At 46.7% G+C, this 120,367-nt stretch overlaps 3 protein-coding genes and 1 long non-coding RNA gene across 7 annotated transcripts; 3 read left to right on the top strand and 1 right to left on the bottom strand.

The window, feature by feature from the left end:
• The first annotated feature begins 245 nt into the window (after positions 1-245).
• On the top strand, positions 246-59,723 carry FBXO10 (F-box protein 10). Of its 3 annotated transcripts, none has more exons than XM_045022465.1 (11): positions 246-319; positions 14,415-15,005; positions 17,429-18,283; positions 31,762-31,911; positions 34,377-34,513; positions 44,196-44,266; positions 45,903-46,055; positions 50,900-51,175; positions 52,567-52,877; positions 57,141-57,322; positions 57,815-59,723. In XM_045022465.1, the coding sequence occupies exons 2-11, from the start codon at positions 14,421-14,423 to the stop codon at positions 57,990-57,992; spliced, it is 2,898 nt and encodes a 965-aa protein (XP_044878400.1). In that variant the 5' UTR covers positions 246-319; positions 14,415-14,420; the 3' UTR covers positions 57,993-59,723. The 3 variants fall into 3 exon arrangements, with proteins under 3 accessions (XP_044878400.1, XP_044878402.1, XP_044878401.1); XM_045022466.1 differs by lacking the exon at positions 246-319 and adding an exon at positions 473-536; XM_045022467.1 differs by lacking the exon at positions 50,900-51,175.
• A 6,536-nt stretch (positions 59,724-66,259) lies between these two features.
• Positions 66,260-94,223, bottom strand: POLR1E (RNA polymerase I subunit E). Its single transcript, XM_045022066.1, has 12 exons — positions 94,073-94,223; positions 92,266-92,369; positions 89,410-89,486; positions 85,243-85,328; positions 84,395-84,450; positions 81,827-81,971; positions 80,246-80,353; positions 79,496-79,592; positions 76,702-76,835; positions 73,838-73,919; positions 70,336-70,467; positions 66,260-66,663 (listed from the first exon to the last, which is right to left on the bottom strand). The coding sequence occupies exons 1-12, from the start codon at positions 94,134-94,136 to the stop codon at positions 66,504-66,506; spliced, it is 1,245 nt and encodes a 414-aa protein (XP_044878001.1). The 5' UTR covers positions 94,137-94,223; the 3' UTR covers positions 66,260-66,503.
• Positions 89,680-96,586, top strand: LOC123373204. The gene is made up of 3 exons (XR_006580614.1): positions 89,680-89,780; positions 93,477-93,679; positions 95,748-96,586. It is a non-coding gene; the product is annotated as an uncharacterized LOC123373204 (long non-coding RNA).
• A 1,230-nt stretch (positions 96,587-97,816) lies between these two features.
• ZBTB5 (zinc finger and BTB domain containing 5) lies at positions 97,817-116,737 on the top strand. Of its 2 annotated transcripts, none has more exons than XM_045021237.1 (2): positions 97,817-97,992; positions 111,736-116,737. In XM_045021237.1, the coding sequence occupies exon 2, from the start codon at positions 111,740-111,742 to the stop codon at positions 113,765-113,767; it is 2,028 nt and encodes a 675-aa protein (XP_044877172.1). In that variant the 5' UTR covers positions 97,817-97,992; positions 111,736-111,739; the 3' UTR covers positions 113,768-116,737. The 2 variants fall into 2 exon arrangements, with proteins under 2 accessions (XP_044877172.1, XP_044877173.1); XM_045021238.1 differs by lacking the exon at positions 97,817-97,992 and adding an exon at positions 110,996-111,013.
• Positions 116,738-120,367: the final 3,630 nt, after the last annotated feature.

Below are 120,367 nucleotides of genomic sequence, written 5' to 3' on the forward strand. Positions count from 1 at the left end.
GGGGCAGAGCCCTGCAGGGGCGCCAGGGAGCCTGCGGCGGGGCGGGGGGCGGCGCGCGCTGAGCGCCCCGTAGCAGCAGGGCCCGGGGAAGGCACGCGCAGCCCCCCCTCCCTTCCCCCCGCGCGTTCCCCGCCCACGCGCTGCAGCGCCGCGAGCCCCGGGAAAGTCTCTCTCTCCTCCAGGCGCTCTATGGTCCGCGCGCTGGAGCGGGGGGGAGGGGCTCCCGGCCGGGGCGTTCGCTCCTCCCGGCTCCGCTGGGCTAGCAGCAGCCTGCGCGCGGCCGCAGCCGGGATGTGGCGGCTCCCCGGCGGGATCTAAGGTAACGGGGGGCGAACTCTGCCCTGCCCCCCTGCAGGGCTGCTGCCCTGCCAACTTGCCCGGTGCATTTCCCGTGGGGCGCCTGGCGGACGGGAACAGGAGTGGGGGTGGCTTGTTCGGGGATGGGGGGGCGATCGGCAGCCCTGCCCTGGCGAGGAGCCTGGCTTGTCTCCCCGTGCTCTGCAGGCGAGCCGCTGCCCGGAGTTGTGCTTGCACGGGTACGGGTTACCCTGTGCACACTCGGTTTTGTGGGGTGCAGCTGGGTGGCTGGTGAAGGCGGCGGTGAGGCTAGTTTCATAACCATCGCCCTCGGCTGGGAAGGCAACTGGGAGCCTAAACTTGCCATTTCTGTGTAGCAAGGGGAATAACGTGTGTGAACACACAGCCTCGAGGGGAGGCTGCTTTCAGGAGGGGAAACCATCTGTAACTTGTACTGATGGTCCCTTCCTTCAGGATACCGAATTCTGTGGAAACTTGTATTCCGAAAACCAGGGAATTTACACACCCTTGTGAGAGGACCGGAGTTATGCAATATTAGTGCTGTGTGGCTTGTGATGCTGCAAGTGCTTTTTTACTACCGTGAGGCACCCATCAGTGAGTGTGTTCACAACCATTTTCAGGCACGGCACGGAAAAGAAAACCAATTTCTTTTAATCCTCACTTGCAAGTAGGGGGCTGTTGTGTTTTGAAATAGCTTTATTGTAGACATAGTACATGTATCTACTTTGTTCTTTGGTTAGACGTATTGTCTACCACATTTTACTCTTTGCTGCATTCTGCAGTTTTTCTACTGTTCATTCAGATATTTGGCCACCAGAGCTCTGCTGTTTCTTTGAATATTGTTTTGATTTAATACATAGAACGTTTGTTGAAGTCAGTTACTTACCATAGGGGAATTCGGTTGTCTAATGTGTGGTTTGAAAGTTATTACAATGCTCTCCCTATTTACTAGGGCAATATTTTTTCAATAAGGGAATTGAATGTTAGTGGAGGTAGGATCAGTCTCTAGAATTATTTGCAAGTGTGCTGAGCTACGTCTCTAACCCATTTTGTGATTGGAAGGGTGGCTAAAAATGAGTGGTGGGACTTTTGGTTTGCTTTCCTCGCTAACAGTAGGATTTTGATGTGAGGTGATCTTGGCGTAGGTGTTGTTTCAAAACAGAGTGATCCATGGCAGAAGTGACAAAGGAGAGGGGAGGGCATCCTGCAAGAGTCAGAACCTGGAACAGTGCAGTATCTCGGAGCTCTGCCAGTCTTTTGATCAAAACTGCATGAAACCCTATTAGAATACAAGCAAAAGGGAAAGGTGGTGGTACCTTTCTAACATGGGCATCCAACGTGGTTTTCTGTACTGGTGGGTTACTGTTGTAATCTGCTGCATTGTGTGTACCAGATTAATATATTTCCTTACGCTAAACCCGTTGGATCCGATTGCCACATGGAATAGATACTTTTTTGGAATGTTATCACAGGGGAATACAAAGATCTACTTTCATTAATATATTTCAGGTTGGGCAGGAGGGAGGGTATGCTGCCTGCCTACCAAGGCATTGTGCTTCTGAAACAGGATTCCTCTGGCCCTACCATGGGCACTAATGGCACATTTAGTCCTGGCTATGGTGGGATTTTGAGACACCATCCCTAAGGCAGGTCTGAGGGGAGAAGCAGCCCAGGGAGGTTGGGGGTGGGTCTGTGGGGAGAAGCAGCCCAGGGAGGTTGAAGGCGGGTCAGTGGGGAGAAGCAGCCCAGGGAGGTTGGGGGCGGGTCTGTGGGGAGAAGTGGCCGAGGGAGGTTGGAGGTTGGTCTGTGGGGAGAAGCGGCCCAGGGAGGTTGAAGGTGGGTCAGTGGGGAGAAGCGGCCCAGGGAGGTTGGAGATTTCAGACAGCTTTGTAGATCTAGTTGTGTTGTGAGCTGTTCCAGACCTTTGAGGGAATGCTGCTGTTGGGAAAGGTCTCTCCGCTGCCATGGGGAGCATTTGTGTTGGTCTCCCTTCCTGCTCACACCATTTTCAATGGTTTCTTGCCATTCAGCTGCCCTATTGAACAGCCCTCAGTGCTGCAGCCTATATATAATGACCCCACCCGTGAAACTCCAGACACCACCTGGCTGCTTTGTCCTCTGCAAAGCCACCCGGTACAGTGCACCAGGGGTGGGGTCTAGGGAGCTGTCTTCTTCCCCAGACTGGTTAATAAAGCATGTCCGATCTCAGGTACTTATCTGAGCCCATCACCCTGGTTTCTGAGCAGCTCACAGACTTTAATGCATTTATCCTCGCGGTAACCTTGTGAGGTCGGGCAGTGTCATTCCTTCCCTTGTACAGATAGGGAGCTGAGGCAGAAGGAAGCCCAGGGTGGATCAGGAATTGAATGCAGCTCTCTCAGCCAGCATCCTGATCAATGAGCCATTCTTCCTCTGTCCTCATCTGTCTCAGCTCCCCCTGGAGACGTACATTTGTAAATGGGTGGGTTGGCAGTAGGGTGACCAGACAGCAAGTGTAAAAAATTGGGATGGGGGAGAGGGGTAATAGGTGCCTATATAAGAAAAAGTCCCCAAAATTGGGACTGTCCCTATAAAATCGGGACATCTGGTCACCCTAGCTGGCAGGCTCCTGAAAGAGTTTCCGGTTGTATCTATTGTTTTTGCCCTTCTCCTGTCTCTGCACTCCTCATTCGAGCCGTTTTTTTCCAGTGCCCCTCTCCCCCTTCCTCCACACTCAGACGCCAGTGTCTGATCTCTCCTGTTAGGAGGAAGGCAGTTCCTGCTGTCAGGATGAGTCCGTTGTGAGGCGTGTTGTCGTTCCAGCCCCAGATGTATGTGGTTCTATGTAACCCCTGCGCCTGGTGTCATAGATGGGGCTGGTTATATAGTGTTTGCTACCTTGGAAAACATGAAATGTTTCCCGGGGAGGTGACCCTACTCATTTGAGGGGTTCCTGCCTACTCGCTGCTGGCTCAGGGGTCCCTGGTATGAATGTGGGGACCCCAGGATAGTGGGGTGGGGAATGGGACAGCAAGGGACCAGCAGGAGACAGAGCCTGCATCTGCACTGCCAGAGTCTATCCCCTGTCACTTTATGCCCAGGTCTACACTAATGTGGGGGTCGACCTAAAATACGCCACTTCAGCTAATGCTATTCGCGTAGCTGAAGTGGCATATCTTAGGTTGACTTAGCTGGCTGTGAGGACAGCGGCGAGTCGACCGCTGCTGCTCCCCCGTCGACTCCGCTTCCGCCTCTCGCAAGCTGGAGTTCTGGAGTCGACGCAGAGCGCGATTGGGGATCGATTTTATCGCGTCTACACTAGACATGATAAATCGACCCCCGATAGATTGATCACTACCCGCCGATCTGGGTTCTAGAGATGGGGGTGAAGAACAGATTGATGGGCCAGGTTTCTGTGGGACTGTTTCTGACTGGGCGAAGACTCTGGAGGCCCCTGAGCTGCTGGCAATGGCTGAGGATGGAGCTGTGCACCCTGAGGAGGAGGATAGCATTGTGGGGGGTGGTAGCTCCATTGCCTGGAGCTCCCAAGGGCCCTGTCTTACCCCGGCACGGGGAGTTCTCGAGCCACCGATCTTGCACGCTGTGGTGATGATGCTGGGTCCCGGCCTGGAGCTGTATCGCCTGCTCCCTTGGGACAATTGGTATGCGAGCTGCTTCCATTGAATCTCCCTCCTTCGGGAATGAGGAGACTGTTCCAGTGATGGCTCGATGTTCTCCTGGGCTGGTGGAGTCTGGGAGAGAAGCCGAGGACAATGAAGATCTCTGGGACGCCGCCCTGGTTCCGGATGTCCCCACCAGTCAGCAGATAGGAAGGGTGGGTACAGGGTGGGTACAGGGTGGCTTTTGGCTGGCACTAAAGGGAGGTGTGCACAGACCCACTGCCCTCTGGGAGAATTGCTCCTGTGTGTGTGTGTGGGGGGGCAGATTGTGACCCCAGAAGCTTGGGACTGTGTCTGATTGTGATTAGGAGCAGCCAGGCTAGTGCGGTTGTCAAAAGCATTTCTCTGGTGAGCGCTGGGAGGCTCCCTTTGCGCACTGGGAAGAGACTGAACCCATGTGTGGTGTCTAATGCCTTTTACCCCAAAGTCCAGCTCCTCTAAAAGTCACTCGTGTCCCCTGATGATGGTGTATGCTGCCTAGTGCTCCTCCTGTTTAGTCAAGCTGCATTTTGCTGCTGCTGATGGACGTCTATGACCGATGTCTGTGAAATCTTTTAGAACCTGGGCTGGTATTATCTTCTGTCTCATTTTGGTGGATTCATCCCATGAATACCTCTAATCATCAGAGCTGTGAAAAGTAAATTGACCTTTACAAACCCCCTACACCTGCATCCTCTGAAGAAATGAGATTTTTAATTGAAGATTTCACAGGCAAAAGAAGATTTGTTATAATGAAACAGAGCTATAAAGCTGCCACACGGTCCCCTCCCCCTGGTATCAGTCATCTCATAGACCTTACGGCCAGAAGGGACCATCCAGCAGCAGTGAGATGCACAAGGTGATCCTTTTTTTACTGCATTTAGTACTGTGGGGTATCTGTGGTGATTTGATTAAATTTAGCTACAAGGACACCATCAATTTAAAAATCGCATTTCTGTCTGACTGTTATTTTTATTTATTTATTTGCCTACAAGTGCAGCTCAGCTGACTGTAGCTTAAAGAGAGCAAAGGGGGGAAAAGTCTGGTGTTGGTTTGTTTTTTAATTTGTTTACCCTGTGGCTTCCGCAGTGCCTTGTGTAAAATCAGCATCGTTGTTTCCCCCTCTGTAGTAAGCCTCCCCTGTTGATGTGGGTCTTTCACAAAAGCAATCGGGGAAATAGAAAACCTTGACCAATTACTGCAAACCCCATAAATGGGCCAGGGACTCAGAGCAGGGTGAATCTGTCTTTTAATTTCATTTTTGAAACTGAGTTGATTATAAATTGGTGCTGCCCCCTTTAGTTCAAAAAAACATGGCCCTGATTCAGGAAAGCAGCTCTATTCAGGAAAGTGTGTAAGTACCTGTTTTAACACCACGGACTTAAATAGAAATGGACTTCAGGCCAGGTGTACGTGCTTTCCTGAATCAGCAGTAGCTGCATATTAAGGGCTTCAGGTTGGCATATGCAGTGATCTCCATGCACTCTTTGATCACTCCAAACCATTTTGGGGACTGCGTGGGCTGATGAGGAAATTCTGGGTTCAGATATTGACCTGGGCTCCGTGCCTCGCGTCCCCAATCTGTTAGAGGTGGAAGATAATTGTTAGCACACTTCACAAGTCTGGGTGCGAGGATCAACTCATGTTTGTACAGTAACTAGGACAGGGGTGGGCAAACTTTTTGGCCCAGGGGCCACATCTGGGTATGGAAATTGTGTGGTGGGCCATGAATGATCATGAAATTGGGGGTGGGGGTGAGGACTCAGGCTGGGGGTGCAGGCTCTGGGGTGGGGTCAGAAATGAGGAGTTCAGGGTGCAGGAGAGGGCTCTGGGCTGGGGCAGGGGTGTGTGTGGGGGGTGAGGGCTCTGGCTGGGGTCCGGGCTCAGGTGCAGGAGTTTAGGACCAAAGAGTTCGGATGGCAGGAGGGGGATTAGGGCTGAGACAAGGGTTTGGGGCACAGGAGGGGTCAGGGGTGAAGTCTCTGGGCGGCTCGTATCTCAAGCAGCGGCATGTCCCTGCTCTGGCTCCTACGCGGAAGTGTGGCCAGGCAGCTCTGCACGCTGCCCCAGCTGCAGGTGCTGCCCCTGCAATTCTCATTGGCCCCATTTGCTGGCCAATGGGAGCTGCGGGGGTGGCGCTTTGGGCAGGGGCAGCGTGTGGAGCCCCCGGCTGTCCCTACGTATAGGAACTGGAGGGGGGACGTGCCTCTGCTTCCAGGAGCCGTGCACAGCAAGCCCCTGACCGCGCTACCTGGCAGGAGCTCGAGGGCCAGATTAAAACGTCTGAAGGGCTGGATGTGGCCCCCGGGCTGTAGTTAGCCCACCCCTGAACTAGGACATATAAAGTGCTATACAAGAGCTTATAGGTGATCTTTGTTGTTGTTGTTTTGTAAATAATAATACTTGATCCTTACCGGGCTCCATCCATAATCTCCAGTCTAAACGGACAAGGTGGACAATACAAAGAAGTAGGGCAGGGATTGGCAACCTTTCAGAAGTGCTGTGCCGAGTCTTCATTTATTCACTCTGATTTAAGGTGTCGCGTGCCAGTAATACATTTGAATGTTTTTAGAAGGTCTCTTTCTATAAGTCTATAATATAGAACTAAACTATTGTTGTATGTAAAGTAAATAAGGTTTTTAAAATGTTTAAGAAGCTTCATTTAAAATTAAATTAAAATGCAAATCTCCCCGGATCAGTGGCCAGGACTCGGGCAGTGTGAGTGCCACTGAAAATCAGCTCGTGTGCCGCCTTCGGCACGCGTGCCATAGGTTGCCTACCCCTGAAGTAGGGCATCAGATTTTGCCACTATTACTTTATTCTCTGAGATGTGGGGAAACTACTCTGTAACTATAATGGATAGTAGCTGAATAACAGGGAGCTCAGGACTAATAAATGTCCCATATAAAGCCCTGGGTAGAACTCTCCTCCTTTAACTATTGTACTTTGATAGTCTTAATCATGGCCGTCACAATAAAATAGCTATCAGAAACAAAAGACTGTAGGAATTCCAGGACCACATAGCCTTCAGTCATAAGTGAGGGCCCCAAAGACTTCTTCCTGAATGACCTGGGGAATCGATTTCAGAACCTCCTGCTGCATATAAAGAAGTAATCATTAGTTTTGTTAATGCTAAAGCTTATTAGGTGACTTAGACCCAGAATTTCAATTTTGTGTAAGAAATAGAAAATAAAACATGATTCTAAGCATTTTTAATAAAAATTTAATGCAGTTTCAATGCAAATTTGTGTTTGTTTTGCAACATACCCTAGTAGGACTTGCACCTTTGTCCTAACACAAGAACCAGGAAATGAAACTGACTAGAAAGAAAAGTGAAATTTATTCAGTTTGGACAAAGACAATAATCAAATTCAGGATTGTAAATAACTAGGGCTAGTAAATAACTAGGGCTGTTGATTAATCACAGTTAACTCGAGATTAACTAAAAAAAATTAATTGTGATTAATCACAGTTTTAATCGCAAGTGACATTTATTAATATTTTTGGATGTTTTTCTACATTTTCAAATATATTGATTTCAGTTACAATGCAGAATAGAAAGTATACAGTGCTAACTTTATATTATTATTTTTATTACAAATATTTGCATTGTAAAAAGATAAACAAAAGAAATAATATTTTTCAATTCACGTCATATAAGTACTGTGGTGCAATCTCTGTATTGTGAAAGTGCAATTTACAAATGTAGATTTTTTTTTGTTACATAACTGCACTCAAAACCAAAACAATGTAAAACTTTAGCGCCTACAAGTCCACTCAGTCCTACTTTTTGTTCAGCCAATTGCGAAGACAAACAAGTTTGTTTACATTTACAGGACATAATGCTGCCTGTTTATTATTTACAATGTCATCTGAAAGCGAGAACAAACATTTGCATAGGACTTTTGTAGCTGGCATTGCAAAGTATTTACATGCCAGATACGCTAAACATTCGTATGCCCCTTCATGCTTCGGCCACCATTCCAGAGGACATGCTTCCACGCTGATCACGCTCATTAAAAAATAATGTGTTCATTAAATTTGTGACTAAACTCTTTGGGGGAGAATTGTATGTTTTCTGCTCTGTTTTACCCACATTTTGCCATATATTTCATGTTATAGCAGTCTCGGATGATGACCCAGCAAGTGTTTGTTTTAAGAACACTTTCACTGCAGATTTGACAAAACACAAAGAAGGTACCAATGTGAGATTTCTAAAGATAGCTATGACACTCGACCCAAGGTGTAAGAATCTAAGGTGCCTTCCAAAATCTGAGAGGGATGAGGTGTGGAGCATGCTATCAGAGGTCTTAAGGGAACAACACTCCAATGTGGAAACTATAGAAGCCGAACCACCAAAAAAGAAAATCAGCCTTCTGCTGGTGGCATCTGACTCAGATGATGAAAATGAACATGTATTGGTCTGCACTGCTTTGGATCATTATTGAGCAGAACCCATCATCGGCATGGACACATGTCCTCTGGAATGTTTGTTGAAGGGCATTTGGCATGTAAATATCTTATGGTGCTGGCTACAACAGTGCCATGTGAACACCTGTTCTCACTTTCAGGTGACATTGTAAACAAGAAGTGGGCAGCATTATCGCCTGCAAATGTAAACAAACTTGTTTGTCTGAGCGATTGGCTGAATAAAAAGAAGTAAGACTGAGTGGAGTTGTAGGCTCTAAATTTTTACATTGTTTTATTTTTGAATGTAGGATTTTTTTACATAATTCTACATTTGTAAGTTCAACTTTCATGATAAAGAGATTGCACTACAGTGCTAGTAATGGGGGAATTGAAAAATATTATTTCTTTTGTTTTTTATGGTGTAAATATTTGTAATAAAAATAAATATAAAGTGAGCACTGTACACTTTGTATTCTGTGTTGTAATTTAAATCAATATATTTGAAAATGTAGAAAACATATTGTACAAATGTACAAAATATGTACAAAAATATTGAAATAAATGGTATTCTATTATTGTTTAACAGTGCGATTAATCACGATTAATTTTTTTAATCTCTTGATAGCCCTATAAATAACCAGTGTAAATGGTGAAAAGTAAATTAGATTTCCCAAGTGTTATTTTGAATAATCTAGATTCCTAGTAATAGGGAAGTAATTTGAGGGTTGTTTTTTTTCTGATACATACATCATCACAAGTCATAAAAATTCTGCAGCCAATGACTTTAGTCTAACTAAAGTCACTGGGTGCAATCTGATATCCTGTGATCCACAGAAAGATGAGCTAGTGGTTCTTTCTGACTTCAAACTTTATGAAACATCACTTGATTTTCCAAATAACATGTTGCGCTCATGACTCAGCTGGTAAAGGGTGATTACATTCAAATGAGTAGGTCATTGGCAAAGAGTAAATACAAAACCATATGATGATGTGTTTAGAGCCACTGACCAGAACCACCACATCGTGTTTAAGGCTGTGTGATCTGGTAGGCTGAGCACTGGACTGGGCCTCAGGGCATCTGGGTTCTGTGCCTGCTCTGTCAAAATCCTTCTCCTGGACCTTGGGCAAACCACTTCTGCTCTCTACCCTTTGCTTGTCTTGTCTACTTACCTTGTAAGTTCTCTGGGGGCAGGTGCTGTCTTTTACTGTGTTTGTGCAGCTCCTAGTACACTGGGGGCTTGATCTCAGCTGGGGTTTCTAGACACTTCTGTAATATACATCATTAATTCAACACCGTTGCTCTGCAATAAGGAGAGCATGGGTGGAAGATTCAGGACCCTGTTTTTTATTATAGATTTATTTCCTGTCACCAGTAATGACATTTTCAGCCACAGAGCTAATATTAACAGAACAGTTGTGTTTTTTTTGCCATTTTCATGCTTGCTGAGAATAAATATTTGTGGGTTGAGAGCTATGGATAGTACAGCGTTGTGAGGATTGTGCTTGCAAGTCTCCAGTGGGAGAGAGAAGTATTGTGGCTTGCAATTTAAGGTAGAAAGTCAGGGTGAAAAATCCTGGCCCTATTGAAATCAATGGGAGTTTTGCCACTGACTTGAGTGGAGTTAAGATTTGAGCCAGCCAGCCAGCCAGGTATACCTATCTCTTAGAACTGGAAGGGACCCTGAAAGGTCATGGAGTCCAGCCCCCTGCCTTCACTAGGCAGGACCAAGTACTGATTTTGCCTTAGATCCCTAAGTGGCCCCCTCAAGGATTGAACTCACAACCCTGGGTTTAGCAGGCTAATGCTCAAACCACTGAGTTATCCCTCCCCCCTTATGTCTGATATCCCTTTTGCACCCAGCCCTCCCATTGGAGCAATGCAGGGTTGGGCCCAGGGGAGAAGGAGAACAATATTTAACAAATATAACAATGACCAAAAATAGAGAGAAATTATCTTAAATCTCTTGTGGAGACAGATTTGACATAATGCCTGGCCCCACTAATCCTTGAATGCTGATCTAAGTGTGCAACCGTTAACTACTGTCCCTGTTTCTTTGTGACATTTGTGGGCTGTAAAGAGAAACTTCTGTATGTGTCCTGGGCATGGTCCAAACCCCAGTGAAATCACTGGAAAGGTGAATATGGGATGGTGCAAGATGTATTGGGCACATCATGATGGAAGAAATGTAATCCTCTGGGTTAGCTTCACCCAGCTGCCTCTTTATCATAACAGAGAACCTGTGCGCATAGCTCAGCTGAGAATGCATCCTAAATCCCGTTCCCCAGGGTTCTTCATGGCTAATCTCTCATCTATTGATCAGGCTACAAATGTTCCATCACATTTAGAAGTGCCTCTTTTACAGGCTTGTTATGTTAATTAAAGTCTGTTTCAGCTCAGAAGCCGGATTTCCCTGTCTCAGATCATGGAATCCAAACCGATGAAAGAATTACTCATTTTGTGAAATATGAAGCAGCGCAGTTTTAAATTGTTTGAAGGACTGACTCTCCCCCACCCCTCCCCCGAAGAGAATACTGAGCTGATGAAATCAGCCTGCGGAGATTCTCCAAGCCCTCCTCCTTAGCCCTGTGTCCCAAATGAAGAATGAGAAGCAGAGGCAAAAACTCCAGAACTTCATCAGTCATTGCTGGCCCCACTTCTCCTGGGCTTGGCGTAGGGGTATCCAGCTGTACAGAATCAGGAAGCTGGCTATGACTGTCATGGCTTGGGTGGATTCTCAGTAAATCCAAAAGGCCATGATGGGTTCTCCAAAGGCAAGGCCTGAAGCTGTCGTTTGAGCGGGTAGGGGATCAGGCCCCAGAAAGGGAACATCAGTCTCATAAACCATAATTCCTCATTTAATACAGTTGCCTGTTGAGAAGCCTACTTTTGGCATACGCCTTGGCAAGTTCACCTTAGTGCACAGTTCTGCTGTGCCACGTGATTGTGGTTTGTTTGTGAGGTTCCCTGTTTATTTTGTGTCCGTGATGCTAGCCTTGCAAGCATCTTACATTCTGAGGTCAGGCTGGGTCCTTTTCTCTTTGCACTTTATCTCTAGTAATAAAGGCACTTGAGAAAGGCCAGATGCTACCCAGGCTGTACCCACTCTTGTCTTCAAAGCGAGCCCTTACTGCCGTGGTTCTCAACTGCGGCCCGTGGGCCACTTGCAGCCCAATCAGCACACAGCTGGGCCCATGTGACTCCTCAGGGCCACACAGGTAGTAGATGTATTGTTTGGATGTGACCCACATAACGCATAGAGAGCTGCAAATGCGGCCCACAGTGGTAAATAGGTTGAGAACCACCGCCTTACTGATACCAGCGCAGCCCCACTGCATCTGCACCTGAGTCACTGATTAGAACTGAGTGACCCGTTTTGGGGATGATGCACAAGCCGGACTAGAATCCGGCTCATAGACCCATAGCTGCGTTAGGACCCTCAGGCCTCGAAAAGCAGCAAAAGCTTATTTTTGTCACTGGAGCCAGCAAGTCTGACTCTCGGTGCACACCAGAAGATCTGTCCAGTCAGATGGTGTCATTTCACATCGTCACTTTGCAGAGTGCAGCTGCACTTCACGCCAACGATTCAATGTTCTCCTGATAAGTACACTCTCGACAAGCCCTGGATTTCACTCCTTCCTTCAGTTGTCAGCTGTGACCTTCTGCAGACAGCGCCTTTCAGACAGAGATTTTCCTGCTTCCCTAAACCCAAACGCCTTTCATTTCTGAGTGTGATATGCAGTGTTACCTCTTCCTCTGGTTGATTTATTTTACGGCACAGGGGATTATTGTGCTGGCAGGATCTATAGAGCCAGATAGCCCTTTTTATCCCCCACCCCGCTTTCTTGGGAGTCCTGAAGCTGCAGGATAGAAATGAAAAGCAATGCTCACCACCCTGGGCATCCTAGGGTGACCAAGGTGCATTTAATGAGTGTTACAGGCTACAAGGCTAAAATCCAGCCCTGTTTGTGCTGAGATTCTAAAAGCTGCCTGGATGTAACAGGACAGAATCACGCATCTCACACATCTCAAGAGCCGTCAAGCCACACAGCTGCATAGCAGAGCCTTTAACCAGCCAGTAATTACTGTCTGCTTGCTAAAGAGGGATAACAGAAGCGTGTTCTGTGCTTCCAGAACCCCTATAGGTCTCAGAGTAGCAGGGATTTATTTTTTTAAATCTTGGGAGGGTTAAATGTCCAGCTCTGTAAAGATCTTGCTGCTCACGAAGAGGCAGCTATATTCCGTAGGGAAAGTTCTACTGTCTTCCCAAGCATGACAGCTGAGGGCCCAGACCAGAGGTGGGTAAACTATGGCCCGCAGGCTACATCTGGTCCGTGGGACCGTCCTGCCCTGCCCCTGAGCTCCTGGCCGGGTGGGCTAGCCCCCGGCCCCTCCCCTGCTGTCCCTCTTCCCCCACAGCCTCACCTCACCACGCTGCCAGCGATCTGGCCCACCACTCCTGCTGGGCTGCATAGTGGTGCGGTTGGCTCCGGTATGGTAAGGGGGTGGGGAGTGGGAGGTCCCGGGGGGCAGTCAGGGGACAGGGAGCAGGGGTCGGTTGGATAGGGCAGAGGTTCTGGGTGGGGCGGTCAGGGGATGGGGAATCGGGGTGGGATTGGATAGGCGTAGGCGTCCCAGGGGACCTGTCAGGGACAGGGGTGTGGATAGGAGTCGGGGCAGTCAGGGAGCTGGGAGGTTGGATAGGGGGTGAGGTTCCAGGGGGCAGTTAAGGGTGGAGGTTCATGGGGGGGCAGTCAGGGGACAGAGGGCAGTTAGATGAGGCAGAGGTTCGGGCGGGGCAGGGGATGGGGAACAGGGGGGATTGGATATGGGGTGGGGTCCTGGGGGGCCTGTCAGGGGGCAGGGGTGTGGATAGGGGTCAGGGCAGTCAGGGAGCTGGGGGGTTGGATAGGGGGTGGGGTCCCAAGGGGGCCGTTGGGGCACGGGGCCTCAGGAGGAGGCAGTCAGGGGACAAGGAGCAGGGGGGGTTGGATGGGGCAGGGGTTCTGAGGGGGGGAATCGGAGATGGGAAGTGGGAGGGGGCCAGGCTGTTTGGGGAGGCACAGCCTTCCCTACCTGGCCCTCCATACGGTTTTGAAACCCCGATGTGGCCCTCAGGCCAAAAAGTTTGTCCACCCCTGCCCCAGACTATGCCCTAGAGCAGCAGTCTTCAAAGCCCCAGTGTCCTAAACACCCAGTCAACTTAAAAAATTCAAGCTCGTCCTTTGGCTAGCTGAGCAGCCGGCGGCCTGGGTAGCACAGGATCAGGAGGATGCAACCCGTGGCTGCCCTGATCTTCTTTTAGACCTATAAGGGCAAATTCATCACAGGGTCAGGTTCAGCCTCTGGTACAGCCTGTCCTAATTTGTGCCGCCTCCTGCTCACAGCCTGTAGGGGATTCGCAGGAGCCCCCGATCTGCCTCCCAAAACACCCATCCTGCTGGAGACACCCTGCGCCAGTGCTGTTTGGGTTGTTATGCCTGTCCTTGTACTGGTGCAACGGCCGCAGGGCAACACGGACTCTGGCCCAGAGAACAGGCGTACCTGACTGGCTCCTTGGTCTCCAGGTCACACGCGCCAGGGGCCCATCGGCTGCTAGGTATTGTCCTTGTTCTTTACATCAGTGCACGGTGGCTGTGAAAGGCCATCGTTCTGGGTGGGTGGCACCGGGCTCTGCCTTGGCACTGATGTAGTTGCCCACACGAGGTGCAGGGCAGAGCTGAAGGAGGCCCCTGATGTGCACTGAAGCCTTGACTCGGATTCTGCAGGGAGCGAGTTGTTGGTGCTCTGCACAGCCATCCAGGCAGGTTGGGTTCACTTTCCAGTCCTGGCCCCTCTCTCCCTGGGTCAGCAGGGGCCAGGAGAAGGGCAAAGGCAGCACAGCCAGCCCCTGGGGTGGGGTGGAGCGGAGCCAGTGGGCACAGAACAAACCCGTTGGACATCTACGGGGAATGGAGTGAGACTGAGGCCACGGGAAGGAGCTGTCACAGATCTAATCAATGCCTGCATTTGATTGTCTAACGCCTGTCTTTGTGTCCCACTGTTGCTAGGTGACTATGGAGATCAGCGGTCTCCCGGTGGAGTTGTGGCGCCTGATTTTATCCTACCTGCGTCTGCCCGACCTTGGCCGCTGCAGTCTGGTTTGCAGAGCTTGGTACGAGCTGATCCTCAGTCTGGATAATACCCGATGGCGCCAGCTGTGCCTAGGCTGCATCGAATGCAGACACCCGAACTGGCCCAACCAGCCTGATGTGGAGCCCCAGTCCTGGCGGGAAGCCTTCAAACAGCACTACGTCGCCTCGAAAACCTGGACCAAAAACGCCCAGGACTTCGAGTCCTCCAACTGCTTCTACCTGTTCCGAAGGAAGAAGGACCGCCATGTCCTCCGCGTTGGGCAGGGCTGCGAGTTCGATACCCTCCGGGCCGCCTTGGCCTCGGCCGGCGTCTACGACCGGATTGTGCTGCTGCCGGGGGTGTACGAAGAGCAGAGCGAGATCATCCTCAAGGTGCCGGTGGAGATCGTGGGGCAGGGGACGCTAGGAGATGTGGCCCTGCTGGTCAGCATTGATCAGCACTGCCCAACCACCCGCCTGTGCAATGTGGTCTTTATGCCAGCCTGGTTCACCCCTGTTGTGTACAAGGTGGGTCTGAAACTCTCACGGTAGCCTCGTCCCTTGATGGCCCTGGCTGGAGATGGGACACGGGGTGGAGTGGGCCGATGCTCTGAGGCGGCACTGAGCATTCTCTTCTTTCGACGGCTGGTTCTTGCTCATGTGCTCAGGGTCTAACTGGTATGTGGGGTGGGGAAGGAATTTCCCCCCTGGCTCAGGTTGGCAGGGACCTGGAAGGGTTTTTGCCTTCCTCTGCAGCATGGAGTGTGGGGCATCTGGGTGTATCTCACTAAATCAGTCCCCTGCCATTGCAGGGATTTGGGCACTGGTGCATCTTGGTCCCTCCTGTTCTCTGCCTGTGGCTCACAGTACTTTAGTCTCCTGAGGGCTGTAATACTTTAGTCTAATTCTGGTTGTTGGGTTTAGTGTGTGGCTGCTGGGTGGTATTTGTGACCTGTGAGATGCAGGTCAGACAGGTCCCTTTGACATGCCTTCCTGGAGGATGCACACACATGAGCTCATTCATGCTCTTTTTTAGTAGTGTTCTCTAGGGCTTAGAGAAGTCAGGACTCCTCGGTTCTGTTTTTGGCATGGTAGCTGACTCACTGTTTGACCTTGCCCATGCTACCTTGGGCCTGGTCCAGACATTCGTACTCCATGAAGCCAATCAGGCTACTTGAGGCGCAGCCATAGGAGTAACGGTTTGAAAATCTGACCTCTTGCCGCTCTTTGCCTCAGTTTACCTGTCTGTAAAATGGAAACCTACCTTACAGGAGTTGTGGGACTCTGTTTTTTAAAATAATTTAATTATTTACTTCATTTAACCTAATTGCTTTTAAAATGCTCGGTGGAAAAGTGCTATACAAGTGTTAAAAGGAAAAACTGTCAGAGTAAAAAAAATTGTATTTAAAAACCAATAGATTTCCTGCTGTGTGTTTATTTAGATTATTGAAACACAGATTAATTTACTCTTCACTGTTGCGTGCTGTTTAGTGACTTTGTACAAATTTCCTTCAGCCTCCACAATGAAAGTAGAAACATTTCCCTTCCATTGATCGTCAGTTTTGCTTTCTGGATCATAATCAGCTCAACGCTTCAGCGTTTGGGTTGCAGACAGTGAATGGAGAACGTTTCCTTCCAAACAAGCCCATTTCCCATTGGTGTTTTTTATTTTAAAAAGAAGATGGAGCCATGAAATTGATCTTAGATTTTGCAAAAGCTTTTACAAAATAATTTGTTTAGATTGAAATTGACTTGACAGTGTCCCTTTTAAGTAGCTTTAAAAAAAAGGGGGAGGGGGAAAAGAGGAGGGGGAAAGATGTAGGTGTTAGATGCGTGACATAGCTGATCCCTCACTAAAATACTGCAGTGTTCTCCATTTGTTTATCTTAGCGCTTTGATTTGAAAGGCTGCTCCTTTACCCTGGGAATGTGCAATGTGTGGCTGACGAAGAAAAGGTCAGGTGTAAAAATTGGAGAGTTGTGCAAAATGATTCCTGTGGCCTGGGAGCTCCTGTCCCCAGTCACTGATTGTATCTTCTTATCAAAATCTCCCCCACAGTTTGGGGACCACTGTACCAGATCCCGCTGGGTCATGGCTCAGATATGTTGTCAGGGCAAGGTGGGGACACTGTCGCTGCCTGTGTCATACTTGTTGTGGGGATAAGCAGAGAGCTTTGTAGGAGAGCCCTGTCTTTCCTCGCCACAAGGTGTTTAAAGATTACTGAGGCTGATCTCCAAGGCTTTCTGCACACAGGCTATGCTGGTTTGTGTCACAAAGCTTCTCAAGGCATGGAAGGGACAGCTGATGACATGACAGACATCAGCGATCCAGTGCCACGTTCATGTGGACAACAGTGAAGAGTGAATGAACTTTTCAGTGCTAAGGCAAATCCCCCTGCCTAATGCTGACCCATAGATGTGTGAGAGAAACATTTAACTTTCTTCCAGAATGCTTGGGACCTGGCATACAACAGATGCGTGATAGTGTGTAGAGCAGATGCTGTGTATGCTCCTGGTACATTCATAAATATTTAGGCAAGAAGAGGCCATTAGGACGTCTAGTCCGACCTCCTCTGTATTGCTGGCTATTACATTTCACCTGCTTACGCCTGTACTGAACCCAACAACTCATAGTAGATGTTGCTCAGTTCAGTGACCCCAGCAGGTCATGTTGAGCCACCTAGTTGCTGGGATGTGGCAGCTGGAGCCTGCCATGCTATCTAGCATCATAAAGGTAACTGATCGAGGATGGGGCAGTTAAATGCATGGACTCTTGGTGCAGAAGCCAGTGGGTGTCAGTTACTCATGACACATGCCAGTTCCATGTGCCACTAGATGTGTGGGGGCGGAGGGTGAGGGGGTTGCTTTGAGAAGTGGAATGGGACATAATGGTATTGCCAGAAATGTGAGTTATTTTTGTATTTATTTTGTCTCATGATCGTTCTTCTCCAGACGACCTCTGGACACGTCCAGTTCGACAACTGCAACTTTGAGAATGGGCAGCTGCAGATCCACGCCCCGGGGACATGTCAGGTGAAGTTCTGCACCTTCAATCAGTCCAGCGTCCATTTCCACAGCGTGGCCCTCGGGGTCCTGGAAAACTGTGAGTTCACCGGCAGCGAAAACGCCTCTGTCACCATAGAGGGCATCCCATCCTCTGAGAGGAACTGGGCCTGCAAACACCTAACCACACTGGCCAAGTCCCACTGCGTGTTACAGGCGTCAGACCCTGCGCTTTGCAACGTGTCAAAGCGGGGTGGCTGGGGTGGCCCCCCAGCGAGGAACATAAGGACCTGTAAGATCGTGGTGGGTGGGGACCAAAGTAATTTACATCCTGCGTCCAAGACTCAGCTGGTGCTTGAAAAAGCAGGCGAGAAAGAGGCTGAAGTCAATGGCAGATTTTATCCAGCAAAGGAGGGGGAAGCCATGACCCTGGAGACAGACTCTAGTGACAGCGAGCTGAGCACGAGCAGCGAGAATGAGGACGACGACCGGTCGATGTACAAACTGTCCTATCGGGCCCACGGTCTGAGCCACATGCTGGCCCAGGTGATCCACAGCAGGCCGCAAACCAGTGGGCTCACCACCCTGCAGAGGGACCTGGAGCTCAAAACTCTGCAGCAGGAGCTGCAGAGGGACAAGGAGGCCCAGTCTCTCGCCAGCTCTCTGCAAGGATGCCTCATTCGCAAGTGCCTCTTCAGGGACGGGAAAGGTGGGGTCTTTGTCTGCTCGCAAGGGCGAGCCAAGCTGGAAGGGAGCATCTTCAGGGAGCTGACCTATGCGGTGCGGTGCATACAGAATAGCAAGGTGCTGTACAGGCTGGTAACGAAACCCTCCCACGCTGCTAAGGCTACCCGCCTGGGGAGTCAGTCGGCAGAGCCTATAGGTCACGTTGTTAACCAGCCTCCTGCTTTGCACCTGCACTTAGTGTGGGTGCAAATGAAAGCACTTGGATGTCTCCTTGATTGTACCCTCAGATCAAGGCATTAGACATCCAAGTGCTGTCAGTTCTGGAGGCATCCGACTCTCCCTGCAAAGTTAGAGGCTCGATGGAGACCCCTTTAAAAATGTGCTGCTACCTGTCAGCATTTCCAAATACATCTGCGAACATGCTGAACATGCCGAGGGGTTACCCAGTTAGCAATGGAGGAACACAGGAATTGCCAGACTGGATCAGAGTGTGATCCGTCTAGCCTAGTGGCCTGCCGCTGACAACAGCCAGTGCCACCTGCTTCAGAGGAGCGTGCAAGAAACTCTGCAGTAGGTAGCGAGGAAGTAACCTGCTCAAAGAGACCGTTCCTTCCTACCCTCCGATAGCTGGAGACTGACGCACTTTATCAGCATAGAATTGTAAAGTGGCTCAGTGCTCTATGAATGCAAAAGAGTTCAGAATGTCAAAAAATTAATAGCCCTTCAGAAAGGGTGTAGCCAATGAAATTCACTCCCCAACCCCCCAAACCAATTCAGACTATCAGACTGTGAGCTCTAGTGGAGCGATACTGGTGTAAAGGAGTGAAGGATCAGGTCTTGGTTTCATATACTGGTAGTATAAGATTTCTGGTGCGCTTAACTATTCATGCCCTTGCTCTCAAGTGCCTGGTTCTCTCCCTGCTCTGATAGGTGAGCACGCTGTTCTCCCTTAGCAACCGTAACTGTTTTTCTCAAAGGAAATGAGTTTGCCATGGTACCTGTGACCAGTTTTAGATCCTAACTGTTCCATCCAAAGCTGACTTGAAGCTAAATGGTCAAGATGATTGTGGCGCTATAGACCCCATGTGGGACAGACGCCTCTCCCTACAGCAGCGCACAGGAGAGGTGACTGTCTGACAAGTAGCCCTCCGCTCTTAGCAGTTCACAATTTCTGGCAGGAACAAGAGAACACACATGTTGTCTAGGCCACAGGCTTGAAAATGTTTGTTTGTTTCTTAGCAATAAGGATGTGGAAACTGAACTGAACCATAGCATTAAACACTCAGAGGAGGACTACTGCAAGCTGATTGGCTGCACTAGTAAGTGAGGCACTAGGTGGGAGATTATATAATGAATGTAATGATGCTTCCCAGATGAAATGCTTTGCAATGGCACCCTGCAGTGCCCTCATCCTCCCTTCCAAGTCATTAATTCCACCCATCTGCTTATAGGGAAAGAGATTTTAGTTGGTTTTTAAGGCAACATCTAGTTCTAACACCCACCCCCTTCACCACAAACACATTGTAATCCTGGTAGACCCTAAACAAGTAATCTTACAAATTAGGAATGGGAAGGATCATTTCTGTCACTTTTCCAGCCAGGAGAGCAGCATGTGCTCGAGTGCTGTGGCGAGCCATATGTTAAATGTCTTTCACATTATCGCTTCCATTACTTGAAGTCTGATAGATTAGTATCAAAATGTGGGAGATTTGCAGGAGAACCAAATCTCTGTATGGAAATGGAGAATGTGTATCGGGGCCTTCTCCAAAGGCAATTACAGCCTGTGAAAACTTTCCACGGACTTGAGAGGGCTTTGGTTTGGGTCCTGGTGTAGTAACTTGGGCTCCAGTGAAGCAAATGCTTACACGGCACATAACTGTGCTAACACGAGTAGCCCCATTGAGGCAGGGAATGGAAACAGAAAGGATGGAAATAGCTAGGCTGGAGCTGGAGCTGTTCTGGTGAAAACTGGCCAGAATTTAGCATTTGGGTTAACACCCCCTGTGACACTTTCTCGCCGTGCCCAGGACTGAGGGGCAGGTTCGCTGAGTTGGAAAATGAAGGGGAGAGGCAGGCAGTAACAGAAGGGGGGAGTGGCTAGTTCTGCAAGACAAGGGGAAGAATTAATGAAGACAGCAGAGTTCCGAGAGTTGTCTTCTGTCCTCCTGGGGCTCTGAAGTTTGCAAGTGAGAACAGAAGATAAGAGGACTTGAAGTCAGAAAAAACAGAAGGCGGAAGAAGGCAGGAGAATCACACCATCACCAGGAAGAAGCAGGTCCATGTGATTGGAGATTCCTTGCTAAGAAGAACAGGCCTGTCCCCAGAGCTGATGCGGAGAACAGAAGGGTGTGCCTGTAACCCACACACCTCCTGGGTGTGGTGTCCTGTCCCATCTGGTGGCACCATGACCACTTAATGAGAGAGATATAAAATGAGTCTGCTCTACAGCCTTAGCTAACAGTCACTTGGCTTTTAGCTCATGCGGTAAAGGCTCATGCACTAGGCTCATGCACTAAGCTCCAGAGGCCCCAGGTTCAATCCTGCCCACCGGTTACCGGGAAGCTAAGATATGGGATGTGGACCTGAGGCTGAAGATGATCCTAATGGGAGCTGGAAAGAATCCTCTGATTGTCCTTCATGCAGGAACAACTGATACTGCAAGATTATTGCTGCGATGCATCAAGGGAGACTCTGCCAGGCTGGGGAAGATGCTTAAAGAAATGGAGTCTGAGATGATCTTCAGTGGGATTCTACCTGTCCCTGGAGGAGGAGAATGAAGGCGAGACAAGATGATGAAGATCAATAGATGGCTCAGGCAGTGGTGCCATAAGGAGGGCTTTGGGATGTTTGACCCCTGGGAGGCATTCATGGGCAGAGGACTGTTCTCATGGGATGGACTCCACCTGAGTAGGGAGGGAAATAGACTTCTGGGATGGATGGTGGTACAACTGATTAAAAGAGCTTTAAACTAGGAATTCAGGGGAGATGGTTGGGAGATGCTCACGTAATCTCCACGCCTGAGTCTAATATTGAGCGGGAGGAAAATCAAGTAAGAGAAAATATACCAATGGAGACAGGAACAACAGAGTAGGAGAATGGACATCAAAAGGAAAGATAGTGCCACTACCACTATCAGTAACAGTCAGTAGGTGATACTGGCAGTAGGATCACTCTGTCTAATCGGGTGAGGAATCTGGGCAAAGCCAAGCAGAAACCACTAAGATGTGTGTACACCAGTGCAAGGGGTCTGGGTAACAAAATGCAGGAACTAGAACTAGTGGCACAAAAAGTGAAAGCAGAGATCAGAGGGATAACAGAAGTATGGTGGAACAGTTGTCATGACTGGAGTACAGGGATTGAAGCTATGTGCTGTTCAGGAAAAACAGAAATAAAGGTGAAGGTGGTGGAGTAGCATTGTATGTTAATGATGAGGTAGTTAGAAGTGATGGACTGGATAAAACTGAACCTGTTTGGGTCAGGATCACTTTGGGGAAGAAAGGTAACAGAGGCTCCTCTGGGAGAGTGCTTAGGGTCTGCTGTAGACTCCCAGGATCTGATCTGGATATGGATAGAGACCTCTTTAAAATATTTGTAATGAAATAAGCACTACTGGGAATTGTGTGATTATGGGAGATTTTAATTTCCCAGATGTAGACTGGAGGACAAGTGCTGCTAAGAATGGTAGGGCCCAGACTTTTCCGGTTACAATTGCTGAGAGATTTCTTCACCAAATAGTCACCAGACCAACAAGAGGTAGGGTTTTAGAGGTAGGGTTGGTAAGTAGTGAGGACCTCATAGAAGACCTGGTTGTAGAAGACAGCCTTGGTTCCAGTGATTGAGTTAATTCAGTTTAAACTAAATGGAAGGATAAACAAAAATAGGTCTGCAACCAGGGTCCTTGATTTAAAAGGGAAAACTTTACAAAATTAGGGGAATTCGTTAGGGAAGTGGATTGGACTGATGAACTCAAGGATCTGAATGTGGAGGAGACTTGGCATTAGTTTCTGAAGCTTTGACTTAAAGTATCTGAAGCCTGCATCCCAAGCAAGGAGGGAAAAAATCATAGGGAAGGGTTGCAGACCAAACTGGACGAACAAGCATCAAAGACAGGTGATTAAGGGAAAGCAGAACGCCTACAAGGAATGGACGATGGGTTGGATCAGCAAGGAAAGCTACCTCTGGGAGATCAGACTGTGTAGGGAAAAAGTGAAAACTGCCAAAAGCCAAGCGGAGTTTTACCTTGCAAAGGGACTTCAATAGTAAAAAAGAAAATAAGGAAAGAGGAAGTGGGACCATTAAACCCCAAGGATCGAGATTAAAGATAATCTAGGCATGGCCTAACACCTAACCAAATATTTTGCCTCCGTTTTTAATGAGGATAATGAGGTGAGTGGACAGTGGCTAATGGGAACAAGGTTATAGAAATATAAATTATTACATTTGAGGTGGAAGCCAGACTCAAGCAGTTTAATGGGACCAAATCAGGGACTACAGAAAATCTCCATCCAAAACTATTAAAGGAATGGGCATATGAAATTGCAAGCCCAACAACAAAGATTTGTAATGAATTTGTACTCTCCTGGAGTCATACCCTATGACTGGAAAATCGCTGATATAGTTCCTATTTTTAGGGAAAAAAGTGATCTAGGAAATGACAGGCTTGTTAGTTTGACCTCAGTTATATGCAGGTCTTGGAACAAATGTTGAAAGAGAGAGTAGTTAAGGACCTAGAGATACACGGTAATTGGGATAAAATACAACATGGTTTTACAAAAGGTTGATCTTTCTTTGAGAGGATAACAGATTTTTTAGACAAAGAAAATGCAGTAAATCTAATCTCCCTGGATTTCAGTAAAGCATTTGATACAGTTCCACGTGGGAAATTGTTTAATTGGAGAAGATGGGGATTAATATGAGAATTGAAAGGTGGATAAGGAATTGGTTGAACGGGAGATGACAATGGGTCACACTGAAAGGTGAACTGCCAAGCTAGAGCGAGGTTACTAGTGGAGATCCTCAAGGATTGGTCTAGGGAGGGATTTTAATTCTCATTTTCATTCATTACCTTGGCACAAAAAGTGGGAGTGTGCTAATAAAATCTGCAGGCGATACAAAGTTGGGACATATTGCCAATATGGATGTCAGCTCCCTAATGTCTCCAGCCTTTCAGCCACTCAAGTTTTCTTCTGAGGGCTATGCCAGCCCTCGCTCTGCCTTGCCGGGTGTACCCCAGTCCCCGAACTCCTTCGAAGCATCCAGCCCCTGTCACTGGACACTCGCAGGAATTACCAGAGAAGCTGTCCCCAAAGAGACAACACACCCACGCTTGTTTGATTCAGCAGCCCCAGTGTAACACCACAGCACTGCAATCTATTGATTGTGAAAACACATCTTGCCCTTTGTTACCAAGTATGTGTGTTTAAGAGACAGTGAGCAAGGATAAGAACAGGTTACAAAGAAAACAAAGGGTATAACATGCTTCTTACAGTCCGAGCTTAACTTTAACAGGCTAAAATCCTTGTCTCACCTAAAGCACTAGCGTCCCTGACTAGGATCCTGCTTTGAAGAATGCAAACGGCACTGTCCTTTGTGCTGCCTCAGTGAAGAATAATAAAATGTCTCTTTGCGTCTCCATACATTTCCAAATTCAGTGTTCCCTCTCTCCACCCCCACCCCCCCGCAAAAAGGCAGGATGACCCTGTGGTTCCCTTCCTGGGGTGCTGGCTCCAAGGTGTCTTCCCCTCCTCCTGATTGTTTCACATCTCACCCTCTCGACTTGGTTTTACAATGCTTACTTTACGTGTGACAGAGAGAGAGGTGAATTGACATATTTCATCTGACAGAAAGCCTGTTTGTCAACTCAGCCTAGTTATATAGTTTGAACCAGGGGTAGGCAACCTATGGAACGGGTGCCGAAGGCGGCATGTGAGCTGATTTTCAGTGGCACTCACACTGCCCAGATCCTGGCCACCGGTCCGGGGGGCTCTGCATTTTTTAAATGAAGCTTAAACATTTTAAAAACCTTATTTACTTTACATACAACAATAGTTTAGTTATATATTATACACTTATAGAAAGAGACCTTCTAAAAACGTTAAAATGTATTGCTGGCACGCGAAACCTTAAATTAGAGTGAATAAATGAAGACTCGGCACACCGCTTCTGAAAGGTTGCTGATCCCTGGTTTAAACCATATTTTAGTAGGAACCCACAGCTCCTTACACACCAACCATACATGCATCCCACAATGCTTTTGATGACCCGTGTGTCACCAGCTTTCATTTGATACTTGACACGACATCCTTTATAGATTTGTACTATGATAACAATGGGTTAGGTGTAGTGAGTTTGTCAGGCCTGATGGGAGTTGCTGATGCTGAGTAGTGAACCCTTTGCCAGCTGGCACCAATGGGCCTCTGGGTCACACACCCCCTCTTGGAAAAAGTCCCATTGTGTCTTTAGTAACGGCAGATGCACATCACTTGTGCATTATGGTGCCTCAGATCACACGTATATTTAAGCTAGGACTCATCAAAAGTTTTTCATCAAAACTTCTTCAACAGAAAATTGGGTTTTTGATTGAACAACATTTTTTTTTTCAAAACGTGCCTGCTTTCTGTGGAAATATTTGACTTTGGGTTTTTTTTGGCCAAAACCCAAAATATTTTGATACAAAAATGCCACTGTGGTACCTAATGGGAGTTGTAGGTTGGTTGCTTCTTGTCTCTATTCTCCTCTATTCACCAGCCTTCCCAGATAGACTTCATTTCCCATGATTCACCACCTCTGCCGGCCAAGGGGGGGACGACCATAGTGTGTCATGGGAAATGTAGTCTGACCAGGGAGCCCAACCTATAAAGGAGAATGAGAGGATGAGGCACATTAACTACAACTCCCACGCAACAACGAAGTGGTATTTCAGAACTGAAATATTTTGGTTTTCAATTATTTGCCAAAAACTTGACATTTTCCATGGGGCGGGAGGGAGGAGGGGATTCCAACCATCCTAACTTCAAAACATTTTCTGACTAATCAAAACATGGTTGTTTCTGTCCACACATAATAGTTGTAATGAACTCCTGCTGCCGTCCCTGAAGAGGGAGCACAAAACATTGATTTTATATGTCCTACAGAAACATCTGCTGTTTCTTGATGCTGGAGAGCAGCAGGTTGCTTTTTAGACAGGTATTTCAGGGATGTGGGGCTTTCTGCAACAGACCATAACAAGTTTAAAGTAAATCAATACTTTGAATTAATTCAGATCAATCTCTTGTAATTTAGGTAACAGGGCGGAGCAAATCTAGGTGGAAAAGAATGAGAGAGACTTCCGTAAAGAGAGAAGGAAATAAGGTCCTGAAATCGTGGCTTATGTAGGAGAAAGTGAACTGTCAGGAGCTTTCACTGTCTCCTGAATTGTGGATTACACCCCGGGGTCCACCTTTTTACCCACTCTCAAACAATCCTCTCCCCTCTTACCAGCAAGCAAGAGCATTTCACATAGTCTCTTCCCAGTCTGAGCAGTCCAGGTACCTTTTCCCATAGGGTTGATATTGAGTAAACTAATTTGCTCTTGTGGATTTCTTCTCGGCCTGGCATTGGAGACCATTCACTTCCAGTTCATTTTCTGAGCTTGATTTGAAGGGATTGCGTAATCCCCATTCTGGGAGAGAACGTGCGAGGCTAGAAATCAGCCGGGCTGGCTCTTTGAAGTGGGTGAAATCTTTTAGCTTTAGAACTCGGAAGCTGTACAATAAAATCCCTGCCCCGTTTCCTCTTATTACAGAGCTACAATGACATGATTCTTGGCTAAAACAGCTTCCCTCTTATCCCCGTTGGAGCAGCTGGGCCATGTTATTTGCAGCTGAAAGCCTTCTATCACAGCTCCAGCAGGGCCCAGCCATACACAGAGGTATTAGTAACTATAAGGGCCTGGCTCAAGGCAGGGAAATTCAGAGTTCAGACTGAAAATGCTTCTTTACAGTTTGTGCTTCATTCATGCCTCTGTGAAGGTTGTGGGGAGGAAACTGGCTGTGTATAGGGAGCCTCGCTCTTGGTTTGATGGTGTTTGCAAAGCAGGGAGCATGCCCTGGGGGAATCTGGCCAGATTCTCTGCTGGAGTAAGTGCATGCAGCTCCATTGTGCTCAGTGGAGTCTTCTCCCATTTCTAGTAGCAGAGAATTTACCCAGTGGACTGAGGCCTGGGAGAGTAACCCCAGTGCAAAGTCACAGATCCTGTGGTGGGGCCATCACTCTTGTGCCATTCCCCTCTCTGTCGTAACGGGCGTGGCTGGAGGAAAGGGGCAGGCCAGCAACGCTCGGCACTGTCCCTACTGCAGTTTTGCCACGACAGCCTGTTAGCAGCTGATGTAAATTAGAGCATCCTCTGAGTGAGAACCAGCTGTGCATCCAGCAGGCCCAGAGTCAGGGGAGCGTGGGGGTGAGCCGGAGGAAAGCCGTGGCAGGTGACACAGGTCCAGGCCTAGCTAAGCATTTCTGTGGCACCTGGCACTAGACAGGGCCCTTTCTGATGCCAGACTGGACACTGGATTAGCAGTTCTTACTGCGGGCTCTGCTTAGCATAGATTCCCCCCGGGCTCCGATTTGAAAGCAGAGACTCCAAGCTGAGGCTTCCCACTTTGCTATCAGTGCACGTTACAGCACCTACGTACTGTACCATGCTGCGTGGTAGGCAATACCGACGTGCTGTGGGGGGGTGAAGAGCGCAGCATCCTCTGTACCTTGTCCTTGGCCTTTGTTGGATTAACGATTTCTTTGCTCTCCGTCACTATAGCACGGAGGAACCTAGGGCCTGATCCAGTGGCCACTGGCGTCCGTGGAATCAGCTCCCTTGACTCTAATGGGCTTTGGATCAGAGCCCAGCCCAGCAAAGCCCTTGAACAAGGTGCTCAACTTTCAGCAAGTGCCCGTCTCCCTGTTACCCCTGCTCTGCTGAGCAGGGCTTGGCATGGCACGGTGAACTGGCCCTCCCCACCAGGGCAGTGGGGAGTGACTAACCTTGCCCGCCTAGCTCCACGTTTAATTAACGGATTGAATGAAGCACCTTTTTTGGAACGAGCAACTAAAGGAAGTGTAATTTAATTACCTGCTGATCCATGTTGTTCATTGAAGTGGGACTATGTGAAAGCAATTTGTAGATTATTTCTCTCTAGTAATCAGACATGGGGCTAGGGGTTTATTTGACTGGAAAGAATTAAATCCCATAACTGCAGGAGTATTAAACTACTTGTTTGCTTAAATAAAACAATGCAGCGATTAGAAGGTAATCCGCCTTAACTTTGCCGGCTGGGCTGATTCTGCATCTAGATACCAGGTGTTTTGCCTTCTGTGCCCTCTTGCTCCGTAGATGTGCTTTCACAGCATGCAAATAGTGCATTTGCTGGGCCAAATTCAGGACAGGTGTAAGCAGACACTGCTCTGTTAGTGGAGCGGTGCCCGCTTCTACCAGGTCTGGATTTGGGTCTCTAACTTCAGGGTAGCTCTAAATAGCAGGGACGCATGCAGGCATTGTTGTAAGTTCTGCTTTGTCCCCTGACTTTGGAACCGCCTCACTCTGGGTGAGAAGCAGCTCGTTGAGTGATTCCCTGGTTTGCTGAGCTGTGTTTGGCTGCGTCTCATGAGATCAGTTACCATAGTGGGGCTCTGCTGTAGCTAACAATATCCCACATGTGGTTAAGGTCCATGAAATGTAATCTGGAGCACTGAGCACACACTAGAGGAAGGGTGTGGATGAGAAATACCAGTGAAGACACAGAGCACATTGTATTCAAGGTCAGTCATCCCTGCGCGGGTTTGGCATGATGGAGGCGTCTGACCCCAGTGCTTCTCCTGCTCCATCAGCTCCTCTCAGCCTTGAAGACTGGAGCCCCCAAGAAGCTGCCAGCTGAATGGAGTCACGAAGCTGGCACAGGAGACTCCATTCAGCTTTGTGCAGGTCACCTCGCCTTGATGCCTCCATGGAGACCTTGCTGAGCAACACCAGCACGTTGGTCAGGATTGCTTTGTGGCTCCACAGCCCTGTTCAGCACTCTCTCTCTCTCTCTCTCTCCTCTGGGTGTGGGGAGAGGGCACTTCTCCTCTCCGCCCCTCCCCCGGCGAGGTGCTGCTTCCGTTCGCTCCACGTTCTCCTCACAGCCTTGCTTTCAGGTCAGAGCTATGCCGGCCTGGGGCCGGTGGCCTCCAGCAGAGATGCACGTGTCGCCCCCCCCGCCACGTTGCCAGGTTTGGGGTGGGGGAGGATTCCGTTCCCCCACCCCGAGCCTGATGCACGCCCCTTGAGAATGATCCATTTACATGGGCATTGCAAGGGGGGGGCGGCACAGGCCCGTAGGAAAGACCTTAACAGACTCCGTTTGGTGAGAGACTCAATAATCGTCCCCCACAGGGACCTAGCCCCTTTTATCCACTGCTCTGGGTCTCCCAGCACCCTCGTTAGGCAGGGACGTGCTCTTACCCCGTCGTACAGGGGAGCAGACTGAGGGGCAGAGATAATGGGGTGACCTCGCCCCGGGTCACACAGCAAAGTCCTGTCACAAGGACAGGGGGATGTTCTGCCAGTTTAAAAGGTGGCAAATTCAACACTGATAAAAGGCACTGCTTTTCCACACAATGCTTAGACTGTGGAACTCACCGCGAGGGGAAGTGGCCAGAGCCAAGAACTTAGCTTGGGGATTGGACTTTTGTGTGGCTAACAAGAATATCCAGAGTTATAATTAACACTAAACATTTTGGAAGGGCTGTCAAACCTCCTGCTTCACTCTCACCAATCTCTAACTATTTGCACTCAGGCTGCGAGCTAATGTGGGGCAGTTTATCTCACATCTGCTACTGTGGGGTTCTTACACCTTTGTCTGAAGCCTCTGGCACTGGCCATTGGCCGAGATGGATACTAAACTAGATGGTCCTTGGCAATTCCTGTGTTCCTATGCCTTGCCAAAGGCGGGAATAGCTTCCAGAGTTCCCGAATGGGCGCTCTAACCACACGTCCTGCCTTTAAAATAAAGGGAGATTGTGGACAACGTACAAAAATCCCTCCAAACGAGACCTGACTTGACTGTTTTACAAACAACCCAAAATCTAGTTCTGGGTTTCTGCGTGTGGCAGAATTCCCTGGGCACTGTTTGTCATTCGCACCCATCAGGCTTTATTTTAAACACTGTTATTCCTGGGATGACTGTTTTGTGGGTGTTGGTTTGTTAACTCATCTCCAGAATTGTGCATTGCATCTTGAGTAGAGAGGGCCAGGTTTGCTGCTCATTTGCTCTGGTGGCATAAAACGGCCTTAAAGTGTGTGGGAACCTCCCCCCCCCCATGGATGCAGCGTGTGCAGGCGTTTCCCTGGTTGGTGTAAGGGCTCTATCTCTGCCCCACCCCCACCCCCCAGCCCTGGCATAGAGAAATGACCTGGGGTGTGACCAGAGGGCTCTGCACTGTGGCTGTTCTGAGCCTCCTGGGCTGAGAAAGAGCCTTGGGGAGCAGTGCACAAGTTAGAGCAGCCCTGAGGCTTCGTGCCCTGCATGGCCACAGAGCTTGGGAAGCACCAAGGTGGCTTGAAACCAGCAGCCACGCACAGGAGTGGAATAACAGGATCAGGCCCAGGATTTTCCAAAAAGAGTCCATTAAAATATTATTTGTGTGTGTGAGAGAATATTAATAACATCCAGCTCTTCTCACCAATGCTTCTCAAAGTGCTTTGCAATGGAGGCCAGTATCATTATCCCCATTTTACAGGTGGGGAAACTGAGGCAGGGGGCGGGAAAGTGACTTGCCCAAGGTCACCAGCAGAGCTGGGACTAGAACGCAGGTTTGCTGCGTCCCACGCCAGTCCTCTACCCACTAGGCTGCATTGACCATCTGTAGCCACCATGGAGCATCTCAGCTCTGCAGGGGACTGAGTGGCAAGGACTCTTAGTCAAACCCTAATCCTGCAGCTGTGGGATTTCTCTCAATGGTCTTGTGATGGCTGCTGCAGTGAAGTAGGGAGCAGCTGATAGAAACGAGAGAGACAGAGATGGACAAAGAGAAATTCACGGTAAGGATCTTAAAGTCCTGGCATGACAAGAAGTGTTTAGCTGAGGAATGATAACCCATGGTAGTAAGCTGGTCTCTCTGCCATCAGAGCAGATATTGAGAGCTGCCCAAGGGAATCAGGTGCCCAAAGCCTAGTGAAAATGAAGGCAGTGTTGCTACCTCTTGTGATTTTATTGTGACTCTCACACTTGGGTGTTTTTTTCTATAAAAACTGGAGTAATGGAAATAGGATTAAAGTTAGTAGTGCAAAGTGCAAGGTCATGCAGTTAGGGATTAACAACAAGAATTTTTGCCATAAACTGGGGACGTATCTGTTGGAAGCCACTGAGGAGGAGAAAGACCTGAGTATAATGGATGACTACGAGCCGCCAATATGATGCGGCTGTGAAAAAGGCTAATGCAATCCTAGGATGCCTCAGGCGAGGTATTTCCAGTAGAGACAGGGAAGTGTTAGTACCGTTGTACAAGGCACTGGTGAGACCTCATCTGGAATAGCGTGTGCAGTTCTGGTCTCCCATGTTTAGGAAAGATGAATGCAATTGGAACAGGCGCAGAGAGAGGCTACTAGGATGATCCGAGGAGTGGAAAACCTACCTCATGAGAGGAGACTCAGAGCTTGGCTTTTTTAGCCAAACCAAACAAAGGCTTAGGGGAGATGCGATTGTTCCCTGTGAATACATCAGAGGGATAAACAGCGAGGGGGAGTTATTTAAGTTAAGCGCCTTGTTGACAAAAACAAAGGGATATAAACTGGCCATCAACAAGTTTAGGCTTGAACTTAGATGAAGGTTTCTAACCATCAGAGGAGTGAAGTTCTGGAACTGCCTTCCCAGGGGAGCAAAGGGTGGTGGTGGGGGGAGAACTGGCTTCAAGACTGAGCTTGAGAAGTTTATGGAGGGGACGGTACGATGAGACTGCCTACAATGGCATGTGGCCCATCGGCGACTGCTAGCATCAAATATTCCCAACGGCCAGTGATGGACACTAGATGGGGAGGGCTCTGAGTTACTACAGAGAAAATCCTTTCCCAGGTGTCTGGCTGGTGGGTCTCACCAACATGTTCAGGGTTCAACCACATTTGGGGTCAGGAAGGATTTTTTCCCCCAAGTCAGATTGGCAGAGACCCTGGGGGAGAGGGGATGATCACCTTCCTCTGCAGCATGGGACGAGTCACGTGCTGGTTTGAACTAGTGCAAATGGTGGATTCTCTGTAACTTGACATCTTTAAATGATGATTTGAGGAGTTTAGTAACTCAGCCAGAGGTCAGGGGTCTGTTACAGGAGGGGGTGGGTGAGATTCTATGGCCTGCGATGGAGGTCAGGAGGTCGGACTAGATGAACATGATGGTCTCTTCTGGCCTTAAAGTCTGTGAATGAACTTTTTGGCACCATAACACAGAACATGATACTGCTAGTAGTTGAAGGCAATGGGAGTTTTCCATGCACCAGGGACTCCTGAGGTGGCAGAAGGTTAAAGCTATGCTTTTCCTACGAGGTTCCTTCTTCAGACACAGACTGACTGAAATTGCTTTTCCTCTGCCCTGTAGATCATCATGCTGAAGAATGACATTCACCACTGCAAAGCATCAGGGATATTTCTGCGCTTGGCAGCAGGAGGTCTGATTGCAGACAATAACATCCATTCAAACTGCGAGGCGGGGGTGGATATCCGGAAGGGAGCCAACCCTCTGATACTGGTAGGTACATTCCCTCTGCCTGGGTCTGTCTGACGCTCCTTCTTTTTGGGGGCCAAAAAGGCACCGAACATTCCTGTCTGACCTGCCCTGGAGAGTCACCCTGGCCTTTAAGAACTAAAGGATTTTGGCTTCTTGCCCCAAGTCTAACCTTTTTGGGTTCTTCGTTAGTGAATTCTGCCTCAAAATAATCTGCTTGATTCAGCAGGCCTCCTGTTGGACAAGCGTATTTCATTTGACACTGAAATGGTGACTCCAGGCAAACAGGCTATAGGGCTATTTAAACAATCCCCAAATGTCACCTACCTTGCAGTTGCTATGCTTAGGGAAAGAACAGTTACCTACAGGGCATCAGGGCATTCTCCTCACTCTAAACCGCGTATCAAATGGACATTGAAATAGAGCAATGAAGTCACCTGTGCAGTCATGCTGTAAATGATGCAGTTGTGATAAATTGCACCTTGCGCTTTGGATCAGCTCACCTGCCCTCTGCCCACCGTTCTGTCTGCCCTGGGTTTAAATCTCTGAGCAGCAGCCACCAGTGGGGGAAAAAAATGCAACCAGCCCCAATAATGTGTCCTCTTGCCCTTCTGATGTGGAATTTCCTCCCTAAGTTGCCGCGTGCCGACTTCCAAGATGGGCAGTATTGTTACTATTTATTAAACATTGTTATTACAGTCGCACCCAAAGGTCTAAGTCATGACTGGGACTCCATTGTGCCGGGTGCTGTACAAACACTGCCTCCAATCTGAATTACCTCCCCAAGGCCGCGCTGGCCCAAGCCCCAGGATGGGTAATATTCAGCCCTGCGCCAGGGTCAGGTTTAAAATCCAGTATTTTGCAACTCTGTAGCGCTTGAAACAGGAGCTTCCCATTGGGAAGAGCTGAGCAGCCAACAGCTCCCATTGCTCTCAGCTGGGGAGAAGGGAATCCCCATTGCTCTCAGCGGGAGCTGTGGGGCACTGAGCATTTTCGAAAATCTGTCCCATAGCGCTTCTGTCCTTCCTCCCCTCAGCCCGTCTGCCCCGGGATCGGCTTAGACTAGGCTCTTACCCTGTCCGTCAGCACCCTGTAACCACTCCCTTGGTTACAGGGAGCACTCAGATGACATAACGAGCTGAGGACCAAAGCAGCCTGACCTGGGCTGTGTTCCAGGGCTACCAAGAAGTATGATGTTCTTGCGTAGAGCCCGGAGAGATCTTTATGTGGAGGAAACTGGAAGACTGAGCGTGACACACTCGCCGTCCTTGCTCTAAGCTTGTTCATCAAGCTCTGTTTACCCCTCTGTTTCTGTCCCCTGAAAGAGCCGGTCCCGGCTGCAGTAAAGGCAGCGTGTCGCCATTTGAGTGCACCTAGCAGGACATTCACATGCCTCAGGATTAAGTGGCGGCCCCATGTATGTGTGTGAGAAGCATGGAGGTGTATCGCTCCACTCACGGATCATGCCCGCCGCAGACAAAACAAAATCCTTTCCATGTCAGCTGCACAGGACTGCTCTCTCCAGCAGCGGGGAGGGCCCCTGACTGGTACGGGAGAGACAGAGCTTCCACTTCCATGGTGCTGCCCCCAATTCATATCAGGGCTGACCAATGTGTTTTTTTCCTCCTCTGCTGGCTGTTTGGTAATGATCAACCTCTACCCAGCAGGCACATCACAGAGAGACACTGCCCAGCATGGCACCCTAGTTGGGTGTCCTCTGGCATGCCAGGGATTGAATGGGCATGAAGACCTCTGTCCCCAGACCTATCCAGGGTCAGGACCCATTGGCAGGGCAGGGTGGGGATGGCTGCAGTGCTACTGTAGCAGCTGGGTACATAGAGGGGGGACTCCAGTCATGCCAGGTTTGTAGATCCAGCATCTGTTTAATAGGCAACAGGTTTAATACAAACAAGAGGAAGTGCTTTTTCCACAAAATGCACAATTAACCTGTGGAACTCATTGCCAGGGGATGTTGTGAAGGCCAAAAGTATAACTGGGCTCAAAAAAAGAATTAGATCTGTTCCTGGAGGATAGGTCCATTGAGGGCTGTTAGCCAAGATGGTCAGGGATGTAACCCCTTGCTCTGGGTGTCCCTAGCCTCTGATTGCCAGAAGCGGGGCATGGGAGATAGGGTGGCTCACTCAATGATTGCCTGTTCTGTTCATTCCCTCTGGAGCATCTGGCATTGGCCACTGTCAGAGGCAGGATGCTGGGCTAGGTGGACATTGGTCTGACCCATTGTGGCAGCTTTAAAGTTATTTCAATGCGCAGTAAATTTGTGCAGGAAAACTAAAAGTGGAACAAGACTTTGGTCCACTAAAGGGGTTTCTGTTTTTGTGACCCCTCCTGGCAACTGGGTCCATTGTCCACATCCCTCTCCATACAAGCTGCCCATCTCTCTCCTGCAATCTCCTGTCGTGTACTCGTCTGAGTGATCTCTCCTCTGTTTTGCCTTTATTCTCTCCGCATGTGCATAAATGAAATTGCAGTGTAATAAGATACACAGTGGCCTTCGCTCAGGCATCGTTGTCCTTGGCAACGGAAAAGGAATCATCCGTAGCAATCAGATCTATGGGAATAAAGAAGCCGGCATTTATATTCTGTATAATGGGAACCCCATTGTGAGGTATGTTATTAAGCAATGACCTCTCTCGCTCCCTCCTTTCATGTTTGTCTCCCCTCCCCTCCCCCCGTATGTTTTTCATGTATTAACCTCCTTCCCCAGGTAAGGAGCAGAAATATCACTGTTATGGGGCTTTTCTGTGGCTGCCTCTGTCCCCAAGAGCTCCCATGTGCAGTTCTCTAATGCTGACCTTTGATTTCAAAGGGAAACGGGCTTTGCCAGCGCTGCATTGTTCAGAGAAGGTGGCCGCTGGACTCGGAGTCGGAGGGAGTAAATTCTTTAGACAAGTAATTGCCATTCTGGTTTGTCTTCCTGCTGAAAATCCTCCTAGCACTTTATTTCTTTTGGAGGTTGCTGACTACAGCCGATCCGTTTGAACAGGAGTGTCAGAGCCTGGCAGGTTTCCTTCAGACTAGCAGAATTCAGCTGACTTCATTCTTTGGCTGTGGTTCTTTGTGAACTCTTCCTACATGCTGCACATAGCTCCTGGTGAGGAGGGGGACAGCATGTGCTGTTTTCCAGGGTGTCTCCTGGCTATAGAGAGCAGAGATTGGATCATGTGCTAATCCATGCTGGGACTGATCCAGACTCAGTGCAAAATCACCCCAAGCATGTCATAGACTCCCCAAGGCCAGAAGGAACTGCTGTGATCATCTTGTCTGACGCTGATCATGTAGTAAAGCCTCAATGTGTCCATCCCCCTCTGCCCCCTCATGCACACCCTGCCTGGCAACCCTGTCATGAAATCACAGCACCTGGGTAGTTTGATTAGTCATTGATGCTGGAATTGAAAAGTGAGCTCTGGCCCCCTCCCCTCAGGAGAGTAATGCTTTTAGCCTTGATAAAATGGGTGGGACATCTCCTTTGGGTCATATCCTGCCTTAGAATTGTGCGCACAACCCTGCTGGCAGGGGAAGCAGAATGTTCCCCCTGAGGGCAGGGCACTGCCACCTGGGCAGATGGTTTCGTGGTGTGGGAGTGAGGGGGTGCACTCCCCTGGTGCAGGTGACCCACGTTAAGCAAAGCGGCCTCCTCCTTAACCTTGACCTTGCTGCGCTCCCTGGTAAGAAGCATTTCAATGCCTGGTGCGTTCCAAGGAGGGGCGGGGGATGGATCTATACTCTGCACCTGCCAGAGTCAGTGGGCAACAGGCAGCAATGGTACGTGCCAGCCGCCTCTCCTGAGGGGAAACGGAAAGCCATGCAGCTCGCCGAGTCCTCTTCTCCTCTGATTTTAGTTCAGAGGTTTGCCCTGGTCATTTTGGTCAGAAATGGCCCTGCCCCTTGCTGTTGGGATGGTTGGTTGCTGCCCTCCCACCCCAGACATGGCTGCATTTAGTAGTATTATTTATATTGCAGTAGAACCTAGAGATCCTAACTGAGATCAGGGCCCCACACCGAGTGGGAGACAGTCCCTGCCCTGTGGAACTTACAGTCCAAGTAAACGAAGGAAGAATGATCTTCCCAGGAGTAGAGATCAGGAACAGAGGCAAAGAGAAACAAGTAACTTGTGTGTACACACACACACACACACACACACAAGTAGGATCAGGAAATGAATGAAAAACACACACACACACACACACAAGTAGGATCAGGAAATGAATGAAAAACACACACACACACACACACACACAGCAGGATCAGGAAATGAATGCAGCTCACCTGTGTCTGAATCTATTGCCCTAATCATTAGGGAGCCCTTCCTCTCATTCTGTTCATATATTGGGACCAGAGCTTGTAAAGCATGTTGGGGTGAAAATTGCCGTATCAACATGCAATATTAGAACACTTAACGTTGTGAAATAAGCTGCCATATTTCCTTCATTTGCCTCCCCCCCCATGATGCTCTTTTGTTTGACTTTTAAGTAATTTGAGTTTTGTATTTTAAATAGTAATAACCATACTGTGCATTTAGATAAAGTGACTTTCATCCTGAAGGAGCCCAAATTGCATCACAAAGTCTATTAAAGCCACTTCAGCCACTGTTGAAATGTAGCCCCCTCTGGGGTGGAATCTAGGATGGAATTCATGTAACGGCTCACAGCAACACTACACATCAGTTTAGGCAAGAAAAATATTATGTGGAATTGTAACTGCAAGGGATGTGTAGTAGGCAGAATGTGATTATTCATGCTAAGAATACGTATAATTAAGCCCAAATCTTGCAGTCCTTATTTAAGTAAAACTCCCACTAACTTCTCATTAGTCCATGTTCTGTGCTGAGTGCAGAGCTGAAAGTAGTCTTGTAAGCTACTTGTAAAAAGGCTTAAGTATAAGTTGCAGAACCACTTGTTCCAGGATGGGAGCTAGGGTTGGCAAGTGCAAGACAGATTTACTGTGCTGTAAACCACCAGGGTCAAGAGGGAGTCTCTTTTATAAAGGATTGTGGAAGTGCTCCATCAGACAAGTAGCAATTTCTGAAATGGACCGGTCTTCGTGATGGTGTGGCTAATAAGTCTGGAGAAAGACAGGCTGAAGAGCCAGTGATTAGTTATGTAGCTTTCATTCTCTCCCTAGTCACAGTGTCGTTGGCAGGTTGCCGAAGCAGGTTACAATCAAGAGTAATCAAGATCAGTTGTTGATGCAAGAGAGGAGGAAAGGGAACGAGGAGGCAGGGATAATTTACTCTCGGGTTCCAGTAGGGGAAGAAATTTTATTCTGCCCAATCGTTGCTGAGCAGGCCATGGGAATTTAAAAGAACCCTTGCCTTCGCTCCGCTACCAGTCGCATGCCTGATTTCCCCCTGCATTCAGAAGCCCTCTTGTTCCGTCCAGGCACATCATTCTGGGCTGCTCTCACAACGCCGTGGGACAGCGAGCCTTCCGTGGCTACTGCTGAAACCGAAGCCGCTGTCCCTGTTGTGACTCTAAATATGCAGAGAATAGGGATCGGCATGGCAGTAGTTGACTGAGTTAGATACATAAGCCTGTCGTCCAAACCTTTTAACTGTCCTGTCCGGCTGCCTGTAATTCGGACAGATAACTTCCAGATGCTGGGTTTGTAGCCAAAGCTCCTAGGCGCTGAACTACCATTGATTTTGATGCCCTTAGGCTCCTCGGCACTTTTTAAAGTCCCAGTAGGTACCTAGGTGCCTAGATACCTTTATAAATCTGGCCCTTAGTGACTTTGGAGCCTATGTTCCATTTTCCAAAGCACTTAAGTCAGGACTTAGGCTCCAAAGGGCCCAATCCTCAAAGGTATCTAGGTGCTGGTCCGTTGATTTCAGTGGGAGTTAGGCACCGAAATGCCTCTGAGGATTAGGGCCCGAAATGATCAAGGTGCTTTTGGAAATAGGACTGATGCTCCTAAATCACATAGGTGCTTTTGAAGTTCTTACTGCGGTGGGGTAGCTCCGTTTCCCTTCTCAGGCACTGAATCGTATGTGGACAATAGGACATAGATGTCGTGGTCCCTGGCTGCACCTTTAAAAATACCCTCCTGTCTGAGCTTTGGATTTCGGCACAGCAGGGAAATGTGACTGTTAGCCAGCCAGAGGGTTACCCCTTTGGACATCTGAATGTCATTTGGATGCGTCTCCCGGGGCAAGATTTTGGAAATTCTTCTCAACTCCCATGAAATGTCAAATGCACAGCGAGTGCGGGTACCGTATCTCAGCTTTTCAGTTCTTCGTGCGTTGCTCACTGTGTTTCTGTTGTAGTCATGGAGCAAGGTTGGCTTCCTCCGGCTGTCAAAGCTGAGCTGTGCTGACTAGGCATTAAGTGTAATTGAGCCTGGAGCGACGAGCGACTGCTTTGAATTCAAGCTGTGCAGTCGTGAGCACAGGAACTTCCCTCTGCACATGCAGAAAATGGGAGGGCGGTGCCCCAGCCTTCTTTCATGCTGTCAGGTGCCCAAGGGCAGCGAAAGCCCCTCCTTTCCGCTTGTCCTCGGTGCTTCGTCTGCACTTGGAGAAATACTGTCCTGTGCGTGCAATCTGACGCCCACTTTGAGAGAAAATAGCCCTGGCCCCCTTGATTCCAGTCACTAGCCTGCTCAGTGATTCAGCCCGGATGCAACAAAGCATGTTAAACATCTCCCTAGAGTCCCTAGCGGCTCATTCCCTGGTGAGTTTCTGTTTGTGGCTTGGATTTCTGTCCCTGGGTCCAGTGTTGATTTTCAACCCTCTCTTGCTGGGTGGGCACTGAGGCAGGTCCTGTGTGAGGTTCTGTAGTCGGTAGATAGATTTTCCTTTTTGCAAACTCGAGGCTAAATTGTACGGGTTGAGCACAGTCCCTTGTACGGGGTGCTGCACCAGCACAGTGCCCCTGAGAGCAGCAGAGGGCTCTGTGCTTCCCAGGGGATCCCTCCTCTGCTAAGGAAGGGAACAGGTTTACTTCAATGGTGCAACCTACTCCTCACACAGACCAGCTCTGCTGCATGTGAGGGTATGCAGAGTCCTGGCTGTGCCTGCCTACGCCGACCTTCCCCTCTCCCTTCCCCATAAGCTCCCACCAGGGGAAGGCCCCACTGACTGCAGAAACCATGATTCTGGGCAGCCCTTGTTCATGCTGCTCAAAGTAAGGAGGGGGGTTTAAAAGAGTTCTAAAAGAGCTGGCTGGCCATGAGCTCCCAGTGCAACACTGTGGCCAAAAGAGCTAATGCGATCCTGGGATGCATAAACTGAGGGATCTTGAGTAGGAGCAGAGAGATTTTTACTTGTTTTTGGCACTGGTGCCACCTCTGCTGGGAATCCTGTGTCCAGTTCTGGTTCCCACAAGTTAAGAAGGATGTTGCTAAACAGGAGAGGGTTCAGAGAAGAGACTAGAAAACCTGCCTTCTAGTGATAGACTTAAGGAACTCGGTCTCTTTAGCTTAACAGAAATAAGGATAAAGGGTGACTTGATATAAGTACCTACATGGGGAACAAATATTTAATAATGGGCTCTCCAGTCTAGCAGAGAAAGGGCTAACGTGATCCAGTGGCTGGAAGTTGAAGCTAGACAAATTCAGGTTGGAAATCAGGCATAATTTTTTTTTTTTAAACAGTGAGCACGGTTAACCATTGGAACAACTCACCAAGGGCCGTGGTGGAGTCTCCATCCCTGACAATTTTTAAATTCAGTTTGGATGTTTTTCTAAGAGCCCTGTTTAGAATTATTTGTGGGGCAGGCCTCTGGCCTGTGCTATGCAAGAGGTCAGGCTAGGTGAGCATGATGGTCCCTTTCGGCCTAGGAATCTATGGGGTGCTCTCTGCTACCTGCCAGGTGGCTGCAGAGGGGCGAGCTACAATCTCAGGGCTTGTCTTCCCTACAGAGTTAACTTGAGTTAAAACTCGAGTGTTGCCCCATACCTGAGTCCCATCCCCACACACCCCCTTGACTCAAGTGCAGTGGTGCTTTTCCCTCGAGTTGGCTGGTCCATCGGCTCCAGCTTGAGTTAGCACAACTTGTCAGCTGCTAACAGGGCCACCCTGCAGCGTGGATGCAGGCTAGCTCCACTTGAGAGTTACAAGTCCTCCAGTGCCTTCCCATAATTCCGCCGGTATGGCCAGACACAACAGACAAATTCTCCCACAGTTCGCGGGGAAAGAGTGGCCAGAGCGGCTCAGCAGAGTGCAGTGCAAAGAACCATGGGGTGGGCTCCCAGAAATCTCAGCAGCACGCCCGAGTGAGGAGCCAGCAGCTCCAGTGTTCTCTCGCGGCCGGGCCGTTCTCAGTCGAGCGAGGCTGACTGGAGAGGAGTCGCTTGAGTGAGGCTGACTCCCACTAACTCTGCGGTGAAGACAGACCCTCAGGTGCCGGAGGGGAGACTATTAATACACTGTAAAGCTTGTAGCTTCTCACAGTAGATCATATGTCATGTTGGAGATGAAGTAACCCTTTCCCATTCCACAGCATTGCCAAAGGCCTCATGCATCTTCGCTGGCTGCAGGCGGAGGCTCTTTTCATCCTGGATGATGACCCATCGCTGTTAGGAAGATATGGGGTTTTGGCCCTGGTGGGGGATCCTTAATCACACTGCTGTGCAGGTGCTTCAGGATGTCATGCTGCTGACATCAGTGAAACTGCTCCTTTGCGAAGAGGCCCTCGGGTGAGAATGCGGGGTCCCTATATCACAGGGCAGGGTTCCCTCCCCCTGGAGTCCTCACGGCAAACAGGCCTCACGCATTCCTGCATAGGTCCAGTGCTGTGTGCGTCATTCCCAATGTGCTACACCCCAGAGCATAAAGCTTCTCACCTTCTCCCTCGGTGCAGGGGGGGAGATCTCATCGCTCGGAGATCCAGGGCGTCTCTGGCCCTTCCTCCCAGCCTCCCTTGTCTTGTGTTTAACTGTCCCCCCATGACAAGCTGAATCTCCTGGGCAGCTGTTTAATCATCCAGTCCCTGACTGATTGTCTCCTCAGTCTGGCCCATGCTTGGGGAGTGCAGTGACAGATGCAACAAAATATAATACTGTATATTGAAGCAGGCAAGTGCTGCTTCTGACTTGTTGTAGAGCGGGGGCACCACCATTTTGGGCCCCACCAAAAATTATACAAACCTGCCGCCTATGGCAGTGACCAGTCAGCCGTAGGTGACTCACAACCTACAAGCCCCTTGTTGGGACTTACTGGTACAGCACCCAGGGGCCTTGGCTTTCCCAGAATGTTTCCCCTGGCTAGAGTGAAACGGTCCCCAGGGGAACGATTCTTTTTGTGTCGCCTGCATTCAGTCTCCCTTCCTGAGCTGAGCTTGCTCTGCGGACTCGGAGGAGAAGGGGATATTGTATGTGCCGCTCGGTGCGGTACCAGAGCAGTGGTGGTGCACGCCGATGTGTTTGCTGGCCAACAATGTGATATGTCATCGGTGTATTTCAAAGCACGATCCAGTAAGTTCATAACCACCTGGCGAGAGCAGCCCAGGCGGATGAAAGAAGCCTGTTGGCGGTGCAGTGCAGTGTGGCAGGTACTGAGTTCTTGGCAAATGCTGCGTGCACATCACAAGCTCTGAGTGCTGCTAATTATGTTCTACCCCCCGGCTGTTTGGCCAGGAAGCCCGCGTGCTGATCCTGTGTGCAAACGAGAATGGAAGGGCTCTGCTTCTGTCGCTGCCTCCCGGCTGCACTCTCCAGCCCCTCTCCAACAGGGCTGATCCACCGTCCCTGCAAACAGCCAGCCAGAAGCCCTTGCCTCCCCCTTGATGGGGAACGCTATGCTCAGTTTAAACCCTGTTGCCACTGAATAACCCCAATCGTTAGCACCTCCTTGCAGCCGAGAATTCTGTAGATCTCCGCTCCCTCCCTTTCTCCTTGCTTGCCTGTCCCTGTGCTCTCCCTACCAGAGAGGGGATTGTCTTGAGCTTTCTGGCAAGACACAGAGATTTCCAGCCAATGACCACTCCGTGCCTCAGTTTCCCCACGTGTAAAATAGGAGTAATAGTAACCGCTGCAAATTGCTTTGAAATCCTCTGAGAGTAGGCCCTGTCAGTGCAAAGGGTAAGCAGTCGCACAGGAGCCAGCCATCTGTTTTCATACAAAACTCCCATTAACCCCAATGACTGTTTGTTTGTTATAGTTGTATTATGGTAGCAGCAAGGGGACTGACCGCCCCCCCTTGTGCTAGTCACTGTACAGACATTTACCAAAGAGACAGTCTTTGCCTCACAGAGTTTGTAATCTAAGTGTAAGGCAAGAGACATGGAACAATGGCCGGCCAAGGTGGCACAGACAAAAGATTCAGCTGCCTGATCTTTGTCACAGAGCCTGCACCAGGAGCTCGTCAATAAACAGCAGCACTGGTTTTAAAGGATACTATCACGCTGCCAAACAAAAAATGTGGGCATAGTTAGTTTCTCCAGTGCATTCTGAAGTGTGTTATACCCGTGAATGAGCTGCTATTGTTCTAAATGTTTGCACCCCCTCACTGAATTGGGGCAGAACAGAAGATGCATTTTTGGAAAGTTAACTGAATTAAATAGTTGGGTGGATGTGTGTGTGCGTATTTGTGTGGGCAGAGGTACGGTACTTTCTCCCTTTGTTGTGTGGCAGCAGCTCTCTATATAAATAGCTATTTCTAAATATTGCGTCTTTTGTGAGTACTGCATTGTATTTCAGGGACACAGAGATTCTAATGCATAATGCTGTAATATTATTATGTCCGTTTTCTCAACACACACTAGTAATAGAGAAAATGCGGATGCTTCTCTGTATAGCACAAATACAATTGCAAATAGGAGTAAATGAATGCATGCTCTGAGCGTGCACAAACTGAGACATTCAATATATAATGGCCAAATGCCCATATGATCATTCAGCGCTTCCTGTGGCCTTGGACTGTCCGTTCTAAAACACCGCCCATTTAGGGTGTGGAGGACCCTCATGATTTTTGGCCCAAATCTTCACAGATATTTAAATCAATGGAAATCAGGAGCCTGCAAACCTCTGAGGATCTGGGCCTTTGCACTCCCCATGTTGCCTGTTGCTTGAGCACAGTCCATGAACGGAGATGGTGCACTGCGCACAGACGGATCCCAAATGTCATTAATTTACAGTGAGAATAAGGGGGTAAAAACTGCAGCGTGTTGCCTTTTATGCCCAACGTTGGGAAGATGTGAGACGCAGGGCCCTTTATTCTCGTGAGTAATCCTTGCTCGGGCAAGGGGTCCTGTTGAAATCATTGGGACAGCGTGGGTAAGTGTCTCAGGATGAGACTGCAATTGCTTTTCTAACAAACAGCTCTGTGGTTTTTACCCTCTGGCTTGCCTCACTCTTTATGACACAGCAAACTGAAAACAATTAAAGTGCAACTTACTGAGCCAAAATCCACCCTTCCTTACCCCTGTGCGACCACGGGAGTGTAAATGACAGTACGATTTGTCCCCCTGTTCCAGAATAAACAGTGTGACATCTTGTCCCATGATGCTTCTGAACTAAAATATCTGACTTTTATTTTTGCTTTGAAATAAAACGTGCACATTATGCTTTGATGTATCAGGCCAGTTTTTTGCCAACTGGGACTAACCCATGTGGCTTCGCTTGAATTGTTGTGGATTTGCATTGGAAAGCAGAATCTGGCCTATTCTTTTCAGTTTACTTTGCCTTCCATTGATGCATTGATGTGTGTTATGGGGGTTCTCTCTGCATCGTGTTAATGGAGGATCATCCCATTTGATGCCCGTTACTTAGGTTTGAGGGTTATATTTATGACAATCTGTGAGCGGAGAGCATTTTTCAAACCTGCTGTTTCCTAATTTTGTGGCTGCTTCTTTATGTTTTATAACAAGTATATTAGCAGGACTTGCAACATGATGTATGTTTCCAAGAATAGCTGTCTCTAATGATAGGGTTGCTTCTGTTGCTTTGTATTTCAGCATGTTTTCCCCCATTTGATTGGCATTACAATTCATATTTTGAATCACATGAAAGTTATCCAAACGCCTGCAGCTCCATTGTCTTATCAGTTCTGCGTGTATCATCTCCTCTGTCTATTTTTCCCTGGTTACACATGACCACTTTATTGTCACTACAAAGCTTGCTGCATTCTCATTAAAGAAGAAAAGGAACTGAACTGCAGCCTAGAGCCAATCAAGCAGGCAGCACTTTGAACAGAAGCGCTCCCTGCTGGGTAATGAGTAAAGGATATAAGGGCTATTACATCAGTTCATTTAACCCACAAAGTCTAGTTAGGGCAAATCTGTGTGTGATAAACATATAATAAAAAAAGCAACCACGATGGTAGCTAACTTTTTCATTTCTTTCTACTCTAGTGGGAACCATATATTCCAGGGGCTTGCAGCTGGTATAGCAGTGAATGAGAATGGAAGAGGCCAAATAATAGGTATATAATTTAAAAGCAGCTTTGTTATGCATGATAGACGGTGCTTTCTAATGGGCGTCGAGCTTCTAAGTCATATTTAGATGCATCTTTCTTGCAAAGTTATTTTTGTTTTAGACTCAGTGGCTGGGTGCAAACTCCATTGGAATCAACCTTAGACTTAGGGTATGTCTTCACTACCTGCCCGAACGGCGGGTAGCGATTGATCTATCAGGGATTGATGTATTGCGTCTTGTCTAGACGCGATACATCGATCCCCGAACAAGCTCCCCATCGACTCCGGAACTCCACCAGGGCGAGCGGTGGTAGCAGAGTCGACAGGGGAGCGGCGGCCGTCGATCTCGCGCCGCGAGGATGGGAAGTAAGTCAATCTAAGATGCGTCGACTTCCGCTATGCTGTTCTCATAGCTGAAGTTGCATATCTTAGATCGATTCCCTCCTCTACCCCAGTGTAGACCAGGTCTTAGATCATCAGACCATATGCCAATAAGGGAGGGTGTAGGCATGTCTTTTCTGTATTGTTTCGCTGGAATAATGGATTTCTCCTTGGCGTTGTTTGTTCGTAGAGCTGTGCTATGGAAGCAGCATTCCAGATCAACTGTATTTTTACTCATCCAGTATTTGGTTTTCATGGCGAGCTTGAGTCGTCAACGTTATTCTACTTCAGCGGCATCTTGGAGTTGTTTCCCCTAGCAATTGTTCTGCTGAACATATACGGGGGAAGGAGGGAGGCTAATTACGTAGAACTAGTGATACAACTAAGTGCAATTAAGCTGCTGAATACACTGCTGCCCTCCGTTTGCAGTTACAGACAGTAATTATACTTAATTGAATCTTTGCTGTTGTTCCATAGGACAAGATGATAATTGTTGCCCTATTTTCCATCATAAAAAAAAGTAAATACAGGCCCACCACTATGGATTTTTAAAAAAAGACAGTAGGTTTCTAAAAAAGCTGAATTGCTCCCAAGAGACAGGGCAGGATAAATACTCACTAGACCACAGAAGATAGTAATAGTGTGGCTCGCGCTAAAATTAAATCTTTTCTTTTGTTTAGAAAGACAGCGGCCTTTTTAAACAGCAGTAATCAGCCTGTGTTGTAATCACGTGTCCTGTCTCTAGCCATTGTTCTTCTTGCATCTCCTTGTCCTGTACTGCTGCTCTGGTGAGCTGGGATCAGGCCCCTCTGTGATTGGGTAAAGAACGGTCCTTATCCAGGGCCAATCCAGTAAAACTCCCGTTACCTTCGCCGAGAGCAAATTCAGGCCAGTTCTGTGGGATGGTTTGCAAACAAAAAGAAGTGAAATTTGCCAAATCAATGGTGGGTGAAATCCTGGTTCCATTATAGTCATTTTGCTGTTGATTTCAGGATAGAATTCGATGTGTTTTGTGAATCTACTCAGTTCAGCTGTAGGTGCATCATTTCCCCACTTCCCCAGCTGCCCCTGATACAAACAGGGACTTTGCTTTTCAGCTTCCTTGGGGGGAATGAGGACTTCCCAGCAGTGTGTGTGACTGTCAGATGTGTATTTGTTTAGCAGCTACGCCCCGGGGGCGGACGGTGCATAAGAACGCAGCACGGCCTCCCTTCTTTCTGTGGGGCTCTCAGGTGATTTTTTTTCTCTCCTGCTCTGTGTTAGAAAATGTCATTCGTGAGAACCAGTGGGGAGGGGCGGACATCCGGCGCGGGGGCGACCCTGTCCTCAGGAGCAACCTGATCTGCTGTGGCTACTCGGATGGAGTGGTGGTGGGAGAGAGAGGCAAGGGGCTGATCGAAGGAAACACCATTTACGGTAAGAAGCCAAAAACGTGGAAAATGCCTTGAGCTCTCCACGTCCTACTGTGCTGTCTCCCGCCTTTTGCTTAATCCAGGGTCCTGTGCAGCTTTAGAGCTGAGCAAGGGCAGGGAGGTGGGCAGGAAGTCAGTTATGGCTCCCTGATTCTCTGCCCCAGCACAAGTAAGAGCAGCCTGGATGCTGCTCTAACTTGTGCCAGCTGGCTGTGGTCACCAAGGGACCATACCCTAGCTGGGGATAGCCACGCCTCCTTCCCTCTCCCTGCCCCTAACACAGCCCTTGTGCCAGGGGAGGGGTCCCTGGTGATGGGGGGAGCTGGTGTGTGTCCACTGGACTCCTTTACACCGGGGGAATCCATGCTGGGAGACTTACAGCCAATCTCCACTCCCTTTGTCCTGCCTTGGTCTCCCATTCTGTGGATTACCCAGACCAGTAAGAGGTTCTGTCATTACCTTCAGGGGCCTTGGTGCTGTGAAAGTTCCTCGACACCAGTAGCCAGCCCACAATCACAAGGTCTCACCAGCCTAGCTTCTCCTGGCAGGTTGTTGCCAACAGCCTTTCCGGTCCCATCTCCTCAAACTCGGCCTGCCCAAGTTCTTAATTACCAGACCCGTAGTCCGTTCCCCTCTGGTTCATCGTCTGCGCAGCCCTCCTGTTATCAGCTCGCTTCAACACAGACGTTCCACGCAGTTTGTGCAACAGAGACCTGCTTGGGGTGAAAAACAGCAACTGGAAAGGTTCTGCCATCACTGTAAGTTAATCCACCTCCCCTAGAGGTGGAGTCTAGGTTGACGGAAGAATTCTTCTGTCCGTCTAGCGCTGTCTACATCAGGGGTTAGGTCGGCGTAGCTACATTTCTCAGGGTGTGGGTTTTTAACTTCCCTGAGAGACGTAGCTACACCAATGTATGTTTCCAGTATAGACCAGCCCTTTGTTCCCAAACACTGGGGCTTTCTTTGCAGCTTCGAGCTGTTTCTGTTTGCTTGGATGGTTCCTGGTGGTTTTATTCCTGGGCTGGACAATGGCGAGGTGCTTGGGGCCGCCCTCGTCTGGTTGTGAGGTGCTGCTGACGTTGCACCACATTTACAACTACAGTTTTCCACATGCATTCATAACCCGTGACCATAATGACTATTAAGTTTGGTGTATTACAAGCTTTCATAAAGTTCTTACTTGATATACTTCCATTGTACAGTAACACAGCATGCAATCAGTTGGTTTCACTGCTTATTTGTTCTCCTCTTGGGGTGTCGAAACCCTGATTGTCATGCTTAGAGCCTGCCATGGGGGTGTGTGGATGTGGGAGTCCCTTTATGTATAATGATGTATCCTTAGGGATAGGTGTGTACTGCAGGGGCTGCAAAACAGCCGCTAATGGCCATCTCTCACCTCGCACCAGTGCTGCTGCCTTCACAGTCTTGGGAATACTTCTCTAGGAAAAGTCCCTGTCCACACAAAGCTGAGAGCTGTGGTCCAGTCGGGCAACAATTAGCCTGTTTTGGGCTATAGGGGGTCCAGAAACAAGTGTTATCTGGGGTCAGTGGTAGGAATGATAGGAGGACATACGGATTAATAGGAGAAGAGGGGAATTCACATGAGAACAGCGGGTCCCTTTAGGTGAAAGAAAAGGGGAGAGAGTAAATATGCTTTTTAAAATTAAATGCTCAGGTTGGAGCAGCAAATAAATCCCAGTTTCACAGGATCGAAATGAAAGGGCTGCACATGTGAAAAGCTGTTGGAACCCCCGGCGTGGGCTCCTGTGCCTTGCACCCAGTACGGACAGCCTGACCCACAGCCCTTTGAAGTCCGTGGGAGTCACTGTGTTGAGTGCAGCCTGCGTTGGATTGGTCCCTTCCTGAGGAGGGAGGCAAGAGGTGGAGCAGGAATGAGGGCTGAAGAGACAGGAAAGGAGGAGAAAAGACAACAAGACCTGCATTAACCAGGGTTTGGGGCAGTTAATTTCCCGTGGTTCTTGAGGAAGAGGTGCTAGTGAGGGGCACGACTGGAGGGCACCTGTGGGAGGGGGATGATTTGCCACGTTAGCTACCAGCTCTGCCCTCCTCCTGGCCCCACCATGCCCCCAGTAGGGCGGGAAGGGCCCTGGGAAGAAAGGAGGGTGGTAACTGATGGGCTGTGAGGAGCACATCCTGCAGTGGAGGCAGCAAGAGGAATAGCAGGGAGCGCCAGACTTTGTATCTACGTCAGGGAGCTAGTGCAAAGGAAGGGGCTCTGCACAGCGCTCTGCAGTACAGTGCTGTTGATGTGTGGAATGGCCCATTCAGTGGGGTGTGCTCAGATGAATTAGGATGCTCCAAAGACACAATAGCTCTGGGTGGTGGGAAATGACCCATTCAGCTCAGTGGGAGTTCCCCTCCACCTCCGTTTCAGTTGTGGAATATCACTGTTCAAGATAATCTCCCTATGCATGTCAGTTCTAGAGCAACTGGAATACACCTCTACCCCGATATAACGCGGTCGTGGGGAGCCAAAAATCCCTACCGCGTTATAGGTGAAACGCCGTTATATCGGGGTAGCGGCGGCAGGGCTGCAGCGGTGATTTAAAGAACCCAGGGCTCCAGCCGTGGGGATCCCCAGGCCCTTTAAATTGCCGGCAGAGCCCCGCTGCTGCAGCCCCAGGGTAGCGGTAGCAGGGCTTCAGCGGTGATTTAAAGGGCCCTGGGCTCCCCGCGGCAGCCGGAGACACGAACCTTTTAAAGTGCCATTGAAGCCCCGCTGCTACCGCGCTATATGTGAACCCGTGTTATATCGGGTCGCGTTATAGTGGGGTAGAGGTGTATTACAATTTTCTTCTTATTGGGGAAGAATATACACCTGAACCAAATTATTCCAAACTTGCACCATTGGCCCTGTTGTAACATACGAATATCCTAGATAATCTCATCATGCATGTGGATTTTAGAGTACTTTGAAAATTAAAAGAAGCTCCTAATGCAGGGGGAGGATATGCATTGTAAGCAAGCACATTTATTTATTCTTAAGGTAAAAGCATTTCAGATAGAACATGAAAAACAATGAAAGAACCTACACGCATGATAAAAAGCTTACCAGAGGTCACCCCAACTCCCACCTTGGGCTCTGGGAACTGTCAGTACTTCAAAACCCACAAATGGGTTTTCCCCAGGGTTACAAGTTCAGAACTGTCCTACATTCAGAACCAGAACAACCATGAATAGTTCAGTCATTCTTTATACAGCTTGGGCCTTTGATCATGGCCGCTTGTAACAGGCGATTAGCAGACAATGGCCTTCTCCTCAGGGCACAGCTTCCAAAGGCTGGGTTTTCAAATAACTGGAGGTGGGAATTTGCCTTCACCTCCCATAGATGTTCCCCAGGAAACCCACTTCACACTTTTTGTTCCTAAAGTCCATTCTTATCTGGCACTTTGCTCAATATAGTTCTTTGAACCCCCAGGTCTCTCATCTGTCATGTCTACCCCTTCAAGAGCTAACATACGGTCCCAGCCCAATTGATAAACCATTAATTAATACAGAGATACTTACGTTTAATTCAGTAAGGTCTCCCAAGGATATTGCAGGAAATTGCCAGATCAGACACAGTAGGTACTGTTCTCCACTGAGTTTCCATGGCAGTATGTTTCATTGCGTCTTTCGAGTGACATTGGTTTGGAGTAACTCAGCTCAAGAGAGAATCATCAGTCATTAGCTTGGCAGCATACAACAAGGAGAGCAGGAGCCTGGAATAAACCACCTAAATACCCATAGGGGGATTTATTTTCCAGCAGCAAACAAAGGAAAACACACCAGTGGGAGACATCTGTGTATGTGTTTAATTGTGTAAATGGAAACACGTGGGGACAAAGCAAGTAAGAGTGAGGATGACCACAGGGACAGGAATATATGTGACATATGCTGTATGTGACACATCACAGTATATGCCCCAGGGAACATGAGGACCTGAATTATAAACCACATCCTAGCAATGGCAAAAGGGGATTTTATTACTGTTTGTATTTCACCAATGCCTAGTAGCCCCATTCTGCTAGGTGCTGCACAGGCACATTGTGAGAGACCATTCCCGAAGCTGCAGCGTAAATACACACGACAGACAAAGGCAGGATTGGTATCCCCATTTTAGAGATGGGAAACTGAGGCACGAGGTGATGATGTGTTCAAGATCACCCTGCAGATCAGTGACAGATCCAGGAATTAACCCAGGTCCCAGTCCAGTGGGTCTCGGTTCCCCATCTGTAAAGCAAGCACAATGATACTTGCTCTTTCTGTCTGGTCTATTTACACTGTAAGCTCTATGGGGCAGGGGCTGTCTCGCACTAGGTGTCTGTGCTAAGAGCTGGATGAATAACAGATTTTTCAGTTTGCTGGCAGGGTGGGGGTGGGGAATGGTTTGAGGTTGAACCGGAAATGGAATTTTTCAAAATTTTCAGCGAGTCAAAAAGTGGAACAGAAAATCATTTCAGGTCGAATGAAGCATTTTGTTTCTGCCACGTGGCATTTTTTTTTGTTTAAATTTTGACCATTTTCCTGTGTTTTGTTTTGTTTTCAAACGAAAGGGAATGTCAAAACACCAAGTCGTTTCAAAGTGAAAAATGGAAATGGTTTCATTTGTTTCATAATTTATTTGTAGGGACGTTTTTCTGATCGAAACCATTTGGTGAAACCGAGACAAATTCATGAAACGTTTTGGTGTCATCAAAGCTGCGTGGTTTGTTGGGAAAAAAAAAAGTTTTGCCTGAAAAATTGCGCCCAGGTCTGGTGTGCGCAGGGCCTAGCCCAGTGGAGCCGGCCTGCGGTGGGAGCTATAACAGTGGCTGTCACACGTTGGTCTGTCTCTGCATGTTGCAGGTAACAAGGGCTGTGGCGTGTGGATAATGTCCTCCAGCCTCCCTCACATCACAAACAACCGAATCGGCCACAACAGCATCTACGGGGTGGCCGTGTTTTGCCGCAAGGACGATGCCAACGACTATCTGGCCAACCAAGGCGGCAACGAGAACTTCAACGACGAGGGCGAAGCTGCCAGCTGGGAGAATGACTTGGACAGCGAGGACGAGCGCTTCACCTCCCGACGGCCCATCAGCGTGGCACTGGTGGAGTCCAACAGCATCAATCACAATGGAGGTGAACGAGGCCCCAGCTGGGACTGCCCCAAACATGCTGTCCAGGGGCTGACGCTGTCCCCGCACCGAGTCCCCGGAGAGCTGTGCTAGGGGTCTCCTGGGGCCTGCGGAGATCACAATCACAGTAACCATGCAGCTCTGAGTATGATGGAGCCAGGCAAATGGAGGAGCAGACTGGAGAGGAGTGAGGCCTAGCAGTGGTAGTGCCTGGCACTGCCTTGCAGAGGACAAATTCAGTCTCTAGACCAGGGACTGGATTTTGTCCAGTGCTGCAGCCATTGTATATAGGCTACAAAGGGGGTGGAAACAACCACGGCAGGATTTCCATCACTGGGATTTTTCCTCTCTGGGCATATTCCAGTAGAACCATGTTACACCAGGCCCTGGCAGCCCCCAGGGTTGAAGGAAAGGAGGAAAGGAGGGTGCATTGTACTCTGGCTGTATACGAGCCCCGCAGAGAGTTTTCAGAGGGCCATTACAAGCTGCTGAGGCTTAGAGTGGTGAGGGTTGCGCTGAAGCCAGAGAGGGCACTGGTCTGAGCAACAATTCAGGAAGCACAAAGGTAGTTTAAAGCCACTTTCTTCACCCCCTGCAGAAGAGGAGCAGGTAGTCTGGGAGTGAGAAGGCTGCAGGGTCTCTGTGTTCATCCCTTTGGAAGGAAGATGGAGAAAAAGCTTTAACGTAGGGAGCAGCGTTGAGCTCCAAAGTGAGCCCCACCCAGCATTCCTTGGATGGAAAGTTGATTCCTGCAAGAGGGCACTTGCTAGAGCTTGTATGTGGGGGGCAGGAGTAGTAGCAGAAGATCAGGAAGACACTGGAAACCACAGCTGGGGTATGGAAAATCCCTCTCTACAGCCCTGGATAAAGAGTCAGCTTGAGTCTCAGGAAACCAGCGATGCGGCTCCATTAATGAACCCTTGGGCAGCGTCTGTATTACTCCTACGCCAACCGGCAGCTCTCAGTCTCTACCCCAGCGGTTGTTTCTGTGTTCAGTATTGTTCCCATTCCAGAGTCTGCCCAGTTCAGTGCTGACACCCTGGAGTTTATCACGAGAGCCGGGCAGAATTTCTGCAGCTCGTGAGCTAGCCTGGCCTTGGGGCTGTATTACAAATGTCAGACCCACTCCGCTTTGTCCAAAGACAGCCTCAGAGTGGAGGCTCACCGATCCTTAGCACAAACCCGAATGCCGGTTAGCCTGAGTTTTTCTTAGCATTTTGGGGTTTATTCCCGTTCACAACTCAGGGTGTTGAACGGTTAAGCACATTCGGAGTTTCCCAATCACAGGCTGGTGGAAGCCTTGTTTCTCTGGCTGCCCAGCAGACCCACTTGTCTCCCCTGCCCTGTTTCATTCACTCGAACGAGTTCACTGACTTCTTTCCCCCTCTTTTACAGCCGCAGGCTTGTACGTCAAGAGCAGCGAAGCGCTTAACATCATAGCCAACGCCATCCACGCCAACCACGACAGCGGGGTTGCTGTGCTTCAGAGCAGCCAGCTCACACGCATCGCCAACAACAGCATCTCCTGCAACAGCCTCGGCGGGGTGCTGGTCGAAAGCGAGGCCAGGGTGGAGCTCCGTGGCAATGGCATTTATGACAACAGCAGCCACGGCATCACCTCCAAGGGCGACGGGGTTATCGTTGAGAACGACATCGTAGGCAACCGGGGATGTGGCCTCCAGTTGTTACAGACGGCAGACATGAAGGTGGGTGTTCAAACAAATCTTAGATTCCGAGACCAGAAGGGACCACTGTGAGCATCTACTTGGACCTCCCATGTAACACAGTCTGGTTGGCTCTATACTAGAGCCCATCTTAGGGGAAAACCATCCAATCTTCATTTAAAAACTAGCCCATGATGGAGAATTCACCACCACCCTTGGTAAATTGGTACCATTGTTAATTACTCTCACTGTTTAAAAATGTGCCCCTTATTTCCAGTCTGAATTTCTCTCCTGAATTCATTAGGCTGGATGGATTGGTGCACTAGGAGGAAACCAGACCTGGGTTCAGCGCTGGTGTCCATCCCAGAAGAACGGTCAAAGTCCGTAGGTCTTAGCTTCTGTTCTTTGGATCTGTAGTGAAAGCTGCTAGTCATTTGTAGCATCACTAAGATAATCAAAGGGAAACAGGAGCAGCGAAAATTCCCCCTCCCTTCACAGGAGAGCAGAGCAGCACTGCTCATGTGCAGCAACTCTATCGCTTAACAAACATTCATGTCGGAGAGGGTAGGAGATAGTGAACAAGAGAATTTCCATTCACGGAATACAGCTGTAATGATAGTAATAGTACTTAGCTCTTCTCATCAGCAGGTTGCAAAGCTCTTTACAAAGGAGGTGAGGATCATTACCCTCATTTTACAAAGGGGGAAACTGAGGCACAGAGTGGGCATTGACTTGCCAGACATCACCCAGAATAGAGTCCAGCTCTCCAAAGTCTCTGTGCAGTGCTCATAAAAAGAACCATACTGGATCAGACCTATGGTCCATCTCTCCCAGTATCCTGTCTTCTGACAGTGGCCAATGCCAGGTGCTTCACAGGAAATGTACAGATCAGGGCAATTTTGAGTGATCCGTCCCCCATCATCCAGTCCCAGGTTCTAGCAGTCAGAGGCTAGACACACCCAGAGCACAGGACTGCGTCCATGACCATCTTGGCTAATAGCAATGGATGGACCTATCCTCCATGAACTTCTCTAATCCTTTTCTGAACCCTGTTATAGTCTTGGCCTTCACAACATCCTCTGGCAATGAGTTCCACAGATTGACTGTGCGTTGTGTGAAGAAATACTTCCTTTTGTGTTTTAAACCTGCTGCCTATTAACTTCATTGGGTGATTCTTGGTATTTGTGTTATGTGAAGGGGCAAATAACACTTCCTTATTCACTTTCTCCACACCAATCATGATTTTATAGACCTCGATCATATCCCCACTTAGTCATTTCAGAGCTGAACAGTCCCAGTCTCTCTTAAATCTCTCCTCATATGGAAGCTGTTCCATACCCCTAATCATTTTTGTTTCCCTTTTCTGTACCTTTTCCTATTCTAATATATCTTTTTTGGAGATGATGACCAGAATTGCGCACAGTATTCAAGGTGTGGGTGTACCATGGATTTATATAGTGACATTATGATATTTTCTGTCTTATTATCTATCCCTTTCTTATTGATTCCCCACATTCTGTTCATGTTTTGTGACTGCCGCTGCACATTGAGTGGATGTTTTCAGAGAACTATCCACAGTGACTCCAAGATCTCTTCCTTGAGTGGTAACAGCTAATTTAGACCCCATCATTTTAGATGTATAGTTGGGATTATATTTTCCAATGTGCATTACTTTGCACTTATCAGCATTGAATTTCATCTGCCATTTTCTTGCCCAGTCACCCAGTTTTGTGAGATCCCTTTGTAGCTCTTCGCAATCTGCTTTGGACTTAACTATCTTGAGTAGTTTTGTATCATCTGCAAATTTTGCCACCTCATTGTTCACTCCCTTTTCCAGATCATTTATGAATATGTTGAATAGGACTGGTCCCAATACAGGTGCTTGGGGGACCCCACTATTTACCTCTCTCCATTCTGAAAACTGACCGTTAATCCTACCCCTTTGTTTCCTATCTTTTAACCAGTTACTGATCCATGAGAGGATCTTCCCTCTGATCCCGTGACTTTTTACTTTGCTTAAGAGCCTTTGGTGAGGGACCTTGTCAAAGGCTTCCTGAAAGTCCAAGTACACTGTATCCCCTGGATCACCCTTGTACAGAAGTTTGTTGACCCACTTAAAAATGTTAATAGATTGGTGAGGCATGATTTTCCTTTATAAAAACCAACTTGATTCTTCCCCTACAAATTGTGTTCATCTATCCACTAGGCCACACTTCTGATTAATAGCACATTTGTCGCTCCAGTGTTGATTTTTATTTTACTTTTCATACACTGTTGATCTGACTTTTCCCAGTGTAGGTAGCTCTGTGATTATTCCTTGTATGTGGATAGACAATTGTGTCTTCCATGTGGAACCTATTTGCCAAAAAGAGAGCAAAGGAGACAGCCAGAGACTGCAGTAGTCCCCTTGACTACAGTGGTCTCACTTTGCTTGTCTTTCTCCTACCCCACCTGCTTTATTGAGTTAGTTGCTCCACTGCCATTGTTGTATCTAACCCAACAGTAGCCAAAATCCCGCCCAAGAGCCAAATGCAGCCCAAGGAGTTCTGCACTATGGTCAACAGTTGCTTTCATGTTTAGTGTATTGGTGTGGCTAATGGGGACGACAGATCCCAGCATGCATTGCTCTATGTCTGCCTGAACAACCAAGCTACTTGGAGCAAGAGGGAGCATTGCACCTTGAGACCTCCAGAACCTGCAGGCTGCACCACTGCATTAAAAGCAGGAGTTGCTGCAGTTTGCGCCGATGTTTGCAAATCCCACTCCTCACAAGTTGCCAGCGTTACCCTAAGGGTAAATGTCACCTTTGTTCTAGTCTTTGATGGGGTGAAGCCACAGTAAGGCGCAATACTAGTCTGTTGCAATATCTTCACTGAAAAGGCCCCCACAATGAACACGCAGAGAGCTCTGAGGTTACACTGTAGAGATGGGTGCTCTCTCCTGCGTTCTGTTCATGAACCACAAACTCCTTCTGAAAAACATTCTGATCAGGGAACTGTTGTCATCTGGGCCTAATGCTAAACTAGACCTATGGAAACCCTAATCACACTGCTCCCTGGGCACAAGTACCCCTGAGGGATTGAGGGAGAATTCCAATTGTCACGGGCCCCAGGGGACACTGATTGAAGCCCGGGCTACACTAGTTGCTGCTGTTGTTTCTCATGCAGACTCTAGCAAGGATCTGTTACCTGTCCCAAGAGTCGCGTGAGAAGAAGTAAACAGTTTGCACTGTCCCTGGTGGCTCTGCCCAGGATAACAAGGACGATAGAGATTGGGACTGCTGCCCATGGGAGACGTTCAGCGGTGAGAGGATCCTAGTTCTCACTCAGAGATTCAAGGCCAGAAGGGATCATCTAGTCTGACCTCCTATAACACGGGCCAGGGAACTTCCTCACAATAATTCCCACAGTGGATCTTTTAGAAAAACATATACTCTTGATTTATAAATTGTCACTGATGGAGACTCCACCACATCCCTTGGTAAATTTCTAGCAGAGAAAAGGTCTCACACGATCAAATGGCTGAAAGTAGCAGCTAGACAAATTCAGACTGGAAATAAGGTTTAAATGTTTAACAGCGAGAGTAATTAACCATTGGAACAACCAAGCCTCTGGGTCGCTGGATCTCTGGGTGTTCTAAGCCTCGGGAGCCTGAATGGAGGGTGGTCACTGCCCAATAGTAGGGGCCCGAGGCACACTTCTTTCTGAGACCTGTAACCCGCAGTCCAGCTGCCTAGCCCCACTGGGCACAGCGCTGACCTTCAGCCAACCCCATATTTAAACACACCCTCACCCAGAACTCCGTCCCCAGGTGTGAGCCTTCTGGATTACAAGGACACCTTAATAAAATAGAATTAACGGCCTTCTGAACGTGACTCCTTCAAAGTTCTGTGACCACATGAGAAACCATCCTGGAACTCTGTAACCTCCCCAGCCGATCTCTCTCTGGTCCAGTCTGGCCTAAACATGGCCCCTTTGCTTAACTGTACTGGTCCTAGTTGGACATTTATCCCCCAGTTCATCAGTGCATTTAAGTCCATTCCTAAATGTGTGTCTAGTCAGCAAAGCACTTAGGTATGTGGTTACCGTTGAGCAGGTGCTTTGCTGAATAGGGAGAGATTGCTGAATCAGGGCCCTTGACTTTAAGATCTTTGGGGTTTTGTTTGTATGGATGGCAGGCACATAGATCTACTAAAGTGCCATGTACAACTGCAGCACTTTATTTGATTAGATCATGGAAAAGGCCACGTGGCCCAATATTCTTGCCAGGTTCTGGTTGTGCCATGTTGGGATATTTCCCCCCCAGGTAACCAAGAACAGGATCCAGTCCTTTTGGGATTATGGGATTGTTATGCTCGACCAAACCAAAGGCCTGGTGCAGGAAAACCTGATTTTTCAAGGGAGGTCCAAGAAGACCATCTTGCAGCAGGTGTCGAATGCAGAAGATTGTATTGTGCAGAACAACAAACTCCTCACCTTCAAGAGCAAGTAAGCCCCTCGCACTGCTCTTTAATGAGTCCCGTGGCCAAGAACAGCCCTTCTCAAAATGTGGGCAGTGACCCCTAGGAGAGGCCACAAGCTGGGGGCTTCAGGCCATGAGCCTGCTCCGCTTTCCTCACCCTCTTCCTCATTTGCGGCAGGTTTGCTCAGCTACTCCAGGCACCGGATCCTGCAGGGCCAAGCTCTGTGAGGACCTGTGCAAAGGAGCCTGGGCTTCTGGAGACGGAGGCTGGAAGCATCTCACTCCTGACCCTGGGAAAACCAGGCTCCCCACTGGGGAGAAGCAAGAGGCTTGATGCACCTGTTCTAATGCTGGCCCCCCGAATGCTCTTCCATTGGCTCTCTCCTAGCAGGCTTGTTCTCATATGTGGGGGTGGCCTCCTTTTCCCTGAACAGGGCCCACTGATTTCACCTGGCCTTTGAAGGGAGGTTGGAGGAGTGCTAATGGCTGCTTGTGGGGTGTTTTTTCTGTTTCTCCAGGTCTGACGTTGCATGGACCCTGGAGAACCCTCCAGCACGACCTCACATTGAAGGATCCACCCGAGGAACCTCCACGTCAACGAACAGTCAGAAAGTTACCACCATGTCGACCAGGATAGCTGCACGGATGGACGGAGGCTGTCGCAACAATGGGAGCATCTTCTGCACTATTCTTTGACTCCCATGTGAGTTTCTTCACCTTTCTCTTAGGCTGGTGCCACTGCAGAGACCAAGCTGGGAAGGGTCTCTTGTGCCCATTCGTTGCAAGAAGCTTTCAATGTGGGCTCTTCATTTTAATCCCCCCTTCTTTTAGCACTTTGGGATATTGCCACTCCTGAAACATGTTACACACTAAATCAACAGCGGCAGGAGCACATTGCCATCTGCTTTTTGTTTCTTATTTGAGCCATTTGACCAATCTTATAGCAATTGCCAAGCAAATCAGTCGCCTTGGACAGACCACAATAATGCCAGTGTCTAGCCAGTTAGTGGCCTAGAAAAGGAACTGGGAATGAATTTTACTTTCCTGCCAGGAACTGGAGCTGTTTCAGCCCAGAGGAAAGGCACAGTCTTTGCCTGTTGCAGTGGCAAAATGAAAGGAGCATTGCAGTTGCATGAAGCCGTAGACTCGCAGGGCAAAAAACTAAACAGCAACAAAAACGCCACTCAAAGTTCAGTCACAAGCAGGCAGAATGTCATGATGACTGAAAGAGGGCAAAAAATACTCCATAGTGGCTTGTTGGCGGCCACCTGTACAGGGAAAAGTATGTAAAGAGTGGAGGACTTTAGAAGCTGATCATATGTCCTGTGTAATCTGGTTTATCTCCAGGAAATAATTGCTCATAGCAATTCTGGCTTGCAGTGTAAGATTTGCTGCTGCACTTGTGATGCTCAAATGTCCAGGCCTCCTCTAAGTCCTAGTGTTGGAGACGATGCGTTAAGGCCCAGTCTGCACTGGAGCTAAAATGGCCTTGAACAATGAGGAATAAATAGTAAAGTCAGAGTTCACACTGCAACTTTTAAATGCTAGGAGTTCATCTCCCCTCGCAAATTCAGCCTTCCCTGGCAACGGTCACCAGCGATTGGTCTTTCTGAACCAATGCCATGACCAGGATGAGAGACAAACATTCAAGAACTCTTTAAGTGGCAGGAGTGAAACTTTTCAAGCAGTGGGTCAGTGTCCTGCTGTAGACAGACCCCGAAGTGCTGTTGCAAGGATGTACTGGGTACTGGGAGTTCAGCTGTGCAGGCAAGTGTGAAAGTCACAGTGTGCTGCACCACGTAGTGACTATAGCATGAGAAATCAGGACAACTCCAAAACATTTTCTGCTGCTGAACCTTGGAGGCGAGTAAGAAATATGCAAAGGGCCCCTGATCCCGTGTGCAAACGGGGCCCGCCTGCCTGATATACAGTTGTCCCATCTGTGCTCTTGAGGTATAGCATTGTGACTCCAGGCCCAGCAAGGCACCTATCTAGGGCTGGTACAGTTTGGCAGTAATGGAAGCTGAAGCTTTTTCTGCCTTCTGCAGGATGTTGGAATTACAGGGCAAAGGAGGGTGTTGCTCTTTCACGTTTCAGCCTTTCTCACTTGGGGACGGAGCCTCAGTTAGTCACGTTGACGTCAGTGGATTTATACCAGCTCGGGACCTGGATCTTTCTCTTCTTTTCAGGCAAGGTCTAGGCTGAATCTTCTCTCTCCACTTCACATCGTCTGTGACACGCATCCTGGTCCAGACCCCTCGCTGGTATAAATTGACATGACTCCACTGAAGAACCATTGACTCCATTAAAGTGAAAGTAGCGAGGCTGGTTTACACCCTATGTTTTTTTGTTTGTTTGTTTTTTTTAAGAAAAACAATTGTTTTATGTGAAAACTTTTGTAATTAAAAACTGTATATGACAACAATAAAGTGCTATATTTTAAGGTTTTTTTTTAAAACTGTTTTATTTTGCAAACATAAGGCAAACATTAGAATTTACAGGTTGTCACTGGCATTTCTGAAGGGTTAAAATCCATGTGCATTTTATATAACAACCAGGTCTATGATTGTGCCAGCTCTTTTCCAGACCCAAAGCCCAGAGTTTGGTCAAGAGAGGCCTAGCAAACAGTGATCAGGTAAGAGAAAGCTGGGTAAACAGATAATCTTGTTTTGCTAAAATAAGACTAGTCAGCAAATTGCCAGGTGTTGGAGCTAAGAACTAAATAATTGTCTTATTCAGAGTTGTAGATTGAACAAAGGATCCCTGTTCTTATTGTGTTAGTTTCTTCTGTAGAAGCAGCAAAGAATCCTGTGGCACCTTATAGACTAACAGACATTTTGCAGCATGAGCTTTCGTGGGTGAATACCCACTTCTTCAGATGCAAGACTTGCATCCGAAGAAGTGGGTATTCACCCACGAAAGCTCATGCTGCAAAACGTCTGTTAGTCTATAAGGTGCCACAGGATTCTTTGCTGCTTTTACAGATCCAGACTAACACGGCTACCCCTCTGATACTTTCTTCTGTAGGGAGACGTTCTTCCCACAGATCCAACCTTGAGTTTATGAAAAGTTGGCACGTGTCAGTATAAGATATGGCATCCTCCCACCTCCCCTTCCAAGAGACCAATGTTTGACCTCTACACGGTGTGGATTTATGTCCTTTAATTTTCCAGACATAAGCGGATAAGGGCCCAAACGTTTAAACGTGCCTTGTGATTTTGGGTGCCTGACCTGAGCTGCCTTAAAAGGGACCTGATTTTCAGAAAGTGCTGAGCATTTGTCCTTTGAAAATCACATCCCATTAAGGCATCTCAGGTTGAATGCCCAAAAACAGTGTCCTGAAATCATTAGTCGCTTTGGGAAATATAACCAGTGTTACTGACTACAGAGGTTCTCCATACCCGTCCACATGCCACAAACAGAGGTACATGCACTCAAGAGAGCCACGTGACCTGCTTTTAAACAATAATATGAAAGTAGAGAAATGATTGACCAGAATCATTTAATACTCAACTTCCTCAGAGCAGGAGCTTGCATGCAGGGTCCCGTCTGCCTGTACCTGTGTGGCAATGTTCATTTCACACCGATCAGACTCTCGGGGATTTTCTCAGCTGTAGTAACTTAGTCAGACTCTGAAAACTTTCCTGATTTTTAACACCCTATTTAATTCTCAGGCTTCATTCACACTTGGGGCCAGATCCTCAACTGGTGTCAATGGGATTAGCACCCCTGGAGCCATCAACCAGTCAAATCAGCGCTTGTGATAGTCGGGCATTGCAAGATCATGGAGCCAGATTTTCAAAGGTGTTTAGGGACCTTAAGATCCCAGGGTGGGACTCTGACTCAGTGTTGCAACAGGTTACGTCTCTGTGCCCTGCTGCCTGGTGGAATCCACATCCCGAATGAGGCTTCCAGGCGCCCTGTACAAGGTCCGGGGAGAGCCAGGCCCTTGAAAATGAGATCCACAGAATCCAGCAACCTAAGCCACCTAAACCAACCTGTCGGAAATAGGGAGGAGAGGGGTGTGGCCTAAGCCCAGCCCCTCCAAGGGCCTTCGGGGTCTAACTCTGGGCCGGAGGGAGTGCCCCCTTCAGTTCAGGATTCCCAGCCACGCACCCTCCCTGCAGCCAGGACAGCTGTTTTTCCAGAAAACCTGAGAAGGGAGCGGGAGGGGGCAATGCTGCCTCTGTTTCCCCACTAGCCCAGTGATGAGGAGAAAGGCCATGACCACTGGGCTGGGGGGGACAGCGTTGTGTAAACACTTACATTCTGGCCTAATGAATATGTGGCTAGCTCAGTGATCAGGGCCCTGCCCTAGGCCAGAGCAGGCCATCTCAGGCAGCGTGGGGCTTTGGAAACAGGGCCGTGACGTGCATGGTGAGGCCTTAACCCCGGGGGTAATGGGGCGGGGCATGTATACGGTACCCAGGCATGCGGCAATGTGTAACTCTGCTCGTGGTGCTAGCCCACTGTAAACAGGGCTGGTCAGGAGTGAAGCGCACCTGTTGTCAGAAGGACCTGAAGAAAGGCTGCTGTCAATCACGGTGCCAAGCAGGTCAAGAGCTTAATTCAATCAGCACAAAGCGCTGGAGTGTTGGGGCACGAGATGCTGGAGCCAGGCGGGCTTTCAGAGGCGCATTCAGTCTAAATCCATTCCGATAGCAATGTTTGCAAAATGCATTTCTCCACCAATTACCAAGAACAGCTGCTTTGGGCAGGCGGAGAAGTGGGTCTGGCAGGTTGTAATTTACGGATAACTTCCGTGTTCTAAATAACCAGGGAAACAGGCTTGACAGATTGTGTGGGGGGCTGTCAGCCGGTGGAACAAAACACAGGTCAGCGTTGAGCAGCCGAACTGAACACATTTATTTTTGCCTGGACGTGAACAGACTCTGTAATGGGCAGGAGATGGCAGTGGCCACATTTGGGAGACCAGATTATTAGACCAGCGGTGAAGCTTGGTCTCCTGAAGATGTAGCCCCTGATAATCCCACACGAGAAACTGGACCCCCAACCCTACAGAGTGCTTCTGCAAGGTGAAATGTTGGCATGTTCGCGCTGTCGGTGGGCATCATGTCCCACACAAGTGCTACAGTACGTGTTCTAGCAGGACACACACATACGTGCCTTGACACCAATTCTTCTGCACTAGGGGGAGAGGGACAAACGTGCTTTAAGCCACCTTTGTGGCCCCATAGTCTGGGGCTGTGTAGGGCCCCGTCTGGCCCTTGTGTCATTTAGAGTAGTTTCAGGGCTGCTCTAACTTACACACTGCTTCCCTGGCCCCTAGGCCGCTGTGAACGCTGACCCCTTCCCAGCCCTGGCTCACTCTCGGTGCCAGCAGCAGGGAGTAGGGCTGGTGTACAGCCAGCTTCGTGCTGGTGGAAAGGCCCCTGTGCAGGGTCTGGTCTCAGGGCCCTGTTTCTGGCACCAGAACAGCGTACCAGGGCCATAGTACAAGTGGGCACCCAAGCCCATTCTCGGTAATAGCTATGTGATACACTGCCCTTCCCAGATCACCCGGACCGGGTGCTCCGCTCCTCGGCCCCGCTGCCCTGCCAACACCAATAACGAACAGGCCACCGAAATCCTTCCACTTCCCACCTTCTTTGACGGGGGCTACGATCCAGCCCAGGGTCCCACCCCGGCTCTTCAGCCGAATTTTGCTCCTAGGGGCTACATGGAGAGTCGCGCACATCGAATGTTCCTTGACTGGGCTAAGCGGACACGTCGGGGGGGGGGGGGGAAGATACTTCAGTTATTTTGTGCTGGGCTCCAAATAACTCCTGCTATTTTGTTCTGACGTGTCGCTGTCTCATTATCACAACATGCCCCAGGTAGAGTAGTTAAGGGCGGCTAATTAACCACCGCACCATCTTTAGACTAAAAACCTTCCAAATTTTCCCAATTAGATTTTCCACAGTAGCATTTACAGCCCTTCAATCAGAACCTCTGCCTTGATCAGCCCCTGTCTGTAATCTCTGTGGCATTAATTAGCAGCCTCTGCCCAGAAAGTTGGGTACGTTTTCTATCACTTTTAATGACTGACTGACTGCTCACGGCACTTGCCAGAGTGCGCAAGAGGCTACATCGGATCCTGAGAGAGTTTCTGTGGGAGCCTCAGAGGCCCGAGTCACTCCCTGAAGTGAACGCACAACATAAAATAACAGGCATTTACTCTAGCTGTTAAACACTTCCTGCTTCCTCCAGCTTACACTGGCTTTCCTCCTTGGAGATGGGCTGCAGCCTTTGCCAGGATCGCCCCTCCTTGCTGAAGAGAACGGGCTACGATTTTCCAAAATAAGTGCCCCCCCGCCCCCATAATTACTGAGGCTGCTAAGTCCATGTTATGCCTAAGGCCTGGGTCTACAATCCGTGGAAACCAATGGGAGTCTTTCTTTTGACTCCAGTAGGCTTTGAATCAGGTCTTTAATGAGGTCCCCATTGACCTGCATAGGAGCTGCTGGGGGCTCTGTGCTTCTGAACATAAGAACAGCCACACTGGGTCAGACCAAAGGTCCATCTAGCCTAGTTTCCTGTCTTCCGACAGTGGCCAATGCCAGGTGCCCCAGAGGGAATGAACAGAACAGAGAATCATCAAGTGACCCATCCCCTGTAGCCCATTCCCAGCTTCTGGCAAACAGAAGCTAGGGACACCATCCCTGCCCATCCTGGCTAATAGCCATGGATGGACCTATCCTCCATGAACTTATCTAGTTCTTTTTGAACCCTGTTATGGTCTTGGCCAGTGGTGGGCAACCTGTGGCCCACATACAGCCCATCAGGGTACTCCATTTGCAGGCGCGAGGCATTCTGCTGATGTTTACAGTCTGCAGGCATGCTCCCCCTCGCCCCCGCAGCTCCCAGTGGCCATGGTTCGCTGATGGGCTGCAGGTTGCCCATCACTGGTCTTGGCCTTCACAACATCCTCTGGCAAGTTCCACAGGTTGACTGTGCGTTGTGCGAAAAAATACTTCCTTGTTTGTTTTAAACCTGCTGCCTATTACGTTCTTTGGTGACCCCCCTGGTTCTTGTGTTACAAGGAGTATTTAATCCTTATTTACTGTCTCCACACATCATGATTTTATAGCCCTCTATCATATCCTCCCTTAGTCGTCTCTTTCCCAAGCTGAAACGTTCCAGTTTTATCAATCTCTCCTCATACGGAAGCTGTTCCATACCCCTAATAATTTTTGTTGCCCTTTTCTGAACCTTTTTCTGTTCTAATATATCTTATTTGAGATGGGGCAACCACATCTGCACGCAGTATTCACGATGGGGGCATACTATGGATTTATATAGAGTCACTACAATACACCTCTACTCCGATATAATGCTGTCCTCGGGAGCCAAAAAATCTGACTGCATTATAGGTGAAACCGCGTTATATCGAACTTGCTTTGATCCGCCGGAGCGTGCAGTCCTGCCCCCCCGGAGCACTGCTTTACCGTGTTATATCCGAACTCATGTTACATCAGGTCACGTTATATCAGGGTAGAGGTGTATTTTCTGTCTTCTTATCCATCCCGTTCTTAATGATTCCCAACATGCTGTTTGCTAAATCGGGTCGTACATGTAGGTACCTGCCTATGGACTTGGGAGCCTGTCTGAGGACACCTGAATAAGCACACGGGGGCAGAAAACCCTGGAAAAGGTTTTGTTTTCTGTGCTGCTGCATCTTCTATTCTAGCTGAGGATTGAGTTGTGATTCTAGCTTTCCCCTCACCCCCCCTTGCAGGAAACCTGTTCCTAAAAATAGGGTTAACACCTGCAAACCAGCTATTCATCCATCTGCATTCTGCTGCCTGCCTGGAACAGCCTTGGACAGGAGAGAGCACTAACAGCGCGGGCTAAGCATCCAGAAAAAGCCTAATCCAATTCTTCTTCCTTTAGAATACCATGTGCCAGCCCTTAAACAGGCTCCAGGGAAAATGGTGCCTGGTTCCTGCAGATGGCCAGCTTCTCCTGCTCTGGGCTGAGTTACATTGCGATTTTAGCTTATGGGATGGAAACAGGGCACAGGATGGGTACCAGGTGGTGCAGCACGGCCATGTGAGGAAATGAGTATGTATAACTTTTGTTTTGATTTGCGCCCCGCTCAGCTTCCCTCCCCCAACATTTCAACAGCGTAGCTGGAGCCTCCACTTCCAGTGAGGACTGAGTGACTGGCTGGGTTCTGCTATGATGCTTAAAGGATTTCAGCAGAGCAAACAGCACTGCAACTGTCTGGTTGGGTGACTGGGGTAGGTATGATGATAACCAGTGGGCCGGCAGGACATCTTGCCATGTATATGCTCCAGTCTCTTTTTGTCTGGTGTCCTCTCTTGTCTAGTCTCTGCAAAGCTGAAAATTTGACAGTGGGGAGAATAGGATGGCGAAAAGCTGTAACGTTTTTGCTGGGTGCTTTGGTGCAGAAGAATGAAATCAGCTCTATACTTAACTAGAAAAATGCTGAACTTCCACTGATTCCCTCTCATCACATTTAGCAATGGGAAATTGATGAAGTTCAGAAAGCCAGAGGCACGTGCAGGTTAGTAACAATATGCTCCAGCCAAAACCAACTGAAATAACACCAGCTAACGCTGTTGCCGAAGGTCACAAAGCAAGTAAGGGTAGGAATCAAGGTTAGGAGAAGTTCTCATTCTTTCACCTGACTAGTTAGAGGGTGAGAACGTCCTTTTAATGTGAATTACAATACTCTCCCAGACAGCAAGCGAGGAAGAGGAGCTGATCACGTTAGAAAGTCTGGACTCTTTTTTCAGGATGCACAGCAACAAACCACATTTGTTCAGCAGCCTGGGTTGGCCACAGAGCATTCATTCCCCTGCCTGCCTTCTTTCACAGACTTGATGGGGCCACAACTGATCCAGGACTAACGGAAGTTTGTGAGGTCTGCATGGCCTCTCCTCTCCTCTCCTCCCTCCTAGCCATCCCATATCCCCTAAAAGCAGAGTGTAGCTGTGTAGAAAGGACGAGAGGGTTTTGGTTTATTTTCAGAAAAGGACCGATTACAGAGATGAACATCAGCCCAATCCCATTCTTATGATCAGCCAAGGGGGTAAGTGCCACTGTCTGGCACAACAGCGCTTCTCAGAGCTCCGATTTCGAAGTGGGATCAGGAAACTGGCGAAAGCCTTGTTCTTGCAGAGGCTCCTGCCCTTCCCTTTCAGCCGACGTTCTCCTCCGTGAGATGTGCACAATAGTCCTTTATGTCATCTTCTTGCGCTTCCGCTGCCTCCCGGCTGGCTTGTACACAGGTAAGGGTAGAGAGAGGGTGGCCAACTTGTGGTCTTCATCGTCCGTGAGTCCTGAAGGTCCCTTCCTTTTGGAGATCTTCAGCCTCATGGCTTTAGCGATCTCCAGGATTCTGACAAAAATAAAAAACACCCACATCAGTGAATACATTCCTGTGTCAAATCACAGACACTCAGTAGCACAAGGCAGCCCGCTGGATCAGAGCAATTAGGCTTTCACCTCGGAGGCGCAAGAATCAGGTCAGAAGCAAGCAGGAATGTGGCTCTGGGGCTGTTCTCTGGAGCAGTGACTGGCAATATGCATCTCCTTGTGATGGCAGATCCAGTTCTAGAAAAGCCCACTGTGGCAACAGCAGGGGTGATTTTAATCAGGAGCGAAGTTACAGCAACAGGACTTTGTGGGGAGGCTGGAAAGCCATTGGGCTTGGCCTGCCCAGCTTTGAAAAGAGCCTGTTGCTTTATTTTAGTGGCCCATTATCCCAAGTGTGTGAAAGTTATTCAGTCCCTGCCAGGCAGGGGGGAGAGGAAGTAAAAGCAATCTACATTTTGTAACAGGGTCACCACTGAGGTATTTATTTATTGATAGCACTGCATGCTGCCCTGCAGGACAGCCCAGCTGATTTCCAGACACACATCCCTGGAGGAAAGAGAGAGGATGTCCTGTGGTGCTCAACTGCAAACCCTTTTGGCAGCCTAGAGACCTCCCAGTAGAATTAACGCAGTAACACGTCAGCAAGGAGAACACATAGAACTTTTTAATCAGGGATGCAAAATCCTTACTCAGAGAACTAGATCAGTCCTGAATATAATGATCACAGCAATTTCTCATCCCTCCCGTGGCACACGGAGCATCTGACTGTGATTAACAATGCTGCCTGTTATAGCAAAAGTCCTAGACTCTCCCTTTAGAGTGTACAGTAACTCCTCACTTCTCACTTAACGTCCTCCCGCTTAATGTTGTTTCAAAGTTACGTCGCTGCTCCATTAGGGAACATGCTCTTTTAAAGTTGTGCAATGCTCCTTATAATGTCGTTTGGCTGCCTGCTCTGTCCACGGCTTGTAAGATTCTGTGGAAGAGCAGCGACTTTACAAGGGAGCATTGCACAAGTTGTTCTTCTCCGCCACCTCCCTGTCCCTCCCAGCGCTTCCCCCGCCACCAGGGGTGAAAGTAACGTACAGGACTTACCAGTACTGCTGGAGTCCTGAGGGGGCGTGGCTTCAACCGGAAGAGGTGTGGCCTCGAGATTTAAAGGCCCTGGGGCACTGGCTGTGGCTGGGAGACCCAGGGCCTTTAAATCAACCCGGGGCTCAGAGGCAAATTAAAGGGCCCGGGACTCCGGCTGCCGTGGAGCCCCGAGCCCTTTAAATCCCAGCCCCAGCCCAGCTGCCGGAGCTGCGGGGGAGGATTTAAAGGGCTCTGGGCTCCCTGCAGCTGCGGGAGCTCCGTGCCCTTTAAATCCGGCCCCAGCCTGGCTGCCGGAGCTGTGGAGGGGAATTTAAAGGGCTCTGGAGCCCTTTAAATCCCCGCCGAGGAAGCTGGTGCAGTCCGGCACAGTGTACTGGCTCTTGCCGGTACACCGTACCGGACCGGCTTACTTTCACCTCTGCCTGCCACCAATCAGCTTTTTGGCAGCAGGGGAAACGCTGGGAGGGATGGGGAGGAGCAGGGACATGGCATGCTCCGGGGAGAGGTGGAGTGGGGGTGGGAAGAGGCGGGCCTGGAGCATCCCCCGGCAAAGTCGGCACCTGTTCTTCTCCGGGGAAGCTGCCACTGCTGCTGCAAAGGTGCTTCCTAGCATCCTTGCCTGCAGCGGGCTGTGCCTGTGGGGGGTAAGCCAGGGGCACCTCCCAACCACAGTACAGTACAGTACATAATGCCTTTTGTCTGCCCCAAAAAATTACCTTGGAACCTCAGCCCCATATTTACATTAAATCTTATGGGAAAATTGGATTAGTTTAAGATTGTTTCACTTAAAGTTACATTTTTCAGGAACAGAACCACAACGTTAAGTGAGGAGTTACTGTAATTCTGACTGATCCCCAATGCAAGCTTTGCATCTGTGTTTCCATGAACTATGTCATTTGCAAGGAGATTAAAGAAGTGGCTTTTTTCCAGTCTGAGTCTCACTCTGACTTTTGCTTTTCAGACTTCTCTGCGCTCATTTTTTTTAGGATCCCCCAAAAAGACAGCTGAGCAAGTCAAGGATCTATCGTGCCTGATGCGGCTCCCAAAAGGCACTGTGACCTTTGCAAAAGCCATTTACTTCATCTTTAAAAATGGGGTCGAATTGGCTTCAAACACTGCCATTAAAACCATTATTCCACATCAATCCCAAACAGCAAAATGACTGGAATCAGCAAGAGCCTCCACTCCCACATGTACAATGGAGTCAGCCTGTGAAAAGTCAGATCGGATCACTTCCATTTGCCGTTTCTAGTCGAGAATCATTTCATTATTTTCTGCAGGATTTTGTTAGGGGGAATAATTGATTTCTTGTTGGAGTTGTTAATTCTGCAGGACACAGATCTCAAGATGGGTTTTTCATACCCTGCAATAGCATCTTTAGAGATCTTGTCAGGAAGGGTCATCCTTACGAACCAGGTCAAGCTACAAAGCATGTCCTTGGAGTTGCTATTTCTCCCACCAAGCTGCAGCAAGCCAAGCATGGTTGAACTCAAATTGCTGACCGGGGGCTAATACGTTTCAATTCCAGATGGTATTATGCAGCTGCTCTCTGTGCTAACAGCCAGTCTCCCCAACCTGGAGGTCAAGGATTCCCCAAGCGAGTCCATTAGATTAAATCAAGAAATGATCATAATTGTATTCTCCAACGGCCTGAATCACACCTCTCTGAAGTCAGTGGAAAGAGCCCTCTGAGTTTTATGGACTCTGGATCAGGCCCTGATTAAGACGTGTTGATAAAGGCAGACTTTACACTCAATACATATGGCACAGACATATTTCTTGTCCCGTGGAAAATTAAGCGCTAGAAAGTAACTTCCCAATGAAGATAAGGACCTGATCCTGCCCCCTCCAAATCACCACAGTTGTCCTTGGTAGGCCCAATTAGCCAAACCCTCATCTCCTGAGGCCGGTGCAATTACCCTCCCCAAATTTCAGGAAAACACGTCTCCTCCGCACCAGGCCCAGGCAAGGCATTTCGGGGGGACTGGATTACTGGCTGGGCCAATGGGGCACGTGCTCACGACTGGTTTTGTTTAAAAACCTGAGTTCCAACCTTTATGACAGAGACTTGCCTCCTGGCAATTAAATACGGATCATAGACCCAGCAGGGAGTCAGAACTCTGCTTCCCTCTTGTCATGAGAAGGAGAGAATAGACTGGAAAACACAGAGGCAGTGTTACTCAGTGGACAGAGCACTGGACTGGGACTCAGAGTTCTACTGGCTGTCACTGGTTTGCTGAGTGACCTCGGGCAAGTCACTGTCCCTCTGTGCCTCAGTTTCCCCATCTGTAAAAGGGGACAAGGATGCCACCCTCCTCTGTAAAGTGCTTTGAGATCGACTGATGAAAAGTGTTCGACAAGAGCTCAGTATTATTCGTTATTTTAAAAACTACCCCATTACACCCCAGTCCTGCACCCCACTGACAAGAACGGGGGGAGCCTGCACGGTACTCAGGGCAGCATCTGGATCAAACATCCAACTGCTCAATTGAGGAACTGAACAAAACCCCCCAGTGCTGCCTTCCTCCCCCTCCCCCCCAATTTTTTTTAAAATTACTGCATGCTTGGTGTTCCTACAATTAACAGACACGTCCCTCACCTGTTCTCGCGGAGTTTCATGTCCCTCTGTAGCACAGTCAGGTCTGTTTGGAAGTTGTTAATGTGCAAGGCTAAGGCTATGACGTAGGCTGTAATTTTAGCCTTCATCGAAGCAGAGATTAAATTCTGGATACTGGAGAATAAGAGGGAACGGGAGAGAAACAAAATGTGACACTTTTTAACAGAGCCAAAGCATAACCCTTTGGCATAACATCCGATGGCAAGACCTGGGATTCTATTCCTAGTAAAAGGGATGGGGAACACTGGTGACAACAGCAGCACTATTTCCACTACCAGCCCTTTGGTGAACGACTGAAAAACCGTGTGTGTCAAATCTGTGAATAGTTTTGGGTCGACCAAAACTGCAATTTTCATCAAATAATCTAGTGGGCTGAAGGATGTCACCCAGCTCTAGTTATAAATCAACGCAGCTCGCAGGGCAGAAGGGTTTAGAGGATTATTTTTCATGCTGACGTGGCAAATTTATGTTCAAAACCTCCTGGCACTTCATAGTAACGCCGATAACATGAAGTGTGAGGAGACAATGCCTGTAAAGCAAAAAAGTGTGGCCCTTCTGCACACAGCCACCTAGGTGGAAGCCAACAAAATTCAATAAAACCACAAGCAGCTTCTTGGAAATATTATTTAACTAAAACAGCTCCACAGCTGACCCCCCCCCCCCCCCGGCAGATGCTTATTTTAATTACTTTCCATGTGTCCATGTCCTTTGGACAGCCTTCCCTAACTCAAACCTCTGCAGTTCTAAATGTGTGTATTCTGGCGCCTCCTGCTGGCAGTCGCTCAACTGCTGAAAGGCTGATCGGTGGCCCGCAGGCAAAGAATCCAGTGCCCAAGAAGAGCAGAAGCCAGTGCCACAGCTCTGACCAACGTCCAGAACTTTTCTTTTAATGCTGCAAACTGGAGAGATTGGTCAGAGGCAGGCCCAGCGGGGGGCTTTGGGGACCCCAACACAGGCATGTACCATGGGGAAGAGGTGAAGTCTTAAACGTGCTTTAGTTTAGTGTTCTGGGACCAGCATGCACCACGTTGGCACCACAGGGTCCTGGCCTGGGAGGTACAATGGCAGCTGGAGCTCCCTGGCAGTACCTTAGAAGGGTACAGTGTGTGCTCTCCTGCTTTCCACTCAGAGGGGTCTTCTCCTGGCTAGCCCCCTCCAGGGCACAAGCCAGAACTCCTGGGTTCTAGTCCTAGCTTTACTGCTGCTGACACTGCACAATTCACCACACCTCCACTTACTGGGCTAGCTTCTCTGCTCTGCAACATCATGCTCAGAAGATCGAGGAGACTGGAGAGGAGCATCGCAGTCTGGCTACGCCTCCTGCCAGCCTGACAGGCTCCCCGGGGTTGGGAATGGGGGGAGGAGGCTGCGAGAGGGTGCACAGGGGCTGCACAACTCCCCAGCCAACGAGATATAGCAAGTCTTTCCTTCCACTGTGCTGCTGGAGTGGAGCAGAGAGTCTGCCCTGCCAAGGCAGCAATGATGGTGCATTATGGTTGCAGGGCTGCTGGCAGGTTTCATTCGCTGATGTCTGTAGAATGCTTCAGAAAGAGAAGGCCCCAGGCAGATGTGGGTCTTGTGTACACACACACTTCATTAAATGGGGTTAGTTAAACTGATACGGGCACCCCTAGGCCTAGTCTACACTGGAGAAGTTCTGCTGGCACAGCTACCCCGGCATCGTTATACCAGCAAACCCTCCAAGTGTGGACACAGCTCAGATCTGCATAAAAGAGCTTCTGCCATCTTAGCTAACACTGGTTCCCCCTGAGAGAGAAGCTACGCTGGCAAGGCTCTGATGCCAGTATAACGTCATCCATAGGGCTCGTTCCGGCATAGCTGTGTCAGTTAAAAAATAAAAAATAAAAGTCACACCTGTAACCAACATTGCTATACCATTGTAAGATTTAAATCGGTTTCAAACTGGTTTTATCGGTTTAGCTTCCCCCTGAAATCTGACAGAAGCAAGATTTAAACTGACTGAAGAGCTTCTGAGTGCAAAGCTGCATTGACTTATTACCTCAGTTTTCAATCACAACTTTAGTTAAACTGGTGCAACCGTGTGTGTAAGCAGGGATAGCATTTTCAGTAATGCCCCTGGGAGCCCAAGCCCCCAGGGAGTTTCAATAGCACATGAGCTCCTAAGTAGCATGATCTCTTAAACATGGGACTGGGTTCCTAAGTCACTCAGATGCCTGTGAGCATTTTACCCCGGGCCTTTGTACTATGTTAAATAAAATACCTGATTTTAAAATACAAGCCATCGGGTCAGAGTCTCCTCTCATACTGGTGTGACTCTAAACTGGGGGAAGTGGTAGATACACTGGAGGGTAGGGATAGGATGCAGAGGGACCTAGACAAATGAGAGGATTGGGCCAAAAGAAACCTGATGAGGTTCAACAAGGACAAGTGCAGAGTCCTGCACTTAGGATGGAAGAATCCCATTCACTGTTACAGACTAGGGACCGAATGGCTAGGGAGCAGTTCTGCAGAAAAGGACCTAGGGGTTACAGTGGACGAGAAGCTGAATATGAGTTAACAGTGCGCCCTTGTTGCCAAGAAGGCTAATGGCATTTTGGGCTGTATAAGTAGGGGCATTGCCAGCAGATCGAGGGACACGATCGTTCCCCTCTATTCGACATTGGTGAGGTCTCATCTGGAGTACTGTGTCCAGTTTTGGGCCCCACACTACAAGGAGGATGTGGACAAATTGTATAGAGTTTGTCAGAAAGCAACAAAAATGATTATGGGTCTGGGGCACATGACTTATAAGGAGAGGCTGAGGGAACTGGGATTGTTTAGTCTGCAGAAGAGAAGAATGAGGGGGGATTTGATAGTTGCTTTCAACTACCTGAAAGGGGCTTCCAAAGAGGATGGATCTAGACTGTTCTCAGTGGTACCAGATGAAGGAGCAAAGGTCTCAAGTTGCAGTAGGGGAGGTTTAGGTTGGATATTAGGAAAAACTTTTTCACTAAGAGGGTGGTGAAGCACTGGAATGGGTTACCTAGGGAGGTGATGGAATCTCCTTCCTTAGAGGTTTTTAAGGTCAGGCTTGACAGAGTCCTGGCTGGGATGATTTAGTTGGGGTTGGTCCTGCTTTGAGCAGGGGGTTGGACTAGATGACCTCCTGAGGTCCCTTCCAACCCTAATATTCTCTGATTCTATTCTATGACTCCACTGACTTCAACAGAGCCACTCCTGATTTACACTGGCATAAGGCAGAGGAGAATGAGAGCCAAAGTTTCCACACTATCACCTCCTGAAGTACAGATGATTGCTCAGCATTGTGACAGCCCCTTCCATTTTCTCCACAGAAAAATCTCTGTACCAAAATCTACAGGCATTAAGCAGGGAATAATTTAGATTTCTTTATATGGCAGTTGAGAGGATTTCCTGATAACGTGGGGGCACAGTTATGATCCCCTGATCTGAACTTTCCTGTGTCACGAACATCAATTTCAAAACAAAACAAACTATTCGCTACCTGCCGTTGTTGTATGTCAGGGCCGTGAAGCTTTTCATGAGTTTGCTGTTAATGACGTGTGGACAGTCGGGGCCCAGTGCATCTAAAAGAAAAAACTTTTTGCAATGAAATGATAAACACACATTCTGAACATCATGGGGCTTCATTCAAATTAACACTTAAGAACTATTATAACACTGTGCTGGTTTTATACTGCTTCACTGACATCTTTAAGGGAACAACTTAAAAATACATAAATCAGTATGTTGACAAACTACTTAGAGCGTCTAGGGTAAGATTTTCAAACAGTGTCTAAATGATTGACAATCCTAAACCCCATTTTCAAAAGAGACTTAGGTGCTTACAAGCTTAAATCCCGCTGACTTCAATCAGACTTAGGCTCCTAATAGCCTGACACTTTTGAAAATGGGACTTAGAAGCTTTTGAAAATTATACCCCTAGAAAGTAGGACAAGCTTCTGTACTGTCTATGGACTGTCATTTTGTTCTTTGTTTATCCAGAGCCTCGCACAGCGGAGTCCTGGTCCATAATGAGGACTCCTAGGCATTATTTTTTGTATTATTATTAATAAATTAAATTACATTAAGTATTAATATGATACAATTCCTTCCTTATCTGTGTTTCCATTACCAGAAGGTTATTAAAATTTAAATAGTTTTTCAAAAAAACCTTGAATTTCCTTTTCACCACTTCGGGGTTGTCTACACTTGAAATGCTCCTGCAGCTGTAGCGCTTCAGTGCTTACAAACAGGGTTCTCTCAACGGTCTCGTTAATCCACCTCTCCGAGAGGCGGTAGCTACATTGATGGAAGAATTCTTCCATCAACCTCACGCTGTCTACACTAGGGGTTAGGTCAGCTAAACTACATCACGCAGGAGTGTGGGTTTTTTCACACCCTTGAGCGACGTAGCTGGGTCGACCTAACTTTTGAGTGTAGACTGGGCCTTAGAATGGTGAGTTTCACTTTTATTTCACACCACTTTGACTTTTGGACTCCCATGCATCAGAATGTCTGGCTTCCCAATACGACAGGGAGATGTTTAAAGAAAGTTTTTTCTATAGAAAGTCTAAAGCTGAGATCTTCAAACCTGCCCAACGGATTGAGGAGCACAATTTCCGCAGAAGACAATGGGAATTATGCATCCAAATCCCCTTTGAAAATCTACACCTAAATGTTTTGTGGGGAGCATTAAAGAACTGTCATTACTGCACCTTTAAAAGATTGTTTTGGATGCAGAGTTCAAAAGAGCTTGTTAGTTGGAAGCAATGGAGCTGAAGTTGGCTGGAGACTGAACGTACAAATAAAATAAGGCTGGATAAACTTGTAAATAAGGGATACCCCAGTTCTGCAAGCTCTCATCAAGTGCCTCGTGATATTTGGTATTTTTCTTAAATCTCCAGCTGCTGGAATCTTCATATTTCCACATGATTATTGATTATTTGCATTACAGTATCGGCCTGAAGGCCCGTTCAAGGACCAGGATTACTCCACTGAGCTGTACAAACAGAACCAAAGGATGGTCCCTGTCCCAAAGGGCTTTGATAGAAGCTGCCATGTGTTATTTCATGCAACAACTCAGAAATGCTAGAGTTGAAGAAAGAAATCACTTTCTTCCTGGAAAGAACAACAGCTTTTTCATTTACTGTGTTTATTGGTTAAACAAACAAACACACAAACACACAAACAAACAAAAAACCTGCAAAGACCTTCTTGATAACAGCATGAGAATAAGCAACATCTGAAAGACTATTTGGTTCAATGGCTGTTCCCCAATGGACTTCCCAGTGATCTGCTCAACATGCAGAGGATGGGAAAATTGTATGATAGCAGAAGGCTGCAATAGCTCATTATTAGAGCCAGCTGGGTACCGGATTTTTTGCTTGGTGGGAAATTCACAATTTCTAAATTGTTTCTGTCCAGAAACAAAACCAAACAAAACATTTCAAAATTTCTTACAACAAATTTCCAATAAAAATTATTTCAGGCTGAAACTTTTAGTTTGGATAAAACCCGAAAAAATCATTCTGAATTCTTACCTTTTAAAATGTCACATTATGTTTTATAAAGTGAAAAAAAACTGAAACGAAAAGTCATTTCAAAATAGGAAATCAAAATGTCCTGTTTTGAGAAATAAATTGGAACTTATTGGAATCTTGTTCCAATCCTCCCCCCAAAATTTCATTGAAACAGACACGTTTCCGCAAAACTGTTTCACTTTTGATGAACCGGCGTTTTCTGATGGAAAAATATTCAGTTGGCGCATTTCTGACAGGAGTTACTCTGGTCTTCGCAATACCCTGATTTAAAATGGCAAAGTCTCTGATGAATTAAAATGGAAAGTTTACAATCTTGAATTACTGGGGTTTCTATAACTTCAAGAAAACGTACATTTTACTGATAAGAAAATGCCATTTCTACTTCTAAAGGGAAGATCGTTTGTGACACGAACGTGTTGATTTGTTCTGCACTCTGCTCACTGTTGAGGCATTAACTGCACAACATGTTTCACTACTCTCCCCCCCCCCCCCCCGGCCCATGCAGATTCAGTATCAGGCTTCGTAGGGAAAAAGAGGGGGTTCATTTTTCGTCAGTATTTTTAGGTTGAGATTTTCATAGCATTCCAAAGGGCTCTGGACGCTGGACGTGTGCCTGACTGCCTTAGACTGCTTTCAAAATTTTAACCTTGGCCCAAAAGTGTACCTGGGGATCAAACTGTTACCGGCGTCTGTTAGCGCTCATCTGTCAGCTTGGTGGAATTTTTTGTTCTTTTTCTGGATTTAAGACTCCATTAGTTACAATACAAACCCCAGATCACAGCTGAAAGGTAAGCAGGGCAGAGAGATCCTCCTGCTATTAACTTACGTTTCTTCTTAATCACTTTCTGGAAACTGAACTTGATGAGGGCATCCAGAAACCACAGACACCGCGCCTTATGGTCCGCTCTGTCCTCACTTAGAGGCATGGACTTCAGTTCTTCTAGAACGAAGGAGCAATGGCTAAAAGGAAGAGAGGGAACATCCCTTAGAGCAAAGGGCATAAAGAAATGGGGTTTTGGGTACAACACACTAGGACAGGGGATGCCTGAGTGTAAGGAACACACAAATAAGGCCAATTCCACAGCTAGTTTAAATTTACAGAGCTCCACTAACTTTGACATGGCAAAGACAATTTACGCCAGCAGAGGATCTGGCCTCGTGTGTATTCCTTTGTCAGAGCTCTACCCAGAACCTTTAAATGCACTAGTGCTTAATGATGAAAGGCAGGAGTAGTATTCTCTGACCAGACAGGAGAGAGTCACGAGAAGGACACTTCCACCCAGGGAAGATATTGCTCTGAAAAGGAATGCAGATGATCCTACAGTGTACTAATATGGCGGACAATAGCTGTCCAACCTGTGAGCCCGTCTACGCTAACCTCAAACCTCACCAGGGCACAACAGTCTGTATTCATCCGCGGTCCACGCAGCTGCTCAGGTCTTTCATCTCCTCTTTATGGTTCCCCCTTGCCTAGACTCTCCAAACTTCAACGTGTTCCCTGTTCAGCAGCTTGTCTAGAACAGTGCCCAGAATGATGACAGGTTTCAGAAGGGCAGCCGTGTTAGTCTGTATCAGCAAAAACAAGGAGTCCTTGTGGCACCTTAGAGACTAACAAATTTATTTGGGCGTAAGCTTTTGTGGGCTAAAACTCACTTCATCAGATGCTTGAAGTGGAAAATACAGTAGGCAGAATACATATACACAGTACATGAAAAGATGGGAGTTGCCTACCAAGTGAGGGGTCAGTTCTAACGAGACAATTCAATTAAAGTGGAAGTGAGCTATTATCAACAGGAGGAAACAAATCACTTTTGTAGTGGTAATCAGGGGGGTCCATTTCAAACAGTTGACAAGAAGTTGTGAGTAACAGTAGGGGGAAATTAGCATGAGGAAATTAGTTTTTAGTTTTTATAGTGACCCATCCACTCCCAGTCTTTATTCAGGCCTAATTTGATGGTGTCCAGTTTGCAAATTAATTCCAGTTCTGCAGTTTCTCACTGGAGTCTGTTTTTGAAGGTTTTTTGGTTGAACAATTGCCACTTTTAGGTCTGTTATTGAGTGTCCAGGGAGGTTGACGTGTTCTCTGATTGTTTTTTGAATGTTATAATTCTTGACGTCTGATTTGTGTCCATTTATTCTTTTGCGAAGAGACTGTCTGGTTTGGCCAATGTACATGGCAGAGGGGCATTGCTGGCACGTGATAGTATATATCCCATGCTAATTTCCCCCTACTATTACTCACACCTTCTTGTCAACTGTTTGAAATGGGCCCCCTGATTACCACTACAAAAATGATTTTTCCTCCTGTTGATAATAGCCCACTTCCACTTTAATTGAATTGTTTTGTTAGAACTGACCCCCCCATTTGACAGGCAACTCCCATCTTTTCATGTACTGTGTATATATTTTCTGCCTACTGTATTTTTCCACTCCATGCATCTCATGAAGTGGGTTCTAGCCCACGAAAGCTTATGCCCAAATAAATGTGTTAGTCTCTAAGGTACCAAAAGGACTCCTTGTTGTTTTTAGTGCCAAGAATGGGGCCATCTGCCCCCATGCTCAGACTCATTGTTTGCTTCCCGTTCGTTTTAATATCCTTGCTAGTCTTCAAACCCTGGGATTTCCCACCCAGTCCCTTCCTCTGGCCCCCAGCATTGTTCACATTTACCTATCCAACCTCATCTCTTCCTATTTGCTAGCCAGTTCCTTACACTTCTCTTATTCCCATTCCCCCAAACAGTAGCCATCCTGGCTGCACCTACACAAGCAGGCAGAGACTCTGCCTTTGGCTTCTGGCTGTTCCCTAGACGCCCCGGCTCTCCCTGTTATAAACTCTGCACACACAGATGCACGCCCCGAGTCATCCCTCAGCCTGCTTCCTAGATTGCAGCTCCTCCCACTGGGGCAGAGTTCACAGATCAGTTCAGGTTATATCCCACCTTGTCATAAAGAGACCAAAACAAAGAAAGGGCTCATCTCATCCAGCGTCGGAACCACAACTTTGAAGTCAGTATTAAGGGGCTGTTATTACATCATGGAACATGTTATTTTAAGAAAGAAATGAGCCTTTCTGGAACAAAGATAAACCTACCAGCCACAGTAGAAAATGGTCATAAGAACATAAGAATGGCCATCTAGCTCAGAATCCTGTTGGCTGATAGCAGCCAGTGCCAGATGCTTCAGAGGGAATGAACAGAGCAGGCCAATTTATCGAGTGATTCCTCCTCTGTCTTTCAGTCCTGCTTCTGGCAGCCAAAGGCTTAGGTTGCATCCCTGACTATCTTGGACAATAGACACTGATGGACCTATCCTCCATGAATGTTAAATATCTAATTCTTCCATCTCGTGATCTGGTTCCAGTTGGCTAACAGGGTTTTGAAGCAGCACTGAGCTTATGCATCTGCTGATTCCTGGGGCTACTGGTCCATCAGACGAAACAACAGAACAATTCTAATGAAATCTGTCTTGAAATTCCACTAGGGATATACAACTTCCTACGGGTCAGCTAAGTTCTACAGGTGTTTTCCTTCATGCTAGGAGCTACTCGTTTTTTCAACTCATTTCATTACAAGGAACTGACCACTCTATTTGCCCCATCAATAAGCCTAGAGCATCCTTACCTTTTCTCTTCTGTCTTCTTAAGGATCTCCTCAGGAGTAATGCTAACGAAAGCTGCAGCTGGAGTCTGCAGCACTTCATATTCAGCAGGGGAGAGGACTGGAGAGGTTTTAAGAAATAATAAAGAACACTTTGCTCGTTCAGTCGAGGCTCTAGAAGCCCTTAACGACTATTATGGGTCACAACAGCCCTGTACAGTAGGCAAGTCATGTAGATTTACATTACACAAAGGGCTCACTTCATCCATTGCACGACTGCTCACAGCAAGAACCACCACTAATATCTGAGAGCAGTGAAGAACAGTATATCCGACTAACGCTGCACGGGGAGACGTACTGCAGGAAGGCACACCAATCCCAGGGACTGGGAGCCAGTCAGGATTCATGTCCCTGTAGGTTCTGATTCCATGATGAAGCATCTCTCCTGGTACAGGGTCAACAGTCCAAATTCTACCCTTTGCTCCCCGTCATACCCTCCACAACACTTAACGGTTGACATCTACGTCACATTCGCACAGGGGAACGCACAAAATCATCTCTTCTGGGAGAAGCCGCTCAAAAGGCTGGAGTCTGACTTATAGGCCCAAAGCCCTCAGGCGCACTCTCAAATCCTCTCCCCCCAGCGTTTTGTTCAGGAACAGAAATTACTCCTCTCAAATGAGACACAACTCTACTGCTCACCCGAGTCTGAACCTTTCCTTTAACTCCGTATTTTCAGCTGGGTAAAGCAGTGCTTTGCCCCATAAAGGATACTGTCCTCAAACCTGTAGACGTTCTCTGGTTTGTCAGCATCTTCCTGGCAGGGAGGTAGGAAGAGGGAGGCATCTTGCAAATCATCCTGAGCGGCGTCACTGACTAAAGCTTTCAAAGCAAGCAGGAGAGGAGAGAGTGCTTGAGCCAATGTGAACGTGAATGGAGCCACAAAGCGAATGCTTGTGTTTAGTGTCAGTCTATGCCAAGGGAATTCTTAGTTAAAAAACCATAACTCTTCTGGCTAGAGTTTTAAAGCTCCAAGTGCGGTATGGTATGGCGGGGGGGGGAGATCCTGGAAGCTTTTGAAATGACTAATAAATCAAACTCACGACGATGATTCTGCAAATTTCTATTGTTTTCCCCACTCCAAGTAGAGTTAGCTACGGTACGCAGAGCAGTCATGTGTGTGCAGAACATAGTGCATTCTCCTACGGGGAGCTCTTTGGGATCATAGAAATGGAGGCCTGGAACAGACCTCAGGTGGTCACCTACTCCATGCCCCACACTGAGGCAGGATTAAGTATACCAGACCATCTGACAGGTGTCTATGTAACCTCCAAGTGACAGAGGATGGGGACCGTCTTTTTATTGTCCATTTGTACAGCACCTAGCACAGTGGGGCCCCAATCTTCATGCAATACTGAAATAATATTACTATTAATAAAGAGCCTAATTCACCATTGTGGTTCTCCACAGTTTTATGCCACTGTCATCACTTCATTGCTCGCAACTCTGGGGACTTGCAAAAACCCATCTGGAGCATGAAAGAACACGGTGACACCAGACTGTGGAACTGGAGCAAGAGCAGCCTTCGCTTCTGCTGCTCGTCTGATCCGAAGCCCAGACCCGCAGGACTGACAGGGTGACTTAGCTTGTCGGTTTTAAAGCTTTGGGGTCAGCTGATCCTTTGTGCAGCCTGATGTGGTATCATTCTTTAAAGGATAAAGTGTGACAGGTTCTGTAGACTAACATTCTATGCAAACAGCTCACAGAACTGATGGGGAGAATAACTTTCCAGGACCCTGTGCTACCAGAGAGTTGAGATGGCCGAGGAAAAGAATGTATGATTCACCAATTTATAAGCAGTGTGATCAGAACTAGAAGATTTGATTTCAGCATGCTTGTAGCAGGGAGGGCTGCACGACTCTCTCCCAGAATGGTACTCCTCTACCCTGATATAACGCGACCCGATGTAACATGAATTCGGATATAACGCGGTAAAGCAGTGCTCCGGAGGGGCGGGGTTGCGCACTCCGGTGGATTAAAGCAAGTTCGATATAACGCGGTTTCACGTATAACGCGGTAAGATTTTTTGGCTCCCAAGGACAGCGTTGTATCGAGGTAGAGGTGTAATTTGTTAGTTTGTGGCTGCTCAAAATTCTCCAATGCCACTACTAGAGAGTTCACCACTCTGCTTCATTTAACACTCCAGGCAAATGCGCCTCTCCCTCCCCTAGTCCTTGAGGTGAGTGAATCCTTTGAATACATTAGAGGAGGGAACAGACACAATGAATTAGCCAGTCTCTAAAAACCCAACAGGGAGGTTTGATGCTGCTCTTCCGCATCACTCTTGTTACTTACCAGCAACACCTTTTGTCTCTATGATGTTTTCTGCTGCTTTTGAGACAGCCACATTTAAAGTCTCACTGCCAACTTGGTGCATCCTTCGAGAGTTCAGGGCTCGCTTCTGCTTGTTGGTGCCGAAGGCTTCAATACACGAATCCACCTGCACAAGAAACCGATCCGAGTTACTGCCCCTAGATACAGAGGTATGTCCCCTTTGGAAGGTGTTGGAGGGAAGCAGGATATAATGCACCCTGAATAGGAAGGGCTGCTATTGGATTCTACCTTTCAAAGGAAAGGAAAGGAAATACATTTCACAGACCCGTAGGACCAAATTCTCTGCCCAGTTACAGGGGCTCCTCTACTGGTGTTAACCTGTATGAATGAAAGGAAAACTCAGCTTTTAAATTACGGTCCAGTCCAAGGCAGAGATTGCTTTTGCTATTTTTTTTTAAAAAGCCAACACATAGAGAATGAATGAGTCACTAAAAACAAAAAGAGGGGATGCACGATTTTCAGTATGGCAGAATGCGGCCCCCACAATGACCAAGTGCTAGTGAATCTGAACAATAAGCTGCAAACTAAAACCATGATCCCGCAAATGGATCTACATGGGCAAATCTCTGAGTGTGTTCCGGTTTCAGAGCCTAAGCTGACAGTGGTGTCCGCCTGCCTGGATCTGACCACAGGATCATGGCCTAATGCCCACATGTAAGTGGGCCATCATCGAATGGAACATTAGACAAGATCATAGACAGAGATTCTATTCGAGGTACAGTAACTAAATACAGAGGGTTGGGAAAGCTAGAGCTCCCTTTTTTAAAAATTGTCAATTTCACTTTTGCTTCCAGTGTCCAAAAGGGTTATCAGGTTATAGCTACAAAGCAGTAACAATAGAGTTACAATTGGAACAATGTATTTCCTCCCTCTCCTATATAGTGATTAAGGCCCTGATTCTGCAAAGACTTATGCACGTGCTTAACTTTACACATTGCAAATAGGCGTCCTGTCTTCCATGAGAACAGCCACATGCATAAAATGAAGGACATGTGTAAGTCACCGCTGACCTGCCGTCTGTCTACATTTAAGGGTTAGAATAATAGAACTACGGGGCTGGAAGAGACCTCAGTAAGTCCTCAACTCCAGCCCCCAAACGCTGAGACAGGACCAAGTAAACCTAGACCATCCCTGGCAGGTGTTTGTCCAACCTGTTCTTAAAAACCCTCCATTGCTGGGGATTCCACAACCTCCCTTGGAAGCCTGCTCCAGAGCTGACTGCCCTTAGAGTTAGAAAGTTTTTCCTGCTACCTAACCTACATTTCCCTTGCTGCAGATTATTTCTTGTTCTACCTCCGGTGGACATGGAGAACAATTGATCACAGTCCTCTTTGTAACAGCCCTTCACATATTTGAAGATTGTTATCAGGGTCCCCCTCAGTCTTCTTTTCTTAAGAACAAACATGTTTTTAATCTTTCCTAAAAGTCAGGTTTCTAAATCTTTTATCATATTTGTTGCTGTCCTCTGAACTCTCCTCAATTTGTCCACATCTTTCCGAAAGCATGCCCCCCAGCGCCGGACACAATACTCCAGCTGAGGCCTCACCAGTGCCGAGCAGAGCAGGACAATTACCTCCCGAGTCTGACATCTAACGCTCCTTATACATCCCAGAGTAATAGTCTTTTTTGCAACTGCATCACACTGATGACTCATTCATTTTGCGATCTGTTATAGCCCCCAGATCCTTTTCAGCAGTACTACCACCTCGCCTCTAATTCCCCACTTTGTGGTTGTGCATTTGCTTTTATCTTCCGAAGTGAAGTACGTTGCACTTATCTCTATTTAATGTCATGTTGTTAAATTCTGACCAATTCTCCAATTTGTCAAAGTCCTTTTGAAATCTAATCCTGTCCTCCAAAGTTCTTGCAACGCCCCCCTGTGCCCCTTTTGGTGTCATCCACAAATTGTATAAGCATATTACTCACTCCATTATCCAAGTCATTAATGACAATATTGAACAGAACTGGATACAAGAATAAACCAGGTGGGACCCCACTTGATACAGCCTCCCAGTCTGACAGCGAACCATTGATAACTTCTCACTGAATATGATTTTTCAACCAGTTATGCACCGACCCCCAATAGTAATTTCATCTATTCCTCATTTCCCTTGTTTGCTTATAAGAATGTCATGTGGGTCTGTGCCAAAACCCTTAGTAAAAACCAAGATCTATCATGTCTGCTGCTTCCCTCGCTAGGCCACTAACCCTGTCAAAGAACAGTTAACATTAAACTTGTTCTTTGTGAACATGCTCTAGGTAAACTTAACATAAATCAGTGAATACAGCCCAGCATTTCGGTAGCCATTATTCTGTTTAATGTTTAGCAAGTTCATAGAACCACCACCAAAGCTACAATAATGATAAAAATGCTGCTGTTACACCACTGAAAAGCTATTGCTCAGCTTCAGAACATATTAAAACAGTTGAACTACACCCATTAATGGCAAACGTGAACAAATCATTTCTAGACTAGTATCATTTACTGAGGACAGCCCAGTGATTATGTTAGAAAAAAATGAAACTTACCTTCTCTCTGTAGGATTTATTCTGATAATCTGATGGGTCGTCATCTATTACATCATCTACAAAAAGAACAAAAATGAGTCCACTTAGGTATGACTGTGCTACTGCAGTCCATAATACGTATGTCTTCATTCGCCCTGTGCCAGAACCTGGCATGCAAGTTCTCAAGCTCTCATGCTTGATACTCGAGAATTTAAAAAAGGATAAAGTGAAATGCTAGACAGCACTTGAGAGAGAGACTGGGCGGTCGTGTTACTACAAAGGGCATTAATACTTTGGTTTGATACATCACAAAAGGGGTGTCCTGGATTATACCAATATCAGCATCACCTAGTGCACCAAGGAAACGTTTCATTGAGGATATTGAATATTTCCCTCTAGGCTTGCGGCAATAAAAGCAGCCCTGCTGAAGAACTGTGCTGTCCGGGGATTATCTGATTTCCCAGAAAGTGGCAATTCAGTCTCCAAGCCTGTTCTAGCCTTCTCCTAAGCAGATGACACAAAAGACGATGACACCAAAACACGACCTGAAACCGTTGATTGGGATGAAGTTCAACGTTTTCCACCTTCCACCCTGATTTACTCTAACTCTCCCCCACCCCTTTCTTCCTAAACATCACCTCTCAGCGTGCAATGTGGAAAGCAGTAAAAGGGAGAGTTGTAGCTAGCTCCTTAAAGCACTGGGAAAAAGTGTATTGTGGGGGCATTGTCCAATCATCTTGCGCTTTCACTCAGGGACCAATAAGAATATCCGTGACGTTGGACTGATGGAAACAGGAGCCAAACTATAGGCAGCAGACCGGGTACAGACGTACTGTGATGTCGGTGGGAGAGTTCAGACTTTTACTTACCTGACAACAACGGCTGCATGTTGAATAATTCAGCATTATAGACCTCCATTTGTCCAGCGTCCTTGTCTAACACACCGACAAAGTACCTGTGGAGAGCACAGCAAGGAATGATTAACCAGAGATGATGGTAAGTAAAACACGTTCGCAATATTATATGGCATGGTGCTCTTCATGTCCCTCCTCCTCCTTCCCTGCCCCAGCAGGGACCGATTTTTTCCAATCACAACAACTAGAATTTCACAGTAAAATGAATTCCATAAAAGTCACATAGGAGGCTTCATTTTTAACCCTGGAGTCTCAAATTAAGGCATCTAAATTAGCCCCCAGGCACACAAAACAGGTGTTGAGACGCCTAAGTGTCATCTTCTATTCTCTTTCTTGTTTCTATTTGCAGGGAGCCTAAGACCTTCTCTAAGCAGGATCTCATTACGTGCGGCGTCTGGTTTCAGAAGCTTAAGAATGAAGTTTTTCTAGGGCTGCCTGAGCTCAGGCTCAGCGCTACCTGGAATTCAAAGGATACGGATATTTCAAACCCTGACTTGGTTCTCAGGCAAATAACTGTTTGCTGTAATTTGTTGGTTCTTTTCAAAGCTCAGATTCCACATGACCGTTCTCCGATTATTAATGGCCCCTGGAGCCTACAGTTTCGGCTACACTTAAAACTAACAACAGATTAGCTGCGTTGGTCAGAGGTGTGAAAAAATCACACCCCCAGCCAACATAACTATGACAACCAAAACCGCAGTGTAGACTCAGCTATGCCGACAGAAGAGTGCTTCTGTCTGGGGAGGCAGCGTTCCTACATTGAAAGAAAGACTCCTTCTGTTGATGTAACCTGTGTCTGTGCTAGGAGGCTATGCCAGCATAGACATGTCTACACTAAAGCCTAAGTGTGACAGCGTCCCAGAAACTGAGTCTACTTTCTCTGCTACTGAGAAAACAGATATTTTTGCAGGATCAAAACAGTTAATTTTAAAGGGATCAAGCCCTCCCTTTCTTTCCAGCCAGCAGTTCACTTTGCTGCTGCCAGTCCCGCATGGCTTGAGAAAATGTGTGTTTCTCCCATATTCAGCGTGACTCTGTGGAGCAGGCTGGATATTTCTCTCATCCACCTGGCAGCTTAGGACATTCTTTTTATGTTGCGTTTGGCAAGGTTTTCAGCCGTCTTGTGCTGGGTCCGCCCCCTCTCTACCATTTTTAAAACTGGAACTGACTTGGTGAGGACCAAGTATGGCTACACTATTACACCAGACATTCAGGTGTCCTGAGCTGAGGGAGGGATTCTCTCTACTGCCTTGTCTATTTCACGGGAGCAGTTCAACTAAAGGCGTAATTTCAAACTGATGTAGTTCAACAGTGCATCACCGAGCTAAGCCGAATTGACACAAGCCAGCTTCAAATTGAATTCAGTGTCTCTGCAGGGTTTAGACAGGGACTAAGTGCAAAAATACAAGTCTAGTAGCTAATAAAACTTGGGAGGTATTTCAGGAACAACTATGGACGAGTAGCTGCTAGAAGCTTTATGGAGGCCATGCCTTGTCTTTGGGTTGTGGAGAACAGCAACCCCATTAGTGGCTGCTTCAACTAGACAAAAAGAATGAGTCACACGTTCAACTAAATTGAATGGAGAGGAAAGGAATAAAAAAAGGATGGGGTCTGAAGCCTCTAAACAAAGAAAAACCCTCAGAAAGAAAAAGAGCACCCTACTCAGACTAGCCAGGTGTCCTCACCTAGGTGCAGTGACCTTCACACCTAAGGAAGCTACGTTTCCACCCCTCCAGCTTCAAGAACTGACCTCGCATTAGCCAGGCACATGTCTAGGACTCACAGCAGCTGTTCCAAGGATTGATTACATCATTCAAACGGTCTCTTAACCATGCCCAACGTTATGAGTGTTCCTACGAGATGGAGTCCTACGTTGGTATAAAATTGCACATCATTGATATTTGTAGCGTAGATGTTCATTAGACTAATTGGGTCTCAATTTAATTCTCCAGACACAAGCATAAAACTGCCCCTAGAGTCTTGTTGCAATGACCGTATTGTAAATTAAGTTCTGTCAAAATTAAAGTCACAGCTCTCCTCATTTCATTTGAGACAGAGGAGAACAAAAATACATGACCAGCATGTAATCAATCTCTTTCACCTTTTAGACGAGTTTAGTCCTGGATTTCCTGCTACAGCCCCTCTTGGACGGCTTAACGAAGCGGTGAGTAGCAGAAAGGGACTTGCGTTTAATCGACTCATTTAGAACCCAAGCACATCAGGAGCCTCAAGTTTAGAAGTACCGTCCCCCTGCTACACTCTCACATGAGCCAAAGCAAACACTGAGCTAATCTGTTCTCTTCCCACCCACATTGCCCATCAATACTTCAGTTGTTAGGAGGCACAGAATCAGCAAATGTCTGTCAATGCCGCTGTTACCAGTACAGATCTGACTAGGACTCAGCCTTGACAGAGATTTCTGAAGTTCGCCTTTTTCACCCTCCATTTGTATATATTACATTTAAGAGACACATCAAGTTAAATTTGACCCCCAAATGCAGGTTGTCTATTAAAACAAACTTCTCTCTAAATCTAAGACAAAACTAGCTGCAAAGTTCAAGTTGTGAGCACCACAGGCAAATGTTTTAGCGGCATCTGCCTGAAAAAAATCAGTTTAGTTGGAGGCACAGAAATCCAGTTCTAGGTCTTCTCCACATTCCACATCTAAGGCAGGATTTTCACAGCCGCCTTAGGGATCTGGACATCCAATTACCAACTGATTTCAATAGGATTCCTCACAGATAAGCATATGAGTTCGTTTTTGCAGGATCAGGGCCTTACATGATTTTATTATTCAGTTCCTATGGAAACAAACCTGGTTGTACTGTTAGGACTACTGCCTGAAGTCACGTAAAAGCCTGTTTTGTTCTTTTTCTCTCACTATTTATATACACAACAAAACCTAAATTTAGGCTCGAATTTGACCCGACAGTGTCTCTTAGGGATGCTCCTCCTTCCGACTGCACACACACCTTAAACTTCCCTTGATATTAACGGGAATGTCAGCGTGCCTCAAGGGAAGAACAGATACCCTTAACGGATTCAACAGGAAAGGATTATTTGCAGTTGACTTTTCCTGGATCCACTAATTCCAAAGGTTTCTATCAAAACCAGAGGCTCCCTTACTTACAGTTCCTAGATCAAGCAAGACTTGATAAAACAACATTATTATTACTAACATTGGCCTGGACGCGCCAGCATCTGTTATCTTTTTCTTATTCTTCCCAATGAAAATGCCATCACTTCATGTGTGTTTCCCTTTATGGTGTATGGCAGTGGTTCTCAACCAGGGGTATGCGTACCTCTGTGGATATGCAGAGGTCTTCCAAGGGGTACGTTAACTCGTCTAGATATTTGCCTAGTTTTACAACAGGTACGTAAAAAACACTAGCGAAGTCAGTACATACTAAAATTTCATACAGACAGTGACTTGTTCATATTGCTCTATATACCATACACTGAAATTTAAGTACAACATTTATATTCCAATTGATTTATTTATAATTATATGGTAAAAATGAGACAGTCATCCATTTTTCAGTGATACTGTGCTGGGACACTTTTGTATTTTTATGTCTGATTTTGTAAGCAAGTCGTTTAAGTGAATGAAACCTGGGGGTGCGCAAGACAAATCAGGCTCCTGAAAGGGGTACAGAAGTCTGGAAAGGTTGAGAACCACCCGTGCATGGAACAGTCAAATAGATCATCAAGCTGCTGACCTGCAACTGCCCAGTGAACATGCAAGACCAAGGAATCCTCTGCACAGATCATGTACAGATTCTGCCACATTTGAAGGGTGGGTTCTGCGACATCAGTGTCTCTCCTCGGTGATTTTACTTACTGTTTGTTTGGTTTTTTAACCCAAATCTTCTTAACCTGATGTACACAGACTGCATGGCCAGATTTTTCAGAAACCCTCAGCACCTCTCATTGAGAGCAATGGGAGCTGCGAGGTGCTGAACTCTTGAAAATCTGTCCCTCTTTCTTTCCGATCCTCAGCAGAAGCTGAGCTCGTCTGAAAATCTGCCCCCACATTTATAAACAGCACAAATGAAAAGGATAAGAGAAGAATTAAGTAAACAGAACAACTGCTTTCCCTCCTCCTTTGCACACACCCCATACCTGCATAGGGAGTTACATTTCAGGACACCTGAGCCGAAGTTTTTTCCCACATAAGAAAGCCTGTCTGTCTCCGAAGTCTAAAATACAAAGATAAGTAACTTTAGTGATGGGGTACTTGTGACACAAATTCTCCATGTGCACTGAACTTTCTAACCAAGCTATTAAGTCCTTTTTTCCTCGGTATCAGATACCAGTTCTCCAAACAAAAGACATTTTTAACTTGTCTTATTTTAGGGAAATTTTCTCATCAATTCTACTAAAAACAATACACCAATATTTCCCAAAGAAAGTCTGAAAAGAAACAACACTTCTTACCACTGAAAGAGCCCAACCCGGTAAATAATGCTACCTCCACATTCACCTAAAGGAAGGTAAGAACACTTTACGTGGAAGTTATTGCCTTCATAGTTCTAATAGTATTTGTGGTTAACTTCTGAGCATGCTTAGCACTGTTGTGAACTCTGGAATTTAAAAACACAGCTAGAATGTCTTGTCCACAATAGGTAAACCTAAATGTGATAGTTTGTAATAGAAATGCTGTAACTAGTTAGGGCTAAAAATGTATAAGAAATTAACCATCTTTGCTATTAAATTTAAGGTGTTATTTCAGATGCTTTAGTTGAAGTTACATCCAGCCTTTCATTATAAGTTGCTCATAACTTCCTGAAAATTAATTCTCCTCCTGGACTGAAAACTGCTGTGCTTTGTCTCAGCTCCAAGGTTGTTCCTGGGGCAGTGATGGCACGAGTAAATTTTAATACACACGAGCACACACTATCACTATACACACACGCTTTTGAAAACCTGGACTTGTTTATGTGCCCTTGGACACAAAAATAGCTGAACTGTAAAACTTCATTGCATCGTCAGTTTCCAACCCCAGTCCCAAAAGCTGAGTGCGATTCAGCCACTCTGGAGAGTTTACAGGATTAGGGCCTATGTTGAAAAATGATTTAAATAAAGAACGTTTGTACATCTGCAGTACAAAATTTCTACCTAGTTTGTGGTTGACCACATGTATACTATTCAGTAGTACAAACTGCGTAACTCCACAATAACTCAGGTAAGATTTTTCCTTTTCTGGCCTTTGGCTTGTTTCTCTTTCCACTAAAGCCAACACAAGCAAAACTTTCACACAAGAGAACTCAGTCAGAACAAAAAACTACAGCAATGCAAATGTTAAGGTTAGACATGTAAACCTGAAAGAAATCAGAAAATGCAACATGATTTTTGCAGTCATCTTAGCCTGCCTACTCTGCAGCTAATAGCTTTACATTTTTATAGGTATGCTGTTAACCATATAGCCTAATATATACAGTATGTGCAACATGGTAAAGTCAATATTACTTTCAGAATCCATGACTTTGTGTGTTTAATTCGGTAACCTTAACTATATTACTGCAATGGTATTTTGCATTTAACATATGAGCCAGAACAATTCAAACTTGAGGTGTACTGCATTATTGAACCCTGTTACCATTCCTTTACATAATTGGTATTAATACACTTGAAGTACATTGTTTGGTAAGCTATATGGTGCTAGGTTCATTCTGTGTCTGATCATGAATTGCTTTGACAAAACAAAATCATACCTGTCAACACACTAATACTCCGTACTACTTCTTAAGGTTACACTGACATCTTGTGGTTTTGTAGACTAAAGACTCCAGAATACACGCTTTTTAGAGAATTGAGGAGCTCCAGGTATCAGTGCACAGACTATTCCTCATATTAACATGGCACACAGCAGGCTAACTCAAAGCTACAGGCAAACGCTCTTCCCCCTTTCCCCCACACCACTGTTCCAAGCAGCAGCTTTTTCCCATTTAAACTTCTGCTACCACTTTCCGTCATTCCAATCTGATTTCTGCTGCTAAGAACAGTCTCTCAGCCCTGTAAGCTGAAATAAGGGTCTGGACATGTCCAGAATCTCATAAAATACCATAAAATGGAATGGTTTAATTTTGAGGTTTGTGTTTTGTTTTTAATTCACATGGAGGGTTCATTGCCTCTTGAAAGAGAAAGTAGCCACCATCAATTTGAAATCTAGCCAATTTTGTTTCTAAGTTAGTTAAAAACTGTTTCAGTTACTACACCTGCTTAAATCCCTCTCCTAATTTATGAGGTTTTACAATCACATTTGTCTTAATGTTTTCCTCTCCCCTGCTGGGGGGGAGGCGGGGGCGCAGAATACCCACAAAACAATAGCCTAACTAAAGCCCTACTCCTACCATCAGATCCATGCCAGCGGACCCTACTTGGAACAATGGGGTGCCATGCAGATCCAATTTCAGGACTGGGGCCTATCTCCTTATACAAGAGAACCAGTGAAAATGACTGTCCATGAACAGGATGTCAAATGCAGAAACAGAAACCTGATAAAAACAGAGATCTTCCTTCACCCCAGGACCATAGGAATTCACAGACCGGATCAGACCCAAAATTCATCCAGTCCAATATCTGTCTCCAAACATGGGCAGTTCCATATATTTCAGAGGAAGGTACAAGAACTCCAAAATAGCAGATGAGGGATAATCTGCCACCACATTAGAGCTCATCTTGATGTTTAATTGCTTAAAAGATTTGATAATCTTCCAAAATGTGTTATTCACTATATAGCGAAATATTTTATATCCATACAATATCTTTCATTTCTTGTAATCTTAGGTGTTATACTTGTCACAGTAGCAGGTTACAAAAATATACAAAAGCGAGATTTTTTATTTCCGTGTCCCTTTACATATTTTTCAATACTTCTTGGCAAAAATATCCTGATTGACAAAGACAAAAACCTGGTAATAAACAGGGATCTGATAGTTCACTGCAGAACTCTTGTACAATAACAAACAAACGTACCAAGATTCTTTGGTGTTTCTTTCTGGGGTTAGTAGCATCTTTGCTTTTGTATAAAGTAAAATCCATGTTTTCGGAATTCCGCAGTTTTCCATTTGAGAATTGAACTGGAATAAATTTGCAAGGAGAAAGCATTTGAAACAGTAGATAAAGGTAATTGGTATGTTTAAAATAAAAACATTTATAACAATGCCAAGAAAGAGGTTGTTTTTAATGAGACTTTTGGGCAGCCTGAGTTATGTCAGAGTTAATTTCAGAATACAAGTGATTTCCCCCCCCCAGAATAATTACTCCACTTTGGAAGCCAAATAATTACTCTGGAATAAAGTCACTTTTCTTATGGCACAGTATCCACACAGGAAGTGTGTCTGGAATATCTACTGCAGAACAGTTTACGCTGCAGTGGTTATTCTACTCAATTTCTGAGCATTGACAGGGCCTTATATTCTGCTACGGGTGTAGAGCAAACAGAGGCTCACTAATGCCCTACACCTGAGACGGCAGTGATTTGTCCCAAGTAAGATGCCATAGAATCTCCCTGGCAAAGCCTGACACTAAAGAAGGATGTCAGCAGACATGAATTGAAAGATTCTACTATTTTCCCCCAACTGAGATAAGGGCCTGCTGTCCTAGGAGCTGTACAACCAGTCAGAAACAGACCCTGAAGAGTGCACAATTCCTCCAGCACTGGCAATTTTGAAATCAAGATGGGATGTTTTTGCAAAAAGCTCTGTTCTAGGAACTACTGTGGGGCAGGTCTCTGGCCTGTGCTATACAGGAGGTCAGGACTAGATGACCACAATGGTCCCTTCTGGCCTTGGAATCTATGAATTTAAACAATGTTTTGGATGTACGCGCTCCCTGAATTTAACCTCAGCACTCGGAGACTATTTGTATAATGTTCCATTCAGCTCTATGTTCACGAATCTAGGTTGACTGCAGACTTCAAAGGGGCCACGCACACGCATGCCATCATTTGCTTTCTTGGAGCAGGGCCGGAATGCAGCACAGTGAAGGCAATGCAAAAAAACCCCACACTGTAATAACAAGGCTGGTGTCAAAACACAGCAAAGGAGAAGCTTAGAGACAAGCAGCCTGCGCTCCAGAAAACTGCCTTCTAGCTTTGCCTTTCACTGACTTTAATTGAGGGTTGATTGTTTTTAAGAATGGATTTAATAGCTACGATTCTGCATTTTTTTCTTGAAATCCCACAGGTTAATATTTTGTCAGGCCTCCAAAAACTGAGTACAGTTGCACGGTGGTGCATGCCAGGCCAGTGTAGCACCTCAGCCCTCACAGATATCAGGTACAGAACAACTCCAGGGTGAGGTCTCCACCCTCCACCCTTGAGGGCAGCAGAGCGATCCCCTTCACGGGCAAGCAGGAGCAGCCAGCAGAAAGGACTCATCTGACCAAGGTGGGCTCTGCAGCCTGCCTGGGGGAAGAGCCCCCCCCGCCCCGAATTCGCCTCTACAAGGTTCAGGGTCGGGAGATCCAACAGCCTGGCTGGGAAAGGATGAAACACCCCTAAACCCGAGCCCACAAACGTCCCTGCCCGAGATCAAAACCAGGCAGCCCCCTGCCCACGGCTACGCGCCCACCCCGAGCTCAGCGGACCCCGCCGCCCCCCCGGGACCCGTGCAGGGCAGAGAGCGGCGCCCGGACTCCCGGGCTGCTGGGGGGAGCCGGCCCCCGCGCACCGCGTGGCGCAGGCGGGCGCGCAGCCAGCGGCACGGACCGTGCGCCCGGGGGCGCAGCTCGGGGGCGAGCGGCCCTTGCTCCGCCCCCGCGGCAGGGGCGCGGCTCTTACCGAGCGGGGCGCTCTGGGCCTCCTGGGGGTCCCCCCGGTAGCACCAGCGGGCGGCAGCGGCCATGGCGCGGCTCCTCGCGGCCGACTAGAGCCCGCCTCCCGGCCGCGATCGCCACCTACAGCCGGCCGGCGCACGGCGCTGGACACGCCCCCCGTTCAATGGCCCGCTGCTGAGTCTGTGCGCCGGCCCCCGGGCTCTGCTCTGGGCTCCCCCTGCCTGGGACTCCAAGCTGCCCTTTGCTCGCTTGCGGCGGGCACGGCGAGCCCTCTGGCCGCAGGGAAAGGTGGGTCCGGTGCCCTCTCCTTGCTGGGAGCGCCTCTGCATCTTCCGCTAAAATTGTTTTTTTTAAAAACCTTTTTATGCCTTGCCATGAGTCAATCCAGAAGCATTGCAAGCAGTGCAGTGGGTATCGTCATTAAATACAGCAGGCTTGGAGCAAGCTTCTAGAGAACTTCCTAGGAATTATGTCTGCTTACCACCACATGGCAAACGTAGGGAGAATATTACAATCAAACATAACACACTGACCGACTAGATTGCTTAGAAATAGACCCGCCACCATCTGCTTCCTTTGGTCAATACCACTTCTGCAGGGAGACCCAGTCTGCTGTTTAATTTCTCAGAGTTTTGCCTGGTTTAATAAGAACTTAAGGAGTTGCCCCCATTATATTTATTATTGGAATGGCTGAACTTTATGAGTGTGACCCACAACTTAAAACTGTCCATCTTAAGCAAGAGCTGAGGTGACACTTTCACGAAGAAAGGCAGAGTGGAGGTGTGAGAGTTTGAGAGAAGGGAGACCCCCTTTCACCAGAGCTCATTTGAACTCTTGTTTCAAAAGCCTGTTTTATCATTGGGGCAGAACCATAGTTTAGTCCAGTCCAGAATATTAGTCCAGTTTTTGCCTTTTTTGCCACCTGTTCTTTAGCGAAACCACATCCCTGTTTGACAACTAATGATTCTTTCTGTTCCCAAATGTACATAAACGGTTGTCAATATTATCCTTAAGCACTCTGCTTCCAGTTGAGGTCTCCTCAAACACATATACCCCCTTTCTCTAGGGAGGGTTGTTGGTCTACTTACAACTATCACTTGGCTAACAGTCAACTTTAAACATTCTTCAAATAACATTTTTGTGGCCAGGCTTTGCGTACATGTTAACTGGAGTGTCTGTCCCCCAGACCAGCTTTCTAGACCAACAGTTTTCTGTCATGCCAACAGAAAAAAAGTCTAGAGAAAGGCTATTAGGTAGAATTTTGATATGAATAAGAGATAAGAGTTGTCTTTGGATATTAATACAAAACAATTATAGTCACCCGTATCTGGATATATTATTCCTATCATAGATGTTGATGAGTCTCATTGGCCGCAGGCTGCTGATTCTCTAAGAAATGAATTAAAACAGTCTGCATGGAGGGAGGGAAAAGCTGAATGATAGATGGTGCCCATAGCCATTGTCTCCTCATGTTCTCACAGCCTGTGTCGGTCTGTCACTTCAGAGCCTATGGCTGAGGTAAGCTTATTTTAGATCACAGAAAAGCAGGACACTGCATTATTTCTGTTTTAAAATAAGCCACACTGTACAGGTACTTGAACTTAAGCTTGCAAAATCCTTTGGGAGCGACCCCTGCTTCTCCTGGCCTATATTGTATGATGTCATTTGTGAAATTACAGGGATCCATAGGAAGACCTTGATACAGCACATTGCAACGATGGATGGAAAGAAGAAAATCCTGCCTGCAACAGAATGTTATTTTTTCTTCCTCTCTCCTGGCTGGTTCATGCAAGAGGATAGAGTCTGCTGCTCCCAGCCAATAGAATTATTACTTTTTTCAGTTCAAATGATAAAAGCTCATTGCTTTAGTGCTGAAGTTTGAGATGCAGACCCGGCTGAAGACCCAAATGGAGGAAGGAGAGGAGAGTGCTGTTACAAATTGGCATCCAACGTGGCATGTGATTTTGTAAGGACCTGTCTACAGTAGCAAACTGGTTCATTGCCAACAGTGGGTCTGTGTCCTAATGGCTGGGAATTAAGGCGATTTTTTATGTTAGTTCTGTGCAGAGATTTCTAGTGGTCTGGTTTATTTGTATTTTTGTATCTATTCTTCCCAATGTCTGATGCATGTTTGATTTAAACTTTGGTCTAATGCATTTGTAAACTGCTTTAGTTAAGATGGCTCTAGATGTTGTATTATTTTCTGTATATTAATGAGGGAAGAGAAGCTCATCCTTGTTATTCTCTGCAGCCATTACTGGTGCTGGAGGAATGCCTAGTTCTGGGACAATCTGCACCCATTGCTATATTTGCTTTCCACAAGCTACTCTTAGTATAACTTTCTGTGAGTGATGTACTCAAATATTTCGATCTTAATATTTTAATGATATTGTTAAATTTATTAACCTTAATTTAGGATAGTGCAGATTATATACAGTATGTTTTTATGTTTTATATTTTATGACTTTTAAACCAAACTTCGTACTTTTATATCATTTAAGCATTATACTCAGGTGTATAAAACTGTTTTCTTAACATGTATATTAGATCATTTTAATATTATTATCTTTAATACAAATTTTAAATCTGTTCTTATTTGTTTTCTCTTGTGGTTTGTCCCAATCAGTACAGTTGGTAGTTACAGTCAGGCCTGAGAATTTTCTCCTGTTTTTAGAATGGGTTGTATTATGCTTCTGGAAGACTTTAACAATCATTTATGGATAGGTTTTTACTTAGTGAAGTGTTGCGAACTCGTGTGATTTTTACCATGCATCTCATAATATTTGATGTTTCATTTCAAGCCCCAGCTCTTGCAGGCACAGAATTATGTGAAAATCTCAGCTTTCATTTTTATTAAAAAGTAAGTTTGTGGCCTTCACAAGTGCAGAGAAAAGCTTTGGGAACATGACTCAAGTGCACCCTAAAAGCACAAAAACCAGAATGCAAAGGAAAATAGTCCAATGTTAATTTTTTAAAAGAATCTCATGATTTCTAATACAGCTTCATTTTTTTTGAAGCCTGACTCATGAATTTTGAACATCTGGGACTGGCAACACTTCTCCTTTTATAGCCTGCTGGAAATGCCCTGGAGCATTGCTTTGGAAGCCCAGGTACCTATGCCTTAGATAAGGGTGTGCACAGTTTCCATCCTACTTTAACAGGCTCTGGGCTGTGATCAATGTTCCCTCTAATTTTTGACAGGCTATGTGTGCAAAAAATCTGTGCAAATTTTTCACAGGCTGTGTGCGCAAAAAATGTCTGCGCAAATTGTTGTGCTTCTGCGCAAATTGTTGTGCATGCGGAGTTTCGCCGTGTGTGTGTGCACATGCACAGCTTAGAGGGAGCAGTGGCTATGGTGTGGGGCACTGACTGGTCCTGCAGCCTGGAAGGTGCAGAGCGGCCCAGCTCAGGGTGGGATCAGGCCAATGAACATGGGGGATGGAGGGGGGGCTGAGGCTCTTGGGAGGCTGCAGTTCTACTTGAGAGAAAAGGGGGAGCTCCTGAGCCTCAGCCCTGATTGAAATCACATTTTGATTGGTTTACGGAGAGCATGTCCAATCAGCGAGCAGTTTATTGATAAACCCTCCCGGAGCACCGTGGTGGTATCAGCAAACTGGTGGCTGATTGGCTGAGGCTACGCCTCGGGGCGCCAAGGCCCGCGAATGGAGCCCTATGATTGGCTAGGAGTTTCGCATCCCCGGAGGCTCCGGAGCCTTTTTTTCTTCTCGTCCCCGCCCACCCCGCTGATTGGGCGCCAGACGATGGCGTCACTTCCTGCTGCCGGCGAGGCGGTTGCAGTGTCCGGAGTGGAGCGGGGAGGAGACCGGAGCGAGCTGGAGAGGAACCCGCCGGGGCCGAGAACGACGGGCCCCCTCCCGCCCGGAGACGCAGAGCCGCGGGAGGGGAGGGGACTGCCCGGCGCAGGTGAGGCAGGCCCGGGGCGGCGGGCGGGAGAGGCTGCGCGCGCGCTGCGCTGCGCCGGGGGCGCGCGCGAGACGGGGCGGGCGCGCGCTGTGTTTGGGGTGGTTTGTTCGCTTGTCAGCGCTTGTCTCGCCGATGCGCGCGGGGCGGGGCGGGGGGTTGGGGAGTGAGGAGGGGACCACCGGGGTCCTGCGCATGCGCCGGGGCCTGGGAGACGGCAAGATTAGTGTCACCGACACTAGACAGGCTGAGCGGGAGGGGCGGGGCCTCGGCCGGCTGGTGAGTGACAGGGCGGCGGCCTGTGGCCAGGGCTTGGGCTGGCACCAGGCTCCTCATACACGTCCCCCGGCTGCCCTCGTCTACCCCCCCCCGGACAGGCCTGTCCGTAGAGCCCCCACTGCATCATCCACCCACCCCGCGGGGACAGACAGACCCCAACCCGCCCCTGTCCCCGCAGGCTGCCCTCATCTCCCTGCCCCCTGCACTGATAGCCCTGCCCGTAGGCCCCCACTGCATCCTCCGCTCATTCACCCACCCACCCACCACCCTGCGGGGACAGACAGATCCCAACCCTCCCCAATCCCCACAGGCTGCCCTTATCTGTCCTCCCCCCCCGGACAGCCCTGCCCGTAGGGCCCCACTGCAGCCTCCGCTCATCCACCCACCTCCCTGCGGAGACAGACAGACCCCAACCCACCCCACCGGCTTCCCTTGTCTCCCTGCCCCCTGCACTGATAGCCCTGCCCGTAGGCCCCCACTGCATCCTCCGCTCATTCACCCACCCACCCACCACCCTGCGGGGACAGACAGACCCCAACCCTCCCCAATCCCCACAGGCTGCCCTTATCTGTCCTCCCCCCCCGGACAGCCCTGCCCGTAGGGCCCCACTGCAGCCTCCGCTCATCCACCCACCTCCCCGCGGGGACAGACAGACCCCAACCCGCCCCTGTCCCCACAGGCTGCCCTCATCTCCCTGCCCCCTGCACTGATAGCCCTGCCCGTAGGCCCCCACTGCATCCTCCGCTCATTCACCCACCCACCCACCACCCTGCGGGGACAGACAGACCCCAACCCTCCCCAATCCCCACAGGCTGCCCTTATCTGTCCTCCCCCCCGGACAGCCCTGCCCGTAGGCCCCCACTGCATCCTCCGCTCATTCACCCACCCACCACCCTGCGGGGACAGACAGACCCCAACCCGCCCCTGTCCCCGCAGGCTGCCCTCAGCTCCCTGCCCCCTGCACTGATAGCCCTGCCCGTAGGCCCCCACTGCATCATCCACCCCCCCCCCCCCCCGTGGGGACAGACAGACCCCAACCCGCCCCTGTCCCCGCAGGCTGCCCTCAGCTCCCTGCCCCCTGCACTGATAGCCCTGCCCGTAGGCCCCCACTGCATCCTCCGCTCATTCACCCACCCACCACCCTGCGGGGACAGACAGACCCCAACCCTCCCCAATCCCCACAGGCTGCCCTTATCTGCCCTCCCCCCCCGGACAGCCCTGCCCGTAGGGCCCCACTGCATCATCCACCCCCCCCCCCCCGCGGGGACAGACAGACCCCAACCCGCCCCTGTCACCGCAGGCTGCCCTCAGCTCCCTGCCCCCTGCACTGATAGCCCTGCCCGTAGGCCCCCACTGCATCATCCACCCCCCCCCCCCGCGGGGACAGACAGACCCCAACCCGCCCCTGTCCCCGCAGGCTGCCCTCATCTCCCTGCCCCCTGCACTGATAGCCCTGCCCGTAGGCCCCCACTGCATCCTCCGCTCATTCACCCACCCACCCACCACCCTGCGGGGACAGACAGACCCCAACCCTCCCCAATCCCCACAGGCTGCCCTTATCTGTCCTCCCCCCCCGGACAGCCCTGCCCGTAGGGCCCCACTGCAGCCTCCGCTCATCCACCCACCTCCCTGCGGAGACAGACAGACCCCACCCCACCCCACCGGCTTCCCTTGTCTCCCTGCCCCCTGCACTGATAGCCATGACCATAGGCCCCCCACTGCAGCCTTCCCTCATCTACACATCCTCCGGCTGGGACAGACATACCCCAACCCCCCCAGCTGCCCTCATCTCCCAGCCCTGGCTCCCCTGCAATGACAGATCTGCATGTAGGCCCCCCACTGCATCCTTCCCTCATCTGTCCATCCTGAGCCTTCCCTTCAGGCTCCCATGATCTCCAGACCCTGCTCCCCTCCCCACTCCATGCAGGTTCCCCTAATGTCCCGTTAGTTCTTTGTTACTTGTTGGGGAAAATCGAGTCCCAAAATTCTCCAAGACTGGGGGTGGGGAGAGCTGTAGTGATGTTCCCCCAGGTTGGGTACCCCTGAGCAAGTGTGTGCATTGGGGGGGATGTCTGTAGTGAAAACCATCTTGTCTGAGGATCTGTCTTGTGCACCTGGGTGGAATTCATATGGGGAGTGGGTTGGCAGTCACACCATTTGTGCTGGACGTTCTGTCCGAGACCTCACATTTGTGCAACTTTGTAACAGGTGTTATATCTGTAGGTTGTAGTAGACACATTGAAATATAATTATAGGGCCAGGTCTGGTCATTCTGAAGTGAGCAAAGTCTTGCTGACTTCACAGGTGGCTACCTGCGTGAGTGAAGGACTGCAGCACTCAACCCCTAGTCATTGGTTAGTGCTACTGAACCAATTGTGGTTGCATAAGAATACTTAAGTAGATGATAAAAATGTGGTATGTGTTATATTAAAAACACAGCTACCGGTTAATGTGTAATTTGCAGAAAATCAATGGGGGCTTTTTTATACTTGTAACACCTTTATACTCATGTTGCCATTAGATTGTCTCTTGGCAGATTCAAATTTTTGTCAGCTCGCACAAATCTTTCACTTTCAAGGCATCATTCATGCCACTGAGACTTCTAAGCCAGGAGGAAATGAGGTCTTCCAAAACAGCATTTGACATACTACGAATCTAGTGAAATGAAGTTGGCATTTGATCTCTGCTGCAAGACTCTATGAAACACTTTTTTTTAAAAATGTGAGATTCTAAGCAAATCAAGTGTTACAAAATCACGTGACCAAGATGTGAAGCAGAGCTTTCAAAAAAGAACCTTCTGCAGATTTTTTTTAACTCCTTGGATAGTGAATGATAAAAACTGTGAAATGTAGGGGTAGTGCGGAAACCATTCTAAACCTGTACAACTATGAGTGACTTGCTGTTCAAGTAGGTGTGAAACAAGTTTTGGCATAGCTTTAGTTCTTTAGTTTGACTCCAGGTTACCTTTCTAGTGTACCCAAACACTTATAACAACTATTCTTCCCCTCCCTTCTCCCTCACTCCTGGTTTGATTATTTGGAATTTTCAGAGAATAAAAATAATTGTAGGTGACTGTTTTAGAGCCTCTGTTGGCTTGCATTTATAACATTGAACGCGTTGTAGCAAGTGTAATGGAAGGTACAACAAATGGTGCAATCTCTTGCAAAACAAACTGCCAAAGTACAAAAAGATAGTTGTCTGTAGACTGTATGGAGGTCATTTGGCAACTGCATTTTGTGATTCCCTGTTCTGTTCATTCCCTCTGGGGCACCTAACATTGGCCACTGTCAGAAGACGGGATATTGGACTAGATGGACCTTTCGTCTGATCCAGCATGGCCATTCTTATGTTCTTATTTATATGTTTAGGATCTACATTTTTTTACACAATAGTACTGTCAAACTAGTAACCATGTGGCTATTGTTACACTTTGATATAAAATTGAAATATGTAACAAAGCAAAGGGAGCGTGTATATATTCCTGCGTTCTACATTTAGGCAGCCTGTTAGTTGCTACTTTTTTCTTTTAACTTTGTTGTGTCACTGTTGAAATTATTCAGTGATTGTAACAGTTCATTATTTCCCATAACTAAAAGTAATTAGTTTAGACATAGCTACATTATTTGAACATATGGTAAATAAACTTCTCTTTTAAAAACAAACTTGTGGCTGAGGTTTTTAGAAGAGTTAAGAATTACAAAATTATGGTGGTTACTTCAGCCAAAAATATTTTTATTAATTAGTACATACTAAAATGGCTGGAATCATATTATGGATTTGTATGAAAGATTGTACAACACAGACTTTCCGTTAATAGTGGTTCAAATTACACTGCCATGAGAAGATATATTCTTGAAATAATTTTAATGTGAATAGGTTTGGGGAGGCCAGAAGCAGGGGAATATGTCAAATCTCAGTTAAAATGCAGGATTGATTTGCTGGAGACATGCCTAATTTATAGATAGAATAATCCGGTTTGGAAGTTAAAATCATGAAGGAAATTGATTCAGCCCATGTATCATCTACAGTGGAGAAGGCACAAATGATATTTGTCACTTTAGCCTGCTTTAAATTTTTCTGGTAAAAATGTATTTCTCCATTCTGAGTTAAACTAAATCATCATTGGTTAGATGACTAGAGTTAAAAACCAGCATGCAGAGATTCGTAGACTCCATGGCCAGCAGGAACTGACTTCCTGTTCAACACAGGCCATAGAACTTCCCAAAAATATTTCCTAGAGCAGATCTTTTAGAAAAAAACATCCAGTCAGTGATTGAGAATCCACCACGACCCTTGGCAAATTATCCATTGGTTAATTACTCTCACTGTTAAAAACTTATGCCTTGTTTCCAGGCTGCTTCAAAATTAGCAAGAGTTGAGAGAAGTCATTAGGGGTCTTGAATTTCTAGGAAATGGTAAAGTGAGGTTGATGTGTTAGATTTAGAAGTTTAATGCCCCGTTGGGCAAGATGGTATCATGCTCAGGTATCTGTGGCTGCTCTTTCTCCTGGGATACTTAAATGCAGCTCTTTGGCTCCATATGGTATTTGAGGTTTGATTCATGGACAGAGGATTGCTTTTAAATGGGAAAGCTGGAAACTGAATTTTCTTTTTAAAGTTGGGGCCTCCGTTTGAGAGGTAGGTGGCAGAGAGGCCACCCTATGGATCCGTTCAGCTTTTGCAGATGGAGATTGGAAATACAAGTGTCATGTTATGGTGCAGCGGTAGCAAGGCCATAAGAAAAGTTTCATTTTTACGGGAGTGTTAAAGCTTTATTTTTCAGAAATACTGTAAAACTGACAAAACAGAAATTAAAACTAGCATAGTATCTGAAGTTTTCATGGTGGTTTGATGCCCGTCAGGCCGATACAAATGGGACAATAATAATAATAGAAATGTAGACATCTATATTTCTACAGAAATATAGAAAGAGGCCACCTAGTTCCCTCCTCCCCCCCGACACACAGCCCCGAAGCAGGGTTAAATATATCTAGACTGTCCCTGAGAACTGTTTGTCTAACCTGTTTTAAAAAACCTCCATTGATGGGAATTCCACAACCTCCCTACATAACTTGTTCCAGTGCTTAACTATCCTTTATAGTTTTGTTATTACAAAAAACTTTCTATCTAAATATCCCTAGCTGCAAACTAAGCCGATTACTTCTTGTCCTACCCTTGATGGACTTGGGGAACAATTGATCACTGTCCTCTTTAAAACAGCCTTTTTTATATTTGAAAACTATGTTTTTTCTAGACTAAGCATGTCCTATGAGGAAAGAGTGAAAGAATTAGACATTTTTTCCAAACATCTAATTATGTTTTGTTGCTCTGATCTTGACTCTTTGCAGTTTGTTTTTATCTTTCCTTAAAAAGTGATGCCCAGAACTGGACACAGTACTCCAGTTGAGGCCTCATCAGTCACAAGTAGAGCTGAACAATTACCTCCTGTGTCTTATATATGACACTGCTGTTATGTCCTGGAATGATCACTTTTGAATGAGGCGTCACACTTTTTTATCCCTTTAGACAAGTGTATAAACTCCTTGGATCTGATTTTTGCATCACACGTTACTCCACATCTGCAGAGTAGGTATTTGTTTCTATTCTTCTTACATAATTTTCACCAGTGTCAGTTTTTATATATGCCAACATGAAGTGAACATATTGAGCACTTTTGAAAGTGTGTTGCCTGTGTAGAACTTAATATGACATAATGTTTCTGCCACCCCCAGATGGTTCTGTAGCAGTTAGAGGAAGAGAGAGAGTGCCACTATACCGGTAGTTCAGAGAACAGTTCCCTGAGCTGAGAACCAGAGAACATGAGTTCAGATGTCTCACAGTTTATAGTTCTGTGCCCTTCACCACCTTTATTATCAACCAAGGCCATGACCCCAACCCTACAAGTCAGTCAAGTATAAGTTGTCACCTATACCCTACCCCCACACTTTCCCTTTAACAAGTAGATGTTAAAAAAGATAATTTCAGATGCACTAAGGCCAGGTCTACACTTAGACTGACCTAGCTAAATTGCTCAGAGCTGTAAAAAATTTCACATCCTGGGTGAAGTAGTTGAGTTGACCTAACCCGCACTATAGACACAGCTAGGTAGGTGAAAGAATTCTTCCATTGACCTAGTTACTGCCTCTCAATGGAACAACTCCTGGCAATGCAGAAAGTGTCTATGCTACAGCAGCACAGTTGCAGCGCTGTAGCTGCTGTAACGTAGAACCCAGGTCTCTATTATCGTAACCCAAATCTTATCCACTCAGCCATGATGCCTTTCAGATTGATTGTTCTGTGTTTTTTCTTATCCTATCTCTGAGTATACCACATTGCTGCCTTGACGTAAGGGATAGAATCCAGGACCCTGATCTCCAATTTTCTACCACTGTTTAGCAAACCCACTGGGAAAGTGTGTGTCAAGTCCCCTTCTAGAGAGTATTCCCCTATAGGATAGCAATTACATCTGGAAGCCCAGGTGGCAAAAGGTCTTGGCTAGGAATTTGCCGTGCTAGGGTTCAAACTGATGACCCAATTGGTGATGTTATGGATGCATTGAGAAAATCTTTTGAAGATAATTTAATTTTCTTAGTGAAAAAACACCTTTTAATTTTTGTATTTAAACCATTAGAATCTGTAAACTTTGGTGTGATGGGCCAAAATACAAGTGTTTCACATTTCAATGCTTTGTCATGCTTTGCCTTCAGGTGTCACATACTGCAGGTTTGAAAGCTGAAATACTCTTCACAAGGGCAGTGCAAGGGACCTAGAAAAAAGAGGAACACGCTATGTAGCCCTGCTGCCAGAGTCCAGGCTCGCACACACTCTGCTGCTACAGTTAGTTGCTTTTGGTTGTGTCAGACCTCGAGAAGTGTATGAGAGGCTATGTTGTGTTTCAGGAAGCAAGTGATGATGCTTACTCCGTCACAGAGCTTCCCTTTGACTGATAAACTATGCATTGCTGGTAATTACAGTAGAGTGCATTTGGAGTCCATACTTGCAGTAACTTTTTAAATGGTGATAAAATATTAGGGACAAAGGCTCTCCTGAGTCATGTCTCAGCCTTTTCTGGAGGGTCAAGGTGGCAGAGCAGCTTATTCCTCTGATTGCCAAGCAACTGCAGCTCACCCTCCCTGATACTGGGGAATTAACCACTGAGCTACACCAACTACCAATCCTGTATTTAAAAAAACCCTCCAACCACAACACCAACACCCTAAGAAACTCCCACAAACTTCATTTAGTAATAAGGTTGTCATTTTTGGTTATGTTTGGGTACATATTGCTGCTTCTATCTGTTGGAGGTGGAAGTGAAAACCTGATGAAGTGTGCCACTGACAGCGTGAAGGTGACAGAGAATACAGGAGATGATTCCCTTACCTTATTTCCATACTTTCAAGGTGTTTTGATGGATGGGATATGTGCAGATGCAACCTTAGCTGTCACTAAATTAAGATTTTGTGTGTGTTTAACCAGAATGTAACTTTAGAACTAATGACCTGTTTAACTCTTTTGTTTAATGAGTTAATTTATTGAAAATGTCATCTTCTTTAAGATTTTCTCCATGGCTTATTAAATACAATCCAACTGCTGAAAGGGAAGAAAAGGAGAAAAAAGCATTCTTGATTTTTACATGAATGACACTTTTTTACTATTAAAGTACCTGGATTAAGTGTCTGTTCTGGTCTCCAAAGGAGGTTTCTATGGGTTTTGATGTGTTTGGCACAACAGTTGAGCACAATACAAATACATTCTAATGTGGTGAAATACAACCTTGTTGCTTAAGTTCTTTAACATAATTTGGGCATCTTTTCATATGAATTGTGTGCTAGGAATCCTTACAGATTTGGAGTCTGACACATCAAATATATTTTAAATATTGAAGGTTTAGGGAGGTGCGGAGGGAGGGAGTCCAAGTAGTAAACTGCCAGCTGTTGGCTGGCAAGCAAGAAGCAACCCAATTGCAATACTGATAATGACTTAGAGTGTTATTACTTGTGTGCCAAGCTCCCTTGGATATTCAGTTTAACTATGGCATATCTAAGACAGTTGACACTAGAGCCATGTCTACACTACCCCTTATGTCAGCAAAACGTGTGTCGCTCAGGGGTGTGGAAAAATACACACCCCGAGGTACATACATTTTGCGGGCATAAGCGCTCGTGTGCACAGCGCTGTGTCGATGGCAGACGCTCTCCCCTCCAGCATAGCTACCGCTGCTCATTTAGGTGGTGGTTTCATTATGTCGATGGGGGAAGCTCTCTCCAATCAGCATAGAGCAGCTACACGAGCAATCTTACAGTGGCACGGCTCTATTGGTACAATTGTGCCACTTTAAGATTGCCAGTGTAGACAAGGCCTCCCCTCTTATGATGCAAAACCATAGTCCATCACACTATAAATGCATTCTTTAACCCATGTCAAATTGCGGTGGGTACTGTAGGTTCAGTTTGTAATCTTTGTTTGGACCAGTACTTTCAGTTATGATTGGCTATGTCCAAAAGGATAGTTGGCATAATAACTTTTTAATTCTCACGTTGGCTTTGGACACCGCAGTAAAAGAAATAGACTATGATTAAAACCTATTTGTTAAGTTTTCAGCTTTTGGAAGAAGCTGTCCTTTTAAGTTGACATGAGTCATTCTTCTAAAAAACAAGCATAGATATATTAAAATGGAAAAAAGTAATGTTTTTATGTGGGTTTTTTTAATTTGGCCCTGAAACGAGTATTCATCCATTGGGAATCTTTCAGACTAGCGTTGTTTTTTTTTTAAACTTCAGGTTTGTCTAATGAGGTCAAATTCCTTTTACCCATCTTCAGTTTAGAAGTGAAGTCTGTAAAATTAATACCTGATATTTATTGCCTATATCAAAATAAATTGCTTTGTCTCATTTATATCATAATGCATGTATCTGGAATTCTGTACACGCATAATGAACTTAGTGCATGACTCTCTATGTGCATATGAGAATATTCAGGTACGTGGTTTGAGTCTTGCATGACATTTTGAAATAAATGGAATTGTAAGCCAATGTAAACATTAACTCTTTAAATTAGGAGGCTGTCTCTTAATTTTGACTCCTTTCCCAAGATATATGTTTTTGTAATTTGACAGTCCCGTCTTAGCTGTTTCTATAGGGTCTGGTAATCTCTGTCATATAATAATACATTGCAATATTACTCTTGGTCTGTTTGTTTAAAAAAAACCCTCCTGTTATCTTCTTAATCAGAAAGGTACAGATAGTGGAAAAATTGCCTTTCTAAGGCAAGGGTCAGTCTATAACACTGAAATATTGTTTAATTTTACAGTTATCTTAACAGAAACTTAAAACCCCAAACCTTAACCACACTTCTTGTTGAACAGTGTTCATGTTGCTAAGCATGCAACACAGTTTGGGTCCTGAGCTAACAGGACCAGAAGGATCAGTGGAAAAAGTATTTACAGAGCAGACAGGATGTGTATGTACATACATAGTAGGCAAGACGCTCTGGTCTAAATAAGCAAGGCAGACAGCATAGGCAAAAGGAAATATTATCCCCATTTTACTGATGGAAAATTGGGGCATGGGGTTAAGTGAGTTGACCAAGTTGCACAAGAAATCTGTGGCAGAGTTGGGCATTGAACCCAGATCTTCTGAGTCATGATTCAGTGCCTTAACCACATGACCATCCTTCCTCTTCCTCTGTTTTTTACCTTGGGCATTGTAGGTGAATCTCCTTGTCCAGTTTGATATGAATATGTATTTGTGAGATGGTTAAGGTTGCAAAGACAAGTACATAAGTTAGGAAATGTTAGTATAAGCGTGTCTGTGCAAGTTTAGTTTGACCTCCTTATGTGTATGCATTGATAACCTTTGATTACATGATCACATACTGTCCCCTCCTTGCTCCCCTTCTCCCCACCCCCCGCATGCCCCTGCTTTGTTCACTAGCTGGGTAGTTATTCAGTATTTCTTTTATCTTCCACATTCAATGTCATATGAGCATAACATAATTAATGCCAATGAACATGGCATTCATGATATTGCAGACAAAATAGATCTTGTCAAAGTAACTTGATATCTTTTTTGGAGAGATTACAAGTTTGTTTTTGTATTATTGTGGTTAGGAGCCGTAATCATAGACTCCATTGTGATAGGCACTGTACAAACACACGTAACAGACTTCTGTAAGGTATTGGACTTGGTACCATGTGATCTTTTGATTGAGGGACTAGAATTATACAAAATGAACATGTTACATGTTAAATAGATTAAAAACTGGCTAATGGATTGGTTCTCAGTCTTATGGTATTTAATATTTTTATGAATGACCTGGAAGTAAACATAAAATCATGACTGTTAAAGTTTGAAGATGACCCAAAGATTGAGGGAGTGGTAAATAATAGAGAGGAGATTGAAACAGAGCAATAGAGATCACTTGGTTATCTGGGTGTAAGCAAATTATATTTTTCAGTATGGCCAAATGTTAAGATCACACATCTTGGAACAAAGGTATCCTGTGAAGCAGTGACTCTGAAAAACATTTGGGGGTTATGGTGAGCCCCCAGACCGACTCTGGCCAAAAGTGTGATTGTTGGATGTATAAACAGGAGAGTATCAAGTAGGAGTAAGGAGGGTTTTGCTACCTCTGTATTTGGCTCTGGTGCAACTGCTACTGGAATACTCTGTCCAGTTCTGACATCTACAGTTCAAGAAGGATGTTAATAAATTGGAGAGGATGCAGGGAAGAACCACAGAATGATTAAAAGATGGGAAAATAATGCCTAAGATTAAAGTGAAATATACAAGGCGCTCAATTCATTTTGAGGTTTTGTGGGTGAATACCCACTTCTTCAGATTCTTCACCCACGAAAGCTCATGCTGCAAAACGTCTGTTAGTCTATAAGGTGCCACAGGATTCTTTGCTGCTTTTACAGAACCAGACTAACACGGCTACCTCTCTGATACTCAATTCATTTTGTGTTTCTAAGAGAAGGTTAACGGGTGACTTAACCACAGTTTATAAGTACCCTACATGGGGAGCAGAAATTTGATGGCAAAGGGCTCTTCAGTCTAACATACATAATATAACAAGATCCAGTGACTGGAAGTGGGAGCTAGACAAGCTTAGGCTAGAATAAAGGAACACGTTTTTAACAGTAAGGGTAACTAACCACTGGAATAGCTTACCAAGGGGTTGTGGTGGATTCTCCATCGTTGGCAATTTTAAAATCAAGATTGGGTGTTATTCCTAAAAGATCAGAGGGGTAGCCGTGTTAGTCTGGTTCTGTAGAAGCAGGATGCATCCGAAGAAGTGGGTATTCACCCATGAAAGCTCATGCTGCAAAACGTCTGTTAGTCTATAAGGTGCCACAGGATTCTTTGCTATTCCTAAAAGAGATGCTCTCAAACAGGAATTAATTTAAGGAAGTCTTATGGCCTGAGTTACGCAGGAGGTTCTAGTCTGTGGTCCTAGTCTTCATTTAACAAACCCTGCACTTAATACAAAATGATCAGTTTCCTCTTGTGCATTTCTGTGGTGCGCTATAACATCTGTGAACTTCACAAACATTAATATGTCTTCATAACACCCCTATGAGATAAAGACCAACATTTTCAAGTGTCCATTATTTTTGGGTGCCCAGCTTGAAACCCTAAAGGCTTTCAGAGTATTCAGCATTTTTATTACACTTTATATGTTCAGAGCACAGCTCCAGTTGACTATAGTTGCAGTTGTGAATGCTTAGCAAATCTGGTGGCAGAAGTTTTGTTTTGGGATTCAGAAGATGAGGAACCCACAATTAGAAGACAGAATATTCTGACTTACATGACTTGTCCAGCATCACACAGGAACTCTGTGGCAGAGGCAGGGATAGAATTCAATTATCTAGAGTGGCTTTTAGCATCCTTAACCATTAGAATATCCTTTCTCTTTCTACAGTCCCCTGCCTCATTCACTGAACACTTTCCAACTTGTGCACCAAATGAAGCATGTGCCCTACAGGCAACAGCCTGATTCAGTATGCAACCCAGATTCATTTCCAGAGCACTGTCTGTCCAAACTGTGCACTGAATGAGATAGGGTCCTGTGGTAAAAGTGTAGTGTGTGATTCTGTAATTAAAACCTCTCATAATGCATATATACACACACAGGAGCTGAATTGTGCAACTTTGATTTGAGCATTTCCTAATTTGAGTGCTTTACATTTTTCTCATGTGGATCTTATGTGACTTCCAATTTTTTTTTAATTTGGTTCCATCCGATACACATAGACTGACCCTCAGATTAGGTCAGTAATAGGGTTTAGACCTTTATATCCACAGCACAGTCCTCTGTCACTTGAGCTAATGGAGTAACCCCTAGTGGTAGTATGCTGTTATCTTTGCTGATAGCAGAGGGATGCAGGGACTGAAAACTCCTGGGTTAAATCCAGGTTTTGTAGGGGAGTGTTACCTAGTGGTTATAGATCCTTCTGTCTATCCCCACGCGTGTCTCTGCCCCTCCCTCTCTTCTATCCAATCCACTTGGCTCTTGCCCCCACCACACCCACCCACCACCTTTCTGCCTTCTGATTTGTGCAACACCCCTCCTTATTCCTCACCCCTCTGCATTTTTGGTAGGCAGCTTCTTCCTCCATGCTGCCTGGATGCCGACAGAGGGGCAATTGAGAGCACAGGCAAGACAGGCTTCCTGCTCTCAGTTCTCTTGGCTGCTGGGAGGAGCAATTTCAAGGAAAGACCTGGGCTGGAGCATGCTCAGTGAAGGTAGAATCTTCAGAGAATTTAACTGCCACACTCTTAACAAGTCTTTATTGACCATGTGCTGAGCTTTTGTAGAGTGTGGCCGTGCTTGGGTGAATTTTTACTGGGACTGCAAAAAGTACATCTCTAACCTCCTCACCCTCCCCCCCCCCCCCGGTCAAACTTCACACCCTTTCTTCAACGTACGGAGGTGCTAGAACTTTTCAGTGAAATGGTTGCAATAATTTTTGTTTGTTTAGTATGAGGAAACAACATATTTTCTCCTAATCTCATTCTCAAACTGCCGAACTGTTTTAGCTAGTACTTTCCAGCAAATGTAGTCTAAGGGAGAGACCAGGCATGGGAATTTCAGCCTGAAGGGTTAAAGTTTGGTGAAGTTATAAGCAGCTGAAAGTAGGGTCTTCACAGTGGAAGATATTAACACAACCTATAGTTAAAGGTGTCTATCAGCTCAGCCTATAGTATGTTTGATACTTAGCTGGGAAGTACATTAGAGAAAATCCTGAAAAAAGAATGAATCTGTCAGAAGATGCAGTTTTTCTATGCTCCTTCACAAGGTTGCCAGCATAAGTGTTATAGTAATAATGTGGTGTTAAGTAAAAGATCAGTTATTGATAGTTTGCCTCTGAGCCACCTGCATTCAATAATAAACCCTAGTTCATTGTGATAAAAATAGAACATCAGCCATTTTTGTCTTACATTTTCCTCTTTTTTTTATTTTGTAGGATCATGGATTTTCCAGGACATTTTGAGCAAATCTTTCAACAGCTAAACTACCAGCGTCTTCATGGTCAACTTTGTGACTGTGTCATTGTGGTGGGGAACAGGCATTTCAAAGCCCATCGCTCTGTTTTGGCAGCATGCAGCACACATTTTCGAGCTCTCTTTACCGTAGCAGAGGGAGACCAGACCATGAACATGATCCAGCTGGACAGTGAGGTAGTGACAGCTGAGGCCTTTGCTGCTCTGATTGACATGATGTACACCTCCACACTCATGCTGGGAGAGAGCAATGTTATGGATGTCTTGCTGGCAGCTTCTCACTTACATTTGAACTCTGTTGTTAAAGCATGTAAACACTACCTTACTACAAGGACACTGCCAATGTCGCCACCTAGCGATAGAGTTCAAGAACAAAATGCACGCATGCAAAGATCTTTCATGCTTCAGCAGCTTGGACTGAGTATAGTGAGCTCTGCATTAAATTCCACGCAGAGCACAGAGGAACAACAAAATACTATGAGCTCATCAATGAGAAGTAACATAGAACAACGCACTACTTTTCCTATTCGGCGTCTTCACAAACGGAAACAGTCTTCTGAAGACCGGGCCAGACAGCGAATCAGGCCTACCATAGATGAGTCCATCATTTCAGATGTTGCCCCAGAGAGCGGGCAGTCGGTAGTGCATTCACGGGAAGAATTTTTTTCACCAGATTCACTGAAGATTGTGGACAATTCTAAAGCTGATGTTGTGACTGATAATCCAGAGGATAACACCATTATGTTTGATCAGTCTTTTGGTGCCCAAGAAGATGCCCAAGTGCCCAGTCAGTCTGACAACAGTGGAGGAAACATTTCGCAAATGTCCATGGCATCTCAAGCAACACAAGTGGAAACTAGCTTTGACCAAGAAGCTACTTCTGAGAAAAACAACTTTCAGTGTGAAAATCCAGAGATCAGTCTAAACGAAAAAGAACACATGAGGGTGGTGGTTAAATCTGAGCCCTTGAGTTCCCCAGAGCCTCAAGATGAAGTGAGTGATGTCACTTCCCAAGCAGAAGGCAGTGAGTCTGTTGAAGTGGAAGGAGGAGTAGTCAGTGCAGAAAAGATAGAACTGAGTCCGGAAAGTAGCGATCGTAGCTTTTCTGACCCACAATCTAGTACTGATAGGGTTGGTGACATCCATATTTTGGAGGTGTCAAATAACCTGGAACACAAGTCTACGTTCAGTATCTCAAATTTTCTGAATAAGAGCCGAGGTGGCAATTTTGGTGCTAATCAAAGTGATGACAACATTCCAAATACAACCAGTGACTGCAGAATGGATGGAGATGCCTCTTATTTAATGAGTCCAGAGTCTGGCCCTACTAATGGCCATTCCTCTGCTACTGTCTCTCACGTGGAGAATCCATTTCATGAACCTACAGACTCCCACTTTGTTAGACCTATGCAGGATGTAATGGGTCTTCCATGTGTACAGACTTCTGGATACCGGGCAGCAGAACAGTTTGGGATGGACTTTCCAAGGTCTGGCTTGGGACTACACTCTTTATCAAGGGCAATGATGGGCTCTCCAAGAGGTGGAGCCAGTAACTTTCCTGGCTACCGTCGCATAGCCCCCAAAATGCCCGTTGTGACCTCTGTTAGGAGCTCCCAAATGCAAGATAGTACACCTAATTCCCAGTTGATAATGAATGGGACCAGTTCCTCTTTTGAAAATGGGCATCCTTCCCAGCCTGGTCCACCACAGTTGACCAGGGCATCTGCTGATGTTCTTTCAAAATGTAAGAAGGCCTTATCTGAGCACAATGTTTTGGTTGTAGAAGGTGCTCGCAAATATGCCTGTAAAATCTGCTGCAAGACTTTCTTGACCTTAACAGACTGTAAGAAGCACATCCGTGTGCACACAGGAGAAAAGCCTTATGCCTGTTTAAAATGTGGCAAACGGTTCAGCCAGTCCAGCCATTTGTATAAACATTCCAAAACTACCTGCCTGCGGTGGCAGAGCAGCAACCTACCCAGCACTTTGCTTTAATCCTTACCCCCCAAGCCCATACAAATAATGCCAATACAAATTGTAAGAACATGAACTGTGTCTGGAATATTAACACTATTTTGTTCAAGACTGCAGGTTAAGAAGCTGCCGTTGTAGTAAACACTTAAGTGTGATCGTGTGGGCCCCCCCCCAAAACAGACAAACAAAAAAGTCTTGGTCCTGTAAGATGGGGATAATACCATACCTACCTCACAGAGGTGTTGTGAGGCTTAAACAACTGTTTGGAAGCGCTTTGAGATGTTCTGAAGGAGGCACTATAGAAGTATTAAGTATTATTATTATGTGAATGCAGGTCTTGGGCTCATGGGGATGCAATCCCCAAAACCAAGTAGTTCCTTTGCTGTGGGGGGAGGTGGGAGGGAAGAAATAGGAGGGAATGGGTGAAAATGTAGCCAGCTCCTAATTATGTTAAAGTAGCACATTTCAAAGACGAGAAACTGAAGTGCAAATTTTTTTTAGGAATTTTGTAAAATTGTGAAAGTGTTTTAAATAAATAACTTGTAAAATAAGTTGATACATTATGTATATGAACAAAAATGCAAAGAGCTCTTTACTGTTACTAATGCAGATTGCATATCCTTAAAGAAAAACAATCTTGGATACTTACACCTGTCTACCACAAAATGCTTTAAAATGTTAATTATGAAAATAGTTGTAGGGGTTCTGAATGTATTTTTGGCTGTTTTCCTGTAACGGACACTGTAATGAAGGTGCTTACCCTGAGTCCAGGACAAGTAGCGTTTGGACTGTTAGGTGTATATATAGTTTGAATACAGCAAGATCTCTTAGGTGTTTCACCATTTTTTCCTGTAAAGACTTGTAATGAGTGATAAGTGACGTACTGTTTCTGTATGTGCTATTCTTAGCAGTATTTTAACCAACTTGTATTTCATATGTTAAAATTCCATATACATAGATGTCTGAAAAGAGCTTGTTATTGTCTACTTTATTTTAAATGGGAGATATGATTTGTGGTGGCTTTTTATTGTGTAAGATAGTCTCTTACCCTTTCCAGATGCTGACAGTCAATCTGATCCAAGTTATTGTGTAAGCAGACTATCCTTTTCTGATGCTCTTATCTTCAGGCTTTTTAATTTCCTTCTCCATATACTTATTGTCCTCCCAACCATGGATTGCTTTGATCTGAGGAACAGTCAGGAATGAGAGCCTGTCTTGCCATATTCATATGCCTCTCTGTATAAATGTAGCGGTTGACTCTGATTCTTCAATTTAGAGAAGTATCATAAATGTACTTTCCCACAAGTAAAAATCCAACACAAATTTAATTTAAAAAAATAGCACTGTACACCTTGTAAAACAAGTTCAGTAATCTCTGTTTCCCATGAATCTCACTGATCTTATTTTAATTTCCTCTTCTTTGATACCATTGTAACTAATACTCTTTGCAGTTGTGGCGGGGGGGGGGGGGTGTTTGTTTTTTAAGATGCACATGAACTAACTCCTGGAGTTCAACAAACTGGGTTTCTATTAACATTTTGGAGCAGTTCTACTGACCAGTGTTACTCTATTTATGCAGAGTCTCAGTTAGTGCTTCAGCACATCTGTCATATGCAAAAGAGACTGATCATGAGCATCTAATATAGCTAATCTGCAGCAGCAGGAGTTGGGGCTTTTTTAATATAAAAAAAGCATTTGCAAACTTCCCAGCCTCCTCCTCTTCAATCTGTTATGTAGCAAACTCATTCTGTGTGGAGTTACTGTCTGACTTTGATTAAACCTTTGCTATTTTTTAATAGGGATGTTGGCCTCCTGAAAAATCTTGGATTTATTTGAATGGAAGGTGAAAATTAAATCCTTATTCCTCAGTTCTGTAGCTAGTTTAGTCTTGAGTGACTGAGACAGTTGAAACATTGGAACTAAACAATCATGATCAGTACCACAGAAACACGGGGATATGTATGAAATGATATCTATCAGAGAAATAAAATGTACTCTTCTCTCCTGCTTTGTGGTGAGAAAACTGCTTAAGGGCTGTTAACATTTGATTTGCAATGTAAGCTTCGAAGTTAAGCAGGAACTTGGAACTGTTATGATGTGATTAATTTTTTTAAAACCTCACAGTCCCAGGACTGGTTTTTAATGGCTACAGTTCTGGCTTTTTTTTTTTAAGGCACCAAGGAAATGTGCCAAGTTCATGAATAGCATTAGAAAATTCTGTGTTTTATGTGGTAATCATGTTGATGTCAAGGGACTAACAGCATTGAACCTACATCAGTCTCGCTACATCTCCAAGCGGTGTTCTCTAATTTAATTTTGTTGATGTGTTGCCTTATTGCTAACTTTTTAATCTCTTGCCTTTTTCCAGTTTTGTTCCAAAAAACTATTTTCTATTTTCCAGCTGTTTTCTTTATCTAGCATCTGTCTAAAACCCTCCCACTCATAAGAAGAAAGCAGAGATTGGGGTGGTGCAATCAATGCACTTAATTTTAAGAATGAATATGAACATGTACAGTTAAATATAGGTTTCATTTACATCTGGATCAGTTTTTATAATAAAATGTTTGTGGTTATGTGAAAGGCCATGGGTGGGAGGGCTGCTCTCTTCAGAAACAACAACAAAGAAAAAAAATTAAAATAAACATTGGGAATTTTTTAGATGTAACAAACTTAATTTTCAGTATATCAAATGATAGTGTTTCTAGAAGGACATATTACAGCTTCAGTAACCCATGTCTGACAGCAGTTGCTTTCTTGGTCTTCCTATGTGAAGCAATATCTCAGAATTAAACACTCACTACTAAACTGACCCATCTTGTAAAATTATATATTGCTTATCTCCACACCTGACTATAATTACAAAAAGAGCCTCACCCTACTTCTGTTCAGACTTAACAGCTGAGCACTATAGTGCAGTCTCAGCTGAAGCTCTCCGTATGTTTCTAGTGTTATGAGATACGTCTGAAAATAAACACTACATTTTTGTGCTGATGTGTCTGATTTGATTTCATTATTCACTTAATCCTGACTGGAACACTGATAGGCTGCAGTGGGTCTACGAATTGGTGTGTTGGTCTCGATGGAGTTTATGACCTAAAAAGCCCTAAATAACATGAGACTGGCTTATCTGAGGGCTTGTCTCTCTTCCTGTACCATTCTGCCACAGCTGCCCTTTCCAGGAATGCCTGAGCTTGAACCCTATTGTAATAAAGCAGAGAGGGTGGCTGGCAGGGCATTGGGTGTGTGGGCTTGAGGACTCTGAACTGTCCAAATTTGGTGACCTTTCAGGTATGCTGCAAAACACATCTGGATATTTTTGGAGAAGGTTGACAGTATGAGTCCTGAGTTCCTATTGAATTATTTTAAGTCAGTGGATTGCTAATGCTATGCAAAGGTACTGAGCTCCTTGCATAGGTGTCTCTTGGTTATTTAAATCTAAATAAAAAAACAAATACAGTCCTGTAATATTATGAACAAGACCTTATTTATCTTGAAAAATGATGCCCCTTGTTGCCAAGTCTCCCTCTCTTACGCAGAATGCTACATGGAAGTAAATAGCTGGAAGTATCTGGCAAGGAGCCTATAGTGGAAGAAAAAGATTCTGAATCAGTTGTGACATTCCTCAGGCTGCAGCCTGAATTGCTGGGCTCTTATGTCCCCTTAGCTCTCCAGCCTGGATTCCCTTTTACACTGCCTTACTGTCAGCATTGCAACCTTTCCAGGCTCTGCTCCCCTCCAGCCCCCAGCATATAAAGTCATTCCCCCATGAGTGCTCTGCCCAGCCATCCATGAACAGATACAAGGGGACACCCGCATATCCTGCAATCCCAGCCTTGTGTGCCCCTCCCCCCCAAAAAGTGTCCTGTACTGTTCAGTGGCCCACTAGAATGTACTAACTCATCGTTTGTCATTCCAACAGTGGATAATGAATATGCACCACCCTTGTCTCAAGTGTGGGTTTCCCAAACACTTCAAACACACACTCTGGTTTAGCTAAAACAGTAACCCACACTTAACTAGAGAGCTAGATTTTAAGTGATTTACAGGTGCTAAGGCAGAAGTCAGATTTAGTTACAAAAGAGAGAAAACCACACTCTAATGTCTAGACTTTACCTAGGCTAACTCTAAAAGAAAAATCAGTTGTCTCACCATTAGCTGCAGTATATGTGTCAGGCTCCTTTTTCCAGCCTAGAACCACTCCCCTTAGTTCAGTGTTGTTCAGCTATTTAGTGATGGCATGGGAGAGGTGAGGTGGCCAGAGGCTTTCTCCCTCTTATATACTAACCCATGGTACTGGAAAAGGCTTTGCTGGGTCATGGGATCAGCAGTTCCATTGCATACATGTTCTGCAAGCTGTTCTGGGGAATTGTAAATAATTCATTTACAACTCCCCTGCTAGTGAAGCTCCACCTTTTAGCACCTAGCCGGTGTGCCTTTAGACTTTGAAAAAACCAGTCTGAGGGTATTACCCAGAATGTTCCTGAAATATGCTGTCAATCACATAGTAAAATCTCATAGCTCCATATACAATGGTGATAGATTACCAAGACAATGGCAGGCTGTAGCTTGAGTTTTCAAATGATACAAGGCATACTTCAAACACAATAGATCCTGACCATACAAAAGTGGTGAACATGGGCTGCAGTTTGTCATATAGATATCCCACCAATTTTAAAAGGCCCTTGGTGAAAGCTGTATGTGAATTTTACACCTATGTAAAACAAATTTATGTTTTTAAGGATCTGATGTTACTTAAACTTGCTCTCCTGTGTTATGGAAAAGGGTCTTGGAAAGCTTGATGCTAGGTTGAATACTGGAAAAGTTTGACAAGTTAGAACACATTTGTTGAGTTCTCTGTCAAACAGGATTAAACATACATAACACCACTGTTTGGTTTCTCTAGCTGTAGCTTCTCTACAGTGATATCAAGAGAGAGTCTTACATTTAGATCCATCTGCCAGTGTCAATTCCTTATAATGCAAACTTGGCTTAAGGGCAACAAAAACAAGCCCCTGGTGCCTCTGTGCACTCCACACCAGCCTTATGGTGCAGGTGATGGTGGTTTAAACACCACAAAATCCTTGGACATTTAATGGCTGCGATACTCCCACTTCTTATTTGATCAGTGAAATTTGCTAACTGCTGAGTATGTTTCAGCCAGGAGCTGAGGCTAGCAGAGCATAAAAATATCAGATTCACTTAGAGTTAATACCTTACTCCATGGCTCTACTTATCAAGGAACCAGTGGTGTGGGATATGTAGCAATTTTAAGTGTGCTTATAGCTTACTGTTTGAGGTGCCAAACCCTTTCCGACGGCCCCAATTTCTAAGACTTTGTTGCCTGTCAAACATAGGAGCAAGAGATGGAGGGACTATTTCACTTCCTCTTCCATTTTCAGGGGGAAAGAAAGCCCTTGGCACAAAAGGCTTTAAAAAGAGCAGGAAGACAAAAAGATCAAGAAAGGACACTGTAGCTTCTCATTCCTGGGATGGACAATTTTCTGAATCTGAGCTAAAGCCCCCCAGAGGAGGAACCTCAAAGCAAGTTGTTTCAAGAGGATCTTTTGTTTCTGTCCTGGCACTGAACCCCACTGGAAGAACCTCAAAAAGAGGAGGCAACAAAAGGTAAGAACTTACACAGAATAGATCTAGACAGAAAAGGGAGTGAAACCACTCAAGTACTTCCTCTTAGTTCAACATCTCAAACCTATTATCTCCCTCTCCATGCAACACTGGAAGATGTAATTAGGGCTGAGTGCAAAACCCAGCAAGAGCTCAGAGGCTGGCCAAGATGCAGTATCATGTTCATAGATCCAATCCAGACCTAGTTACTCTACCAAATGTGGATGCAGCCCTTTCCTCCCTTGTAAGACAGGATGATCCCAGTTAAGGGTGATTTCTTCCCCCAAGGACCAGACAGAGAGAGGAAGATAGATTGCTTAAGGAGGAATTCTGAAGCTTCCTCCGACCCCCTCTGGGTATCCACAGCCTCCACCTCTTCTACTTGAGTCATCCTGCCATGGACTGATTCCCTTTCAAAATCAGAAAATACTTCCGTGTCGGAGCCATTCTGAGAGATCTTGCCATAGCAGCAGTCTCTCTAGCAGGCACCTTCTGTGACAGCCTCAGATTCACTGTGAGGGCAATGGGATGTGACCCTGCCTCATGTCATCACTTATGGCTAAGGTCATGTAAAAAGCTGATGCTCATGACAGACACTGGCCAAGACTCTTCAGTGAGCCTGTTGACAAATCCACAGGAGGATCCTCTAAATAAAACCAAAGATGACTTTCCTGACAGCCAGGTCCTCGAAAAGAGACTGTAGGCTTATTTATTACAGATCACATTACTCCTTTTGTACCCCACTCTAAAGTATCAGTGGCAGGACACCCAACCAGCCCGTGGCAGATGGAATAGGTCCAGGGGCACAAGGGGCAGTCGTGATCACTCTGGAAAACCCCAATTTTTAATCAAACATGACCTGAGGCTGACCCCATGACATGGTCACTCAGACAGGGAGCACGTGACAAAGCTCTGCAGCTGGCTGCAATTACACCACATCAGACAAATGAGTCCTGGATGGAGTCTGCCTGGGTTATGCATTAAGAGTCAAAGGCGAGT

The sequence above is a fragment of the Mauremys mutica genome, chromosome 6 (assembly GCF_020497125.1).
Source record: "Mauremys mutica isolate MM-2020 ecotype Southern chromosome 6, ASM2049712v1, whole genome shotgun sequence".
NCBI classification, from domain to species: domain Eukaryota; kingdom Metazoa; phylum Chordata; order Testudines; family Geoemydidae; genus Mauremys; species Mauremys mutica.

Coding starts and splice junctions, on each gene's coding strand:
- POLR1E (XM_045022066.1), bottom strand. CDS start 94,136: ATGGCCGCTGCCGCCCGCTGGTGCTACCGGGGGGACCCCCAGGAGGCC. Junction 92,370..94,072: donor GGCCCAGAGCGCCCCGCTCG/GTAAGAGCCGCG, acceptor AATTTATTCCAG/TTCAATTCTCAAATGGAAAA. Junction 84,451..85,242: donor CATGCAGCCGTTGTTGTCAG/GTAAGTAAAAGT, acceptor TTCTTTTTGTAG/ATGATGTAATAGATGACGAC.
- ZBTB5 (XM_045021237.1), top strand. CDS start 111,740: ATGGATTTTCCAGGACATTTTGAGCAAATCTTTCAACAGCTAAACTAC.
- FBXO10 (XM_045022465.1), top strand. CDS start 14,421: ATGGAGATCAGCGGTCTCCCGGTGGAGTTGTGGCGCCTGATTTTATCC. Junction 46,056..50,899: donor CGAAGGAAACACCATTTACG/GTAAGAAGCCAA, acceptor TGCATGTTGCAG/GTAACAAGGGCTGTGGCGTG. Junction 52,878..57,140: donor TACAGACGGCAGACATGAAG/GTGGGTGTTCAA, acceptor TTTCCCCCCCAG/GTAACCAAGAACAGGATCCA.